This window comes from Marmota flaviventris, chromosome 1, assembly GCF_047511675.1.
Source record: "Marmota flaviventris isolate mMarFla1 chromosome 1, mMarFla1.hap1, whole genome shotgun sequence".
Classification (NCBI taxonomy): Eukaryota; Metazoa; Chordata; class Mammalia; order Rodentia; family Sciuridae; genus Marmota; species Marmota flaviventris.
This window is the reverse complement of record NC_092498.1, coordinates 79,600,740-79,744,918: the sequence shown is the minus strand read 5'-3', so window position 1 is coordinate 79,744,918 and position 144,179 is coordinate 79,600,740. Positions and strand designations below refer to the sequence as shown.

General features: G+C 34.3%; 1 protein-coding gene across 2 annotated transcripts; it reads left to right on the top strand.

The window, feature by feature from the left end:
* Positions 1-78,904: 78,904 nt before the first annotated feature.
* On the top strand, positions 78,905-140,516 carry Tmem196 (transmembrane protein 196). Of its 2 annotated transcripts, none has more exons than XM_027932636.1 (4): positions 78,905-79,051; positions 134,040-134,096; positions 136,941-137,195; positions 140,457-140,516. In XM_027932636.1, the coding sequence occupies exons 1-4, from the start codon at positions 78,905-78,907 to the stop codon at positions 140,514-140,516; spliced, it is 519 nt and encodes a 172-aa protein (XP_027788437.1). The 2 variants fall into 2 exon arrangements, with proteins under 2 accessions (XP_027788437.1, XP_027788436.1); XM_027932635.1 differs by having other exon boundaries at positions 78,905-79,069.
* The last annotated feature ends 3,663 nt before the right edge of the window (positions 140,517-144,179 follow it).

The following is a 144,179-nucleotide window of genomic DNA, read 5'->3' as shown; positions in this document are numbered from 1 at the left end:
AGTCTGTAAACAAGTCTGGATGGCGCCTGGCATTTTGCCAGAGGGAGTAGTTTGTGAAGTAACGCCAGCAAGCCATTAAGTGTGGAGATTCCTTATTGGTTGACTGCTGTATGGAGTTTATATTAATTAAGATAAGCTGTGTGGAATGTATAAATACCCCTCCAGTCCTACAATAAACGGCTCCCACTCCTGCTGTATCAATATACACAAGTTGTTCGTCACCGCCCTGGTTATTTTGCTGCAGCCAGACTGTGGCAGATGGTGGCCCGTACCGGGAGCCCTGGGACACTCGGGGGTAAGTGACAGGAAAAAAAAAAAAAGCTGCCCATCCATAGATAGGACGGGAGCAAATCTGCTCAGCCCTAGGCAGATAGGGCAAGAGGAAAAATGGCCATTTTGAGAAAATGGAGAAGATTGATACAGTATGTTTGTGTCTTGTTTTGTCTCAGTGTGTTGTATTGTCTTTGTGACGAAAATATGGATGGGGTGTTAAGTAAATTACTAAGGGAAGAAGGCACCCCAGTGGAACCAAGAGCAGTTAGGGCATGTGTTGATGGAAGCCCAGGAACTCGAGTCAGAAAGAAGAAAGTTCAGAGGAGGAAGGATTATCAGGAAAAAAAGTTGCAGCAAAAGGCTATTACTAAATACTTTTTGTTACCGGAGGGTATATGAATCGGAGCAGCGGCTGCCACGTGCGCAAGCCAGTCATGGCGCAGCAAGGACTTTCCAAGCAATGGCAACAGGCTCTTCCCGGCCCCCCGCCCGGGGAGCGGGACGCCACTGCCAAGAGCCCAAATCAAGACCTGACCCGGAGGTCCAGTCTCGAGAGCTTTTGCTCCCTGTGCCCGGTGGCAGTTTGAGTCCAGGACGCTCCCTGTCGAGGACGCTGCCGCTGGGCAGAGGACGCACATGGCGTCCCTGAAGTTTGATAATTTTCAAGGCCAGTAACTACAATGGTTCTCCCACACCTGGAAGCTAATGAGTAATGAGTGCCATTAAGGCCTATTTCAAATGTAAAAAACCTTGAAATAATGTACTAAATTTTCCAGAAGTTTGTTTCCTTAGTGCCTGCTGAAATACTACAGGATTTTCTTTAGCGGCATTGCTGGAGTTCTTGCCTTCATCCCAGTGCCAGTGAGGACGAGGATGGAAGAATTTCCAGTGTTGCTAAAAACCTGACGAGACTTCGGATCAAGCTAGCTGCCTGCAGAACTTACCTGGACTGTAATTTAAGCTAGCTGCCTGCAGAACATATCCTTGACTGTGATTTACCTGGACTGTGAGTTAATCTATTGAGACACTGCTTTACCTGGACTGAGACAACAAACTGTAATCTACAACAAATTGTAACTCGGTATCTTTGCTAATGGTGTCATTGCTAGTATAATTTTTCCAAGGGCTTCTTTAATGGAGCCATCAATTGGCTTGGAATTTTGACATTTTGTATCCTCCCCTTCTGCTCGTAGCAGATTATTTATGGTGTTTGTGTAAAAACCACTATGGTCGTTATTTAAATTAAACAAAAGGGGGAAATGTTAGAGTCTGTAAACAAGTCAGGATGGCGCCTGGCATTTTGCCAGAGGGAGTGGTTTGTGAAGTAACGCCAGCAAGCCATTAAGTGTGGAGATTCCTTATTGGTTGGCTGCTGTATGGAGTTTATATTAATTAAGATAAGCTGTGTGGAATGTATAAATACCCCTCCAGTCCTACAATAAACGGCTCCCACTCCTGCTGTATCAATGTACACAAGTTGTTCGTCACCCCCCGGTTATTTTGCTGCAGCCGGACTGCGGCAGATTATAATATAAATTATTATTTTATGTACCACTAAAAAGATAAAACACTGCTATTTATAATTCAATTATTTCATCTCTTAACATTTTTTATCATACTAAAGGGAAGAGATATTTTAGATGTAATTAGACATGAATTTTTAATCATAAACACTATATGCCTACATAAAGTAAGCAAAATAAAAATTCTAAATATACCTAAAATTTCTTCTTGGCATTTGATTCTTATGAATCACTTTTTGACTCAGAGTTATCAATGCCAGATTTTCAACACAGGTTATGTATCATTTTTTAAAATAATGAATTGTTCAAAGACGGTGGAATGAGATGAATATCATTACCCTAAGTACATGTATAAAGATACAAATGGTGTGAATATACTTTTTATACAACCAGAGATATGAAAAATTGTGCTCTATATGTGTAATATGAGTTGTAATTCATTCTGCTCTCATATATAAAAATTAAAATAAAAAATAATGAATTATTCTAGACCAAAAAGGAATATATCCTACAATGCTAGCTCTTTCATTATCTTGCCAAAAAGTATTAACAAATTATTTTCCAACAATTTCCGAGTATCCTGCTATATATATGAGATATATATATATATATCCCGCAAAGCTTATAAAATTTATATTTGTTTCATTGACATGTTTTTCTTCTGTTCCTGTTACTTATTTCATATTCAAATATTCTATTTCAATGAAAGATGATCTTATATAATCTTTAAGATGACATTAAGAATATTAATTAAGTTCAATATGTATAATGTTCACAGTACCAATAACTATTTTTAAATGGCATCATGTACCAACTTTGACCAAATTCAATGTACTATAAAAATTTGTTCTCAGTAATACTAAGTGTCAAATGGGATTTCTGTGATATTTAGAGGTATCATGAAACAAAGTTAATGAAAGGAATGTAGGCTTTATGATTAGAAATAGTTGGCATCAAATATTGTTCTGTATTTGATAAAGGAACTTGACATCTTCATTTGTAGAAGTGAAGAGTGATAACAATCCCTTCCAAGGTCTTGTGAATATGAATATGGGGATAAATTAAGGCCCCTTGCACAATACGTAGTGTATGGTAGTTAATATATTGCTAATGCTAATTGTAGGAGAAATGTAAAACCTCTGCGACGAGTTTTAAAAAGTCAATTATGCAGCATAGTTGGAGTCTTGAGATTGAAGTGACTTGAATCTTTAATTTTCCTCTATTAATTTGTGTATTACATTTCCTCAAACTTAGTCTAATTTTAGCCCGAGAAGAGCACTCTATTAAAAGAAAAAGCAGTATAAATCAGCTTGAAGAGTCTTGTTTTATTCTTTTGCGGGGTGGATGGCAGGGGAATGTACCAGGGATTGAACTCAATGGCATTCAACCACTGAGCCACATCCCCAGCCCAAAATTTTTGTATTTTATTAGAGACCTGGTCTCATTGAGTTACCTAGTACCTTGCCCTTGCTGAGGATGGCTTTGAACTAGCTATCCTCCCATCTCAGCCTCCTGAGCTGCTGGTATTACAGGTGTGCACCTTGTTCTTTTTAGTAATACATGAAAATAGGATGTATTTTGACATAGAATATAACTTCCCATTTTGCCATTTTGTGGTTGTACATGATGTGGGGTGACACTGGTCATGTATTCATATATGAACATAGGAAAGTTATGACTGATTCCTTCATTCATTCTACTGTCTTTTCCATTCCCATCCCCTTTCCCTTTCCCCTGTCCAATCCAGTGAACCTCCACTCTTCCCTGTCTCCCACCAGTTGTAAGACAGTATCCACATTTGGCCTTTGATTTGGGTGATTGGCTTATTTCACTTAGCATGATAATCTCTAGTTCCATCAAATTACCAGCATATGCCATAATTTCATTCTTCTTTTTGGATGAGAAATATTCTATTGTGTATATGCACCACATTTTCTTTAACCTCTCATTTGTTGGGCACCTAGGCTAGTTTCATATCTTAGTTGTTGTAAATAGAGCTGCTATAAACACTGATGTAGTTGCATCACTATAATATGCTGATTTTAAGACCTGTGGGTATAGACCAAGGAGCAGGATATCTGGGTCAAATGATGGTTCCAATCCAAGTTTTCTGAGTAATCTCCATACTGCTGTTGCAGAGTCATTGCACCAATCTGCAGTTCCACCATCAATGTATGAGTGTACTTTCCCCCCACATCCTAACCAACATTTATTGTTACTTGTATTCTTTATAATTGCCATTCTGACTGGAGAGATGAAATTCAGTGTAGTTTTAAGTTGCTTTTCTCTAATTACTGGTGATGTTGAATTTTTTTTCATAGATTTGTTTACTGATTATATTTCTTCTTCTGTGAAGTGTTGGTTCAGTTCCTTTGGCCATTTATTGATTGGGTTATTTGCCTTTTTGATGTTAAGTTTTTTTGAGTTCTTTATATATACTGGAAATTAATGCTGTATCTGAGGTACAGGTGAAAAAGGTCTTATCCCCTGCTGTAGGCTCTTTCTTCATGTTCTTGATTATTACTGTGAAGAAGCTTTTTAGCTTGAATCCATCCCCTTTATTGATTATTGGTTTTACTCCTTATGCTTTCAGAGTCTTTTTGATGAAATCAGATCCTAAGCTGACATGATGAAGATTAGGGTTTTTTTTCTTCTAGTAGATGAAGGGTCTCTGGTCTAATGCCTAGGTCCTTGATCCACTTTGAGTTGAGTTTTGTGCAGGGTGAGAGATACAGGTCTAATTTCATTTTGTTATATATGGATTGCAGTTTTCCCAGCACCATTTGTTGAAGAGGCTATATTTTCTCCAATGTATGGTTATGGTGCCGTTGTATAGTATGAGATGATTTTATTTATGTGGGTTTGTCTCTGTGTTTTTTATTCTGTACCATTGGCCTCATGTCTGTTTTGGTGCCAATACCATGCCTTTTTTGTTACTATATCTCTGTTGTATAATTTAAAGTTTGGTATTGTGATGCCTCCTGATACACTTTTCTTATTGAGGATTGCTTTGACTAGTCTGGTCTTTTATTTTTCCAAATGAATTTTATGACTGATTTTTCTATTTCTATGAAGAATATAATCAGAACTGTAATAGGACTTGCATTAAATCCATATAGCCCCTTTGGTACTATGGCCATTTTGATAATATTAATTCTGGCCTATCCAAGAACATGAGAGATCTCTCTATCTTCTAAGATATTCTTCAATTTATTTCTTTAGTGGTCTGTAGTTTTCATCATAGAGGTCTTTCACCTCCTTTCTTAGATTGATTCCCAAATATTTTTTTAAAACTATTGCAAATGGGATAGTTTTCCTAATTTCTCTTCCCATTGATTCATCACCGATGAATCACTCAATTGATTTGTGGATGTTAGTTTCATATCCTGTTACATTGCTGAATTCATTTATGAGTTCTAGAAGTTTTCTGGTGGAGCTTTTTGTCTTCTAAATTTAGAATCCCCTCATTAGCAAATGGGGATGGTTTGAGTTTTTCTTTTCGTATTCATATCCATTTAATTTCTTTCTTCTGTCTAATTTCTCTGGCTAGAGTTTCCAGGACTATGTTGAATAGAATTCATGAAAGAGGGCATCCCTGACGTATTCCAGTTTTTAGGGAAATCCTTTCAATTTTTCTCCATGATATTGGTCTTCAGTTTAGCATATATAGCTATTACAATGTTGAGGTATATTCCCACTATCCCTAATTTTTCTAGTGTTTTGAGCATGAATGGATGCTGTATATTGTCTAATGCTTTACCTGAATCTATTGAGATAATCATGTGATTCTTGTCTGTAAGTCTATTAATGTGATGAGTCACATTTATCGATTTCCATATGTTAAACCAAACTTGCATCCCTTGGATTAACCCTACTCGATTAACCCTACTTGATCTCTATCATTTAAATATCTTTTTGTATGTGAATTGCCAGGATGTTATTAAGAATTTTTGCATCTATGTTCATCAGTGATATTGGTCTGAAATTTCTCTTTGATGTGTCTTTGTCTGGTTTTGTTTCAGGGTGATACTGGCTTCATAGAATGAGTTTGAAAGGTTTCCTCTTTTTCTATTTCATGGAATAATTTGAGTATTATTGGTGTTGACTCTTCTTTGAAGGTCTGGTAGAACTCAGGTGAGAATCTATCTGGTCCTGGGCTTTTCTTTCTTGGTAGGGTTTTGATGGTGTCTTCAATTTCAAAGCTGACATTATTTGTTTAAAGTTTCAATGTGCTCCTAGTTCAGTTTTGGTAGGTTATATATCTCTAGAAATTTGTCGATGTCTTTACAGTTTTTTATTAGAGTATAAATTTTCAAATAGGTTCTGATTATCATTTGTTGGAATATTTCAACACTGTTTATTGTGATATTTCCTTTTTCATCACAAATTTTAGTAAAAATTGAATTTTCTTTCTCCTTCTTTTCATTACCTTGGCTAAAGGTTTATCAATTTTATTGACTTTTCTCAAAAAAAAAAAAAAACACAACTTTTTGTTTTATTGATTTTTTGTATTGTTTTTTGTCATTGTTTCAATTTTATTGATTTCAGCTCTGATTTTAATTATTTTCTGTCTTCTACTTCTTTTGGTATTAATTTGTTCTCCTTTTTCTAGGGCTTTGAGATGTAATATTAAGTTATTTCTATTCTATGTAATATTAAGTTATTTCTATTCTTTTACTGAATGAGCTCAATGCAGTCTTCCAGCAATTGCCAGTCCACGCTGGAAGACTACACTCCACAATCTCCCCTGGGTTCCACTGGAGTGGTTGAGGAACCAATTCTTAGTCCACAGTATCACCTGCGAACCCCAAGTTTCCTAGTCTCTGGTTCTGTGCCCAAACTTAGTCTCTTCCACCCCCACCATTTTTAATACCTGGCCAGGTTCATCTCTTCCAACCAGTCCTGTAAGCAACTGGATTAAAGGGAGAGATGAAGAGTCATGTGGATTTTCATAACCAGTTGTCCCCTATGTAAATCTCTCTCTATGTTTGATTTTCTCCTGGTTACTTAGGCACACTCTGTGTCATGCAGTTTGGGTTTTCCAGGTCTGTATTTCAAGCGAGACTCAGATTTGTCATGACTCAGTTCCTCAGCTGCAGGCCCTGTTCTGTGGTTACAAAATGGTTCTATTCTCTGTCCTCAGCAAGCTACAGTTTCTTTCCTATACAAGGCTACTGTGCAAAGCACCTTTCAGTTTAGTCAGGCAGTGTCTTTGATCTATAAACTCTTTGTACCAAAGGACTCAGCTCCCCTTAAACTGCAGGTTCCTTTAATTCCCTTATCCCTCCCCTGTGCTCTCAGAGGGACCACTATGACTCTGGCTGGCTGACGCCTCCAGCCACAGCAGCAGCTGTAGCACTAGAGATTTCTTCCTTTTTTTTATCCAAACTCCTGGATCCCCAATCTGCTTTGAGTGTCTAGTATTTGATTCCAGCAGACTCCCCCTATTTTTTTTATTCACTCACTTTGCTGAGAAGAAACCTATCTGCTTTCTTGGTTTTATGCCATGGAGAAGCTAGGAAAGCAACCTGCTGTATTCTACCATCTTGAAAAGCCTCTGTTTTGTTCTTTCCTATAAGCATGTAAATCTATGCTGGAACATATGTGTGGATTACCTTTGGGCTGAACCCTTGGTGTACATGGGAAGGATGTTAGGACTTCACAAGGCATCTCATTGCACAATGGAAAGGTTGAAAACAAGCTTTTCCCAAGAGACATTTTTTTTCAGACCTTCTTTCTTGTTGGACAAAATTTTACATGCATGTCATGAATGAATTTATTTTTTTCCACATATTTGATACTAAAGAATATATCTATTTTACCCAAGCATGCTTTTTCTTAATTAGAAGTCCACATTTTGTATTATTTGACTTTCTCAGTTTAATGTGATAACAAGAAAAGCATGGATGGAAAGATAAATTGATGATCAGACTGTTGGTTTAGCATTTTGGAATGGAGAAAATAGCTTATAAAGTACTTTAAAAGAGTATTTGTTTCATGACAAGTTGAGCCATCCAGTCATGGAGCCTCTAGTTGTCTGAGAGAAGGTAATAATTTGGCAACTTCTTCAAAACAGTTGAGGAAAGTGGTTATCATTCACCAAATCCATTTTTACCTTTTTCCATATGACTTATCTATAACAACCTTCATGGTTGCCTGACTAGACTACATATCTGTGCCTCTGTTGATATTATGGGTATCTGTATGATGAGAATCTCATCAACATAATATGAATAGCAATTGTGGACTTCTGGGATTTAATACATTAGGTTCACCTCTTCTTACTCCCTGTTGTAAACCAAGCATGGTACTGATCCAGCATCTAGGATTACAGTGATGTCTATCCTGTCCAGACTGCAAGGGTTAGGAGAATACTTTCCTCAAGAAAGTATAAGTATCTCTTCTTAGTGGTTGTAATGTAAGCATAATTTCCATATTTCATAGGATTTATAACACAAAATAAACAAACAGACTATGCAACAGATATGGCATGTAGTCTGCATAGCCCAAATGTTTACTTTATTGCCCTTTACAGAAAACATTTGCAGATCTATGCCCTGGGGTATAGCAGACCAAAAACTAAGAAGAAATCTGTCTCTGAATGTTCACACACAAAAAAAGCAGAATTCCTCTGGCAATCTGGACAGCTCATAAAAATTTATTTCATGAAGTAGAAATAATTTGAGAGGGACCCCATTAAACATGAAAGAAGAGTATGAATGACATCTGACTTCTCACAGAGTGCAAACAAGGAAAAAATGCGACTTCTTTAACCTTCATTGTGTTGAGAAGAAAAAAGTCAAATCAGATTTTTTTATTCAATGAACAAATCCTTCCTAAAAGAAAGTGAAACAAAGATATTTTCAGAGAAGCAGTTTAGCAGTCCTTTCTCAACACAAGTATTAAAGAAGCAGTACATGGTCTTCAAGCTGAAGGGAAATAGTATCAGAAGAAAAAAAAAAACATGAATTTTTTGGAAAATAATGAGGAACCTTATAAGGGTAAATATTTAGATGAACATAAAATATACTTGATATTATTCCTGTATGCATACAGGTTTAAATTTCTTTTAAAAACCAATGCTAAAAATTAAACAGCTATGTATTGTAGGTCTTATGGCATTTATTAAGTAAAATTTTAAAAAATAAGAATAAAGGACAGCAACTGATAAAAATAATTGTTGTAAGACTTTATAATGTTCATAAAGTAATATAATATTATTTGAAATTAGACTAGTATTATGGTTTTGATGTGATGTTTCCCCAAGACCTCACATGTAAGACAATGTAAGAAGATTTGGAGGAAAAATGATTGGGTTATAACCCTAGCCTAATCAGTGCATTAATCCCTAATGGGATTAATCGAAGTGGTAGGTTGTGGCTGGAGGAGATGGGAATTTGGACATGGTTTGGGGTATATATTTGTATCTGGCAAGTGGAGTTTCTCTTTCTGTCTCTCTCTCTCTGCTTTCTGATCACCATGATGTGAGCTGCTTTCCTTTGCCACACACTCTCCCATGATGTTTAGCCTCATCTTGAGCCCTGAGAAATGGAGACGGCCTTGTCTGGACTAAGACCTCTGAAACTGTGAGCCCTCAAATAAACTCTTCCTCCTCTATAATTGTGCTGGTCGGGTCCTTTGGTCACAACACCAATAATAGCTGACTAAAACAACTAGAATGATTTAAACATTATGTTCCATCTTTAGAGAACCTTTAAAAATAACACAAAGGTTTATGAATAAAAAAATAATCAGTAGTAATTTTTAATTACTGTAATAAATATCTGAAATAATCAAATTACAAAGTGAAAAGTTTATTCAGCTCAAGATTTTGGAGGTTTCAGTTCATGATCAATTGGCCCCATTGCTTTTGGGTCTATGGTAAGGCAAGGGGGAGTGTGTCGTAGAGCAATGTCACTCACTTCAATGACTGGGATGTCAAAGAGAGGAAGAGGAAGAGGCTAACTTTCCACTATCTCCTTTGAGGGGATCCCTCCAGTAATCTCAATAGGTCTCATGTCTTATAGTTTCCATGACCTCCCAGTCATGGGCACAAAGCCTTTAATACATCTGCCTTTGGGGGATATTTAACGTTCAAACCATAGCATATGTAATGTTTAAAAATATTTGATTTACTCAAAAGAAGGGATAAAGTCTGGGAATATGACAAATGAGATGAGTAAAACTCAGACATCAAATGGAAGACTTAAATCTTACAATAGCAATAGTACATTAAATGTAAATTAATGTAATCCTAGGCCCTCCTAAAATGCAGAGATAATGTAAGTGAAAAAAGTAAAGACTTGTATGTATGCAGGTTACATGAAATATTTTTCAACTTAAAAGATAGTTTGAAATTGGGGAGCTAGAACATCATACAAGAATTGAACATAAGAAAACAAATATGGCCTTATTAATTCCTGGCAATGTAGAACACAAGATAGGGAGTATTGCTGTGGATGAACAGAGACATTTCATACTGATAAAATTATCAATTCATTAAAAAGCAAAACACAAATCATGTATGTGATAAAAATTTCAAAGTATAAGAAACAAGGAAGGGAATCAAATTCACAATAAAGTTGACAGAAGAACTGTATTGGTATGCACAAAAACATGATTAAATATAAAGCAAAAATAATAATAATTGATAAAGTTTAACAGAGAGGTGTGATAATTACCAAAAATTTGGTTTTGAATTGGACAAGTAGAGGTATTGGATTAGATAGCAATATTGATTCTACAATTATGAAGAAGAAAATAGATACAGTAAAAATCTTTTGTCTTTTCAGCAGTATTTCCACTCCCTGCTATGCTTCTACTATTTTGCACATATGCAATCCTGACTGTTATGTTTCTCGAAATTCCATGGTTAATATTCTACCAGTAGGAAGCATTTGTATAACATTTGGAAGTATAGACAAGACTTTACTCCACTGAGGCTCTGACTACCTTGGGCAGGCATGTGGGCTTACCATGTATAAGTTTTGCCATGAACTTCCAAGTATCTTCCTGCAAATTACCCACTTAAGCACTAAAGGAGACTGAGGTTTTTTTAAGGTGCTTTCCTATAATTCTACTTCTCTGATGTCTTAAACCCTAACAGATACTTCCCTAACCTTCACTCTGCCAGTCTTTTGAAATCCATAAATTACATTCTTTCTTCTTAAAATACTTGGATTTTGTTTTGTGATTAAATTCTATGTAATACACTATAATGTGTGGGTGCAGAGGCTAGCAGATGGTTGCATTTGGTGGTATGAATCTGCAGAAGCTTTTTGCTGATTGCTTATGATCTCTTAGTATGTGAGAAAGGAAGGTTACCAGTTGAGTGTAAATGTGAGAGAGGAAATACAGAAGGTAAAATAGTTATTTAGCAGTATCACTAAAAGAATGGACTATGGTTGCTAGGCAACAGAAATGATGCTCTTAAGGTTCTGTGTTTCTGGATTTAAAATAAAACTGGGTATGATTTTTCTCAGTCACATTTATGAGCTATGGGTAAAACTTGTTAGACAGTTGACTATAACAGCCATATAGCTCAAGAGTTCTTAAAATTGTTTAGACTTTAACCTTAACTGGAAAGCTTTTTAAAATACCCATTTCTGCTCTCTACTCCTGGAGGTTCTGATTTCATTGTACTAGAGTAGAATCTACTCATTGAAAAAAATTAAAAACCAAAGCTACCTGGAGGATTCCAATTTAAGACCAAGGTGAAAAAAAAAACTTTTTGTACTATGAGAATTCCTGTGTTCAGAATCTGTGTCCTATTTATATTTTTATTCTTACTGCTTGACACAATGTAGACAACTGAAAAATTTTAGTTGACCTGAAGAATAAGAGTATGAAAATTCAAAATTTGACAACTATTTTCATTTTTCTATCCTTTTAATGATTTCTCACATACTATCCTATAGTGATTTGGAGTGTATAGTAGATTAGATTTCGAGAACTTATGTAATTTCTTACCCTTCTATGAAAGAATGGGCAGTTAAAATACTAAATACTAACCATTTGTCACTTAAGATCTCACAAATTCGTTCTAGAAATAATCTACTGAATCATACATAGTACCTGAAATAGAGTTGGTTGTTGGATCACAGACTAATTTCTTCCTAAGCCCATAACTCTATTTCCTGGTCTCTTTCAAGGGAAGACATGGCATATGACAGGGTTCTAGCCAATGGTATATGGGAGATGAGATGATATGCAACACTGTACCCATCAAATCTTACTCAGAGTAAACTTTGTTCTTACTCTGTCCTTCAGCTCATACCAGATGAACCAGGTGAACATGGAAACATGCTATCAAGATGGTGGAGCTTAAAGAAAATTGCTTAGGATAAGTAGCATCTTTGAACTTTGTGTTAATGAGAAATAAACATCTATTAATCATTATACATTGCTCATTTAGCAGTGGAATTTTTTTTTATAAAACTGTGAGCTTACTGTCACAGGTAAGAGATATCATAATATTTCAAGTGTCATTTTGCAGCTAAAAAAAATAAAGGAAAAATCATAAATGGTATGTTCTTGGCAGTAGATAATAGATTATCTATAGTAAAGTTCCAGAATGTGGTTCCTACAGCAGTGCTTCTCAAACCAAATGTGAACACTTGACTTGAAAGCAAAAATAACCCAAATGGGGAGTAGACCTCATGGATCAGCAATCTTTCTTTATTAAGCAGTGGAATGACATATTTTCAGGGGAGAAAATGACAACTGGTTACCAGAGGGGTCTGATTTTTATAGAGTTAAAGTGAGAACTAATCATAGCAGAATGTTTAGTGTGACTTAATTATTAGAGACTTAATTATAGCAGAATGTGTCAGCGGGCTAGTCTAGAAAATAGTTGTAGAACAGGAAATTATGAAAGTTCGGAGCCCACTGCTGTCCTTCTCTCCCTGAGACCCATTGTCCTTCTTTCTCCCTGGGGGTTGTGGTTTTCCATTTCCTTCATGACTAACTAGGAAACGTTGTTAAAATCATATTCTGATTCAGTAAATCTGGAGAGGGGAGAGGAGAACTGAGATTCTCCTTTCTAATAAGTTCTCAGATGACATCCTGCTGCTAGTCAGCAAACCACTCTAAAGAAGGCTCCAACTAGGGCTGGGATTGTGGCTCAGTGGCAGAGCACTTGCCTCACACATGTGGGCACTGGGTTCAATATGCAGCACCACGTAAAAATAAATAAACAAAATAAAGATATTGTAAAATTCTCAACAAAATATTCCGTGAGGATGAAGTGAAAAAAAAAAAGTGAAATCAACAAAGAGATGATCTACACTAAAGGAATATTCAACCAAAGGAAAGACTAAGTCAAATTTAAAAACCAGAAATAAATCAAAATGATAGAGAATACAAATCATATCTCAATAATAACCTTGAATGTTAACTAAACTCATCAATCAAAAGACATAGACTGGCAGATCAGATTAAAAAGCAAGACCCAACAATATGCTGTCTTCAAAAGACTCACCTGATGGGCAAAGACATCCACAGGCTGAGGGTGAAAGGATGGGAAAAAACTTACCACTCATGTGGATTGCATAAACAAGCAGGAGTTTCCATCCTCATCTCAGATAAAGTAGACTTCAAACCAAAGTTAATCAGAAGAGACAAAGAAGGACATTTTATAACAATTATAGATATTTTTGCCCCAAATAATGGAACATCTATGTATGTCAAACAAACTCTTCTCAGTTTCAAGTGTCAAATTGACCACAACACAATAATGCTGGGTGACTTTAACACACCTCTCTCAATACTGGACAGATCTTCCAAACAAAAACTAAATAAGAAAATTATAGAACTAAATAATACAATCAATAACTTAGATTTAACAGACATATATAGAATATTTCATCCATAAGGAAGTGAATATATTTCTCAGCAGCACATGGCTCCTTCTCTAACATAGACCATATCTTGTGCCACAAAGCAACTCTTAGTAAATACAAAAAAATAGAGATAATACCCTGCATTCTATCAGACCACAATGGAATGAAACTAGAAATCAACAATAAAATAAAATACAAGCTACTGTAACAAATGGAAACTAAATAATACACTATTGAAATTTGAATGGATAGTAGAAGAAGTCAAGGATAAAATTTAAAAAAAATTCTTAGAGGTAAATGATAACACTGATACAACATATCAAAGTCTCTGGGACACTATGAAGGCAGTACTAAGAGTAAAGTTTATTGCCTTGAGCACATTCATTAAAAGAATAAAAAGTCAACAAATAAATGACCTAACACTACATCTCAAAGCCCTAGAAAAAGAAAAACAAATCAATATCAAAAGCAGTACTAGATAAGAAATAATTAAAATCAGAGGTGAAATCAATGAATTTGGAACAATTGAAAAAAATGACCAAACAAAATTTGGTTCCTTGAAAAAATAAATAAATAGATAAACCCCTGGCCATGCTAATGAAGAGAAGAGAAAAAACTCAAATTACTAAATATAAGATGAAGAAGAAATATCACAATGGACATGTCTGAAATACAGAAAATAATTAGAAACTATTTTGAAAATTTATATTTCAAGAAAATATTGAAGACATCGACAAATTTCAAGAGACATATGACCTACCTAAACTGTATGAGGAGGTCTTACATGATGTAAACAGATCAATTTCAAGTAATGAAACAGAACAGGCCATCAAAAGCTTACCAACCAAGAAAAGTCCAGGACCAGATGGATTCTCCACCAAGTTATATAAATAGACTTTCAAAGAAGAATTAACACCAATACTCCTCAAAGTATTTCATGAAATAGGAAAAGAGGGAACCCTTCCAAACTCATTCTATGAGTCTAATATCACCCCAATTCCAATACCAGACAGAAACACATCAAGGAGGGCTGGGGTTGTGGCTCAGAGTTAGAGAACTTGCCTAGCACATGTGAGGCCCTGGGTTTGATCCTCAGCACCCCATAAAAAATAATTAAATAAAATAAAGGTATTGTGTCCAGCTACAACTTAAAAATAAATATTAAAGAAAAAAAAGACTTATCAAGGAAAGAGAACTTCATCAATATCCCTGATGAACATAGATGCAAAAATTTTCAATAACATTCTAACAAATCACATACAAAAACATATTAAAAAGATGGTGCACCCCAATCAAGTGGGATTCATCCTAGGGATGCAGGATTAGTTCAACATAACGAAAATCAATAAAAGTAATTCATCATATTAATAGACTTAAAAACAAAAGTCATATGTCATCTCAATAGATGCAGAAAAGGCGTTTGACAAAATACAGCACACCTTCATGTTCAAAATACTAGAAAAACTAGGGATAGTATGATCATAGCTTAACATTGTAAAAGCTATACATGCTAAACCCAATTCCAGCATCATTCTAAATGGAGAAAAAATGAAAAGCATTCCCTCTAAAAACTGGAACAAGAAAAAGATGTCCTCTTTAACCACTTCTATTCAACATAATCCTTGAAACTCTAGCCAGAGCAATTAGGCAAAAGAAGAAAATTAAATGGATACAAATAGGTAAAGAAGAACTCAAACTATCACTATTTACTGATGACATGATTCTATATCTAGAGATCCAAAAATTTCACCAGAAAACTTCTAGAACTCATAAATGAATTCAACAAAGTAGCAGGATATAAAATCAACACCCATAAATCAAACACATTCCTATACATTAGTGATGAATCCACTGAAAGAGAAATTAGGAAAACTACCCCATTCACAATAGCCTCAATAAAAAATAAATAAAATACCTGGTAATCAATCTAACAAAAGAGGTGAAAATTACAGAACACTAAAGAAAGAAATTGAAGAAAACCTCAGAATATGGAAATATTTCCCATGCTCCTGGATAGGCAGAATTAATATTATCAAAATGGCCATATTACCAAAAGCATTATACAGATTTAATGCAATCCTATTAAAATCCCAATGATATTCTTCATAGAAATAGAAAAAGCAATCATAAAACTTACTTGGAAAAATAAGAGACCCAGAATAGCTAAAGCAATCCTTAGCAAGAAAAGTGAAGCAAAAGGCTCATGATACCAGACCTGAAACTATACTACCAAGCTACAGAAACAAAAACAGCATGGTATTGGCACCAAAATAGACTTGTAGTCCAATGGTACAGAATAGAGGACACAGAGACAAACCCACATAACTACGGTTATGTCATTCTAGACAAAGGTGCCAAAAACATTCAATGGAGAAAAGATAGCCTATTCAACAAATGATGTTAGAAAACTGGAAATTCATACATAGTAAAATGAAATTAAGCATCTATTTCTCACCCTGCATAAAAATCAACTCAAAATGGATCAAAGACTTAGGCACTAGAACAGAGACACTGCACCTAATAGAAGAAAATGTAGGCCCAAATCTTCACCATGTTGGCTTTGGATTGGCCTTCCTTAACAAGATTTCAAAACTGCAAGAAGTAAAATCAAGGATCAATAAATAGATGGATTCAAAGTAAAAAGCTTTTTCTCAGCAAAGGAAACAATACTGTGAGGAGAGAGCCTACAGATTGGGAGAAAATCTTTACCACATGAACCTCTGATAAAGCATTGATCTCTAGAGTATATAAAGAACTCAAAAACCTTAACACCAAAAAAAACAAATAACCCAATTAATAAATGGGATAAGGAACTAAATAGACATTTTACAGAAGAAGAAATACAATCAATCAACAAATATATAAAAATGTGTTGAACACCTCCAGCAATTAGAGAAATGCAAATCAAAACTACACTAAGATTTCATCTCACTCCTGTCAGAATGGCAATCATCAAGAATAAAGGTAACAAAAATGTTGGTACACTCAAACATTGCTGGTGAGAGTGCAAATTGGTTACACCACTATGGAAAGCAATATGGAGATTCCTCAGAAAACTTGGAATGGAACCACCATTTGACCCAGCTATCCCACTCCTTGGTTTATACCCAAAGGACTTAAAATCAGCATACTACAGTAATGCAGCCACATCAATGTTTATAGCAGCTCAATTCACAATAGCTAAACTATGGAACCAACCTAGGTGTCCTTCAGTAGATGAATGGATAAAGAAAAATGTGGTATGTATATTCAGTGGAATATTACTCAGCTTTAAAAAAGAATGAAATTATGGCATTTGCCAGTAAATGGATGGAGTTGTAGAATATCATGCTAAGCGAAATAAGCCAATCCAAAAAAAAAACAAGGCCAAATGTTTTCTCTAATATGTGGATGTTAATTCACAAGAAGGAAGGAGGCACTAGAGAAGAATAGTGTTACCTTAGATTAGGTAGAGAAATGAAGGGAGGGCAGGGGTGTGGATTTGGGAATAGGAAAGATAGTAGAATGAAACAGGCATTATTACTTCATGCATATATGTGACTGCATGACTAATATGATTCTACAACATGTACACTCAGAAAAATGAGAAGTTATATCCCATTTATGTATATGATATATCAAAGTGAATAAGTGTATTCTACTGTCATGTATAATTAATTAAAAAAACAATTAAATGGCAAAAAACAATATTGTGTCTGTGTATAACTAAATTTTTTTTATAAAAAGAAGGCTCCAAATAGAGCATTTTGTTTCTCTTACTGACACTAAAATCTCTAGTCTTCTCTCTACAAGTTTAACTTAGATACTTTAATTATGCCAAATGGTATTTTAATAGGATTGCATTAAATCTGTATAATGCTTTTGGTAGTATGGCCATTTTGATAATATTAACATGAACTAACTTAGATTAGATAACTAGTCTTCTCTCTACATGTCAAGGCTTTCCTTTTCTTAATGGGTTGACTCTTATCCCTGAAGGAGTGTTACCTCCTAACTCTGGTACCCATGAATGTGACCTTATTTGGAAAGAGGGTCTTTGTAGATGTAATCTAGTTAAGATGAGGTCTTTAGGGTACACTGTAATCTGATTAGTGTCCTTATAAGAAGTGGGGATTTTTAACACAGAGATTAGAGAGGCAGTATCAGTGAAAACAGGTAACAATTGGAATGATGCATCTATAAAACAAGTAATGCCAGGGATTGTCAGCTTCTACAGAAGCTAGGAAAGAGGAATGGGATAGACACTCTCAGAGCCCTCAAAAGGAGCCAACTCTGCTGACTCTTTGATTTTCAACTTCTGGCCTCCAGAATTATGACACACTGTATTCCTATGGCTTAAGTCATCAAGTCTATAATTCTTTGGGACTACATCCCTTGGAGACATACACCTTTGTATGTTTAATGTTGAATGTTTTGATTCTAACATATATAACAGTTGTCTGAGGGAATAGAAATAAATCAGTATCTTTTTTATTTCTTTGCAAGTAGTAAAGAATTATTATCTCCTTAGTACCACTAACATCAAAACAGTTTTTTTCACCAATCATTGCTTACCTAAAATATCAAAAACATTAAACTTCTTTATGAAAGTTAAGTATGAGCACTCTTCGATGCTTCTTCTCACAGTTGGTTTACTTAATGGATTTTCTACCTGATAACCTCTACACTGAAGATGGTAACATGATTCAAAACTGACCCATCCCACAGCTATAGAAATGTTGTGCTTTTAAAGAGCAGGGTCTCCAAATTAACTTTCCTCAGATTTCCAAATGATAAAAATATTAAATATCATTTATTCTTTCATTGGTAGTGAGTCATAATGGATGTCAATACCTTGATCATCTTTATTTCTATTTCATTTCTACTCTTTCCTGGCCTCTGAACAGATATAACTACCTAAGCATATCAGATAATTTTACCTCCACCTACTGCAGGAGAGAAATTTTTTATGTACTTCTTTAGAGAACACGAGCATTTGGAATAATTAAAGTATCTAAGCATTAAGAATACTTTTTCTTTATAATCCAAAATACTGTCCTAAAGGGAAGAAAAGTACACATTTTCACAACTTAAACACAGGCAAGAAATTGTAGCATTTAAAGTGATATTTAATATTGTTATTGTTTTGTTGGCAAAGTGTCTCCCTACCATTAATTATTGTATCTAATTAAATGTATCAGCACTGGCAATAGACATCATTTTAAGGGTTACTTTGTAGCTACAAAAAAATCAGAAAATTACAAAAGATGTGCCTGTAACAATAGGTTGTATCAGGAGACAAAAAGAAATGGAACTCAATTTAATATATGGATTCTAGATGGTAATTCTCTTTGATGAATATGATTAGCTCAAAGCATTTTGCTCTTTTTTTTACAATGAAAATAGTGGGGGGGCTGGGATTGTGGCTCAGTGGTAGAGCAATCACCTAGTACATATGAGGCACTGGGTTCGATCCTCAGCACCACATAAAAATAAATAAATAAAGCAGAGGTATTATGTCCATCTACAGCTAAAAATAAATAAATAATGAGAATAATAGTATAAAACCTGGCACATGCTGCTATTGAGTTGGCTTAGTTCATGTTGTACTGTTCTGGATCCTTCTGGGAAACACTCATTTTCTCAGGTGCTGGCAATGTTAGTCACTGAGGGCTGTCAACTGAATTCCTCTGTCAGAATTGCTTGGTCCATGGCCACTTGCCCTTAGGAGAAAGGGGAGGCATCCTTTATCTTTAAGTGGTTGATAAGGATGTATCAAGGCCTGCCTCAAGGTGGAACAACTCAGAAGAACCAATCCAGAGCTCCCATAGTACTGCATTGGCCTTCATTTTAAATGCTTCAAAGTTTAACAGCTCTATCCTTTGTCTTCCTGTGTCCTTCACTCTGACTGATGTTGATCATACAAATGCTCATTCCTAGAAATCTCAGTATCCCAATCAAGTTCTCAGGTTACCAAATTTATAATTATTTATAAATTCTTGAAATATAGACAAAGAGTGAATGATACAGATCTTCCTTTGTACTTATGCATATGCATGTGTAAATACATATGTGTGTATATATACTAGTATATAAAATATAGTATATAAACATATATACTAGTATATAAAAATATTTGTCTTCTTTATGAGTGTTAAATATACACATATATGTATATATCATGCATTCATTAGTAATAGATATGCATACATATGTTGAATAAAATGATGATTTCTCAAAAAGATCCACATCCTAATCTCCCAAACTTTTATATATGTTCCCTTACATGTTCACAGAGATTTTGCAGATAAAATGAAGATAAGAATCTTAAAATGAGAAAGGTATGCTGGATTATTTTGGTGGATCCACAGGGGCATTAAAAGTGGAGAAAGGAGGGAAAGATATGTAACAATGGAAATCAAGTCTGAACGATGCAATGAGGGCCCACTCTTGCTGGCTTTAAAGGTAGAAAAAAGGGGACTCACAGTGAGGAAATTCGCTAGAATTCAAATTCTCTAGAATTTGGACAATAAGGAAAATTAATTCTCCCCTGGACTCAATAGAATGAAAAGTAATTCTGCCAACACTTTGATTTTAGGATTTTGAATCTACAAAACTGTAAAGTAATAGATTTATGTTGTTTAAAACACTAAGTCTGTGCTTTTTGTCACAGGAGCAATAGAAAACTAATACAGTGTATTTCCTCTTTATCTTTCCAAGGAAATGATAAGATGGTTATCATGGTACAGCTTTGTCATTATCCTATGTCATTAATTCTGAAATGTCATACAAACTCCTGCTTCTGTATTTACAACATGGTAAGCGCTATGCTAAACGATCATTTCACCCCTCAAAACTATTTTATAATTAGGTATCTGAATAATTCAGCATTTTCTCATGAGTCCTTGAAAAACATGTGATCACAGCAACCTTCATTGAAAATGGAGTTTTTACTTAAGGGCATTTGAGGTTTTTATTAGAATATGTATTTTTGCCCTTAAGTTATTTGACTAGAACAGCAAATGCACATTCAGTATTTTATTAAAAGCACATTCTTTTTCACAGACATAACAGATACATTTGCAGTGAAAGAATTTTATTTATTTTCCTTGCAAACTTTGCCATAACTGAATGGGAAAAGACCAAAGGATTTATTACCTTTATAAATCCATTCACCCAACTTTGAAAGTCTTTTTCTAAACACCAATTTAAATTATTTTTATTACTTTCATGTCTTATTGAAATGTTTATAAAGTCATCAAAGAAGCAATTATCAAAATATAAGGCAAAGATGAGGTATATCTATATAGGCTCAATAAATAAAATGCTAAGAAAAATATTTTCTTAACTAGAATAGTTTAAAAAATAAATTTAAAAAATTAAGAAATGTGTTTTAATCTAAAGGAAATGAATGGAATAGTGTTTAAGCAACACCTACATACATCCATTTGTTTTATTTACAAAAAGAGGGACTGGTAAAATCAAAACACAAGAGGAAGAAAAGAAGGAAGAGGAAAGGCTTGTCTCCCCTTGCTTGTATTGATTAAAATCTCCATTCTCAGTGGAGAAGCTGTCATCAGGAGATCTGACCATGGCTAAAATAATTCATTAGGCCACTGGATTCCAAAACCAATTTCACAATCTTGTACCATTAAGGGTAATGGGAAATTATTTACAAAATCATTAAGATTGCCGAGAAGATTTCAAACTAAGTTAGTACAAACCTCTCATTTTGTGGAAAAGGAAATTGAGGTCTGAAGAGATGTGCTACAATCCAGTTTATGAGTCACCCATAATTAGAAGACTAAATATTTAGTTCTCTAACCTTGTTTTGACCCTGAGGGTGTTATCCAACTTTATCACCACCTCACCTAATAAGCTTAGTTCTAAATGACTTTTTGACTCTTTTCCAAGATCCAGTTCACATTCACAAAATTTTCCTTCTCAAATTTTTCCAGGAATGTGCCCCAAGTCTTTCAAACTAATTAAGAGTAATGGAATATTTCCAAAGTAAATTAGTGTTGTCTAGAACAACATTGTCTAAAAAGAATATTTCCTAAAAGAAATATTGAAAAAGTAAAAAGAAATTGGTGAGTAAATTTTAATAATGTATCTTATTTAAGTCAACATATCAATCATTTTAACTTGTAATATTATGTTATTAAACATTTCATTTCCTTATTTTCATATTCAGTCTTCAAATTCCAGTATAAATTTTATATGTACTGCACATCTCCAATTGGACCAGATACATTTCAAACACTCAATAGCCAATTGTGGTTTGCCAATATTAGTCATGTTAGACAATACAAATCTAAAGTGACAATTATTACTCATATTCTGGGTTAAAATTAAATTTCTTCAGTTAATTATAATTCTGAATAATTGTTGAATAAACACTCAATTTATAATGCTGGATTCCTGAAAAATTCCTTACAATTTCTGTTTTCTGATTTCTTATTTTATATATTGAATTTCCCTTGTCCTCCCCCCCACTTTTTTTTTCGCTTTTATTTATTTATTCTCATTTTATTTGTTTTTCCTTATCTATTTATTTATTTTCTGCTCTGTCCTGAGAGAATTCTCCAAAACATCCTTCTAATTCTTTGCTTTAATTTTCCATAGTATTTCATCAGTTCTTCAGGTTCTCTATGACACATTTATATTTGATAATTTTTTTCTCTGATAGTATGTATTATATATTAATAATTTTCTTCTTTCTTTGGATTTTTTTTATTTCTCAGAAAAAGCTTTCCTTCAAAAGAACTGTGGCAAATAAGTGATATGCTAATTTTAGTTCATATCTCAGGTTTAGGTAATTAGCATTTGATAAAATTTTGGTGCAAACAATCTCAAGTTTGAAACAGATGGCTTCAACTAACAAAGGGTTTCAAATAATATTATCCAAATGTAAACCAGAAGAAAATTAAGGTAAGAACAGAAATTAATTTGGTGTAGTATAGTACATTTAGATGTATGATTTGCCAGAATGATTGTATGGGCAATATCTCCAGCATGAGCAATATAGGGGCATCCACTATGCCTGGAAACTGAGTGTCCTTGGAGTGACATCTAGAACTGAACATGGTCTTGGGTCTATGTTTCAAGAAGGGCTTGTAATCAAAACCAACTACAAACAATGCTGATTCTGCTGCTGAGTGTGTTTGCATTCACCTGTGAGTGAATTTCTTAGTCAAGGTCCTATTCAGGGTAAATTAATCCTCAAGATGTAAGATCCTGTTGTATGACTGTGTTTTTTTTCCTATTAATTAATGTTCATTCATTTGGGATATTCTGTCCAAACTTTCATTTTAATAGAAAACCTGGTTATTAGGTGCCATGTACTAAACACTTAACTCCAATCTGCAAAGGCTACCAATTGTTCAAATGCCAACTGACTTAGGTCAGTTTAAAATGATGGAGTCAGTCTTTTTGCCTCTCCTTTTTTATTATTTTAATTAATGAATACATTTGATGTATAACAATTATATATATTGGGCACAAAGTGATATTTTTATGTATGTATAAAATGGAAAGATTAAATCAAGCTAATTAATATATCTATGACCTCACTTCATTATTTTTTGTGATAAGAACATTTAAAATAGATTATTTTAGCAATTTTGAAAACTACATTATTATTAACTGTAGTCACCAGTCTGTGCAGTAGATCTCAAAAACATTCCTTCTATCAAACTGAAAACTGTACTCTTTGGCCAACATTTCCTTTTTCCTTATCCCCAATACCCCAGCCACAAGTATCAAATATTCTACTCTGTTTCTCTGAGATAAACTCATTTATTTTCCACATGTAAGTGAAATCATGTGTATTTGTGTTTATGTGACTGGCTTCTCTCCCTTAGCATAAGTCCTCCAGGTTCACTGATGTCACAAACAACAGAATTTCCTTTTTTAAAATCTGTATTCTACTGTGTATGTATACTACATTTTCCTATCCATTCATGCAATTACAGATGCTTCCATTTCTTGGCTATTGTGAATAATGTTGCAGTAAACATAGGTGCATAGCTCTCTCTTCAACACACTGATCTTAATCATTTGGGGTTAAATCTAAAAATGGAATTAATATATCATAAGTCAATTCCATTTTTAGATTCTTGAAGCACTTCCATACTGTTTTTCATAATGGTTTTACACACCAACATTGGATTTCTTTTTCTCCACATCCTCACCAACACTGTTATTTTTCATCCTTTTGGTAATAACCTTTCTAACAGGTGGGAGATGGCATCTCATTCTGGTTTTAGTTTTCATTTCAATGATGACTACAGATGTTGAGAATTTTTTTCAGACATGTTTGGCCCATTTTGTATCTTCCTTTCAGAAAAATATTTTCAGTTCATTTGCCCATTTTTTAAAAGTAGGTTATTTATTTTCTTCCTACTGAGTTGTTCAAGTTCCTTATATGTTTTGGATGTTAGTGCCTTATCAGATGTATGGTTTTCAAATATATTCTCCAAATCCATGTGTTGCCTCTTGCTCTGTTCATTGTTTGCTTTGTTGTAAAAAGGTTTTTAGTTTTATGTAATTTTATTTGTCTATTTTTGCTTCTATTGCTTGAGTTTGGGGGGACCAATTCAAGAAAGTTTTGTTTCAATGTATGTAGGTGTTCCCATTTTCTTCCAGTAGATTTTGAGCTTCATCCCTTACATTTACATATTTAATCTTCTTTGAGTTTATTTTTGTATATGGTGCAAAGTAAGTGTCCAATTTCAGTCTTCTGCATGAGGACATCTGGTTTTCCCAATACCCTTTATTGAAGAGAAAGGAAGTCTTTTTACCATTATGTGTACTTGACACCTTTTGCTGTTTTAATCAACTGTCACAGAACAGGCACACAGTCTTATTATATACCCAGCACACATTCTTCTTTCGAGGCGTGTTTTTTTTTTTTCCATGTATGCATGATAACAATATGAGAACAGCTTGATTACATGATTACCAAAAGATGTGACTCATAAAGAAAACTGATTTCATCTCCTCATCTCTATGATTTCATTTCTAAAAACCTTAAAATGTTTAGTCCCTGGGCATGAAAAATAACTTGACACACAACCTTTTATTTATTCAATAAGAGTTCTTTATTTCTGAGTCTGTGGATTCTAATAGGATTTGTTCTCCCTTGTGTTGATCTTGTAATGAGGAAGCTGCATAATTATAGAAAAAAATGAACAAAACTTGAAGTCTCTGGAAATATGTAAAGAATCCTGAAACATTTATCCTCAATGACTCCCAAAACAATATCTTATATTCTAAATGAATTACAAGATGCAATGCTACTTTTTGTTCAGAATACTTTAAAATATAATATTTGAGGCCTGATGCAGAAGGAATTGTTTAAAAGCTATTTGCTAAGATTGTGGCAACAGAAGTAAAACCATGTAGTTCAGGTAGAATGAACACGAATGTCAAAGAGGCATGTGTCAGGAGAAAAATTCTGAAACCTGATAATTCTCACTTCCAATTATAGTAGCAAATACAGTATAAAAAATACTACAATGAAATCCAGAAGCTGCTTCAACTGACAGTTTTTTCTTCTGTCCTCTTTTTCAGCATATTGCCTTTCCAAAAGCTATGTATTGTGTAAAATTCTCGCATTTGTGGCATATGTACTTTCCCTCATCTTTGTATAACCTGTTATCACCAAATTTCTGCATGATTCTTTTTTCTATATCAAGGCAGAACACTGGGAATTTAAAATCAATGCCTTGCTGTTACATCTCCAATAGCAACTTCATAATATGCGTAATATATAGCAATTACTGGTAAACCTACCTCAAGGATGACGAATCCTTAATAAATATAAAAGTAATGCAGAAATGGGTCAAGTAATCTCATTAATATTAATATTCCATCCTAGTAAACCAAAAAACAATAATTAAGATAAAACTCAGCAGATGAATAAACATCCTTTTAACCTAAGTATGGAATTACACTATACTGTAGGCATATTCATCATTATTTATCATTGTGTTTGCAGGTGCATATGCTAATGTACTCGAAAACATCACCAAGGAATTCATTGAAATGATTTTTATCTTTAAATATAGCTCCAAGAGACAAATATAAAAGAAACTGATTCACAAAAGAACTTATTTTAAAAAACTCACACTATCCCATATATATGTACAAAAATGAGTCAATTAAAAATAAAACAATTTGAAACATGAGCTTATATAAGTGAAAAGAAGGCTTGTTATCCCTTCGCTGCATCTTCTTCATCTACATGCAACATGTTGCATGATGAGAGTTGTTACATAAAGCTATAGCATAGTGACAGTACCAAACTTATAATTAGTTAACAGAGAATAAATTAACTTTAATATTTCAGCATTTTTATAACAATGAGGCAATAAAACATCAGACAATTATATATATGCATATATATGAGAACTATATATGTAATATATAATTTTAATCTCAGGTTTAGAAACTAAAGTATAAGCATAGAATTGAGCAATGAAAATGAACATTCCATCCTATTGAAGTTTAAAAATGATTCCGGGCCTTGGGACATTTAGTATTATTTATGTTTATTTTATTAAATTACATGAAGATAACTATGTATTTGAGATTGTCAATAAATTCCCAACCAAAATTGTGTAAAAAATGAACACATTGAATTATAGCTTATGGGAACAATAAAACATTTTTCTTAATGTATTTTTCTTCTCTTTTATATCTATCCTGATTATCAATTCATGAGACCACTCTTGAAAAGCTTTTTAATAAGGAAAAAGTACCACTTTTTGAAAAAGCATAGTCCTAAGGATTTAAAAATGTAGTCCTGAGGATTACAGAGAATTTACTTAGGGGGAGAATTATATAGTGATTAAAGCATAGTACTGTTACAACTTACATCAAGGATTTTATAGAGGAAATCTATTTTAATTCCTTAAATACTGCATAGTTAAAGCTTAGTGTATAATGTTCCCAAAGAGATTATACTGTTAGAAAGATTGATGAAACACAGTTACCAATACAGAGGATTAAATTCATAGTGTAGGGGGCAGCCAGATTATTCAAGATTTTTAAAGCCAACAGAATATGGAGCAGAAAACAAGCAAAATGAATAAATTTGTTTTGCAAAATTGGAAATATACTGTTTCTGATTTATATACACACATGCACATAAATATACACAAATGTATCTATTCTTTTATTAACTTATTCAGGGAGACTATTTAAACCATGACTACAAATGAGCATTAGTACTTAGTGTCAGTAACTCTGTACTTGTCAAGTTTGATCCTAGCAAAGAGAAGAATCATTTCCCGGAGAAAATAAAATTTAAATTAATTCAAGTTCTTCCTGGTACTAAAAGTTGTTATGCCAATAAAATGACATTTGAAAGCTTCAGTAATTAATATTGAAAATAAATTCAAAATTTTTAAACACTAAATGATTTTAATATAGGAGCTAGCCTAAACATTTTGACCTTCATATCTGAGATATTACAATGTGCTTCTTCTTCTTCTTCTTCTTCTTATTATTATTATTATTATTATTATTATTATTAGATACTGGGGATTTAACTCAGGGTCACTCGTCCATAGAGTCACACCCCCAGCACTATTTTGTATTTTATTTAGAAACAGGGTCTCACTGAGTTACTAAGCACCTCAATTTTGCTGAGGCTGTCTTTGAACTTGCTATCCTCTTACCTCAGCACCTCCCCCAAAGCCCCTCCCTCCCCCCACCCCCACAACCACTGGGATGACAGGTGTATGCTATTGAGCCGAGTTACAATGGGCTTATTTATAGAAAATAAGCAAAGTTCAAAATGAGTTAAAAATAGGAGATTATAAAGAGAACAAAACTGTATTTAGATGATTGGAGTAACTTATCAAAAACTTACCATTTAATACATTAAAATATTTTTGTTGTAAAATTTTCAAATAATACAAAGTTTAATATTCTATAGAGAACACACTCAACTAAAATTGTGTACTTTTTTGTTTTCTCCATTGAATAATCACCTCTATAATAATAGGCTTAGTCATTCATAACATATAAAATACTAAATATTAAATATATACCTGTCTCTCATATGTAACTTAGAAATAAAGAATTTTGACTCTGAATAAAATAGAACAACAAAATCATGGATTTTGCAGGGAAATGGATGGCATTAGAGCAGATTATGCTAAGTGAAGCTAGCCAATCCTTAAAAAACAAATGCCAAATGTCTTCTTTGATATAAAGAGAGCAACTAAGATCAGAACAGGGAAGAAGAGCATGAGGAAAAGATTAACATTAAACAGAGACGAGTGGGGGGAGAGAAAGGGAGAGAGAAGGGAAACTATGGAAATGGAAGGAGACCCTCATTGTTACACAAAATTACATATAAGAGTTTGTGAGGGGAAAAAAAAAACAAGGGAGAGAATTAAACAACAGTAGATGGGGTAGAGAGGGAAGATGAGAGGGAAGGGGAGGGGGGATAGTAGGGGATAGGAAACGTAGCAGAATACAACAGTCATTAATATGGTATTATGTAAAAATGTGGATGTGTAACCGATGTGATTCTGCAACTTGTATTTGGGGTAAAAAATGGGAGTTCATAACCCATTTGAATCAAATGTATGGAAGATGATATGTCATGAGCTTTGTAATGTTTTGAACAACCAATTAAAAAAAATTTCACGGAAAAAAAAATAAAACAGAACAGTCAAAGCAATAATGGTAATGTTCATACATGCCAGAGACCTAACTCTGCTTTGCTGTTACATGCCTACAGCTAGAGACGTGACTGACTACACTGTAGGTGCCAAAGGAGCAGGCTACTTATTTTCATTTTCATGCTAATCATCAAAGAGCATGAATTGAATCATATTTATTGAATAATAGATTTTTTAGCTTTTTTTTCAGCCTATAATTTTTCAGCCAAAAATTTTATTTGCGTACACAAAAAGTAATGTAAAAGGATTATCTATTCCTTATAATCTGAAGGAACTACACAATTTTCTTAAAAAATTAGTTGGAAGCATCCTGTTGTATTCAAAAGTATGGCAATAATACTGTACCAAGAAGTACAGTACCTACTAATCAGTAGGTATTATTGACTTTAGCCTGGCTTGTGTTGATAATACTCTTTATATTACTTCTGACACTTCAAGTCCTCTATGCTTAAGAGGCATAGAAGTTTGCATGAATATAGTTACTACATGTGATTTCTCTTCACAATTCATGTCTCTCTTCAATTTTAATACTATCAATGACATCCCTAAGGTATGGCTTTATTTTCTTTATTTTCAGACTATCAGACGATTTCCAAATCAACATACATATCTGTACTTTTCCTCTTAAATCATGAGTTGAAATATCCATTGGATATTTGTACACTTAGCCACTATTAATTGTATTTCTTAGGATCAGCATTGAACCACATATAACATATCCAAAAGTAATCAGATGTATTCCTCCCACCTTCTACCTTGCAAATACTATTCTATCAGTATGTATTTTCTTGCTGGTTGCAAGATACGTGTAATTTTTATTTTCCTGAGATGCTAGGGATCAAACAGTGCCCCATGCTTATGTAGTCTACCACTAAGCTATAACCACAGCCCACAAGATACTTCTAGTAATTATGTATTATCCACCTCATATTTTCTTTTCCTGTTTAGTAACTAACAGCTAATATATTTTTAGTGACAACATACTATATTTTTATATTTATGTACTATATTGTTATATTTAGTATAACAATACTTCTCAGCCATCCTTGCCTCTTATGTGATATGGAAGTGTCATGTGGGAATTTGATGGACCTTATAAAACAGAGAGGAGTTGGGGAAGTAGCTCAGTGGATGAGGGCTTGCCTAGCGTACATTAGGTCTTGTGTTTGTTCTTCAACATTAAGAAGAAGGAAGAAGAGAAGGAATGTGAGGAAGAGAAAAAAAAAATAGAAGAGTCTGGGCCTTTTTGCTTCCTGCTCCCTGCCTGTTATATGGAAATAACAGTTAAGCTGAAGCAGCCTTCTTGGACAATGGAAATTCTGAAGAAGAAAACAAGACAATGGGACAAAGTCACCAAAGGAGGCTGGATTTCTTTGGCAGTGTACTGCTAATACCTAGTTCTAAAATACTCATTAAGTTTAATCCCTCTTTCTAGAAGAAGGCAATTCCTTACTGATATGATACACAAACAAGGCTTCTAGAGTCCCTCAAGAATTTCTCTCTGCTTTCCAACCACCCCAGTAACCAATTAATAACCAAGTCCTGTCAGTTTGACTTCTTAAATTGATTTCAAATCTCCTGTCTATGACCACTGTCATTGCTTTAGTTCTCTTGCCATCTGTCACTGTCCCATTGCATCTAACACTAAAGCACATGCTTCCCCCTCTTACTTTCCTAGAGTATATCATTCACCCTGCTGCCAGAACATTCTGAAATATTTCTCTGATCAAAATCTTCTCTTCCACACAGGATCAGTCACTTTCAGTGAATAATTTCCAATGAGGTGGGCATTTTTTTTTGGGGGGGGGGGACAGAGTGACAGAGTATTAACCTTTTGTTGCAGAAATGTCAAAACACTGGTAATTCCTTGAATATATCTTCTATTCCTTCTCAGAATAAATATTCTCTGAAATGCATCATCTCACTTTGTTATCTATAAGACTTATGTACTAATTAAAACTTGAGTTTATCCTGAAGATTTCATGATTTTCTCCATTTATAACAGTCATTATTCACAATTCTATTGCTATATAACACACATATGGTTTGATATGAACACATGGTGATATAAACATGTTTATTTCCCTCCCAGTCTCAGGAAACCCAAAGGTGGATAGGATGGCTTAATCATTTTTGTATCTTTGATTTCTGTTTCAGTGTCCATGGAATACTTACACAGTATACTCAGGAAGTACTTAAGGAACGTGAATAGTAAGGTAGAACCTCTGTGGACACTGTTGTAAACAAAACTCTTAAGGGGATGATGGCATTATGGGTCATTCAACTGAAACCAAAAACAATTAGGATTACAATATTCTATGTTCTGAGTTTTCTTTAGAATTATCTTGTACTAAACTAACACTGCCATTGGGCTGGTCAGAGAATGCCAGCGTCTTGGAAAGCTAAAAAAAAAAAAAAAAAAAAGACAAATGGGTGATGGCAAGACCACTTCATTTCTGTGCATGATAGCCAGCAATATTGAATTGACCCACTTTTGCAAGAAAATATAATAATCTAATTATGAATTAATTTGCTGCAATTCTCTTTGTGCCATTTCATTTGGATTCTTGGATTCAGTGAATCTGTTTTCAGTCCTGTGTTCATAGGCTTAATTCTTTTCCTGATGCCTTGGTTGTGGTTATTGTGCCATTCAGGTCTTGGAAATAGATATTTCTTTTTTTCTTTTTTCAATTCAGCAATTTTAGCTACTCAGTGTTTAATATGATACAATGTATTCAATGTTTAGAAAATATTTAGACAAGTTTTTCTACTGTTTTGAAATAGTTGTGGTTCTCTTTTCAGGTTTATTTTTTTATGATTTTAAGAGGAATAGTTAGTTTAAATACATTAGATAAGATCTTTGACATTCATCTTTGGTATTTGGTGGTTAGTAGAGAGCCAATCATTTTCTGCTAATACTTCACTCATTAGAATTGAATATATGATTCCCTTTATTTTAATCTATGATAATCATGACCAGCTGAGCCCAATTTAGAGATCAACCCATTATTTCCACAATACTGTTTGTATGCACTGTGTATGCTAAATCAGAAAACCAAAAATCTCAATTTGGAAGTGTATTCAACAAATAGCTCTGCTGACTGGTCTGATAATTGCACAACTTTTGCAGATTTATTTCTATAACTAAACTCAGATGTAGGTAAGTCTAAGACATTGTTTCCTTCACCTTTAAAGACTACAGGCTGTTCACATACTTTTTTGTAAATAAAATGGATTTTTATTTCTCTAGAGATATATCTTGTTAAGTCCATGATAGAGCTGTTTTTCCCCTGACTCATTCTTGGCTTTAGTAGCACTAAAATTAATGGAAGACAGAAAATCTTCCAGTCTTAGTTGCAGAAGAAATTTAAGGATATGGGGGTAGCTTAGGGAATGCTTTGAACGTACTTTTTAACCAATACCTTGGCAGTTTCCCAGGCTAATTTAAGTAATTCTCCCAAGATTATAAAGCAGGTATGTGTAGACTCAACACTAGTTGAGGCTGGCTCTGATGCCTCCACATTAAACATTTTTTTCCTATACTATCTACAGTGGACTTTAGATTGATCTTTAACAAAGTATGTTCAACTAGATTCAAAATTATTTAACAAAAATTATGGAAAAATCTACCATGATCTTGGCTCAAGTTGTCTAATCCTACAAAGGTCACATTATAACAAAAGTAATGAAGTATAAACATAATAAATAAATAGGTCATCCAGTGAATTAGAAGATTGTATATGCTTTGGGGAAAATGCAGGTGGCAGGGAGATGAGAATATTTGGGAACTGGATGTTTCTTAATTGTTCCATATTTGTTAGCATTTGTTCTCCATGGGAAAAAATTTTTATCAACTAGAATATAGTCATATAGTCTTCATTTATTTCAAACTTACTTAAGTCAGCATATATTAGACCAATCCTTCGTGAGATGATGTCCTATAATTTTAATCTGATTAGACATCTATTGCAATCTGTCTTCTGTCCTGAAATTCCCTGAACTCCTAAATGATTTTTGTTTTTAAAATTGTATACATCAGGGGCTGGGGTTGTGGCTCAGAGGTAGTGCATTCATCTGGCATATGTGAGGCACTGGGTTTGATCCTCAGCACCACATAAAAATAAATAAATAAAATAAAGGCATTGAGTCCATCTACAACTAAAAAAATAATTTTAAAAAATTGTATACATCAAGGTGTGTTTTTGATGCTAGCAATTATATGAGCTTTGAAAGATTCAAACTATCATGTATCAAACACCACAGTATAATCCAAATTCTTTCACCACCCTCCATGTTTTGTCTTTTAAACCCTTACCCCTTCACTATTCTTTCTACTGTCTGTATGGTTTCACCTTTTTCAAAACACCACTAAATTGTAATCATGTCAGATATAGACTTTTCTAACTGACTTGTTTCACTTAGAATATGGATTTAAGTTTCATTGCGACTGGATAGCTGTGATGGTTAGATTTATGTGTCAATTTGAATGGGCTTTGGGGTGCCCAAATATTTGGTCAAAATTAAATTGGGTGTGCCTATGAGAGTATTTTCAGCAGACATTAACATTTTAATCAGGAGACTGAGTAAAGCAGAGTATTTTTAATGTGGGTGACCCTTATCCAATGAGTTGAAGGGATAACTAGACTAAAATTCAAACCCTTGCTTCAGTAGGAGAGAATTCTTACTGATTTCTTTGAGCTGGGATTCACTTTTGTCAAGCCTTCAGATTCCAACTGAAACACTGGTTCTTTGTTCTAGCACCTGCCAGCTTTCAGAGTAGATCCATTAGTTCTCTTTGTTCTCAGACATGTCATTGTTGTTTTAACTTACTTTCCTTATAGGCAGGTGATTTTGAGCACGTTTTCATGTGTTTATTTGCCATCTGTCTGTCTTATTAGGTGAGCTGTCCATGTATATCTTTTGTCAATTTATTTAGTGTGTTGTTTTCCCATGGTTTAACTATGAGAGTTCTTTGTGTATTTTTGGATAAAGTTACTTTATCAGATATATGATTTGCAAATATTTTTGATATCACACTATACAAAACTTTATTTTCCTAACATATTGAACACACATGCACACCTGCAATATTTAATCTCCCAGATTTGCAACACTTTGCAGCAGATAAAAAATCAATAACACTGCAATCTTAATGAACCCATTAACAAAAACAATATACTGGTGGTAATTTTTTTTTTCAAAGAATGAGAGCACCTGAGTCAAGGGTCTAATGTTGAAGCTCTTCAGCCTCTTGGTTGTCTATTCAACATTTTCACAATGTTATTCTTCTTCCAGATGCCTGGGGAAAGAGTAATTCCAGGTCACTTATATCAGACATCATAACACAAAAAGAGCTGAGGATGCATTGGCCTTAAAGAAAGAGAAAAAGGCATTTCCTGATGATTCAGAGTTGTGGTCTAGCTAGGTCTTTCTGACAACACATCTGGAGAAGATGTTTGGATGTCATAGTAGTGAAAATCCTGATATCAGGTCAGAAATACATTATCTGGAAAACTTCAGTGAGCAAAATATACAAACTTGGTGTTTTACTTTAAGAGATTTAATAAATTTTAAGCCTTTTCTATTCTCAATAAATAAATGCCACAATAATAACTGTGCCTCCAAACAGAATGAAATGCATCTCCAATGGTAGCGAGAGCATTATTTACCAGTTGTTTGGTGAGAGAACAAAGCCATATGTCACTCACACTCAATGGCATAGGCAAATCAGGCAGGTGGAGGATCATCTCATGGTATAGGGCTATGTAATACCTAAAGGAGACTTGAACCCCATTCCCTTCTGAATGAAAGAAGTCATTATTCTCCTTTTTTGCCCTTAAAGATTTCCCATTTAGATTATCAGAAACAAGAAAGGATCAAAGTGTTTTTTCACCATATACAACCAGAATTCCTGTACCCTGTAAGTCATGTGATGATTCCAAAACATTTACCATCTGAGAAAACAAGAACACAACTACTAAGATATTAGGGTCCCTGAAACCCCAGCTAGAGACTTGGAAGCTTTTATTCCCTATTCCTTGCTTGTCTCCTATCAAATGCAAACAAACTCCATGACATTAGCCACTGCCATTATTTAAAAACATATTTTCTGAACTTACAATTGAAGACTTGTGTTAATCAGGTTCTCTTAAAAAACTGAAACAATAGGAAATATAGATAGAGATGGATTCTGGTAATTGGCTCAGGTGATTATGAGGCTGAGAAATTCTGGTATGAAGTCTACAAATAGAGAACACAAAATCCAGGAGCATAATTCAGTCCAAGTCTGAAGGCCTGAAAACCAAGATGGTATAACTGTGTGAAAACAGGTTCTGACATTCAGGAGTAGGAAAGAGGTACGCCCCCAGCTTAAGAAGAGAGAGATAATTTGCCTTTCCTCTACCTTTTGTTTCTATTCAGACCCTCAAGAGAATGGAAGATGGCTGCTCACATTGGTGGAAGGCAGATCTTCTTTATTTAGTCTACTGATTCAAATACTTATCTCCAGAAATACCCTTACAATCATACCTGGAAATAATGCATATCAGCTATCTAGACATTCCTTAACTCAGTCAAGTTGACACACAGATTAATCAATCATCACAAACCTCATGCACAGCAAGGATACTTTCATTTATGGCTTATGTTTCTCTCCTTTGTTTTGTTGTTTGTTTTTTGGAAGAGGGATTGTGGATAACTTTTTATTGGAAAAAAAAAGACTATGCCTTATTTTGATTCTTCCTATCCCAATATATAATTTAATACTTAAGCCCACAAAAACAAACCAAATGTAACTTAGAAATTGCCACTTTAATTGGAAATGAGTAGAAGAATTTATTATAAAATGTGTGTAGAGAGAATTGAAAACAATCAGTACAAAATAGCTAGAATGTCAAAGACTGAATGAAAAACTAAAAAAATTTCATTAATATGCTCAAAGCACAGCTAAGTTAGTCAGATCTTGATGAAGCAAATGTGATTCTATGGTTTCCAAATTCATGTATAAGACTTTTGCCCAAGCATCTAAGTTAGGGATCTTGAAGTATTCATCAAACCTTCTGTCTGAGCTCTGGCTGTTATCCTATTAAAAGGTTTTAATTCTTACCTATTCTGTGTATACCATTCACCAACTCTTCCTAAAATAGATGTTAGCAAAGTTTTCTAGTATAGCAGAAGTGTTCTGCTGAATATAAAGGAGGGACAGCAAATATGTGGAGCACAAAAACTAATTTTCAGATTTGCCAAGCAGATTTCCAACTCTCAAAAGGGTAGCAACCATCTCCACACCTGGATGTCATTAAATTTCACATCATTATTTATGCCAAAAGGGAACCAGTGCTGAACTTGGACACTCACGATTTAAGAGCCACCTGGGACAACATTGCTGAAAGAGTAAATTTTGGAATGGTTCTCTCTAAATATACACCACTATCTTTTCACATAAGAAACAGACCAAACCAAACCAAATAATATTGTGTATAGTCACTGTTCTCTACTGCCAGTACTTTTAATTCAGCAGGAGGAGGTAGATTCAACCACTGACAGTCTTTAAAAAATGGAAAAGAAAATTAAATAATCACCTTATGAAACTGTTTAAAATAGGCATGGAAAATTCTAGCTGAATAACACAGTAACATTTTTCTTGATTGATGTTTTCTACTAATACTTACCTGGAAAAAATAGAACTCATATAAATTAGCAAATTTTCCAGTTTCCCTCCCATGCTTTGTCTGACAGAGTTCTCAATCAGTGGGAAAAAAATTATTCCCACTAAAGGGAGGTATCAGAATCTTGAAGGAGAGCAGGAATAGACTGGTAAAGTACATTCTAATTGAACTTTTATAATTTTGTGAAAAGAAAAGCAACTATTGCTCTTTTGAATGAAAGCAGATAGTAATTTTCAACAAAACATGTCCCCTTCATAGGAGGATACATTAAAATCTCCTAGGGAATAATATTCATATTATAATAATGTGCAGACAAAGGTTTAAATTGATTTACTACAACACATGACTATTTTAAAATGCTACTTCTTTTTTAATAGACATATTACATTTTGTATTTTTTCAAGGCTTTCAAAGTTTTCCAAAACACTATAATGTATATATTACCATTAAAATGTTGGTCACAATATTTAGTAATTTTAATACAGAAAAGTCTAATGCAATTGACCAGCAGGAAAAAACTCCATCTCTTTCTTTAAAGGTCATCCATAATTATGGTCCATGGTATAGTTAAGATCTGAAATGTTCCCCAAAGGCCCTTGTGTTGAAGGTTTGGTCCCTGGATTGGTGTTACTGGGAGGTGGTAGAATCTTTAGAAGGTGAGGTCTAAGAGAAGGAAATTAGATCCCTGGGGACTCATCCTTGAAGGGGATATGGGGATTCTGACACCTTCCTCACTTACTTTTTCACTTCCTGGTGGCCCTGAGTTGAATAGGCTTTCTCTTCCATGCACTCTGTCATGATGTAATGTGCCAATACAGACCCTAAGCTACATGGCCAAGCAATCACGCATTGAAGTGAGCCAAAATAAACCTTTTTCCATTAATAAACTGGTTATCTCAGGTATTTTATTACAGCGATGGAAACCTTACTAATACAGTCTGTATTAACTCTGCAAAGCCGTTGGACTTAGTCCTATAGTGTACTATATATTTACCAAATCATGTTTTAATGTAGCAGTTTGTTGAATCTGAAAACTACATACATAGACACACACACACACAGAGAGAGAGAGAGAGAGAGAGAGAGAGAGAGAGAGAGAACACACTTGCACACTTGGACTTAACCTGAAGAATTCAGATTCATCTAGGTATTTTAGAAGATTCTGAAATCATTTATGAAGTACCATGGCCTTCCTTTCTTTCTTACTTCCTTCTTTCTTTCCTTCCTCTTCAATCCACTGAGAACTGTCTACATGGTTTAAGGCAAAGGCTATGTCTGAAGCCTGCAAATGGAATGGCTAATCCCACCTAACCCCCTCCCATCAGGTCTCTGGGTTTGGCTGGTTAGAAACCTGAAGATATTCTTTATTCCACAGTCTCTTCCTGTTTATTTTAGCCAGAATTCCTCCAAATAAACCTGTCAGGTATGCTGGAGAGTGTTTGTGATTTGCAGGATGATGACCTGGCTTCCTTCTCAGACTCCTTTTTGGTGTCCTGCAAGGCCTGGCTCCTGATTGGGAGATTTTCATGCTTCTAGCTTGCTAAACAAAAGAAAATCAATATCAGGATTTCAGCTAGTTCTACACTAGATTGGGGCAAGGAGAGACACCAAGCTAAATATGAAGCCAATATTCCTTCATGAGCGAGCTTCAGTGAGATCAGAATTTGACTTGCTGGGTTCCTCCACTGAGTGATGAAAATTTGCTTCATTGAAAAAAAGCTAGATGAGCATAACAGTCTCTGAAGTCATTTTAAAAGCATTCCAAACTGGTTAGGGGCAATGACACCAATATACCAATAAGTACCTAGTGTCTCTAGTTAATAACCTTCCCAGACAAACTTTCTTGAACTTACAAATTGTTAGCAATTTATCTTTCTAAGAAACCCCGTGTTATCACTTATGTTACCTTCTTAGTTATTCTGTCCCTGTCTTGTGTGGTCATTGCCTCTTTCCTTGCTGCCAGCAAAACTCTTGGACCTGGCATGCCCTCATTCCCTTCCTGGACTGCTGCCTCATGTGATTTTGCTACCCAGCCTCTGTACTGCCTTCTTTCTCAGCTACATAGGAGTGATGGATTGTTCTCCTGCCTTGGAGTTTCCTAGCTAGTATTAAGAGTTTGACTATTATGAAGAAAATCTTCCAGCTCCTGAATAAGAAGGTGGGGAGCAACCACATAATTGTACCCAAGCATATGCCACCTTCCTGAGTATAACCACATTGCCTGCATTTGGAGAAAGAGAAAATAGTTCTAATGATTTTGTCATTAAGCATATGCATTAAATGTGTAAAGAAAAAACTTTTGACATGATTATAATATACTGAAAATGTAATTGCTTTCTCTGAATGTCTTTAGAATATTTACCATGAAATTTACTGGAAAGTCAGGGAGATAAATTAGAGTTTGTGACAGTTTTGTTTTCTTCTGTTCATTTCCCTTTAACAACTGGGAATGATTCCTTCCATGTGGATCTCTCTTGCTTATCCATAAAAGCTGAATGTCTTTAGATTTCTTTTTAGAAGAGTAAAGGACATGGGAAGAGGCAGGGGCTGAAGGATTATGGTTTCTCAACTTCAAATTTGTGTCAGACATTCCCATTGATCTTCAGGGTTAAAAATAGTTTGGTGCACATTATAAAATATAAACAGTGTTGTGTTCAAGTTGGAAAAAAAGTTCTCACTTTAAAAAAAAATAATTGGACATAATACCTTTATTTTATTTATTTTTATGTGGTGCTGAGGATCGAACCCAGGGCCTCACACACGCTAGGTGAGCACTCTACCGCTGAGCCACAACCCCAGCCTTTCTCCCACTTCTTTTTAATGTATTGCTCCTTTAAATTATTTTTTTCAATTGACATATAAAAATTGTACATATCCATGAGGTACCACATGATGGTTTGCACTACACACATATTTACTGTGTAATGCTTTAATCAGGACAAGTATATTCACTACCTCAAACATTTATCATTTCTTTGTAGAGAAATTATTCAGATTATTTTATTCTAGCTATTTAAAAAAAATACATATCTTCATTATCTATAATCACCCTACTGTGCAATAGACAACCAAAACTCATTTCTTCTAACAATAACTTGGTAATGTTGACAAACTTTTCCCCTATTCTCCTTATCCTGTGGTAAACATTTACTGTAGTTTTTAAAATGGATAACTTATCACTTTAATTGCAGTATCAGTGGATCCAACCAAGTCAAAATTAGAAATGTTTAATTAGATGTTTAATTCCTTCCTTCCAAAAATGATCCCTAAAATATTTGTATTTTTTATTAGAAAATAAGCATTTTTTAGATTTTCAGATGTGTTTAGAATTTCAACTTTTTTAAGAAAACATTACAGTTCATCCCATTTCCTATTTTTGAAAATAATACTTCTCTATTTCATTAAATTTTTTCACCTAGTTGCACATCTTGAATTATTTCTAGCATCCTATCTTCTAATTAACATATTTCTGATAGCAATTTTGATAATTATATTTATAGTATTTCTGAGCCACTCTCAGAGCATTGGTTCCCAATTAGGGTAATTTAGATGCTAAAAAGCTCTTCTCCTCCAGTTTGGAATAAAATAAATCATATGCGTCTAGCACACTGTTATTCTAAAGCATTTTTAAATGAATTGCAGCACAGACATTACAAATATTCTAAGAACATCAGCTAATTAAATTCTAGAACAACAGCTATTTAAAATCTAAAAATTAAAGCATCACCATAGACGTGTCCTGGTTATCATATCTTGGATTTTGCAGTGTGCATAACTGTCAGTGTTAGCTCAATTATAAACAGCATTCATTCTATTTCAAAGAGATATGTGGACAAAAATATATTTATACAATTGAAATTATAAAAATGTAGTTAAAATAGCATAATTTCTAGAGAAGATTTATTAATAATAACATAATGATATTGATAACAAAAATAAGACTGATAATAATGTACCATTACTAAAATCATCTGTGTTCTTGCTCAAGGTAGATTTTAATAAACAGGGTACAAAATATAATATATACCATGAAGAACACATTTTATCTAACTATTGTCCACTTTATCCTACTGAAAATTCCCTTTTATCCTGTTTTCTTTTTTATTATTATTAGTTGCTCAAGACAATACAGTGATCTTGACATATCATACATTTGATTCAAATAGGGTATGAATTCTCATTTTTCCATGTGTACAGATTGCAGGATCACATTGGTTATACATCCATGTGTATACATACAGCAATCTTAGTGTCAGTTGTATCTGCTGCCCTCCCTATCTCCCCCTCCACTCCCCTCCCCTCCTATTACCTCTCTCTACCCATTCTACTGTGACACTTATCTCTCTCTCTTTTTTTTCTTCTCTTCCCCCTCACACCATCATATATGTATTTTGTGAAACCATGAGGGTCTCCTTCCATCTTCCATGCAATTCCCCTTCTCCCTCCCATTCCCTCCCACCTCTTTTCCTTGTTTTGTGGTAATCTTCTTCTCATGCTCTTCCTCCCAACTCTGTTTTGAGTCACCTCCCTTATATCAGAGAAGACATTCGGCATTTGTTTTTTAGGGATTGGCTAACTTTGCTTAGCATAATCTGCTCAAGTGCCATCCATTTCCCTGCAAATTCCATGATTTTGTTACTTTTTAGTGCTGAGTAATATTCTATTGTGTATAAATGCCACATTTTTTTAATCCATTCATCTGTTGAAGGGCACCTAGGTTGGTTCCACAATCTAGCTATTGTGAATTGTGCTGCTATGAACATTGATGTAGCTGTGTCCCTATAGTTTGCTCTTTTTAGTCCTTTTGGTATAGTCCGAGAAGGGGAATAGCTGGGTCAAATGGTGGTTCCATTCCCAGCTTTCCAAGGAATCTCCATACTGCCCTCCAAATTGGCTGCACAAATTTGCAGTCCCACCAGCAATGTACAAGTGTACCTTTTTCCCCACATCCTCGCCAGCACTTGTAATTGTTTGACTTCATAATAGCTGCCATTCTTACTGGAGTGAGATGGTATCTTAGAGTGGTTTTAATTTGCATTTCTCTGATTGCTACAGATGGTGAGCATTTTTTCGTGTACTTATTGATTGATTGTATATCCTCCTCTGTGAAGTGTCTGTTTAGATCCTTGGCCCATTTGTTGATTGAGTTATTTGGGTTTTTGTTGTTGTTGTTGTTTTTAACTTTTTGAGTTTTTTGTATACTCTGGAGATTAGTGCTCTATCTGAAGTGTGAGGAGTAAAAATTTGTTCCCAGGATATAGGCTCCCTATTTACCTCTCTTATTGTTTCTCTTGCTGAGAAAAAACTTTTTAGTTTGAATATGTCCCATTTGTTGATTCTTGATTTTAACTCTTATGCTATAGGTGTCCTATTAAGGAATTTGGAGCCCAACCCCACGAGATGGAGATTAGGGCCAACTTTTTCTTCTATTAGATGCAGAGTCTCTGGTTTGATTCCTAGCTCCTTGATCCATTTTGAGTTAACTTTTGTGCATGATGAGAGAAAGGGACTCAATTTCATTTTGTTGCATATGGATTTCCAGTTCTCCCAGCACCATTTGTTGAAGATGCTATCCTTTCTCCATTGCATGCTTTTAGCACCTTTGTCTAATATGAGGTAGTTGTAATTTTGTGGATTGGTCTCTGTGTCCTCTATTCTGTACCATTGGTCTACCCTCCTGTTTTGGTACCAGTACCATGCTGTTTTTGTAACTATTGCTCTGTAGTTTAGTTTAAAATCTGATATCACTATACCACCTGTTTCACTCTTCCTGCTTAGAATTTCTTTAGCTATTCTGGGTCTTTTATTTCTCCAGATGAATTTCATGATTACTTTTTCTATTTCTGTGAGGAATGCGGTTGGGATTTTGATTGGCATTGCATTAAACCTATAGAGTATTTTTGGTAATATCGCCATTTTACTGGTATTAATTCTGCCTATCCATGAACAAGGTACATATTTCCATCTTCTAAGGTCTTCTTCTATTTCTCTCTTTAGGGTTCTGTAGTTTTCGTTGTAAAGGTCTTTCACCTCTTTTGTTAGGTTGATTCCCAAGAATTTTATTTACTTATTTATTTATTTATTTTGAGGATATTGTGAATGGGGTGGTTGCCCTGATTTCCCTTTCAGAGTGTTTGTCACTGATATACAGGAATGCCTTAGCCTTTTGAGTGTTGATTTTATATCCTGCCACTTTGCTGAATTCATTTACTAGTCCTAGAAGTTTTCTGATAGAACCTTTTGGGTCCTTTAGGATCATGTCATCTGCAAATAGTGCTAATTTCAGTTCTTCTTTTCCTATTTTTATACCTTTAATTTCTTTCATCTGTCTAATTGCTCTGGCCAGTATTTTGAGAACTATATTGAATAGAAGTGGTGAGAGAGGGCATCCCTGTATTGTTCCAGATTTTAGAGGGAATGCCTTCAATTTTTCTCCGTTTAGAATGATGCTAGCCTGAGGCTTAGCATAAATAGCTTTTACAATGTTGAGGTAAGTTCCTGTTATCCCTAGTTTTTCTAATACAGCTATCTCTATTTCCCCATACCTAAAAACCCTATTCAGGAACCCTGATCCATAAAGAATCCCTAAAAGAGGAAGTGATCCTCTCTAATTATTCCAATGCCTTCCCTTTACACTTTTTCTTTATGTTTTGAACATAAAGGGATGCTGTATTTTGTCCAATGCTTTTTTTGCGTCTGTCAAGATGATCATATGGTTTTTATCTTTAAGTCTATTGATGTGGTAGATTACATTTATTGATATCCATATATTGAAGCAGCCTTGCATCCCAGGGATGAATCCTACTTGATCATGGTGCACTATCTTTTTGATATGTTTTTGTATCTGATTTGCCAGAATTTTATTGAGTATTTTTGCATCTATATTCATTAGAGATATTGGTCTGTAGTTTTCTTTCTTTGAAGTGTCTTTATCTGGTTTAGGAATCAGGGTGATGTTGGCCTCGTAGAATGAATTTGGAAGTACTCCCTCTTTTTATATTTCATGAAATATCTTGAAAAGTATTGGTATTAGTTCTTCTTTAAAGATTTTGTAAAACTCTGCTGTATACCCATCCGGTCCTGGGCTTTTCTTGGTTGGTAATCTTTTGATGGCTTCTTCTATTTCCTCAATTGATATTGGTCTGTCTAAGTTGTGTATATCCTCTAAAACCTTTTATCTGTCCTCCTGCCCTGCCCCAATTTCCTTTCAGTTTCCTGGCTACAACTGTGGAGTCTTCATTCTAATCACCACTTCCTCTGCCAAATAATGACATGTTGTCATCTTTGTGCCCAGAGTACAATATCTGTTGGATATTCTGAGGAAAACCAGCAGCCTCAAAGTCCTAGAAATAAAGTTAAACTAGCAAAGGAAACAGTATACATAATAAAACTAAATAAATTGTTTCTTCCATTTAATGTTTATTAAGTGGCATACAGCTACTGTGCCAGGTATTGTGGGGGGAAAAGTGAATCAGGTGTAATTATTCTCATGGTGCTAACAGTCTTAAGAAGCTAAGAATACTTGAAAAAAAATCTGATGAGATGTGTGACAAATACCATCAGAAGTGTAAAGGGAAGGCATTGGAATAATTAGAGAGGATCACTTCCTCTTTTAGGGATTCTTTATGGATCAGGGTTCCTGAATAGGGTTTTTAGGTATGGGGAAATAGAGATAGCTGTATAGTATGAGAATGTTACATTAGCAAATAAATGGCAGCAACTTTAGCAAAGGAGAAGGACTAAAAATGGTAAAGTATAAGATATAAATGTAAACACAAAGGAACAATTTAATTTAGAGAGAAAAAAAAAGTCTGAAAATCCACAGTAGAAATACAGATCCAGGCCAGCCTTCAGAGGACTTAAAAGAGTGTATTGTGCGTAGTTCCTTATTCAGGAACAGTAGATAAAATTCAACTAAGGAATTTAACTGGGAGCCACCATTGAGAGCCTAAGAATACAATATTGTGAATCATACAACTTACTTAAATAAGTGCTCTAGTATGATGTAGCAGTTCTCTTCAGAGGAGGTCCAAATTATGTTTTTTATACCAAATTAGAAAAGGACCTGGAATATTTACATGATGCTTTATTCTAATTTCCATTTCCTCTTAGTTTACTAAAATAAGAATATATCACTTTCAATTATTTGACATTTATTTTTCCATAAAAAAATGTATGCTGGGCATAGTGGCATACACCTGTAACCCCAGTGGCTTGGGAAGCTGAGGCAAAAGGATCACAAGCTCAGCAAGGGCGAGGTGCTGAGCAACTTAGTGAGACCATCTCTAAATAAAATACAAAATAGGGCTGGGGATGTGGCTAAGTGGTCCAGTGCCCCTGAGTTCAATCTCCAGTACAAAAAAAAAAAAAAAAAAAAAATATATATATATATATATATATATATATATATATATATATATATATATATATACACCCATGCCAAAGATTGAACAATTTCTTAATAATAATATAATAAATATGTAGTACATTGAATATCTGCAATGTACCAGACACTAGGATGAGTCCATCAATGTATGTTTCTTTTAATTTTCATAATTTTCTTAACAAGTACAATATTATTGTACTAATTTCACACATTGTGAAATGGAGGATGTGATTTGAACCCATTACTTTGATTTCAAAATAAAAACAATTAATCCACTATCATACTAAAAATGCAATAAATTCAACCTCTTGCTTTTCTTGGATAAAAATCTCATTAAGTCTGGATTTTATTTTCCCATTAATTCTGTCATCTGGTTTTCCTTATAGAGACTTAGACAAAATTTCTTTTTCCCTTTATGCCTTAGATGTAATATAGCTCTTTTCTACATTTATCAAGATGGAATGCTCCAGACTCAATACCATTTGTAATATTCTTGGTTCCTAGTGGAAATATTCAAAATATTCAACAATGGTGTTGCAGGGCAACAATAAATCAGAACACTCCACAAAACAATCAGGTCTAGCCATAAACAGTGGCTGCCTTGACACATACACCTGAAATATATTTCTTGCCTAAACCCCATTGAAATTGATGTACAACATTGTACAACAATTCTTCATGGACAGCATCTCTCATCTTGTATGTCCTAAATTATTATAACAAATCTTGACTCTTCAAGTATTTATTCAAGGAGTAATGGGAGAAGTTGGGAATTCCATGTCACGTAGGCTTGATGCTCCCAGATTAGTTGAGATTCTCAGAAATCACCTCTCTCTGAGAGTCTGGAAACAGGGATCATAATACCAATTCTTGAGATGCTTGTAAGGACTAGGTCAGTGCATCTAAGTTCTCACTGTGAGTAACTCAGAGCAGGATAGACCCCATTTGCTATTGTTCACTCCTCCTGGCCCCTGCATGGCTTCCCATCTTTCTCTTTCTCAAGTCTCTACTTGATGGTCCTTCTCTAAGTAACATTCCAAAGACAAAGTAAACAGATATGTAATATGTTCTCTTAGCAAATCTTTTTTTAATTATTAACCCTATTCTAATGGCTATTTTCTGCCCTCCTTCTCTTAACTTTGTACTTATTGCAGATTTTCATCATATTTCTATCAAAAACTAGAAGAAAAATGTCTGACCCAAATTTCTTAAAGAGTCCTCTTTAGGACCCTTTGACTATAAAATCAAACCTGCAGTGGGATTCCATTGAAAGCCCTTTTCATTTTTCTTGTAATGCTCAGTCTTTAAAAGTTCATTCCCAAAGGACTTACCTTTGCTTCATACTCTTATTCACATCCCTGATTTCAAGCAACGTCTCCCTAGTCTACATCTATATCAGGTGTTCTCCTACTGAGATCCACACTTTTCTCTTTACTAATTATCTCAGCCTAAATGTCTCATCAGAATTATTTCTTCAGTCATTCCACATTTTCAAAGCTGTGTATCATCTCCAAATCCTTCTATTAACACCTTGCTAGTTATCTAAACCAGAAACTTGGAGATTCCTCTATGTCTCACCACTTCTATCTCCATATAAGACCTAGCCTATTAACCCTTTATGGGTTAATTAATTAACTTACACATTCATTCATTAAATTATTAAATGACTATTCCCTGAGTGGCTAGTATGTCCCAGGAACATTGAGGAAAATAGAAAGCAAAGACAGACTTGGTCACTACCCTCCTTCAGGAAAAAGAAGGAATCAATGAAAATGACTAGCTTTATGTTTTCTCTCTATAACATAATAATTTTGAGAGGCTTTACCTAGACAAATATGTGAAACCATTTTGTAAATTATGCAGCACTCTGTTCTATTTTGTGCTATAATTAATATTATGCACATCAACCTTCTTGCTGAAGATTGTAACTGAAGGGATCACATGTTTGCAGTGTCTTCCACCTATTCCGTGATTAACAAACGTTCATTGAGTTAAACAAGTGGGAAGAAATGAATGCTGGGATAACAAATTATTGGATACAATAAACAATCTCCTTTGAGGAAACATGTATACAAACTTTTCACTTCAGGTTTTTATATATTAATATATTAATCATTCTTCCTGTTGCATCATTAAGCATCCATTAATGGAGTGAAGAGTGAAGCAAGGATTTAATGATGCAGGATTTCACTGAAAATCAGGATCAGTGAGCTGAGATGCCTCAAATCACCAAAGATTTGGATGATTTGGAAAAAAAGTAAAATACTTCCTCTCTTCCCTAAGCACTCCCTCTAAGTACTTTCCCTGTTTAGGTTATTTTTTATTGAATATTCTCACCAAAAAGTGCCTTGGGTTTAGTATTAAAAGACACCACAATCAACAAGAGGCTGAGAGCAAAACCCTGGCAGGATCTGGAGATGACACACAGCTTTGGAAATACTGACCTACTAGAAATGTGGCTCTCCAGGCAATGGAAAGAAGCTGCTTTGTTAATAAATAGGATAGAATGGTGATTTGCATAAAGGCTTAAACCTGACTCCAAGAAAGAATATTTCATAGAATAAAAGATCCACCTCTCCATTCTTTGCACCTGACATAATATGTTGTTATTATTTTTCTAAACATTAAATATCAGCATGGATAAAGAGTTGAAATAATGCCAAGGGAAAATATAATGTGAATGTTCCTTTTTGAATCTGTACTGATTTGTAAAGTGTTCTGTAACCTGCTTATTGCTTTCTGGACTGTTATAAAAATAGAAAGTTCAGTGTGTTCTCCTTCCTAAGGACATTGTAGGAGCTCAATGAGAGTGAAGGGAATAAAATGAGTAATGAAATGTTTACCATGCATATCTTAGCACACCAAATAATGCTCTATTTCTTCTTTTCACTAATTCATATTTTATGAGAAATATTTTTAAATGTGTTCTTCCTTCTCTGTTGACTTTGATTATGCCCAAGGGAGTCTGCCACACACAGAAAATGTTTGTATTGATATTTCTAAAGTAAACTCACTCATTTGGTAGAGTATATCTGATTCATCTCTATCTACTATTTTAATATGAAGTACTACTACTTTGATATTAATTGACTGTCTTCTACTACATTGAGGAAACTATTTATGACTGTGAGTTACTACTCATCCATATTTCTTCCAAATAAAGAATATCTTAAAGAAGTCTTGTTTAAAAGATTTAGAGTAGGCTAGATGTCAAACTCTCCCACTGAGAAAAACTCTTACCTAACTAGCAGTAATAATCTCCTACCCCATTTCTAGTAAGAGAACTTCAAGTGCAATTTGTAGAACCAGGCTTCTATACTTTCATTTTATGTTCTCTATTTGGGACTAACTCCATCTCTGAGCTTCATGGGTCAATCAGAGTAACTTGCATTGGTTAAGATTAAGCACAAGATATAATATGGGTCCAGGAATATTACCCTAGAATTTCACTCCGTAAAAATAGCATCTTTTTCTCCTGCTAAATTTCCAGAAAATAAGTTGGAATTTTACAAGACAATTACATGGAGAGAGACAATCTGAGAAAAGACCCAAACATAGAGATGTTTCCTGAAATCATTGCTGAGTTCCTTAGTATACCTGTGACTAAAATTTGCAGCATACCTGTTTCCTTAATTAAAAGAGACAACTAACTTAATCAATTATTTTGATTAAGCTAGTTTAGGTTGGGTTTCCATCATTTACAATCTCAAAAGAAATCCTATTCATTTTCTTACTGCAGAACTACCAGTTTCAATATTTGTTTTTTTAACCACTCTAAAAGATAACTAGAATTCCCAGCAGAACCGAACTGTGTTGTTTAATACTGACTCAGCAATTCATATGCAGGTGAATCACAGCAACAGATTGTTAACATAGTTTTAAATGTACAGTGATGTGTTTATTAGGGCCTTCTGGTATTATTCTGAAAATGTTCACCTTTTCCTGGTGGCAGATTGTTACAAATTTTCTAGAAATTTTATTACATATTTCTACCTGTGATTAACCATACTTGGTCAATGATTTTCTGGCTGTACCCTGTCCATTGGTTCTATACTAGACTCCTCTCCATGGTCACTTTACCATTCTAGGATTTAGAAAAGACAAAAATTTTAAGCAATCTTACAGGACAAAGAAGTCAAAAACTGGAATTTAAGACTGCAAAAGCTTCCACTATTTAAGAATCCACAATCCCTGAGAAAATTTCTTGAAAATTTCTTTTTATAATGCAACTGAAATTGGCTTTTGCATTTGGGTTAAGATGCATCAACTTTTCTATAGATATCCAATAGACCCAATGCCTTTTATTTAAAATAACTTTCTTAACCCACTTTACCTTATCATACATCAAGTGTTTATGTTTTCTCTTTATGATGCTCTTCCCTTTTCTCTGTCAACAAACAGAAAGACAAATTATTTCAATTCATACCAGACTTAATGACTCAAAACTGATTTACAATCTGTTTTAGTCCACCTTTAGCTTGCTACACCACTGAGTATTAATACTTTGAGTTTCCAAATGGAAGATCAGGGCATGACCCCAAAACCTTAAGGTAACTAAAACATGGCTCTGCTATCTGGCTTCTTTCTGCAGGGCTTCACTTATCCCACAGAAGTTAATCAACATATACACCCAGGGGAAAACTGAGGTTGAGAATGACTGTGACTTCCCTGTTCCTCTCTTTTCTCAGGGATTGTGGATTCTTAAATAGTGGAAGCTTTTGCAGTCTTAAATTCCAGTTTTTGACTTCTTTGTCCTGTAAGATTGCTTAAAATTTTTGTCTTTTCTAAATCCTAGTAGTTTCTCTCTTCCTGGCTTTTCAACTACTTTCCACATTATTAATGAGTATTGTAAGAAGAAAAGCAGCTTACTGAAATAGTATCTATTAGAGCATGTATCAATAAAATTAAAAAGAGGAAAACAATACAGAATATCAATGAGATCAAAAGTTGCCTCTTTGGAAATATCAATAAAATTGATAAAGCTCTAAACTAACCAAGAAATAGAAGAGAAAAGGTACAAATATCAATATCAAAATAAAAGAGGAGACATCACTATTGGTCCTCTACCACAAACAACTCTTACTCATAAATTCCATGTGTTAGATAAAACGAATCACTTCCTTGGAAGACACAAAGCATTACAAACTCACACAAGGTAAAACAAGTCACTTTATAGATCTGTTTCTATTAAATGTATTAAATCAATGATTAGTAACATACCAAAAAATAAATCACTAAATGCAGATAGTTTCCAGGTGAATTCAACCAAGCATTTAAGAGGGAAAAATGATACTTGTTCTACAAAATCCATTTCAGAAATTAGTAGCAGAGGGAATGCTTACTAACTTACTAAGTCAATACTGCCCCACTACCAAAACCAGAAAAAGATTTTACAAGAAAAGAAAACAAAGAACAATTTCACTCATGATTTAAATACAAAAACCTTCAGCAAAATACTACCGAATCAAATTCAAAAGTTATACAAGATGAACAGCATCACCAGGTAAAATTTACTACATGAATACAAACCTGATTCAATGTTAGAAAAATCAATCAGTATTATCCAACATATTAACAGCCAAAGAAAAAAATATGATCATATATATTAATGCAGAAAAACCATGCAGTAATATCCAAACCCTCATTCAAGAGAAAAATTCTCAGCAAATTAGGAAAATACAGAACTTCCTCAGTTTGATAAAGAACATCTGCAAACATCTTTCAGCTGATCTAACACACAATTCTGAGCAAATTAATGCTTTTCCTTTAAGTTCAGAATCAAGGCAAAGATGTCTTCAATCACCAATCCTACTCAGTGTCATACCAAAAGTTCTAGCTAGAATGAGACAAGAAGGAAAAGGAGGGAAGAGAGAAACAAAAGGTTTACAGATTGGAATGGAAAGAACAAAATTGTTTTGTTCACATATTATTTGGTTTTCTTTGCAGAAAATTTTAAAAACCAACAGAAATATCCTTTGTGAAGAAGGTAGTATGGAAAAGATACAAGAAACAAAGTATTCAAAAGTTTGTTGCTTTCCTATATGTCATCTACCAGTGAACAGGTGGAATTGGAAATTTCATAATATATGTATCCTTTAGAATAGCACCTCCAGAATGCAATACTTAGGTATAAATCTAATAAAATATATAGTAGGTCTATATGCAGAGAACTATCAACTGTAAGAAGAAAAACTCACAGATATAAATAAATAAAAAGATATTCTATTATCATGAACTGAGAGACCAAACCAAATTGAAACTGATTTGAAATAACATACCAACACAAAAATCTGCACATGAAGGTTTATAGTAGCTTTGTTTATAATTGCAAAAGATAAAAGCAATATTCAATACATGAATGGATAAAAATTGTGGTCCCTCCATACAATGGAATATAATTGTTTGTTGAAGTGTATTGGTTACTATAAAAATATTTTGTACTGGATGATTTATAAATTATAGAAATTTACTTCTCACAGTTCTTGAGGCTAGGAAGTCCAAGATCAAGACAAGAGCAAATTATGTCTGGTAAGGGTTCAAGCTCTGCTGAATAAATAGTGCTTTGCTGCTACATTCTCACTTGGCAGAAACAGTGAAGCAGTTCCCTTCAGCCTGTTTCATAAGGGCACTAATCCCATTCATGAAGAAAAACCTCATGACTTAATCACCTTATAAATGTTTAGCCATTTAATACTAATGCATTGGTGGTTAGGTTTCAAAATAAGGATTTTGAAGGAATATGAACATATCTGCAATTTAAAAAATGAGCTATCAAGCTGAGAAAAGACATGGGTGAATTTTATATGCATATTTCTAAATGAAAGAAGCTATTCTGACAGGCTACATACTATACAATTATAATTAGGTGCCATTGTAGCTAAGGCAAAATTATGTAGATGGTAAATAGGTCAGTGGAAGCTCTGGGTCCCAAATAAAAGTTGAATCAATGAAGCATGGTGCTTTATTGGGAACAATAAAACTATTCTGTATAATATCCATAGAACTTGATAGCATAGTGTTAACCTTAATGTTTGTAACTTTTATTAAAAAACATTTAAGAGGTTGGGGATACCAGGAAGGAATGCAAATTGGAATCAGAGAATCTAAATATATTACAAATGTAGGAAACAACCTCACTTAACAAGGTGCTGACTTAAGTAACTTCTGAAATCTGAAATCTTCTGAGTCTAAAGGCAAAAGAACATCATTTGAGCACTTTAGGTGACAAAAGTGGTTTACACAACAGTCCTGGTTAGCAATCCTGATACTGTTGTACATATATAATAAATTAAATAACTAAGTACATCCATGGTGGAGTTATAATTTTCACTATTATACAGTAATTTACAAATAAATACAGGAAGGAAGCCAGACTAATCCACATGGTAATGAATTAGCATTATATGCCATTGTAAATTCATGTTTATGTTAATATAGAGGAGGTTATGCATAGATATATTTGTAGACATTTTTGTACAAGTTGGTATACATGTATGTACTTACATGCTGTATTAGCTAAGAGAATCTGCAGATAATGACACCCCATGGCAACTAGCACACCAAGCACCCAGAATTTCCTTCCTAGTACCATATTCCATAAAGGAAACTAAAGCTCCTTGGATAAAGGATTTATTCTAAGATTGGAGCAGGAGCCACCAAAAGAGCGCTCAATAATAAAATCTAGAACAATTCAAACAGCATTATTAATTGATATTGTAATATAACTCAGAATATAAAAAATACCCCAAAATCATGCTTACATATAAAAATCAAGGAAATGTATATAAGGAGAAGAGATAAAGCTTCTGTGGAGAATTCCAAAGAATTTATACAGTTATACTACCCTCAAGGTATAACTGTATTGTTTCTAGGAGGTGTAAGGTGTATATTGTGAATGTGTGTGTGTGTGTCTGCTCATAATAGTTACTCAAAAACTTCTATGGGTGAGGTAGGAGTCACAATTGAAAATGTAATCATTATTGTAATTATTTAAGAATTAGAATAAAATACACACTGGTAGAAGCACTCTGGAAATCTGACCATATCTACCACAGCTGAATATTTCTATAAGTCATAAGATGCCTTAGCTTTCTGATTTTCACATATATATTCCCTGGCATATCTAAATATAGATAGATAATCTTCAAACACATATACATTTCATTAAATGGATTAGAATGTTCAAAATAATACTGTTCCTAATAGACCTAAAATACAAACACCCAAATGTCTTTAAACAATAAAGTGGGTAAATTGTCATATATTCGCAATTCATACAATAATGAGAATAATGATTTCCAACTACGTGAAAAAATATGAAAGAATTTCACAAACATAATGTCAAGTTAAAGAAGGAAACACAAAGGAGAATACTTTATATGATTCCATTGATACAAACATGTTGTACAAACACAGGAGGAAATTTGTGTTGCTTGAATTCAAAATTCTGGTTACTCTTGAAGCTGTTGGGATGAGTAGAATTAGAAGTGTACAGGTAGAGCTTCTGGAGCTCTTATTCTGGGTGCCATTTGAAAAAACTCCATAAATCTGTACCTTTATGTGCATTTTTATGTATATATTGTACTTCAAAAAAAGGCAAAAATATGTAGAGATACTACATTGTCATGTAAAGGACACTGCAGTTATGGAAGATGTCGGTTATTAGCTGTAAGATCAAGCAATGTTTAAATACTAAAACTGAGTTTCCACATAGACAGTATACCTCAGGGTATTAAATAAAATCAAAATATGTGAAAACATAAAAAATAATCAATATTAACTGTGACTACCTATGTAATAGGTTTCAGATTGCTGAACTGTCAGTATCATCAATGGAAAGAAATGAATGATGTATTATTCATTTTCAATTACTTTCTGTATTCTTTATCGAGAATGATTTCTCAAGCTCAGTCATCCAGGAGATCCTGTATTTATGAACTTGTGCCACATGGCATGACTGCCAAGTGGATATGAACTGAAATAAGATTTGAAAAAGTTGCTTCCTCACAGTGTCAAAGAATGCCAGTGCTATTTTGGGCAGTGTGTCATGGTGAGAGGATTATTATCACCATCAAGATGATTGTGTGAAGATTGCACCTGGATAAAGTTGTGTTTTTAAAAAAAAATTGTTGGCAGCTCAGGAGCCTCCAGCAGTAGATTAACTGGTAGGAGGCATAAGATGCAGTACAAAAAAATATTCTTTGAAGTTCCATGCCTGTAAGAATAAAAAGGAAGAATGATAGGTTAAAAATGCACTTGGGTTTTGCTTTGTCAGGGAGAATAAATACAACAGCCCATAACCATCAGTACGGTATATGTTCTAAAATAACAGAAAGATAAACAATCATATCAATTGGAGAAGATATATCTATGAGAAGTAGAATATGATTTTTTTGTGGAGCTAAGGATTGAACCCAGGGTCTCCCACATGCTAAAAAATGATTTTTTAAATTTTATTTTTTATATTTTCCAATTAGTTATACATGATACCAGAATGCATTTTAACTAATTGTACACAAATGGAGCACAACTTTTCATTCTTCTGGTTGCACATGATGTAGATTCACATCATTCCTGCAATTATACAGGTACACAGGGTAATAATGTCCTTCTCATTACATTATCTTCACCCCCATGTACTCCCTCCTCTGCCCTCACTCCCCTCTGCCCAATCCAAAGTTCCTCCTTCCTCCCATCCCCCACTGCATTATACATCAGCATTCACTTATCAGAGGAAATATTTGGTCTTTGGATTTGGGGGGATTGGCTTACTTTAATTAGCATAATATTCTCCAACTCCATTTACCTGCAAACGCCATTACATTCTTTAAGGCTGAGTAATATTCCATTGCTTATATATACCACAATTTCTTTATCCATTCATCTATTGAGAGACATCTAGGTTGGTTCCACAGTTTAGCTATTGTGAATAGAGCTGCTCTAAACATTGAAGTGGCTGTATCACTGTAGTATGCTGATTTTAAGTCCTTTGGGTACAGATTTAGGGGTGGGAATGGAGCCACAATTTGACCCAGAATATAAATTTTTAAAATAGAAAGTTTAGGCTAAACACCATGAAGAAAATTTCCCCAGAGTGACAACCACTCAACTATGGAATGCTTGTTTAGGGGAGATGATGTAAGTCCAATTTCTCAAGACAGGGCAAAGGAAGCAGGACAGAGAGTGAGGTGCAGGGAGGAATTCTCTGCTGAGAAATTGTTGGTTTGGTTTAGCATCCAATATATTAAACTGATCTCATTTAAGATATGTACAAGAAATACTTAATTTGAGGTAATTTGGGATTATTTATTTAGACTTTATTTTATCTTGTTTGTTTCTAAGTGACTGAATAAAAAAGATAAAAGATCTGTTCTGTGGAAGATTTTAATGTGTTCCTGTAGTGTCATTTGAGCTAATGGTATTTTAAAGGTTTTTTGTTTTTGTTTTTAAACCTGGATTTTCCATTCTATTTCCAGTTTATAAAATAGTGCATGGTATTTATTGGTGGGCAATAAATACTTTGTACATAAATGATGAAAAGAATCAACTTTTAAGATCATGCTGTTTAGTTAAGTATAAAATGAACAATTTATTCTGCCATGCCAAGTTTTCAGCACCATGTTGTGTCCCAACTTTTGTTAAGGTATTAAGTGCTAAAGTAAATTCAATCTTGAATGCCTGAAAATCAATTATTTTCTTGTTTCTTTTATCTTTTTTATTTCTCAAATCCTTTTGAAGAACAGTATAAGATTAAATTTTCTATGTAGAAATGAAATTACACTAAGAATTTTAGATTATGCTTATCTTTAACTACCAAATCTTTTGTAAATATCACTGACTATATAGAAAAATAGGCAATACTATGCTAAATAAAATGAACAGGTTGACATTTTGCTGGGATACTACTTTTCCTCAAGGAGGAAACCTATTTTGCCAGGTTCTTCTTGAATTTTCTTTTGTTAGTGAATGTTATATATGTAATACAAAGTATGATTTATGAATGAAGCATATTTCATTAAAGACCTATTTTACCTTAGGTAAGAACTAAATTTTCATGAAAGTGATACTGGCAGTTACTGGTGACAAGTTCTGCTTCCTCGAATGTTAAAGCATAACATTAGTGAAGCACTCTGAGGCAAGAATATAAAGCAGGGTTTATTTAAAAAGGGGCAACATAGACTTCTCTCGGGAGATGAGCCCATAGTTAGTATTCTGGTATCCCAAGAAGTGAGAGCATTCTGACTTTTTAGTATTTCCAAGGCTTCCTTTGTCCTCCTTCTCTCTTCCCATTATCTCTCTCCTTCCCACATACATGTGTGACTAGGCCCAGGAGATGCTCTGGTGGGATGGCCAAGGTGAGAAGCCAATGGACAGGGGAAGGGCCAAATGGAGTGATCCAGACAAGAAGGGGGCCCTAGCTGCATTAATTAACAACTTTTATAACTCCCTGTAGGGAGGACAATCCCTGGGATGGGTTACCATAGAAAGAGTTTGGAACAGGAGCAGGTTATCTTGATAAGGGTGGTGGAAGGGCTCTGAAGGCATTAATATTTCAATCCCCCTCCCACTTCCCAGACTTGGGAATTGGCCTCCTTGATCTGATCTGACCTGATTTACCTATGTATACTGACTGCCTCTTTTAATTCTGGCTTCAAAAGCATCTGTTTTGCTGTCTTTCAGATTACAAATTGTCTGTTACACAACTGGTACAATCATTCTCCTTAAAACTTATATACCAATGTTCCTCAACTTAAGATAGGATTTCATCCCCCAAACTCCATTGTTGATTGAATATATTGTTCAGTTGAAAATACACTTAATACACTTAACCTACTGAAAATCATTGTCTAGCAACACATACTTTGTAGAATATTGGTTTGTTTTCATGATCATGTGACTGACTAACTCACTGCTATTGCCAAGCATCTTGAGAGGCTATCCTATCTACTGCATATGGCTAGCCTGGGAATGGATCAAAATTCAGATATGGTTTATAATAAATATACATCACTTTCATATCATCATAAAGCAAAAAAATGGTAAGTTGAACTATTATTAGCTGGGGATTATCATGTAAGAAAATCTCAGTGTTTTTAATAAGAAAAAACAACATTGTTTTTTCATTTGAATGCTTTGACTTGAATCGCCACTTCCAGAATTTTCAGTAAAATTTATTATGAGGAGGGGGTGGAGACTGAGGGAGACGTTATTTCCCCAAGAATTGTTGTATAAGAGTTCAAGAGAATTCACATAATGAAAATGTTAAAAAAAATGACTTTTTCCTTGTTTTATCATGGTCTACTTTGAGAAAGTCAATGTCCAAATCATCCCTTTTCACTATGGGTTACAGGACAGCTAAGGTCTGTGGCAGTCAGCTTTTTGTCACTGTTTAAAATACCTGAGTAAAACAACTTAAAGAAGGAAAGATATATTTTGGCTTACAGATTCTGAAGTTTCACTCCATTGTCAGCTGGCTCCGTTGTCGGCTTTCATTGATTTTTGGCCTGTGGTGATAGAGTGCATCATTGTGGAGCAAAAATGCTCACCTCAGGACAGCTGGGCAGCAGAGAGAAAGGAAAGGGCTGAAGACAGGATTTACCCTTCCAGAGAAAGCCCCCAGTGACCTTTTTCCTCCAAGGATACCCCACCTCCTACAGTTCCATCACCTCCTTATAAAGCCATCAAATTATGAATCCATCAATGGATTAATCCAATGAATGAGGCTAGACCCCTCATGAGCCAGTCGTCTTCCTGAAAGATCCACCTCTGAACACTGCTACACCAGGGACCACACATTTCAACATGTGAATTTGAGGGGGACATTCCAGATTGAAGCCAGAAGATTTAAAGTCCTAAGGTATCCCAGGTATACAATCAACTAGCTTTTCTTCTATCGTGCTACTGCCTATAAACAGTCCCTAGGTGAATGGACAAAATCATCTCCTGTGGAATTTAATTATCTTGCCCAATTATGGTTAGAATAGGTGGTTTAAACCCATGTGGTCCAAAGCCTATTCCTTTGACTACTCCTGGTATCCATTCAATACTGGCAGCCACAGAAACATTTCAACATTTCCAAAACCTCTGTGTCAGCAATCACGTGTAACATTTTTTCATTAGATGTCTTTCCATCTCACCAGGCCTAGGAACCAGACTTCTTCATCCTCAGGGAAGATTTCCTTCCTTCAATGGAAAAGCAAGAGATTTATGGAGAAGCAAGAGATTTATTTTGGCAAAGGTAAAAAAATCAGGAGGATTTTGAAAGGATTGAAAGGTGGGAGAAGACTTTTTTTTTTTTCTTAAACAACCTAAGGAAAAATAGCACAATACAATTTCTCAATTTATTTAGACATGAACATCTGACCTGGCCCTATGCCCTTAACCCTTAACTTTCTAAAGTACTACTTTTTCTCACTTTCCTAAGTTTTTGTAAATCATGGTATATAGATATGGGCACAGTGGCATATGCCTGTGATCCCTTCAACATTGGAGATTGAGGCAAAAGGATCCCAAATTCAAACCCAGCCTCAGCTTAGGTCATAAACAATTCAGCAAAACCCTGTCTCAAAATAAAAATATTAAAAAGGCTAGAGAGATGGCTCAGTGGTTAGTACCCCTGGATTCAATCCCTGGAACTCCTCCCCACACCCCCCAAAATCACGGAATATAAAGAAATGACAAAAAACATGGCTCATTGGTGAAAGATAGTGGGAATTTGGGTGCTATAGGGAGTTTGATTTTAAAAAGTTCTATTTCATAGAAGTGGTATAATTAGGGTTACCATCCGAAGTATAAAACAAAATATTACATTGTTGAATTTGTATAAATTTTTCAAATACAACCTAGAAAGAAATTTAATGAGGAATAAGATTGGATCCAATTTTATATTCTTGAAATGAACATGTAATTTCAAATCAAGATTTTGTTAAAATTATCTTTTTAAAAATATTTTTTTAGTTGTAGTTGGACACCATATCTTTATTTTATTTATTTATTTTTATGTGGTGCTGAGATCAAACCCAGCACCTTGCATGCGCTAGGCAAGCACTCTACCGCTGAGCCCTAACCCCAGCCCCTATTAAAATGATCTTATCAAATTTTTGGAAAGAATTTATATTTGGATAGATTATTGATAATAATTTAAATAATTTCTATAAATTATCATAAATTATAACAGTTGAAGGTTTAAAAATTATAACAGCTACTTATTTCTCTAATTTAAATGCCTATCTTTTATTTTTTATATTTTCCAGCTTTATCAAGATATATTTGACCAAAATAATCACATATATTTTAAAGTATATCCTGTGATGTTTTGATATACATATATACTGGGAAATGATTGCCATAGTCAAGTTAATCAACATATTTATCATATCTGTCATTGTACATGGCTATAGTTTTTGTATTTGGTAAGAACACTTAAGGTTAACTCTTAGCAAATTCTAAGCATAATATACAGTACTGTGAGCACCATGCTCTACATTAGATCTCCAGAACTTATTCAATTTACATAAATGAAAATTTGTACATTTTAACCAATATTTCTTTTTCCAGACTTCCCCCCACTCACTGAGAATTACCATTCTACTCTATTTTTATGAATTAGTTTTTTTAGTCTCCACGTACAAGTGAGATCATGTAGTAGTTGTCCTTCTGTGTCTGTCTTATTATATTTAGTATAATAACCTTCAGGTTCTTCCATGTTGTAACAAATGGAAGGATTTCCTTCTTTTTATGGCAGAATAACATATATATGAGTGCATTACATACATAGACACATAAAGAGTTGCATTTCTTTTTCTTGTTTGATTGCTTTGGCTAGACCTTCCAATATAGTGTTGAATAGCAATATTGAGTCTGTATATCCTTGCCTTGCATTGGATTACAGATGGAAGTTACATAGATTGAATAATGATGTTCCCTTTAAAATTCATGTTGAAATTTAATCCCCAAAATAAGAATACTGAGAGGTATGGCCTTTAGGAAGTAATTAAGTCATAATGGCTATGCCCTCATGAATGGGATTAGAACATGCACAGGTTGAAGGGAGCATCTTCTTACCTTTCTATACCTTCTGCTATATAAGGACAGTGTTTCTTCCCTTTGGAGAACACAGCAATGAGGAACCCTTTAAGAAGCTTAGAGCAGCTCTTACTAAACACTAATTCTGCTTTTGTCTTGATTATGGACTTCCTAGGCTTCAAAAGCATAAGAAGTAAATTTCCATTGTTAATAAATTACCCAGTCTGTGGTATTTTGAGAAATAAATTTTTATTGATTATATATTACCCAGTCTGATATTTTGTTATCCCATCAAAAAGAGAGAAAACTTAATTTTATGTTTCACTCATTGACTATGTTGTTAGCTGTGGTATTTTCACATGTAGCCTTTATTGTGTCTAGGTAAAATTTTTCTATACCCATTTCGTTGAATGTTTTAATTATTAATCAATTTTTAACTTTGTTAAATTTTTTTTCTGCATCTATTGAGACGTGGCATTTTGTTTTGATTTTTTCCATTCATATTGTTAATATGGCATGTTTGAGCAAATTAAAATGGAGACCAGGCCTAGAAAAATCTCCAGGGCAGACAAAGCCAATAACTGTTATTGATTTCTAATTAACCTCAACCTTTATAAAGCACAAACATAAGTATAGTTTAATGAGGTCTCTCTCTTATAAATGCTTGTATTAGATAAAGAAAACTTAAGCTCAGTCAGAATCAGCCAACTATCTTGTAGTTATATGACTAGGGACTTTCCAGTGGAAAAGTTGCAAAAATATATATCAGCTTTTGAGTCACTGTGACCAATATATCCAACAAGAACAATTCAAAGAAGAAAAAGTTCATTTGGGGCTCAAGGTTTTAGAGGTCTCAATCCATAGACAACCAGCTCCATTGCTATGGACCCAAAGTGAGATCGCACATCATGAGGGAAGAGACCAGAGGAAGAAAACTTCTTAGCTCATGGTGAGGTCAGGAAGCAGTGGGGGGTGGGGCACTAAAGGCATATGCACCCTCCCAGAGCACACCCTCAGTGATCCATCTCCTCCAGCCATGTCCTACCTGCCTACACTTACCACCCAGTCCAGTCTATTCAATTTTGACAGACTGTATGTTTCTCAATTTTTTTTCTTCTATAATACTTAGTTTCTTGGTATTTCATGGTTTACTGGAGTTTCCTGTGATCTTTTTAATTTCTAAATCTTCTATTGTAATGTGTATTTCACTTATAACATTTTTAAATTTGAAACTTCTTTATTTTCTTAGCCTAGTTATGGGTTTGTTGTTTTATCTTTTTGAAATATAAAATCTTAATTATCTGTATATTTTCTAACATTTTTCCAATTTATATGTAATAATCTATACTATTTCCTTTCTCTTGGTAACTTTGATCTTAGTTTCTTCTTTTACTATTTCTTTGAGGAAAAAAGTTATCTCATTTATTTGAGATCTTTGTTTTCAACATCAATAATTGCACTAAACTTTCATTGTAGTACTACTTTTGCTGTACCCCAATAAGTTTTGGTATATATTTTTATTTTCATTGGTCTTGAGATGATTTTTAAATTCCTTTTGACTTCCTATTTCATCAATTATTTGTTCAAGTGGTGTTTAATGTTCTTGCTTTTTATTTGTCCATTTTCTTAACTGTTATTGATTTCTAGTTTTATTCCTTTGTGGTCAGAAAATATATTTGGAATAACTTAGAATTTCTGGAAATTTTTTAAAAATCTTTTTTAAAATGTAAATTGTTATCTATTTGGAAAATGGTATATGTTTATTTGGGAAGAATATATTTCTTTCAAGGAAGATGTAGTGGTATGGAGCTCCCTCGTTTGCTGTTGAGTAGAAAGTTCTGTGCATTTCTATTAGGTCTCATTAGTATATAATGTGTTCATTTTTGCAGTTTCCTTATCAATTTTTTGCATACATTCTCTATCCATTACAAAGAACAGGCCCTTGAAGTGTCCTATTATTATTATATTGCTATTTCTCCTTTCAGCTCAGTGGTCAATGCTTGCTTTATGTATTTAGATGCTTTGATATTGGGTGCATATGTATTTGTTATATCTTCTTGTTGAAATTACCCTTTTATCATTACGGAATGGCCTTCTTTGCCTTTTATTTCAGTTTTTATCTCAATCCTATTATATCTCATATACTCAGGACTACCCTTGATCTCTCTTGATTGCCATTTACTTGGAATAACTTTTCCTATACCTTTACTTTCATTCTATGTGTCTTTCTAAAGCCAAAGTGAGTCTCTTATACAGAGTATATGATTGAACTTATTTTTGTTTTTAAAAATTTATTCAGCTACTCTGTCTTTTAATTGGGGAATTTATTTGTATTTAGGAGGATTGTTGATACATTAGAATTTCTCTGTAATTTTGTCAATTTTTCTCTATTTTATAGGTCTTTTTTATTTTCCTCCTCTCTTGCTGCCTTATTTTGTGATATAATTTTTGTAGTGATATGTTTTGATTCCATTCTCTTTTGGTGTGTGTGTGTGTGTGTGTGTATTTACTACAAGTTTTTTTCTTTGTGATTATCATGATGCTTATGTAAAATATCTCATATTTAGAATAGTTGAGCTTAAAACTAATTGCATACAAAATTTCAGCACTTTTACCCAGTACCTCTTCCCCACATTTTATTTGATTGATGCCATCTGTATTTTTATATAGATTGTCCATTAACAAATTATTTTATCATAATAACTTTTAATACTTTTGACTTCTATCCTAGAGTTTGAAAGTTAGTTATGTACCACCATTACAATGTTAGACTATACTAAATTTGACTGTAAGTTCACTTTTATTGGTGAGTTTTATACTTTCATATGTTTTCATGTTTCTAATTAGTATTCATTAATTTCAATTTGATAAACATCCTTTAATTTTTCTTGCAAGGCAGATCTCATGGTAAGGAGCTTCCTCAACTTTTGTCTTTTTCTCTTCCTCATTTCTCAAGGACAGTTTTGCCAAATAGACTATTTTGGTTGATGGGAAATTATTTTTCTCTTTCAGAACACTGAATATACCATCTCACTCTTTCTTGGCCTGCAAAATTGCTGCTGAGAAATTTGCAGATAGCCTTGTGGAGTTTTCTTGTTTATGATGAATTGATTTTTCTCTTCCTGGTTTTAAAAATATCTTTGTCTTTAACTTTAATAATAATGTGTTTCAGTGTTATCTTCTTTGAATAAATAATACTTTATAAATTTTGATTTTTATGAACTTAGTCATATTCCTCCCAATATATGGAAAATTTTCTGTCATATTGTTAAGTAAGATTTTAGCCTTGTTCTATTTCTCTTCTACTTCTCTAACTCACACAATGCATATATTGATTCACTTGATGGTGTTTGGGGAATTTACTCTTGTTTTCTTTACTGATGAGATAACTTTGAGTGACCTATCATTAAATTCAGATTCTTTTGTCTGCTTGATTGAATCAGCTATTGAAACTCTCTTTTGTGATTTTCATTTCATTCATTGTATTCTTCAGGTCTCATGTTTCCAGATTTTTTAAATGACTTTTACCTCTTTGCTGGCCTTCATATTTTGTTCTTGTATTGTTTTCTTGATTTCGTTATCTGTATTCTCCTGTAACTCACTGAGCTTCTTTAAAATAATCATTTTGAATATTTGTCAGATAATTCATAAATCTCCATTCTTTGGAGACAGTTTTATTAGTTTTCTTTCATGCTTTGTCTTATATCATCTGATTCTTCATGATATTTGCAGAATTATGTTGATGTCTGTCTTTGAAAAAGCACATACCTCTCTTTGTCTTTACAGACTGGTTTTGGCACGTGAGGGTTTTTTCCTGCCAACTTCGTAAACTGATGATACTGCCTCTAGTATAACAGTCAGGTGAAGCTGAAGCAAGATCATGGGACCACTTCTTTGTCCACAGTCTTTCTGTGGCTTGTTACTAGGAACAGAGATAGGCCCACCTCTCATTGGATTCCTAATAAGCTGCCATCATTTCCTTGGGGGCAGGGTAAGGAGTCAAAGGTCAGAGATCACAATAAATTGGAGCTGGAGCCAGATCACAGAGATACTTCAGGATCTGCAGTTGAGATTGAAGTTCAATTTAGTATGTATGCATGTGCTTACTATAGTGGATTTCCAAAAGATGAAGGATACTCAGTATCACACAATATACTTTCAAGTCCTAGATGAAACTGTAATGACAGCAGATTAACATATAACAGTGAGAAGTATCTAGCAGTGGACATGAAAACAGTGATGAGGAAATGGTGGAAGCTCTCCATTCACCCTCTCATCCACCCCACAACCCATGCTAAAAACTGAGAAAACAAAGATTTCCTAGCATGTATTTAAGATTTTAGCATCCTACAAAGTCATTGCATACTAGAACCAATCTCTGCCTTAGTCAATTTTACAGGAACCACTCTTCCTAATTTTCTCCTCTTTGGTTTCTTGGCCTGGTTTCAGTTTCTCAAATAAACACAATATAATAAGATTGCAGTTCAATGCTCTTCTTTTTTAAAAGAAAAATTCAGATTTCTCCATTGCATTATGTTGTCAAAATACACTTTTCATTACCTTAAAACCATATCTCTATTACAAGCCTTCAAAACAATTGCAGCAGACTCTTAGATTGCTTCTCTCTAATCCATTTCTCAGTCAATTATTACTATAACCAGCAGACTAACAGGCTTATCTTATTAAAATATTAAATCCTATCGTACTATGTCCCATCTCAAAACCTTCTAATCTATCCACTTAGAATTAAGCATAAAACATTAGCATTAACAAGTAGCCTTAAATAATATAGTCCACAGCTACTTATTCAATCTCATTTTCAAATAACTCCTAGCTCATTGCAATGTCAGTATTTTGGACATATTCAATAGTCCTTTCTGTCCTTTGCTGGATATCCTCTTTCCACAGTTCTTCCTGAGATTTATACACTCATACTCATTTAGATTTTTCTGATCATGTGTCACCTATTGAAGCTCTATCTAAAATATTCATCTATCATTTCTTTATTCTCACATCTTGATTTAATCTAGTATGCTATCTAAAATTATATTATAAAATTATTTCTTTGTTTTCTATAAACATCCCCCACGTGATGTAAACTACATTAGGGCAAATATTCCATCTTATTTATGTTATCCTTCATGGCTAGAATAGTGTCTGGTACATGTAAGCATTCCATAAATATTCATTATTATTCATGTTCAATATTATCTCATGATTCATTCTTTCCTTGTACTCCTGCTCAGAATATCTTTTCAAGATCTGAGCTCACACACAGCATCCCATTAAGATCAGTGTGTGGGTAGGGGCAAACTAATTAGAATAGCTCAGAAGATAAATGATTTTAATCAAACTTTAGTTTGATATTTTTGAAGATGTAGGAAGTGAAATAAATTCAAATTTTATTCATATCCCAATGGCCTAAAGAAAGTTAACAGAACTTCTGGTGTTTCTTTTTACATCTAGCAATTTGTATATTTACTAGGAGAATGTACAACTGGCTGACCCAAAATTCTTTCTTTGAAATATACAGAAACTTTATCTTTATTCAATCATTACAGCACATGATATAATACCATTGTAGCCTATTAGTATAAGAATGAACCTTTCACATTACTGGATTTACTATATTCCCTTATCATTTCTTAAGATCTGAAGAATACATTTTAAAAGAAATCTTCAAGATTGTTGATTAACAAACTATATTTTAAAACTTGTGATTTATTTCCCTGGCTTCTTAAACAGGGGTATTAAAGATAATATAACTTAAATTTTCAAGCATTATTATTCCTAACTTATATTTGTAAATTAAATTTTGACTTAATGATGTCTTCTGGAGGTATTGAGATTCATAGGCATTATTCCATCAACATTAAATGATCCCATACTGCTGTGTTTTTAGTTTTTTTTTTGGTATGACTTTTATAATTACAAATTAATATACATTGTTGTGACAAATTGAAAAATATAGAAAGTATGAAAGAGAAAAATAACCCATGATCACTACCTAAACACTAATGACTATGAGTTCTTTACAGTATTTTTTGCATTCATACTTTTAAAGAAAATCTGTTTTTTGTTATTTGCATGATTTTAAAATACAATTTCAAATTGTATTTATACCTAAATAATACAGGATTTTGAAGTATAATTTTAATGATCATAAATTGTTGTATTTTTAGTTTTACGATTCTGTGTTTCACCATTAGCATTTAACTAGAATACTGGGCAGATTTAATTTTTTTTCTAAAAATAATTCCCTTATAAAGATTACTTTATGTAAATTTTGGAGTTATTAATAAACATTTTATTAGAGTAAAAATACAGAAGCTAAATTACTGATTCAAAAGGAATAAGCATTTTTATATTATTGGTAATTATTACTAAATACACATTGTAAGTATCCTATGCATATACATTTCCAACATCATTTGTGAGAATAACTATCTTATTTCCTCCTAATGATGCTGATTATCATTTTCAAGTAAACATTTTCTGCTCCAATAGGAGAAGTAGTGACTGATGGCATTTTGGGTGCCTAATTATACATTTTGTTTACTACTGAGTCTAACTTTTTAAAAACATGTTAGCTAGCTCCTTGTAAAATTTAATTAGGGTAAGAAAATTGCCTATTCATTATATTGTGAGCTTTTCTATCAGGTTGAATTGGAAAGAGCTACTTATCTGTAAAAATAAAACTTTGTCATGAATGTTTCACATTTTTCTAGGTTATGATGTCCCTTTTTTATTCTGTCTTTAAATCAATTGGTGAAGGAAATAAGTAGAGAAATCACCTTGCTGATTTAATTTTATTTATACACACACACAAACACACACACACACACACACACACATATATATATATATATATATCAGTAATTGATGAAGTTAAGTAGATGAAGTATTTTATAACTATCTACTATAGTTTGGATCTTAAATGTTTTCAAGAATCCCATGAATTAAATAAAGGCTTGGTTCCCACCTTGGTGCTATTTAGAGGTAGTGAAAATTTTAAAAGGTGGAGCCTAGTGGGAGACCTTAGCTCATTGGTGGTATGCCCTTTTAGTGGATTTTTCAACCCTGGTCTCTTCCTCTTTCTTTTTCATTCCTCACCATAAAGTGAACAGTTTTTCTCTACCACATACTTAACCATGACTTCCAACACTGTGAACCAGAATGAACCTTTTCTCCTTACAATTTGCTTATCTGAGGTATTTATTATAATGATGGAAAGCTATTAACACAATGTCTATCAGTTATTCATGAACTCTTCTTTCCTTTTATTTCCATCTATTCATTCAATGAAGACTTATTAAGCATTTGTTCAGTGAGTTTGTAAATTGGTATCATCTTAAAATTCTAAACAAGAGGAGTAAGGAATACTGGCATAGTGAGATATACATTTGAGCCTCCAGAATATGTGAGTCCCCAATCATATACTTCAGTTATAATTGTCTCTGTTTGAGGGACTATGAAATGAAGAAAAACTTATGCCTGCCTAGGAAATATTAGGATAAGCATATATTTTGAAAGAAATATGAAAAGCTGAGAGTTAGAGGATATAATCAATAATGATAAACCCTGAAGTAGCAAGAATCTGGAAATATAGAGACAGAAAAGTAAGAGGCATAAATAAGCAGAAGCTTGTTAAAAATGCCTCAGATAATAAAAGTGACATTTTTAGAAATGTTCAGAACAAGAAGAATGAGGCCAGAATAAGCCCACTGCTTGGGGGCATATGACATAATTCTGGAAGAAAGAGCTAATGCATGGGATGACAGAGAGAGGATTCAAAAAGATCTCAACAGGAAATAATGAAGGGCCAAGATAACAAGATGAAATTAAGTAGTGACAAATGAAACAACCTGCCCTTCAGTTAAAAGAACAACAACTATAAAAATACCCGATTGAGGAAACATGACAGTACACAGAAAAATGCTCTTAAGGTTTACATCAATTAAAAACTCAGTATGAATCAATGGTTGACAGTGTGACCAAAAATGACCACAATGACTATAGGAATCACTTACAGAAATGCAGAATTTCTGAGATAATTATCCCCACTACCTGCTCTTTATCAGAACATATCTGTTGTACTTTATTTATTTATTTTTCAGAACATGTCTGTTGTGGTGTTTTTGTTTTTGTTTTTGTTTCTCTCCTTTAGAGAGACAGGTACAAGTTAAGACTCACTAGTGCTAAGGACCATTTTGTACAATTTCTTGAAAGGACTTGGAAATTTCTCCTATAAATATGTTGAAAAGGAATGACATTCATAAAATGTTTGGATAACTATCAAAATAAAATTGTTTTGCTTGTGCTCTGTGCTTCAGAATATATAAGAAAGCAGTGGATAAAATTTATAAAAATAAAGATGTCTGCTTAATATTTAAACATTTTCTTAATGCATTGTTTCTGGCCACTAGAAGAGTTGAAGAGATCAGAAATATTTTAGAAAGGATTAAATACAGGGTTAAATCTAAAAAGAAAGATTTTTCCTATAGTCTTTTACATTCTACCATCTGTATTAATCTACTTCTCATTTTTGTTAATGTAACCTAATAATTTGTTCTCATCAATTTCTTTCTCTTTAAATAATTATGTAAATGGTAGAATACATAATGATTTAATGATTATTAAATATCTTAACACTCAATCTTTAGAGTGATCAAGAGAGTATCAGAAATTAGAAACATATATGAAATCTGTCTCTTTCTGGCTACAAGAATTTGGGCAGAACACTTCACTTGAATGAACCTCAATAGCCAGACATCTGATTCTCATTAAGATAGAAAGGGCAAATATTATTATCATGTTAGACAAATTATGATAGTTGGTTGATATTATTTTCAGTCTTTCTTCTTTGCTGATCTTTCTTTACTTGTTCTACCAATTGATAATAAAATCTCCAAATATAAACTATAGAATTTTCCATTTATCTTTTTAATTCTATCAACTTTTTCCTCATGTATTAGAAGTTCTGTTATCATGGATTTCCACATTTATGATTGTTAGTGCCTGTGTGTGTGTATGTGTGTGTGTGTGTGTGGTGCTGGGAATTGAACCCACAGCTACGCACATGCTAAGCAAGGGCTCTTACCTCTGAGCTACTTCCCCAGCCTCTATGTCTTTGTATTAGTCTAATATTCTGCAAACTATTACTCCAAAGTAAATGGTTTGAAACAACAATATTCCTTATCACAGGTTCTAAAGATTAGAAATCTGAGTGTGCTAAATTAGGAGGGCCTTTTGCAATCAAGGTTTTGGCTAGGTCTATAGTCATCTCAATATTTGACTAATGAAGGATCTAATTCCAAGACCACTCACTTGGTTGTTGGCAGGATTTAGTCCCTCTTCAGATTCTGAACCAAGGGTACTAATTTCTAACTGGCTGGTAGTCTGAATCTACCTTCAATTATTTGTCTTATGGCCGTCTCCAGCACAGTAGTATGTTCTCTGAAAACACACAAGTAGAGAAGGAATACACACAACCAAAAGTCAGCAGTCAGAGTCTTTTTTCACCTAATCATAGAGGTTACACTCCATTATTTTTGCCATATTCTGTTAATTACAAATAGGTTTCTAGGTCCAGTCCACATTGAAAGGGAGGGCATTACATAAGGACATGAATTCCAGGAGGCAGAGGTAACTGGAAGACAGGTCTATCTTTTGAACTAACCCATTTATCCTTTAATTATATTTATTTCTACTTTTGGTAATAAATTTGTATTGAAAGATATTATGTCTGTTGTTAATATAACCACTGTTTGAAAGGGATATCTTTTTATTTAAAGTGTTTGTTTCATACACAACACATAATTGTGTCTTTTTCCCCCTTCTTTTTTTTGATAAGTTTTTCCTTTTAGTTGTAATGTTTATCTCATTGATAGTTTATATATTTAAATGCAATTATTGGGACTGGGGATATAGCTCAAGTCGTTGCGCATTCGCCTGGCATGCGGGAGGCACTGGGTTCAATCCTCAGCACCACATAAAAATAAAATAAAGATATTGTATTCACCTAAAGCTAAAAAATAAATATTTTTAAAATGCAATTATTGATATTATTTGTTTATTGTTGCATAGCCTTGGGTTCACTATTTGTATATCACTTTTTGACTTCTACTTGTATCCTATATGTTTTGTTCCTGTGTTTATATTTTTCTGTCTTTTATTTAGAATTTTAGTTAACATTTTAGTTAGTTTTTTAACTATACTTCTGGTCTTATTTTTATATTTTAAATTTTTCTTTGTTACCTTAGGAATTACACAACATTCTTAACATTTTATATTCCCCATATAGTAAATCCATGTTCTCTTTACACAAATGTCTACATTTATTAAAAACCCCACAAAACAATGTTACAATTTTGGCTTTAAACAGTTATCTGGTTTATAGGGAAATTTTAAAAAACAAAACAAAACATGGTCTTTTGCATTAACCCAGTTATAAGTAATTTCTGATGATTTTTATATTTTTTTCTTTGGATCTGGGTATCATTTTGCTCAATTTGAAAACGTGATTTTTTGTAGTTCAGGTATGATGGATATGAATTCTTCTTATTTTACATAAAAGTGTTTTTACTTGGCCATTATTTTTCAAGGTTATCTTAGATGTATATAGATTTCTGGGTTGAATTTATTTTTTCTTTAAGCACTTAGAATGACATTTTCTCTTTTATTTCTTGTTTCCATTATTCCAATTAAAAGTTATTTATTTCTGCGTGTAATATGCCATTTTTCTCTTGTTGCTTTCAAGATATAATTTGTCTTTGGATTATAATAATTTAGCTTTGCTAGTTGTGCCTTGTTAGCTCCTTTACATTTTCTCTGTTTGGTGCTCATTTAGAATCTCCAATATGTAGATTTCTTTCTGTTATCAGTTTTGCAAAAATTTTGGCCATTATATACTCTCAAGTGTTTTTTTGTCTATTTCTCTCCTCTTTCATCATTTAATCCAATTGTACTTGTACTTACCATTTGGTTTCATTTAACAAGTCCTTGAGGCTTCTTCATTTTAAATGAGGCTTCATCTTTATCTTTCTTACTATAATTGTTCATATCTATCAATATATCTTCAAATTTACTTATTCCTTTGTTGTGGCCTTTCAGCTGCTGAATCCCTCCATTGTCTTTTTTATAATTTTCAATTATTTTTTTAACTTCTAGAATTTTCATTTGGTTCTTTTCTTAATTGATTTTGTTCTTTACTATAATTTCCAATTTCTCTACTGAAATGTTTATTAGTTGAAAAATATTCTGCTTTAATTCACTGAGGTAGTTATAATTACTATCCTAAAACTTATATCTGTCAGTTCCAATATCTGATTTATTTTATGATCAGGCTGGGTTTTTTTCCTCTAGTGGGAATAGTGCAATTTTTAAGTTATATCTGCATATTATGTCTATAAGTTGTAAAGATTCTAAGTCTGTCATTTTTCTTTGTAAACATAGTTTCCTTTGTTTTTGCTGTCAATTTTCTTGGCTGTGCACGAATTGCACACTTTTTCTTGCCTTAAAGTTTTGGTCTCAGGTCATGTCTTTGAACTTGTTTTACATGTGTTGTACAGGGATCTATCAAAAATTGGGACCCACCCTATGGCTTCTTTTTTTTTTTTTTTCAGGTGTTCCATATTCTCAGTCACATTGACAATTTTCTAGCTTCATTTTTCTTGTTTCCAAGATCAGGAAGACCACAGGTTTCTCCATGCTGTGGCCCTGCCATGGTCGGATGCATCACACAGCCTGCACTTTGCCACAGGCTAAAAGATGTAGAATTGAGGACTTACTTGTGTAGCTCCTCATCTCTCTTTAAGGGAGCATTCACACATAATCAGAGTCTGCCTACTTCTGTTCACTGTTCCACACCCTTAGGTGGTTGCTTTTTACATGATATTTGAATTTCAGTGTTTTTCTGAAGAAAATACAACTAGAAGGATATGATATACATTATATTCAGAACAGGAATTCCCATTCTTTTGCATTTAAACTAGACTTCCTAAAGATAGCAAGATAGCATATAACGTTTGTCATTTTATGATGAAGATTATTACTGTTATTATTATTCAGTCTTACTATCACTGCTGTTTAATTGGAGTAGTCAAACCTCTTAATTCATTATAATTATCAGTATGATCGGGATTGTTTTATCAGACATTTTGTCATTTGTTTCACTTGTTTCTTATGTATTATCTTTTCTTTCTTTCTCTTAGATCACATGTTAATATGTAGCATTTATCTCCATTATTGCTAATTTGCTATTTTTTATCAAATTTGCTTAGTAGTTGCTCTAGCTAACAGATTATAATTTCATCTTTTATTTGTAAAAAGTATTTTCAAATAACATTGTACTACTACACATATTAAGAACCTTAAGACAATATCTTTTCATTTAGTTTTTCCCTTCGATTGTGCTATTGGTGTCATATATTTTAGCTGTACACATATCACAAATTAAAAACACATTATTTTTCCTTTTTGAAAGATCATAACTGAAAAAAGTATTGTTTGCAATTTCCCCAAATATTTACCATTTTGATGCTCAATATACTGAATTGTAGGTCCACATTTATTTCTGATATATTTTAATTCTGTTTAAAGCATATTTCTTTTAATATCACTTGTGATGTAGATATCATTTTAGTAAATTCTCTTAGTTTTTACTGGCCTGAAAGTCTGGTTCCCTTTATTTTGGGATATTTTTGCTCAGTATATAATTCTATATTTTTGTCTTTATATTTGTCTTTAAATTTTAGTACCTTAAAATGTCATTCACTTATCCCCTAGCTTGAATAACATTAGATGAGAAGTCTCAAATTCCTGCTCTTTTTCTTTATGTGTCCTTCTTTTTCTGACTGTTCTTAAGTTTTACTCTTCATTGCTAGTTTCCAGCAACTTGACTGAGATGTGCCTTGGTGTATTTATCCTACATGCAGTTACTTTGTTTATCTTACTTGCAGTTTCTTTAGCTTCTTGGATGTGTGAATTTGTAGTTTTCACTCAATTTGGCAAAAAAAAAAAAAAAATGACCATTATTCCTTCAAATTTTCAAATAACCTTGCAGAACTACACCCTGTAACTAGGGAGCTTAGATTTAAAGGACAGAGTAAAGGATTTCCTATGAACATGTATGGATATTTTTCTCCAAAACACTCCCTCTTGATCAGTAAAAAGCCCTGAAAAATTTGACCACCTCAGTGCCTTAGTCAATTTGGGCTACTATAACAACATACCATAGACTGGGTGACTTAAATAACAAGAATTTCTTCTCACAATCCTGGAAGCTGAGAAGACCAAAATCAAGGTGCTGACAAATTGAAGTCACTGTCTGGTGAGGTCGCTCCTACTGGTTTGCCAATGACAGTCTTCTTGTTATATCCTATCATGATAGAGTGTGGGAACTCTTCTTTCACTGTTAAAAAGGATATATATGACACAATTTTCCTATGTTCATATATGAATACAACACAGTGAATCCCTCCATTGTCTACATCCACAAGAATGTGGTTCTAATTAGAATAGATACACTCCATGATTGTATAATTATATCAAAATGGAATCTACTGTTATGTATAACTAAAAAGAATCAATAAAAATGCATTTAAAAATAAATGGAAAGACACCATATTCATAGATTGGAAGACTCACTACTCATTCTTCCAAAATTGTCAGATGGCCATGAAGAAGAAGCCTGCTAGCTGAGCTGAGATGTAGCTCAGTGGCTTGCATGAAGCATTGAGTTCAATCCCCCACACAGGTGGGTGTGGGGCTGCTCTGAGCATTGGTAGGCAAGTCTTTTTGAAGATACATTTTCATTTATTTTGAAGCAGAATCCCTGGGTTCTTTGTCAGATACACAGATTGCATTTATTTCCTCCTAAACTGTGTCTTTTCTTCATTTTTCTAAACATATCTCTTAAAGAAGGGAATTTTTAAATTTCCATGAAATGCAATAGATTTGATTTTTTTAAAAAATTAAACAATAATAAAAAGGATACAAATATCACCATGGAAGCTACACCCTTATGACTTTATCTAAGCTTAATTACTTCCCCCAAAAGCCTCAATTCCTAATACCATTCCACTGGTATTCAAAATAGGAATGGTATTCAAAATAGGAAACTTGGGGATCACAAACACAAAATCAGCCCTAAAGAATTCTGCTATTTACCTCCTAAATTTTATGAGACCACCATTATCTGCCTATGATCCCTTTTTTGATAAAATTGTCTGTGAATACCTGTAATTAAGAAACCAAGACAGAAAATTTTATTTCTCTTCTATAGAGTTCACAGATCTGAGCTGCCTGTTGTACCTTATCAGTTAACTGTAAGTATATTTTATGTATAGTTGGAAAGTAAATTCATGCCCCCTGTATTCAAATGGCCAAGAGTGAAAAATTAGTAATTACTGTGTGTATGTGTGTGTGTGTGTATGTGTGTGTGTAAAGGTCAATAATAGGTGATATTTCAGACATAAATGGAAAATTGATCTAAATATTAAATACTGTATTTTCTCTGATTAAGAAACATAAGCTCTGAAAACTCTAGGATAATGCCTTCTGAGCTATATTATCACTAAAAGGCAAAAGGCAAAAAATAAATTCTGATATGATTAGTTTTGCTTGTTGATTTCTAAATGAGAAAATAAAAAACCTCCAAATTCTGCTTTATTTTTTTTTCCTTTTTTAGCAGAACCACTTCCTCAATCCTACATAAATATTTAGGTACAATATTTTCTAGCCACAATGATAAGAGCATTAGACTATTAAATGAACTTCTTTCTGTGCCAAAAGCACTCCTGTAAATATGGTGATTGTTTTTAAACTTGCCAGACTTTCTGTAAGAAGTGTGGCAAGCACCAACCCCACAAAGTAACACAGTGCAAGAAAGGTAAGTGTTCACTGTCTGCACAGGTAAAGTGGTATTATGACAGGAAGCACAGTGGCTGGCCATGGTGGGCAGACTAAGCCAGTTTGGCTACAACTACAAAGATGATTCCACTGAGGTTTGAGTGTGTTGAAAATCCAAGAGAATACTGGCTATTTAGAGATACAAGCATTTTGAACTAAGAGGAGATAAGAGAAAGGGCCAAGTGATCCAGTTTTAAACTTCCTTTTGTATTATTACAAAAAAAATAAAGTACTGAGTTATGTTCACTTAAATATACATATATATTTTATTGAGGAATAATTAGGCATATATATATGACAAAATGATTTAGTATTATCATTGTATATATCATATATATACCTCAATTCTTAATTCTTAATTGAGGTATATATATGATATATATAATGATAATAATAAATCATTTTGATACCATATTATCTCATTGGTATGGGATATATATGTATGTGTGTATGTGTGTGTATATGCATGTATGTATTAAAGTAGACATATAGATCTTCAAAATGTATATCGAGCACCTCAAAACTGTCAAGTGGTTTGAAATAATTTTGTGATTTTTCTTTTCCTTAATTGTTTTTTATTACATTGGCTATTCAGTCCAGTGCACATGGTGATCATCAGTTTTTGTTTATAACTAAAGCTTAGATTCTGTAAATCAGAGCATGATGATCATAATTATGAAAAGTAATCATTTAAAATCTGAGGGTTTCTCAAAAACTAACTCTACAATAATGAGTACAGTGGTCTTTTTTGTCAGTGTCCTTTGTTACATTAAAACAGGACGTGTATTAATCAGCTTCCTGTTACTATAAGAATATATGTGAAATAATATATTTGAAAGAAAAAAAGGTTTATTTGGGCTCACAATTTTACATATTCCAATTCATGACTGGTTGGCCCTATCACTTTTGAACCTGTGGTAAGCCTACAGTACATCATGGCAGGAACCACATGGGGGAAAAAGATTCTCAACTCATGGCAGCCAGAAATCAAGGAGAAAGAAGAGGGATGAAGTCTTCCTCAAAAGCCTGTCCTCCCAGTGATCTAATTACCTTACACTTGGCCCCACCTCTTAAAGGTCTACAATCTTTGAATAGCATTACAGGTTGGCGAGCAAACTTTTAATATACCTGCCTTCAGTGGACTCTTCTTCAGATCATAGCAGGGGATATTTGTTTTCTAATTCCTAGATATTTCTTTATACAAATAAATATCTATTAACATAATTTATGTAAATGTGTATATGAATACCTCAAAAATCTTGAATACTTACTAGCAAAACTTGGTTCATTAAAGAGAACAACAATGGAGAATTTTTTATTAGAGATGGAGCTTTATAAGAATTAATTTGCGGCTACTCACATCTACTTGTGTCACATTCAAGCCAGCAGGTGGCAAGCTTGAGATTTTTGTTGTTGTTTTTATGTTGTTGCTTTTATTGAAGAGGTAGAAATATTGAACCAAGTTTCAATGGATCTAATGAGTAACACTTTTGATACACCATGACATAAGAAAACTAAATTTTCAAATTGTGGAGGCACTAGAGTTTGAATAGCAATGTAGTTTGTGTAGTTTTTTCTCTATTTTAAGGTTAAATCCTATAATTTTTTTCTAACAAATAATTTTTAGGGATAATGATAATAATAAATCATTTTGTCAGTTTTAACCCATTTTTTGTTCTTAGTTTCTGCAATTATGAAGTTTCAGATGCATTTGTGTTTATTTTGGGAGAATATTTAACACCAATTTACCAGGTTTGCAGAATATATTCTGTGCCAGAAAAAGTAATGTAAGAATCTATTGAAAATTCTTACATTGACAGACATGATTTTAAACACATAATAACATGTAATTTCATTTGTGGATAGTGATTGTTTTAACTTTAGTCCTGAGAATATTTCTCGTGTATTGTGACTTATTGGAAGTTACTCAAAAGTAAAGAGAAGTTTAATTTGTTCTATGTAAATTTTCATTTTCAAAGTTCTGGATTCTGTACCAGTGTCCCAGAATCAATCAAGATTGGTTATATTTGGACATCTGATTAGGTTTTAAAGTATTAAAGTAAGCTTATTTCTTGCCATCACATTTGTCAGTGATAGAAATTCAGCCATAAGACAATACTTGTTCATTTCTCTTTGAAATTCATTTATTGCTTATGCCAACGCTATGTTCTCTACAAATATTAAGTTCTCTTCTAATAAACTATTCTCTTTTCTCCATGTCTGCATTAATTACTTTATTTTAATAAATACTAATTAAATAACTAATTATTCTTTTATGAAAGAGGAAGAAGAAAATACAAAAAGAACCATGATGACTAAATTCAAACCAAAGATTAGACAACACAGATCCTTCATTATTTCTATGTATAGATTGGATCATTTAGATGACATCTACAATATTTAAATACAGTAAACTATGGTTCACTAGGCAAAAATTGTTTGAGGGATTTTAGCAAATGGCTATGTGATGGGCCAAGTTTTAAGAAGTAGCAAGTGAACTCACTAATTATCATTCAATATAAATGTTTAAGTTGTTCTCTAACTTTACAATAACTGACAACTCTTTGAGACCAAATAACATGTAATTGTTCTTTCTTTTTATTTTTAAGGAAAGACTCAAGTTTTAAAATTGCAGAATAAATATGCCATAAAGAAATAAGTTATTCTGTAGAATTAAATTTAAACTGTGAAACAAGCCCCAAATCAAATTTAAGAACACTGGCAGTAACACTTAGGCTACAGAATTTAGGCAATGGATCACTCAGATTTTGTGTTCTCAATATTGTGGCTTTAAAAACAGAAGCCTCCAGTAACCGAGGTGCCTGCACTGTGCACAAACTTGTCTGCACGTATTTAGAGGTCAGGATGCCTTAACTTTATGTTATTGTACCCCTACTCAATTCTCCTTTACTCTGTTTTCCTTCAGTCCATCTCTACCTGCAGAATCCAGTTTTTGAGAAAGATGATCCACAGCTGAAAACCTTTTCTCCCATTCCCCTACTCTCTGGATATCCTTAATAACATACCTTGAGATTTTTCATGGGGTAAGACCAGAGAAATGGAAACAAGATTCAAATATAGCGATTCCCACACTTCTGGAGATCCATATGCGTCAAAGATGACAAAACAAAAATACCCAGGCCAAGCTTGGTCTGTGCCCTGATGTTTCTGGCTAAGGTTGACAGTCAAAAACGGTTGTGCTTTGAGCCCCACAATTTTTTTTTAAATGTCTGTTTCAATGTAGTCCTTGAATTTCAGTGGTAACACAGGGTTACCAGCTGGGCCAAGTCTGGCTACACATCCCAGGACTCGCAGTGCGCCTAGGGGAAAGCAGGGATCTGTGGGCTAGAGAGAATTGTTGCCACATCTTCACGGAAGTGAGGCTCCAGCCAACTGCTGCTTCTCCCTCGGATATGGAACTTGACAGGTCCTGATAGCCTGGAGTGGACGTTCTTTATAAGCAGGCTTGAGTCTAGCCCATCTGGACAGAGGAGTTCCTCCGTGAGGGTCCTTCGGAGTCTAGTGAAATTAGTGTTTGGCTTTTCTCCAGCCCCTGCTCTCTCTGCCTTTCCTGGCTCACTGCTCCCCCGCCCCTTCCCCCGCCACCACCACCCCGCGTATACGCAGAAGAAGAAAGTTTTACACAGAATGAGCCCCGCGTTGACGTAGGCATCGCCTCTTCTCCCTGCTGGATGGAAGCCCAGAAGGGAGTAAATGGGGGAGATGCGGAGGTCGGCATCTCTTGGATTCCTGTGGTTAGGGTCCCCAGGCGGGGCAGATCAAGGGCTAGCCAAGAGAACTGGTCCTAGACCCACAAATACATCAGGCTTTTCCCTCCTCCGTCAACCTCCTAAATTCCAATGAGGTCATAGCAATGAGAGAGAATCGGATCAAGAGAGAGGGGGAGGAAGAGGACGACGACGAGGGAGAAGAAACCCAGATGGAAAGAGGCCATCAGACAAGGTCGCATTTTCTGGCGACACGGAGACTGCGAGGAGCGTGGTGCTGAATGCCATTCGCCGACTCCGCCAGGGGACCTAGAGACTTGCAGAAGCACTTTGCATTACCACGAAAACAAAGGAGAGGAGGCAAGAGGAAGAGGCAGAGAGAAGCTCTGAGCAGTCCCCCTAGGCTCTCGGGGAAGCTAAGCTCATTCTCCTCCTCAAGGAAAGAAAAGGGACCCTGAAAGGTCCCGGAGGCTGAGAAAGGAATAGGGTTTCCCTGCGGAGATTGGGACACGGCAGAACTCTGGACAGCGCCTCTTGAGCACGGCTCTGGCTCCCAGATCTCCCCCGGTCTCAGGCTCTTTGAAAGCCCTGCTACCGCTGTGATCTCTTCCGGACTCTTATCAAGCCCAGGAAGATCTGTCCACGATCCCTGTCTGAGCGTGCCAGTGGGTGGAGCAGCTCTTTGCCTCTGACCGGGCCAGGGAGGAGGGTCTCCAGTTCTGGAAATCCAGTCCTTGTGGATAATGTTTCGCTGCTGAAGAAAGAAAAGTTTTAGGATCTGGTAGGGGGTGGAAGGGGTGAGGAGGATCGTGGAAGAAAGAAGGTGGATGGTTGGTTTTCCTCTGTGATCTGAAAGGAATGATGACCCAGGAAGGATGTGCACCAGCGGCCAGATTATTGGGAGCCTCTTGGTGCTTTCCGTGCTGGAGATAGGGTTGGGGGTATCCAGCGTGGCCGTGGGGGCGGTCAGCTTCAGCCTGGCCCTCCGAGAGCACAAGCCGCAGCTCGGAGACTCGTCCCCGGTATGGAGCGGGGTGTGTGTACGTTGAGCCATTTCACTCTCTCTTTACCTCTTTACGGTGATGGTCAGTGTGTGTGCGTTAGTCACCCCCTCCCCGGAAAACAAAATCATAAATCTCCTCTGGCTTGCATGTAGGTTTGAATCGGCAAACTATGCTTCTTTATGTTGTCCTTTTATTTATTTGGGCTTTTTTTTTTTTCTTTTACCAAGACCAAATTAAATGGCTTTGTTTAAAGTTGGGGGGACTGTGTTCAATTCCACTGGCTGATTCTACAAAAGGGCTGGCCAGTGTTAATGATTTGGGAGTCACATCTGTCAAGGGTAGACTCAGTCTTTTGTTCCTTTTATAAGGAAGATAAAAATGAGAGTGTTACATCATTTTCTTGTGTCAGAAACAAGCAGGGATAGTTATGCATTTATCTCTGGGCAACAATGCCCAGGGTATACAAAAGTCAACAACAATATGACAATGACAAAAAGAAAGAAAGAAAAAACAATTGTGGTGTGCTTGTGAAAGGAGCATATGAGTGCATTTCGTCCCAGAAAACACCACTCTTAATTTTTCTTTGCTATCTTTCTAATACTTTACCTTTGAAAACTCTTTTGTAAGTTGGAGGCAATAAGTTTAGTAAGAATGGTAAGTTTATCAATAATGGTAAGGAATGCAACAACGTTCTAATTGGAGAATAACCCTTCTCTCATAGAAAAATGTCATAATTTTTCTAGGTAAGGTGGCAGACCCTACAAGCTTCTTGGTTAGTTACTTGAGTGAATCTTAAAGAAAGCTTTAGAGGCCCATTTCTTCCAACAAGAATAAATAAAATAATTTAGCACTATTCTTAGTGTGGACCTAATTGTTAAAAAACAAAAACAAACAAACAAAAAAAAAACCTCTCCTTTAAATTATATGGCTGTCAGGCCCTCTGAGTCTCCAGCTTGTTCCCACTATTCTATATAATCTAGTAAATAAGTATTCTGTCACTGATAATCCATAATGTATTTAACAACCATGGCTTCATTATTTAAGCTTTAAGACACTAGGAGAAAATGACCATTTAGGAGTCCATGAAAAATCATTCCAAAGTAATTCATTTTTTAAAAATGCTCTGGCATGCTTAAAACTGATAAAATTGTGCTTTGGGTAATTAGTTTTTGTATTTAATTTTTTCCAGGTGAGATAAATATACTTATATTACAGAACTTGAAAGAAAAATGGTATTGAAATCTCCTAAGAATACTTGTTCTGAAATCAATTATTATCTGCTATTAACCTCCAAATAGCTATCTTGTTCTTAATTATGTAATTTTTGTGAAGGTATATATTAAATTTGAGTTTGAACAGATAAAAGGCATATCTTAAATCTGATAATTCTACATCTTATATGTGGTTATAAATATTTTTGAGAGTTGTGGTTATTGTTGTTATTATATAAACAGAAATAAGACTTTGAAACTTCTATTGTACAACTGTCAAAGTGTAATGCCAATATGTAGAGAAAGGGGGAGAAAATGCCATCTTTTTATGGCTTAAGAATGATAAGACTCAAATACTCTTCAAGTCATTTCCTACCCCCCTAAAATTCAAGAAATTGAATGAATAAGCATAAGTGTCTCTAAATAGTAACATATCCACTTTATATTCAAAAATTTTAAATGACTACATTAGCTTGGTATTGTGTAAAATATAACACTCATATCCATAAAGTCACTATTACAAAGAATTTCTTCCATTTTTAATTTGTTGTTCAGAGTGAGCCAAATTCACCTAGATTCCGGGAACAATAATTTTTAATTATATAGTCTAGTTCAGTAAAATCAAATAATACATTTGACTGAATGAATATGTTTGAAACTAAAGAACCCAATACCATTGCTCACTGACATAAACCCAACTTAGAAAATTCAAATTTGTGAAGAAGTAAATACTCAATTAGGATCTTTATGCTTATCATTTTATTGGCTGGCTATGCAGACTATTTAAATTATTTGTGGTAAGTCATTTGTGAAACAATCTGAACTGCCTCTTAATTCCTTCACTGGTGAATTCATATAACAAGTAAGAATACAAAGTTGAGCGTGTGAAAACCACTTTACTATTTACTACAGAAGGTAGCAAAATGAATCAGAGCATCATCCTCAAAAGGCTACTGCTGGCAAAGAAAACAATATGTTCACATCACTAACTTGGTTAGTGGTAAAAAGTTAGTGTGACCTCAGAGGGATACAAGGACAAAAAGGGAGAGAAAGGTTGGCATGGTCAATGAAATATCCATGGAAGAAATATTATTTTATTCTTGAACTTGAAAATTTATTGAGACATGGAATCAAGTTATCACAGTGTTCATGTATCACTGTGTAAGGATCTGCAGTCAGACTACTTGGTTAAAAAATCTCAGATCTGTCACTTCTAGATGGGTGATGAGGCAAAGTTTCCTCATGTGTAAAACAGGACTGGTACAAGGCACAGATTAAATAATGCTCTAAGTAAAGAGCCTGGCATGCAGTGAGCATTGAATTAATAGAAACAGCAAACACTGGACACACAAACTTGCAGTATAGGGGGTGAGAAGTGAGATCCTTTCAGGCAGCATGGATGAAGGCAAAGAACAGGGATAGGGAAGGTTGTGTTCCAGGAATTGGCTCTTCATATTTTTCTAGGGTTTAGTTGTGGGAGAGGAAGATAAGGATAGACAGAGGGTTTGTGGCCAGATCATAAGAGGCTGTGTGCCCATTTGAGGCAATAGATTTATTCCCTTATACTTTTAATAATATTAACACCAATTCTTAATTCCCAAAGAGATTTGAGGAAGGTGCAAAGGGAAACTAGATTTAAAAAACTATTCATCTCTTTGGTAATTTATGAATTAAAAACTGTATCATTTATGAATACCAAATGAGATCTTTCAATAATTAACCTGTCAGAATATACACAGTATAAAGCTGACTGTGTTTTGATTGATGTCATGAAGCTTTTTTCAAAACATTAACATCATTATTACAAGGTTTTTGAATTAAATTTAAAGTTAGTGGAAATAAAAGCTACACTATAAAGGATTACTGAAATCATAATCTTTAGTCTAGGACAAGGTTATTAAGGTTTTAGGCAGTTAGTTTGGTTATTTGACCCCAAACGTGAATATTTTTAAAAATGGCTTAAAAATAAAGTAGTATCTAGATAAAGGATCTAAAATAAATGAGAGGGATGCTTACAAAGACAGTTACAGTCACTGTTTCACAATCAGACAAGGTACTTCCTGTGATTAGCCTAAAAAAAATGTGGGTAGTTAGAAGGAAAACAAATCATCTAACTATAATTTTATAGATGCCTTTATAGCATTTTTGTTTTTTCTTGATTCTTTGTTATGGTCACTTAAAATGAAACTACAAAATCAGAAAGTATATCCTTTAAGTGACAGTGAATGGACCATTGAGTTGACTGCTTTGGAAAAGATAAAGTCATAAGATATAGAATTGATATGCAAAATTTGACAAGGAGTTAAATAGACAGAGTTGTGTTTCCAAGTTGCTATGCAAAAGTCACCCTTAGTGCATCATCTATAATGCAGATGGATGAGGTTTAGTGATATTCATGGATATCCATGAATCCCAAAGAACTTTATATTGTTGCCTTAGGTTGGCATTTGAAACCCAAAGATTCAGATGGTGATGTCCAGAACAGAGTCTGTTGCTGATTTGTATTTGATATACATCAGACTATAATCCCACCCATCTATATCTGATAATCTTCTGTAAATTTGAATGTATTAAAATAATTTTTCTAAACTTAGGTTTCCCACAGGTAAACCAAAATTGCAGTCTTTTAAAATATTCAGAAGTTCCCTTATCCAAATCATTTAAAAATTTGAATGATTTTATTACTTATCTTTTAGGATTATACTTGATTTATATATCATAATTTTTCTGCTTAATAAATGTGATGTTTTGGTTGGATGAAATTTATAGCATAATCAGTGCAAATATACCTACTCTGTAGACTCCTGGTTCACCATGGCAACAATTCAGCCAAATTGAAGACTTAGTTAAGATGTTCGCTATACATTCTGATAACATAGCATCACAAATGAGGTACTATATACAAATGATATGTGTTCAAAAATATTATTTTGTATTTAGAGCTTTTAATTTAAATTTTAATTAAAACCAAAACATGAAAGAAGGCCCCCAGTTACTTCAAATGCATACAATCTGAAGCTAGCATATCTCTGTCTAAAGAAGATGCCACTTTTCTACACTGTCAAAACACATAAAATAGGAGATTCATTCTCTTTATAATGAGATGTAAACACTGCCTGTATCCTCAGGAAAAAAATTACAAATGTATGTTTATCTCTCATTCTAAAAGTAATTTAAATTTTATAAGTAATTTATGAAGAAGACATTTCAAAACATTTTTATAAAAATAATTAAAACTGGCATTCTCTTCCTTATCAGCTTATCAAAAGCAGTCAAAATTATCTTAAAATCTTCAACATTTCTTTGTGCATAAATAGTTTTCTCTGGGATATGAAGCCCGATGTGTGATCAAGGTTTTAGATAGAAGAAAAGTCATTCATGAATCCTTTGGAGCCCAGGTGAAGAATCTCATGTATGACTCATACTCTCATTCTCAAATTTAGATAAGTAGAGCAAGCCAAACTACTCAGAAGTGTAATTATTATTGAAGGGACCATATCATATATCTAAGAAGGCATAAATACATGTCCATTTCTGGTGTTGACCAATAATGATGTTATGGAGAAGGTAATAGTTTTGTCATTAGCTGATGAAAATTTTTTGTCTAAATTTTAATCACACTAAAATAGTATGTTTTGAAATTTCTGTTCAGTCCAAGACAAAATCGACTTTTTAATTATGGCCCTGACTGGGGAATATAGCTTATCTTGAAGTCTTTGCCATGGGATCTTTAGGGCATAATTGATAATATTTATAACAGTCACCTACTTGTTGACATTTTACTTGATATAATCATGATTTGAACCAAATCAAATCTCTGAATTTGGATCCTTTTGCCTAAAATGTTTGAGTTGGCTCTTTGTATGGGCTTAATTATTAGCTAGACTATTCAATTATACTTCCAATGTAACCAAACTATTGTTTTTGTATATTCACTTAGTCTTGGCTAACAATAAATTCTTTCAATAGACAAAAAGTGTACCCCAATTATCCAAATCAAAATGCCCATCTTTCATCTCAGTAAAAACTATAGTGGCTTTTGTTGTGTATGCTCACGCATGTGCATGCATACTCCCACACTCATACACTCCCCATACACATATACAGGCAAAAGGGAAGGAGTCACAACAGCTTCATGTTCAAGGGATATTGGTCACAATCATTTCACCTGTGAAGTACCAAATTTAATTGTGCTATTGAATAAAATGAATTATCAACACCCCACTGCCCCCCACACATATATACATACACATACAGATATAAACAGTTGAGTAATCCTTCCCTGAAATGCTTGGAACAACATATGTATCAAATTTCATGATTTCTGGATTTTGAAATAGTTGCATCTAAATAATAAGATGATCTTCCATCAGACCCAAATTTAAACATAAAGTTAATTGATGTTTCAAATACACTATATATATATATATATATATATATATATATATATATATATATATATACATACACACACACACACACCTAGGCTGAAGGTAATTTTATACAATATGCTTAATGTACTTTAATGTACGTGCCATTTAGCTCCAGCCTATTATGTGGGGTCAGATGTGAAATTTTCTTTTTGCAGTGTTATGTCAGCACTCAAAAATTTTGGGAGTTTGGAGCATTTCAGATTTCAGACTTTCAGATTAGAAATGCTAAGGTACTAGATCCAGGGTTGGTGAAAATATTTGATTTTATTGTTTTGGAGGTTTAGTGAAATTACTCTACATTTAGGTGTTTCAAAATGCCAAATGGACAATATGCAGATAAGTAGATGGCAGCATATAGAAACTCCTATTGAGCATATTTCTAAGAGAGAAAGAAATTGTGCAATTAATTCCCTCTGTGATGTACCAAGCAATGCAGCCCTTCTCCTTATATTCAAGTTGGAAGTTATTCAAGTTGAATGATAGACTGAATTTATGCATCTCTCTCAATATAACTATGGCAGTAGATGAGTTATGCTTCTCCACTAACTCATGGTTTCTGAATTTGTAAAAGCAGGAACATCCTAGTTTCACAACTGTTGTGGAACTCAGAAGACAATGTTTATTAACTGTTAATACTGAGCCTGGTACAAAGCAGGTGTTCAGTGACAATCACTGCCTTCCCTCTGCTACCCTTCTGCTGTTCCATGACTGCCTGAACCTAAGGTCCACTGGGGTGCATTGGCTTTCAACATTTCACCAGCATCCCTAATCAACTCTAGTTTGACTCTTTCTTCTTGTTGTTATTCAAGAAGAATATGTATTTAGCTAGCTTTTGGTTTAATTCAGGCATATAGACTTTAGCAACTTTGAAAATGTACCAAATATCTGCAATTTAGAGATCATGAAAATATTTACCCCATAACCGAATGAGGAAATAGTGATATCTACAAAGCACCTCACCCTTTGTTTTCCTTTTTGTTATTGTTGTTGTTGGTGGTGGTGGTGATGCTTCCTTTATGGAGATAGATTCTCATTATTGTTTCCAAGGCTGGACTCAAATTCTCATGCTCAAGTGAATCCTCCTGCCTCAGCTTCCCGAGTACCTGAAACTATACTATAGGCACACACCACCATTGCCAGGCTCCTTTGTTTTCCTGTTGGAGTGAGAGATGGCAGCAAAAACTTTATCATAAGATATTAATTAAACAATTATATAAATTAGGCTACACAAGGGGAGAGATGGTGACTCCTATTTATGCTATAAAACAGCACTCAAATATACATTTAGAACTATTTCAAGTATTTCTCAGAAAGTCAAAAGAAAAGTACTAGTTATTATCTCTGACAAAAAATACTTAATATTTTGGACAATTGTAGTTTTCCTTGGACTGCCCAAGTAGCTCTTGAAGCAATACTTATTACTCTTTGTATAATTCACAGAAGCATCAATTAAATATCTAGATTTTAAATATAACCATTATAATCTTAATTAATGCCCCTGATGTTTTAGCACCAGCATTAAGACTCCTGAGAAGCTGAGAAGCAGTTCTAAGTTCCATTAGTTTATGATCCATTGTTAAATAATAGACAAAATTTTGTGGCCCATGCAAAAGAAAAATATTAACGGTTAAATAAATAACCTTAGCAGTCACAGTGCCTTGATCTTTTCATCTTGTAGAAATAATACTATTATTGATTTATTGTTATTAATTATCAACTAATTCCAAGATGCCATCATGTACTTTATTATTTCTAATATTAATAGCTTTGTAAAGAATGTGTTATTTTATAAAGTTTAAGTGAAAATGTAACTTACCTAGAGTCTGCAGTTATTTAATCAGAGAGGCAGTAGATGAGTTAGGCAGTATTTAAAGCCAGAGCAGTCAGTCTTATTTCAAAATCTGTACTTTTTCCATCACATTGTGTGGAACATTGGAAATTTTCATTAAAAATGTTATTGAGGCTTGACCTCATTATTTGCTCCTCAGCACCTGAATATATATGAGTCAGGGAGGATGGCTTAAGGCCAGGTTCTGATCTTTCTCTCTTTCTAACTTTCCAGAAGATACTGGAAGAGTCAATCAATCAACAAGCACAACCCACATGTTATCAGAATTGATACTGACTTAAGTTTTTCCTGCTCTTAAAGCTTAAACCTTAGCTTTGAATAAAAGCTAAACCAAATTATTCATTTCAAATGATTCTTAAATATTATGAGGGAAAGTAAGAAAAATGAAAGACCACAAATTTAAAGTGTTCAAAATAAGAAACAACAGTGAAGGGTCAAAATGGTTTTCTCATGCAAGAGGAACTTTATCTGGGTTTGGAAGTGAAGCAGATTTCCCATGGGCTAAGGAGAGAAGATTTGCTAAGCAAAGCTGTGCATGTTTAAATTCATGGAGGTGTGGAACACAATGGAGTGTTCTGGGGGTATTGAGGAGACTAGTCTAGCGTGTTCATGGTCTGAACTGCTAAATGAAGATCTACCTCATCTAATTAAGATGGGAGTAGCTTTAAAAAGAGTTCTGAAAGAACGACAAGACTACTTGGCAGTAGTCTTGGTTCCCAGCTAGGCTTGAGGAGCTAGAACTTGATTATCACAAGACCAAGTTAGTGTGTTCAGGAATTACTGCCTACTTTCAAGTCAAACAGGAAACCCAGGTCCCAAGATGTGCATCTTGGTTTGAAGGAAAATTTGAGGGAAGTGTAAATTCATCTCCACAAATCTAATCACATATTTTAGTATATTTCTTTTAATGGTGGATTTGTAAGCACATAAGTTCCTTGTGTTCAATATTCTCATAGCTGCCTGGCATACAAAAATAGGAATTTGTACATTTGAGGATATCAGTATAATACTAAGAAAGGATAAAAGACCTGGAAGTTATTAAGTTTGAGTTCAAATTCTAGCTTATCATTTTCTGATTAAACTTTAAGTGAGTTATATTATCTTGCTGGTCAATCAGCTAACTGATCTCAAAAATAGCAATACAGCTTATTGCAAACTTATCCTGAAAATTGAATGTAATATATATATAAAAGCATTCCATATACCTGTTGGCTATTCAATAACCAATGCAAACCCACAACAATGACTGCATGTTTTGCCATTTTTCTGCAAAAATACATATTCTCTATGGGTTTCTGTGTATTATAGAGACATTTTATCATTTTACATTTCTGAAAAGGATCTTATTGTATGACCATTGATGAAGTTGATCTTGGTTAGACTTTAGGTTTTCTAACATTTAAGTTGCATAGCCCCTCTTAGATAAATGTGTTATCTTTATAACCAATTTTAGACATCGGTAAAAATTAGTTGTGATTTAGTGAGCATATTCCAGGTTCCCAGAAATAATTATGTTAGGTAAATATTGTGCAAAGTAGGCATGCATTTACTTATTTTCCAAATAGTGATGTTTTTATTTTCTCATTATTTTTGACTAGGTTGTTGGAATTCGTGTTATTCTCAACTTGTTTTTTGCCAATTATTTTCCTATGTGGATTATTCTGAGGCATTAAAATAAAGATGACATTAATGACATTTTCAATGGCAGTCTATGCTTGTAATACATTACATTGTCTAAGAATTCCAATGGCTTCATTATGCTTTTTTTAAAAAAATATTTTTAGTTGAAATTGTCAATCAACCTTTATTTTGTTTATTTATTTTTTAATGCAGTGCTGAGGATTGAACCCAGTATCTCACACATGCTAGACAAGTGCTTTACCACTGAACTATATCTCTGACCCTTCATTATCTTTTGTCTCAACAAATTCTTTAACTTAAGGGATGAGAAATTAAAGGATTTAGAATTTAGTGATCAATACCAAAAAGTGAAATCAGTAACAAGAGTAAGATATAATCTAAAATTTAAGTCACATAAAGAAAAAAAAACAATGTGTAGATGTAGATGTGCACACTCTGGTACAGGGCAGGTGGAAAGATGAGTGATTATAGGAAAAATTGATAACTGTCACTGATATGCAGTATATTCTGCTTTTAGGCCTTTAATGCCTCTGATTTGGGGACAAATTCATAATGTTGGGACCCTCTTTGAAGCTGCAGTTAATTTCTATAACTAACTGGCTTTCAGAAACTGCCACACATATTGCATGGCTGTTGTGTTGAAGATTCTTGGGAAGAGCAAAATTTCAATGCTTTAATCCCCTAGAGTCCCTGGCTATTTTCAACTGTAAGAACAGATCATAAATCAGACTCAAAGCTGGCACATCCCCAGGGGAGTAATTTTTATTCTCTCTCCATCAATACATCTATCATTTTAACATTTTAAGCTGTTATAGTTTCCATATGTATCAAGTTGTGAGCATTATATATGTATGTTCTTCTACTATATTAAAAAAATCTAAGCTCATCTTATATTCAATAAAATAAATCTTAATGTCTAATTTTTTCAGTTCTTTGTATACTCTGGATATTAGGGCTCTATCTGAAGTGTGAGGAGTAAAGATTTGTTCCCAGGGTGTAGGCTCCCTATTTACCTCTCTTATTGTTTCTTTTGCTGAGAAAAAACTTTTTAGTTTGAGTAAGTCCCATTTGTTGATTCTAGTTATTAACTTTTGTGCTATGGGTGTCCTATTGAGGAATTTGGAGCCCGACCCCACCGTATGTAGATCGTAGCCAACTTTTTCTTCTATCAGACGGCGTGTCTCTGATTTGATATCAAGCTCCTTGATCCATTTTGAATTAACTTTTGTGCATGGTGAGAGAAAGGGATTCAGTTTCATTTTGTTGCATATGGATTTCCAGTTTTCCCAGCACCATTTGTTGAAGATGCTATCCTTCCTCCATTGCACGCTTTTAGCCCCTTTATCAAATATAAGGTAGTTGTAGTTTTGTGGATTGGTTTCTGTGTCCTCTATTCTGTACCATTGGTCCACCCGCCTGTTTTGGTACCAGTACCATGCTGTTTTTGTTACTATTGCTCTGTAGTATAGTTTGAAGTCTGGTATCGCTATACCGCCTGATTCACACTTCCTGCTTAGCATTGTTTTTGCTATTCTGGGTCTTTTATTTTTCCATATGAATTTCATGATTGCTTTCTCTATTTCTACAAGAAATGCCATTGGGATTTTGATTGGCATTGCATTAAACCTATAGAGAACTTTTGGTAATATCGCCATTTTGATGATGTTAGTTCTGCCTATCCATGAACAGGGTATATTTTTCCATCTTCTAAGATCTTCTTCTATTTCTCTCTTTAGGGTTCTGTAGTTTTCATTGTATAAGTCTTTCACCTCTTTTGTTAGGTTGATTCCCAAGTATTTTATTTTTTTTGAAGATATTTTGAATGGAGTGGTTGTCCTCATTTCCATTTCAGAGGATTTGTCGCTGATATACAGGAATGCCTTTGATTTATGCGTGTTGATTTTATATCCTGCCACTTTGCTGAATTCATTTATTAGCTCTAATAGTTTCTTTGTAGAGCCTTTTGGGTCTGCTAGGTATAGAATCATATCATCTGCAAATAGTGATAATTTAAGTTCTTCTTTTCCTATTTTGATGCCTTTAATTTCTTTCGTCTGTCTAATTGCTCTGGCCAGTGTTTCGAGAACTATGTTGAACAGAAGTGGAGAGAGAGGGCATCCCTGTCTTGTTCCAGATTTTAGAGGGAATGCCTTCAATTTTTCTCCATTCAGAATGATGCTAGCCTGAGGCTTAGCATAGATTGCTTTTACAATATTGAGGTATGTTCCTGTTATCCCTAGTTTTTCTAGAGTTTTGAACATAAAGGGATGCTGTACTTTGTCGAATGCTTTTTCCGCATCTATCGAGATGATCATATGGTTCTTATTTTTAAGTCTATTGATGTGGTGAATAACATTTATTGATTTCCGTATATTGAACCAGCCTTGCATCCCAGGGATGAATCCTACTTGATCATGGTGCACAATTTTTTTGATATGTTTTTGTATCCGATTCGCCAGAATTTTATTGAGGATTTTTGCATCTAGGTTCATTAGAGATATTGGTCTGTAGTTTTCTTTCTTTGAAGTGTCTTTGTCTGGTTTAGGTATCAGGTTGATGTTGGCCTCGTAGAATGAATTTGGAAGTTCTCCCTCTTTTTCTATTTCCTGAAGTAGCTTGAAAAGTATTGGTATTAGTTCCTCTTTAAAGGTTTTGTAAAACTCTGCTGCAATAAGAAAACAAACAACCCAATCAACAAATGGGCCAAGGACCTGAACAGACACTTCTCAGAGGAGGACATACAGTCAATCAACAAGTACATGAAAAAATGCTCACCATCTCTAGCTGTCAGAGAAATGCAAATCAAAACCACCCTAAGATACCATCTCACTCCAGTAAGATTGGCAGCCATTATGAAGTCAAACAACAACAAGTGCTGGCGAGGATGTGGGGAAAAGGGTACACTTGTACATTGCTGGTGGGACTGCAAATTGGTGCAGCCAATTTGGAAAGCAGTATGGAGATTTCTTGGAAAGCTGGGAATGGAACCACCATTTGACCCAGCTATTCTCCTTCTCGGTCTATTCCCTAAAGACCTAAAAAGAGCATGCTACAGGGACACTGCTACATCGATGTTCATAGCAGCACAATTCACAATAGCAAGACTGTGGAACCAACCTAGATGCCCTTCAATAGACGAGTGGATAAAAAAAAATGTGGCATTTATACACAATGGAGTATTACTCTGCATTAAAAAATGACAAAAATCATAGAATTTGCAGGGAAATGGATGGCATTAGAGCAGATTATGCTAAGTGAAGCTAGCCAATCCCTAAAAAACAAATGCCAAATGTCTTCTTTGGTATAAGGAGAGTAACTAAGAACAGAGTAGGGACGAAGAGCATGAGAAGAAGATTAACATTAAACAGGGATGAGAGGTGGGAGGGAAAGGGAGAGAGAAGGGAAATTGCATGGAAATGGAAGGAGACCCTCAGGGTTATACAAAAGTACATACAAGAGGAAGTGAGGGGAAAGGGAAAAATAATACAAGGGGGAGAAATGAATGACAGTAGAGGGGGTAGAGAGAGAAGAGGGGAGGGGAGGGGGGATAGTAGAGGCTAGGAAAGGCAGCAGAACACAACAGACACTAGTATGGCAATATGTAAATCAATGGATGTGTAACTGATGTAATTCTGCAATCTGTATATGGGGTAAAAGTGGGAGTTCATAACCCACTTGAATCAAAGTGTGAAATATGATATATCAAGAAATTTGTAATGTTTTGAACAACCAACAATAAAAAATTAAAAAAAAAAAAGCAAGAACATGAAGGGAAAGCAATGTTAAAAAAAATAAATAAATAAATAAATAAATCTTAAATATAGAAATATAGGCAAAAATCATCCAAATTAGGATAGCCTACATGACTAATTAAATTACATGTAAATATAATTATTAAAGTATTATGAATTACATAATACAAGTTTATGTAATTACATATACAAGTTCTATATAATATATATCTAAATTTTAAATTACTTTACTAAAAAGAATGTTATTGGTAACAATACCTATACCCAATACTTAATATTGACCATTTTCCCCTTTAATTCCCTCCAGAAATATTCATTATCTTAAATATTTATGTAGATTTAATTTTAAAGTCTATATTATCTTCGACTAACATAAAAAATTTGAATTCAGGAGATAAATTCCTCTGGTTTTGTTATTGCTATCTATAAGATTGGTTTTGTATTGTTCTGTTATCAGGACTAATGTGAATAGTGACCATAAAGATTTATTTGAACAATTGATATTTAAGATACTGCAAAATTTAAATTCCCTCTCACACAAAATTCATAAATTTATAACTAAGTTTCTGAATTTAGTTATAATTTTCCTTGCTACAGCTACAGAAGAAACAGCTCTAAGATCAAAAACCTCATTTATTTAGAATGATCAAAATATTTAATAGATTATTTTTTAAATGAGAAAAGCCACCCCAAAACAGAGTTAGAACATAATAATGCATAGTGCATTAAAATCAAGAAAGATCACATTACGTGAGCACTGAGGGGGAGATATGGAAAATGACATTCTGAGAATCAAGCCTGATTTGTTCTTTGCACTGAAAAATTTTTTAAAACATATTTTTTAGATGTTGATGGACCTTTAGTTTATTCATTTATTTATATGTGGTGCTGAGAATTGAACCTATTGCCTCTCACATGCCAGGCAAGTGTCCCACCACTGAGCCACAACTCCCTGCACTGAAAGATTTGAATCCCAGGCCAGTGGGAAGTTTCTGAGATAGTTTTTGGACTTGGATTTATTTAGAAGTGTTTGGCATGCCTATTAGCTATATGCTATGTCTGATAATTTCTTTGGAAATTCATTCTTGTGTTCACTATTCACTCAGTTACTCTGTAGTCTCTGAAGAGGTTTTCCCCACTACCTGCTATGCATCTTCATGTAACGCTGAGAGGTCATTCTTTCCATTTCTCCCTTGAGTGGTTTGTGTTTTCTTTTTCTTTTTAAAATTTCTCCATTTGCTATAATTGCCTCCTATCTCACATGGTCTGCCAAATCACCAAGATGGCTTGGCAGTACTTGAAGACAGCTTATCACATGAATATATTTGTTGTACATTTTGTCCTCTAGGTATTTTATTATTCTGCATAGTTAATTATATTTATGAGAGGTCATGTCTTTGTTGATAAAGATGTTCATTCACCTTTTTCTGGTAAAACTGATTGTGCATGTCAGTGGTTAGCAGAAGAAAACTGATATATGCAACTGTCAGCACATCATTCAGTGATGGAAAATACGAAATTAGTTTAAGCTTTAGGGGGAGAAAGAACACTGCATAATTAGCAAGGTTTTCCATGGACTAAGAAAAGAAAGGAATATAAATAGGAAAGCAGAAAAGTGGCTTCTTTTGAAGATGAACAATATGTTTAAAATGTTGAAGAACTAGAAGAGGGGAAGGCCAAGGCCATCTAAGACAGGCAGAGAAACCCCAGAAAACTGGATTGTGAGATAGCATGACTCAGGGACTGGAACCTTCCAGGGTTAGGTTTAAAGAGATGGGGCCAAATCAGTGCTGAGTTTGGTGGCAAGGAGACTCAGTGGGCCTGCACTCCATGGTCTGCACTGGGTTGGAATGAGTCATGGAGAGAAATAACAGTGGTGTGTGGAGGAAGAGCTCTGTTGGGAGCCGGAAGGGTGGGCTACTGTTCTAACTCTCACAATACAGCTGCTCAGTCTATCAGTTCTTTCTCCTATTAGATTTAGTCAACAAATATTGATGCCAGAGCTACCAAATTCAATATTTTGAATTAGGTCATCAGGATCTAGTAGTGAATAAAATAAGCATGATCCCTGAACTTCTGAAGCATAATTTAAAAATGAAGGTAGACAATGAATAAATAATGCATAAATTAAAATTATAGATTGTGCTTTGTGGACAGGAAAGGATACAGCTTTCTGGAAAATACAAATGAATTTTCTTAGCAATGGAGGAACCAGTAAAAGCATCTCTAAAGAATCAGTATATTCTGTGTGTGTGTGTGTGTGTGTGTGTGTGTGTGTGAATGACTCTATTCATGTTTTTTCTAATTCTAAAATCTGCTGTCTAGAATGTAACTACTATAACTTTCTATTGATTAGTTTTACCATAATGTAACTTTCTTCTGAAGGATAATAAGGCATTACTCAGAGAAGATGGTGATTAACATTTTTTAAGTTGACAACAGTGTGGGTAAAGACCCTGACATAGAAAAACGTTGGTCTCTTTCAGAAATTGAATAAAGACCTGGGTGACTGGGCTGTGGAAATTGAGAATGAGGAGGTAGAAGGCACTGAGTGAGGTAGAGAGGCAAACAGAGGTGATAATCATTTAAGGTTTCATTTATTCATTTATTCATGTGTGTGTGGTAGTGGGAATTAAACCCAGGGCCTCCTGCATGCTATGCTCTACCACTGAGCCACATCCCCAGCCCATTTTTGAAACTTTGTCAAAATGATACAGATTGGATTTCCTACTAATTTTTAAGAGGAACCAACAAAAAGCTTTTAAGCAGAAAAAGGGCAAATTTATACTTGTATTGAAAGAAGCTCATTCTGGGCTATAGTTTAGAAAACATTATTGGAATCAGATAAATACTAGGATGTATGATATGATTCCTAGGATCATAGTGGAGGTGGTAAAAATAGAGGAAACATATTTAAAATATAGAATGACAAGATGTGTTTAATTATATACCATCATAGAGAAAAATATTAAGAATGATTCCCAGATGTTGAGATCAAACAACTAATTGGATAGAGTTTCCATTTACTGTTCTGAGAAGTAGATGATTAGAAGAGGGAAATACTCTGTGTCGGAGGGAAGTGGGGAGAGATCAAGAATCTATTTGAAGAAAGGAGATAATAGAGCAAGTGGATTGGGAGAGAGAGGAAGGTAGGGAAAGGGAAGGTTCTGGGAAATGAAATTGATCCAATTATGTGCATATATGAATATGGCATAATGAATTCAACTATTAGGTATAATTATAATGCACAAATAAAAAAAGAATTTATTTACCACCTGTTACATTAGCGTTATATGTGACATATCAAAATGAAGAGAGCCTATAAATTGTTAAATGGGGAATTAATCTGAAAATACAAGGTATTCAAAGCCATGTAATTTGTTGAAAGCCCTTAAACAAAGTCTTCTATTACTATAAAATTCAGCAGTGTGATAGTTGCGAGGAGCAAGGAAAAAGAGACTGAGAGTCGTGGCCAGACAATACGCTGAAGACCAGAACAGTGTGGTGTCATAAAATCCCCAAAGGAGAGGCCTTCCTTGGGAAAGGAGGACTGAGATGTGGTGATCATTGTTACTTAGCAAAAGTAGTTGAAGTAAAGTAATAGGAATATAAGTCAGTGCAAAGTGTGCAGAAGGGAGAATATGGAAATAGTAAGCATAGAACCCTAGGAAGGAAGATGGGCCGTGTGTAGAGAGGGAGAGAAATAGTTATAAAGGATCTGGAGTCAAGGACTTTTTTATTTTTTATTTATTTTTAAAGGAGATTTTGGAAGACCTTTGCATGCCAATGTGAATAATGAAATAGAAAAGAAAATATAAGTATATAGAAAAAGTATTTGAGTAAGTAAAGGATGATTGGGTTTAGAGCTGAAGTGGGAAGGTTTTTATTAAGTTTTATTTTTGTATATTACAAAAACAGAGAAAACAACATGAGTCTGAGTGAAGATACAGAGAGTTTGGTACATTTAATGGCCAATAGTGAAGGAAGTCTCAGATGCCTTCTGTTGTGTTGTTGTTGTTGTTTTAATCTAGTCTGAGACGTAAACATTTAATAACTGAGGGTAAAGAAAGGATAGGATTATAGTTTGAAGTAGACTAAAAATATCATAAATGTTTTCTATCCCTGATGGTGAGATTTATAATTAAGTCACACAATGTAAACTGCATAGAGACTTAGAAATAAATTATTCTAAATTCATCATATTACACATAAGTAAACTAGTGCCCAGAAAATTAGTATAGCTGGCTAGCTACAGGACTTGGAAAAGAATGCAAGACACCTAATTCTTAGTCTAACATTATTTCCACAGTTGCCTCAGTATATTAAGAATCCTTAAAATATGTTCTCTACCAAAAGGAAAATGTTGGCTGAACAGGAATGATCTCAAATTATTGCAACAGCTAAACTATCATGAAAATATAATAAGTATTTCAACAGATTTCAGAGGTTTCCATCCACTTCAGGCTCCAAAGAAACAGCTTTCTGCAGAATCTTTGGCAAGTACTCCATGGTGGTTTTCCACACCAACTGGAATGGAAGCTAATTTTTAGAACTTAGCTAATAATTTCAAACCCACAAGAGCTATAGATCAGTTTAGATAAGTAAAATGAATTGCTTTCAAGAGGCTTTAAAAGCAGATTCCAAAGTTCATTTATCAAACTCTGGACATTCAAAGAAGTTGGACTGGAAGTCAAAGTCCTATAGCTATGAATACTGGAAGTCAAAGTATAGCAATGAATATTTGCTGTGTGTTTTCTTTTTAATTCAAATATATAGAAATCAAGATGAAAAAATCTATATGATTCACTTGAGGTGTTTAGGGGCAAATATGTATATGAATATTATGTCTTTACATAGTTTTAAAAATATTTTATACAAACAAATGTCTTACTTTTAATAGTAACACATTAAGAAAGGTGTCCTTTTAATTAAATTTATTTTTCATAGCTTTTTTTCTGGTACTGGGGGTAAAACCCAAGGGTACTCTATCATCCATTGACTAAACCCCAGTCTCCTTCTTTTTTATTTTATTTTATTTTTTTGAGACAGGTCTCTTGCTAAGTTGCTGAGGCTGGTGTTGAACTTGTGATCCTTCTGCCTCAGCCTCCCAAGTAGCTTACATTACTAATTTGCAAGCAGTCTGTATGGCTTAATTAAATTTATTTTTGATCATGGCCATAGTAGTATAGTAGCATACTTACTACTGACAGGGTCAGCTGAGTTTTCTTGTATAAAGCTAAGAAATTAAAGTATCATTATGAAAAGCATTTTACACCAACTTGACATGGCAATTACTTAAAATAAGAGCAAAAAATAATTTCTCCAAGAAATAGTTACATTGTAGAAAGAATGATCTTCTGAAGTCTAGACAAAATCCATCAACCATCTTGGGTTCTCAGACCTTCAGAACGTTTATTAAATAGTAAGATGAAAGTATCTTCTCTGTTAAAATATGCAAGTTTGGAGACATTATACTAACAAGATGTCAGGAAACTTGGCAGAAAGAGAGCATGGCCTCTAAAACTCTCACATAAAAATTAAATTAGGGAAAGCACTATATCTCCTTGGGTGATAAGATATTTGGAGAAAACATGTTCTCCTTTGACTTGTGATCATTAATAGAAGTTGATGTCATCCATATTTTCATAGTCGAAGAGAGCTGCCACTAGCCACATGTGGCTATTAAGCACTTTAAATGTGGCTAGTCTAAATTAAGATGTGCTATAAATATAATTAATACACACTGGATTTCAAAGATTAAGTATAAAAAAATGTAAAATGTCCCATGTTTTTATGTTGATTTCATAAATTTTTTATGTTATTTTATATTATTATATATTATATTATATATTATATATATTCTATATTATTAGAATTAATTCCACCTTTTTCTTTTAATGTGAGTATGAGAAAATATATGTCATTTGTATTTGTGGGTTATATTCTATTTCTATTGCACAGCTCTTGTCTGGATACATTTTTGATGAAAAGAAGTGATTATCTTGTCAGAAAACTTTTCTGTATTGCTTTGCTAAGATATGAACAAAGATGAGGAAATCCTTGAAGACAATTTGAGGTATTAATTAGTTCACTGGGAAAGCAAAATTAGTTGGTTGGTATAGACACCAGAGACAGCTGAGTGTTACAGCATACAATTCCCCCAAATGGGCACCTAAGTTGCTTACTCCCATGATGCAGGCCTTTCAACCTTTACTTTGATGTTGCAATCAAAGTTTCTGTGTGTCATTTTATTAAAGGGATTTCAAATATTATCTGGCAAGTATCAAAAGTGTGAGGTAAGAAGAGGTTATTTTCCACTTCTCCCACAAAACTGAAATCCATTTACTTACCATTTACCAATAAATATTCATTGAAATTTTTGTGTGTGCCAAATCTTATGATAATGTTAAAGTTTTAAAGATTTAAAAAACATTACCTGATTATAAAGCATTTCAAACCTTTTAGAATGACATATATAATAAATAATTTCCATAAAATATGATCTGCACATCAGTGTTATCATAGGCATCAATATAATACATTTTATTAGGTTTTGATTAGGACTGTCTACAGGGGTTGAAGAAGACTTGACAAATACATTTAATATTTATACTGATTCTGATATTTAAGAAGGAATTTCCCATATAGAGAAAATAAACCTTTATTGACATCTGCCGTGTCCCATAGACAAGGTTAAGTACTCTCACAAGAATTTTCCTTTTAAATTCTATAATCATATGTTATTATAACAGCAGTCTCCTCATTCTTATTAAAAGAATGGAGAATATAATTTCATTATAAATAATATGTTTAATTTCAGAGAGCTATGACTTATGTCATGGTGAATACTAGACAAATATCTGCTAAAAATAAGGCAACATAGATGACACATATACTGGCCCCTGGATTCAAGTTGGTGGGAGAAATAAACCTGAAAACACTAAGATATTGAGTAGTTGAATTCTTCTAAGTGATTTAGATTCATGATTTTATTTAATATTTTCAGTTTTCCATGAGGTATGCATGATAACACATCTAGCTAAAGAAGAAACTGAAAAAAAAAATAATTTAAGTAGTTTTTGCAATGCCACATTACTGGAAAATGGCAGAGCCAGGATTCAACACATTGAATTTTACTCAAAAGCATTCACTCTTAATCACTAAGCTTGATTGCCTTCTATTAAATCCAATAACTATACTTCAGTAAAGAATGAGGTGCATGCAATTCCTGTGGATGCACAAAGGAAGGTGAAGAAGGAGACATATAACTTCATGAAGGATATGCCTTTGGTGGCAAGTAGGGAGAGGTGGAGGAGAAGGAAGAGAGTACACATCAGGCTGGTGAGGCCTGGCCTGTGAAAGCTTAAAAATTGCTTAAGAAAAGGTTGATTTCAGAGCACAGAAAGGAGAGGTCCCCAAAGAAGTAGGCTTGGCCTAGCTGTAAGAAACTACAGTACTATACAATGGGATTTTAATTATATATTTTGTTGGAAATGAACATGTACCAAAAATGTTTTAAAGGTCTTGAGATTAAGAATAACAGTAGTCAGTCAGAATAATCATCCAGGAAACAATGTGAAGAATTAGAGTCAAAGAGATTATGCACATCTTTAACATTAAAATTGTCAGAAAAAAGGGCTTACCAGTGGAAAGTGTAAAACAACAACAACAAAGTTCATGTGAGAAACCTTATGGAGGCAGATTCAATAAGAAGTAAAGGGACACAGGCTATGAAAAATGCAGCTAACAAAAATAGAGCCATGTTGGGGGGAGCAAAAAAATGAATTAATTTTAAACAACTTGTGCCTCTTTTTTTTTTTCCATAAAATATCCATGCATTAGCCGGGTGCTGTGGTGCATACCTGTAATCCCAGCAGCTCAGGAGGCTGAGATGATAGGATCACAAGTTCAAAGCTAGACTCAGCAAAAGTGAGATGCTAAGCAATTCAGTGAGACCCTGTCTCTAAATAAAATACAAAACAGGACTGAGTACGTGGCTCAGTAGCCGAGTGCCCCTGAGTTCAATCCCTGGTATCTACCACAAAAAATATCCTACATTATATGAGTATCTGACACTCTGACATGCCTTATTGGTCTAGGGATGCAATAAAGAACAAGAATATAAAGTCCCTACCTTTTCCTGACATTCATATTCTATGGAGAGCAGAACATTAAACAAATAATTGTGCAAATAACTATTAAATTACAACATCTCAAAGGAAAAATCTAGGGCGCCATAAAAATTTAACCTGGGGACTCAATTCAGAAAGTTAACAAGGTCTTCCAGGAAGAAATAACACTTAGGCAAAGAGTTTAATCCTGAATAGGAATTAGCCAGGTAGAAAAGGATAGAAACATTTCAAGAAAAAGAAATAGCATAGGCCAAGTCCTTGAGGTAGAAAGAATTTAATGAGCTTCAAGAAGTTAAGGGAGAAGTCAGGGAAGGCTGAGTCTAGAGAAGAAGGCACATCATGGAACACTTCATAGGTCAGGTAAATATTTGGGATAATACTGGGAAAGATTTTTAAACATGGAAGAAACAAGTTCAGAAGAAAGTGGCTTTCAAAAAGGCAACGGTGGAAAGAACAACTTGAAAGCTTTTGCTGTGAAACTGAGGAGACATGATAGTGGCAGGGAATAAGCTGAAGTAGTGGAAGCAAAGAGATACAGATATGTTTCAGAAACATTCTGGAGACCAAAAGAACAACAGCGTGTGGTTCACTGAATCTAGTATGCGAGGGTATGAAGGGGATGTCAATGTGTCCAAGATGTCAAGCATGAGAGCAGAATGGATAGTTGTTCTATTTCCAGAAGTGAGAAATATTGGAGGAGGAAACTGTTTTCAGGAAAAGATAACAGTGATTAGTACACCCTGAGTATAAAAGATCTTTTTGAGGCATCTTGGTGCCTGATTCTTGTGGTTGGCTTTGTTCTTAGTCTTCTCGCTGTTCCCTTACCATCTTGTCATGTCATCGCCATACCTACAACCAGCAGAAGAGAGAAGCTGCTTCCCTGACTGATAAAACAAAATTTCTATAATTTGTTCTCTTTTCCTCAGACCTTATTTTGTCATGCTGAAGCAATTACTGAGATCTGTGGTTAAAAGATTCTAATGCATTTGACCTCATCTAGATAAGAAGCCTACAACTGAGAGTGAAGGATAGACTGTTTCCTCAGCAGAAAAATGAAGCCTAAGTGCAAAGAGATGGATAAATAAATTCTGAGAAGCAAAATTACAGCTTTCTACAACCACACATAGTAATTGATATAATCAAAGTAGTTTTTCAAAATGAGAAATGTATAATGTGAAGCATAGGCATTGTTGTAGAAAAGACGGTTAGAAGGCTGAGTTCAGATTGAGGTCCATACTCAATGTGTGGATGTGAAAAGTCGTTGGGAGAGAAGTAACAGCTAAAGACATAAAGTGCATGAGTGAGAAGAGGAAAACTTAAATTTTATGAATACCTGCTTAAAGGATAAGTAAGGGGAAAGAATCCATAACAGAGAAGGGGAGTGATGGAAAGAAATTCAGAGTTTAGTCAGGAGAGCACCATTGAAGCTAGCAAGGAGAATATTTGAAAAATAAGGGAATGTCATTGATAATTTTTTAAATTAAATTTTATTTTTTTAGTTGTAGCTGGATGCGATACCTTGATTTTATTTATTTATTTTTATGTGGTACTGAGGATCAAACCCAGGGCCTTGCACGTTCTAGGTGAGCGCTCCAACACTGAACCACAACCCCAGCCCTCATTGATAATTTTTGAAAGGACGATTTAGTGGAATGTGGGAATTAAAACTACTATTTTATTTATTCAACGTGTATTGTGAATCCACTGATTGTTAAGCACTATAACCACAGAGCTTACCTTTCCATTACAGCATTTTAGCAAGTGCCTGTTCAAAGCCAGGGACCCTGCTAAGTATTTCTAGTGGGAATAGTGTGAAGCAATTAACTGAGATAAGTGGTAGTTATAAAGATGAATAAAGAATGCTTTCCTTCTTTAAAGAGCTTAACTTCTACTGATATAAGTAATAAGAACATAAATAATAATAGTAAAAAATGTAAGATGACCCATAAAGAGTACTATGAGGATTAAGAAAAATAGATGGCATCATATCTGATCAGAAAATTTGAAATGGACACTGGAGAATAGGTAATAATAAGAATAAAACTTTTTAAGTGGAGAAGTAGGATGAGAAAAAAATGATAAATTTAGGGTACATGGAATTACATAAATCACTCTGGCCATAGAAGATTAGCAGGGGACCAGTTGTCAAGCTGGGTTGGAACTGTCCATATGGGTTCTGATGCCAGGCCAAGAAGTTTGGAGAGGGTTGAAAAAAGATTGGACAAAGAGATTAGGTGCTAAAAAATCATGCTTAGGTAAACTTAAATGCTATTATAGAAACACAAGGGAGGAAGATTTTCTTGAAGGCTCTTAGATAATTGTGGGGAGGGTTGGTGAGCCCTTGAATGAAGTAAGAAGATCGTTGTTGGCATACAGTAATTGATTTGATGGAAATTATGAGAAGAGGAGGAAAAACTCATTAGGGTCTCTTAATTTGGGGAGAATGGTAGAAAGATTGATAGGCACAAAAGGGATGGAATAGAAACAGGATTAAGATTCATTTTGTGAGTTTTTGAAGCTGTGAACATCCCTGATGGATTGCTTTCATTGACTGTTTTACATCTGGATGCACACACACTGAATTGCAAAATGATTGCAGACTGAGCTAAAAATAGGCAAAGCTGTCAAGATGACCAGCATCCTGTGCTACTCTCTGGTCTCCTGGAGCATAGACACACTTTAGACCTGGCATTTACTTTGAAATATCACATTCAGAGGCAGGTATTCTTGGCTACTTTTAGAAAACTACTCTTGCATTAAACAGAAATTAATAATTTGATAATTATTTTCTAGAAGGTAGTCTACTTACAAGGCACAAAGTCTTCCTAATTGCAGCTCATCATATTAGAGTCAGAGGTTGGAGAAAATGATGGTGCTTAGATCCCAAGTCCATATGATGTGATATAGGAAAACTTATCTCCAAAGAGGAAAGAAAAAGAATACTTTGAAGCAAATTTACACACGTTTGATATTAGGCAAGACTGTACAAATAAGAAAAAAAAGGAGTGTATAAATTATATCAGGAATTCAAGCACTGGTCTGTCTTATCAGATATTCAAAAATATTATACAATTTTAATGATTATTATTAAATAACTTCATTATTTTGTGATTCATTATAAACTAGAAATATACCCAAAACATAATAAACATTATCTCAGTAATTCTTTTAGTGGAGATGTAAGATGAATGTTTGCATACTTGTATTCATTTTAATGATAGAGAAATTGGGATTGTGAGAGTTTAGGTAGCTTCTTTAAGTCCTACTGCTATGTGGTACAGTCAAATTTAAGACCCATGTCTCCTTGACTTCAAAGAATGTTCTCTTAAGCTCTCCAATTAATTTTTTAAAGTTCTTTCTCTAAGAGCAGTGTTAATTCTACATCCCTGACCTTTCTGAATACCACCCCAAAATTAACATTTTCTCAGAATGAAAAGTGTTCTGAAGCATCAATATAGCTCCTCTAGTGCTTCAGAAACCAGCAGCTCTACCTGAAAAGTCTTTATAGACACCTTCCTTTCACCTGTGAGCCCTTCCTTCTAGCCAATGCACAGCCAACACACCACTTATCTTGTCAAGGGAATGGGATTATTTTCCTTTCCAAACTTTTTATTTCTTCTTCAAATGGTCTAGCAGAAAAACCATGCCAGCCCACGTCTTCTTAGTTCTATACTAAAAAATAATAATAACTATAATATCATTTTCCTCAAATCAGATACTCTCCCTGCTTTCTCCCTTGGAGACAAGAAGAAAACTTCAAATTGCATTAAATCTTTATCCATTCCTCTTACCTTGATTTAAGTATTACAATTAGCCTTCTCAGACACCTTTGGAAACAAACACTGTTCAAGGAAATGAGCATTGGGAAATTGAAAACTTTAAAGCAGATACTTAAAAGGCATGTGATTGTCCTCCAGTTCAGAGATTTTGAAGCTGTATTTTTGGTGTAAATTGAATACAATTCTGTTTATAGGAGGATGATACTATTTTGATTGAGTTGTGTAAAGTATAGGAGTTCCTCTAGAGGAAAAGAATTGGATAATGGACGGATAGTGTTTGCTTATACAATTCTAAACAATGGAAACCCATATATTTTAACCTCCATGGTTCTGTTTAAGGAGTAGAAAATGGCCTGGAATAGACAAAGAACACCAGAGATCCACTGCTTTAAAGTAATCACAGCCCTAAAGCAATTTTCTAACAGTTTAAAACTGATACATATTACGAGGTGTTTCTGAGATACAGAGCTGTCAGGAGAATGTGGAGTAGACAAAAGGATGATTGGAGACACCAGCTATTCGAAAATTTGCTAGAAAAAAAAATCCTGTCCTAACTAAAAGAAGAAACTTTGTCAGTGTATTGATTTGCTTTCCAAGCAATTTCATGGCTGACACTTTTTAATTTTTCTTTTATTTTTGACTGACAAATAATAATTGTGTTTATTTATAGAGTTCAATATGGTGTTTATATATATTTATATTCTGAAGTGATTAAATCAAGCTAAATAACATTGATCACCTCACAGTCTTATGTTTTTGTGGTGTAAACATTTAAATCTGTACTTTTTGGAGCATGGAAAGAGGCTGCTGATAAGTTTCTTAAAGAGAGAGAAATAAAAACAACTCAGGAAAGAGTGATTGCAAAAATGGCCAGGAAACTAGAGTGTGTTTCTTCTAGAGAAGATACAGGATTAATGGTGGACTCACCTTAACTTGTGGAGAAGGATAAATGTTTTAGGCTTAATGAAAGGAAGCTTATTGACAATCAGAGTTACGCAGGGATTTTTTATAAATGCTTTTGTTCATGGAGGTGGTTGATCTTAAACTGTAAAAACTTGTCAAGCGAGGCATCCCAGAAATATAATGATGTTGGAAAAGTAGCGGGTCTGATTCACTAACACCCTAGTTTCCACTGCATCAGATTGAGCCGAGTCCAAGTAAGTAGGAGAATTGTTGATTGTTGCTTATGCAGAGGTAGCAAGAGAAGTAGGGAAAAGGAAGGAAGACAAATAGAAGAGAAAAATCTAGAGGAACTCTTAATCAGTACAAGACTAACTCAAAGACTTGACCTTCCTTTCATTGAAAGATGGTGAATACATTAACTTGCTTTGCTGAAGTAACTATTTATCTATCTATCTATGTTATATAATGTCATATTATATACTTTAAATATGTAAAATAAAATTCATTTAAAAAAGAAAACATAACTCTCCCAGACATTTAGCACAACTCTCGATTATTACGAAGGGTTGCTGACACAGTAATAAACAAGATGGTGTTTTTACCATGTGGTTTCTAATTTTGCATGTGCAAATCTAACCCAAGTTATGGATCAGATTTTAAATAGATATCCTTTGAGGATTGTGATATATTACCTTAACTTCATAAGTATGAAAATAATAACAATTTTCATATTATAAGAACAAAGTCGCATAAATTTCATGTCCTTACATTGACAATAGTCTTAAATTTTTCTGATATATAAAACATAAAAATTATATATGCGTATTACCTTGTGATATTTACATACCTTTATGTGTTGCATAATATTTAAATCAGGATAAATATATCTGTCTCATTTATCCTTTCTTTATGGAAAAACATTAAGAAGTAATTTCTTCTAGTTTTTTTTGAAATACACAATTGCTATATATAGTCACCTCACTGAGCAATAGCACACCAGAACTTCTTTTTTCCTGCCTAACTGTAATTTAATAACATTGATTAGCATCTCTGGAGCCACTGGTAACCAAAAACTTTCAACTTCTATAAGATCAACCTTTTCATATTCCACATGAGCATGCCTGGTTTATTTCACTTAACAAAACAATCTGCAGTTCCAGGATGTTGTCACAAATGACAGGATTTCATTCTTTGTGTGGCTGAATAATATTCCATTGTTATGTTTAGCACATTTTCTTCATTCATTGGTTAATGGATACTTAGGTTGTTTTCCCTTCTTGGCCTTTGTGAATAGTGCTGAAATGAAAGTGGGACTGAAGATGTCTCTTCAAATACTGATTTTATTTCCTTTGGCTATTTAGCCAAGAGTGAGATTGTTGTATTATTTGATGGTTCTTGTGATTAAGGGATTTGTTCTAATAGTGTTTTGATGCCTTGCTTATGTTTTTTGGTTTGTCTATTATTGATTTTTCCTTTTTGATTATCATAAAACTTACAAAAAAACATCTTTTGACTGTAAGCTATTTGGGTATGATAACAATATAACATGTTCATAAAGGAAAATAGAAAATGTACTAATAAAAACTCCAACTTGTACTCAATTCCTCCCCACATTTGAATTTTTGTGTCCCATTTTACATCTTTCTATGTTGCCTATCTCTTAATATATTATTGGAATCTTTTTATTTTCAGTTGTTTTTAATCCTCCATAATAGCAATATGAATGGTTTCCATACCATGCTTACAATATTACAGCATACTTGAATTTGTATAATTATACTTACCAGTGGATTTTATACGTTCCCATATTTTCCTTATTCATTTTTTTGTATTTCTTTCACTTTGAAGAAATCACTTTAGCATTTCTTGTAGGACAGGTGTGGTGGAAATATATTCTTTTAGCTCTGGTTTGGGACTGTTTAACTCTCCTTCATTTCTGAGTACTACATTGACAATAGGCTGCTGAGTAGAATATCCTCGGTTGACAAGGTTTTTTTTTTTTTTTTTTTTCCTTCAGTACAATGAAAAATTCATGCCACTATCTCCTGGCCTGTAAGCTTTCTGCTGTCAGATTAATTGGAATAGCCTTATATGTTATTTTTTTCTTTTCTCTTGAAGCCTTGAGAAAATCCACTTTACTGTTCTCCTTGGAGAGCTTGATTATATATGTGTGTGTGTTGAAGAAGACTTAGTTGATTCAAATCTTAATGATTACTATTATGATTTGGATATGAGACATGCCCCCAAACTCCTGTTAATATAATCAGAGGTAAAGTGATTAAATTAAGAGAGATTTACCTAATAGGTCCATCCTAGCTTGTATGGACTGACTGGGTGGTAACTTTAGGCAGGTGGAGCATGGTTGGAGGAGGTGGGTCACTGGGAGCATGCCCTGGAAGGAGGCTTCTGTCCTGTGGTCCTTTCCCCCGACCCTTCTCCTTCCTGGGCCCACCATGTGCTGAGCTGCTTTGCTCTGCTGGACCCTTTCCCCTATGATGGGCTGCCTCACCTTGCACTCACAGTAGTGGATTTGTACACCTATGGACTGAGACCTCTGAAACCATGAATTCAAATACACAATCCCTCCTTTAAGTTGTTCTTGTTGGGTATTTTGGACATAGCAACATTTAATCTTCCTGTACCTGAATATTTGTATCCTTCTCAAGCTGTGGGAACATTTTGTTATTATCTCTTTGCATAAGCTTTCTACATCTTTGTCACTATCAAGTTCCTCTTGGACCCAAATAACCTGATTGTTTTCTCTTTTAATGCTGTCCCAAAGTTCCCCAAAGCTTTCTTCATTCCTCTTCATTATATTTTTTCTTTTTCTCCTCCATCTATGTATTTTCCAGCAGCCTGTTTTCTACCTGCTAATTCTTTCATCTGTTTGATCTACTCTGCTATTGATTTCTTCTATCATGTTTTTTAATTTCACTTACTGTATTTTCAGCTCAAAAATTTGTTCAATTTTCTAATAATCTTCCATCTAAGAGTTCATCCATATTGTTTATTCTGTGTTTAATTCCTAGTTCCTTATTTGGACTGTTACAGAGGTCATGGCTCCTCCCAGATTCTTGATACTTGTTGATATGCGATGTCATCTAAGCATCAAAGAAGTAGTTCTTTATTTCAGTTTTTGTGATCTAGGTCCGTGACTATCTTTTTAGAAATTATAAGCAACCTGTTTAGTTTCCCGGAGTATGTAGTCACTAGCATTGTTTGAGCACTAGATGGGGCCTTAAGTGCAGGTTTGCCACAAGTTTGCTTTTAGGATGTTGTCACTCTCTCAGCACTAGAAAATGAACCAAGCAAGGCCAGGTCTGTCCCACATCTACATTTAGTGTGTTGTTAAGTTTGAACTGAGAGAGTACCTAAAAAGAGCAGTCTGACCCTGTGAGTCTGTCCCTGGGGCTAAGGTAGGTCCAGTTGCCTCATCCACAGTTACCAACATGTGTTTGTGCACAACAGGATTTTGCCTGACTGTGGGAAGAGTCATCACAGAGGGAGATGCCCCAGGTTCCTATGCCACACTTGTGGCCACCAATGCTATAGTGCTATGTTACATCCTGGGCTCATAGCCTACTGAAATCGGCATAGCACTGTGACGGGAACAAAGCCCACACTGCCATGAGCTTCCTACTACAGAGGGATTTGTTCCTTGGGGCCCAAGACTGCTGCAGCCAGTCAGAGATGATGCTGGCAGGAATAGGAGTTCAATCAATATACTGTGGCTCCATGTGTCCACCTCGCACTGGGATTTTACCAGTTTCAGAGGTTCTATCTATGGTCACAGGTCTGGGAATGGGGGCCATTAGGATATTCCCAGTGCTGAGTTTCATTGGGTTCTACAGCAATGTCCTATTCTCACCATCTTGTCCTAACCTTAGCAAATAGAGTCTTACTCCATACTGAATGTTGGAATAGTAGGGAAGTTAGTCTTAGCTACCAAAGCTAACAACCAGCTGGGTAACATCTGAAGCTGATGGTCACAAAAACCTGCACAGTCTTAGGGTTACACTCAGAACCACTGCAGCTCCACCAGGGCAGATGTCTCTGTATGGACCCAGAGAAGATCTAAAGAATCTTTCTGTGAGCTCTGGCCTGAGTATAAGGATGTTTGGTTTCTTCCTGGTGCTGAATCTTACCATAATGGGACTGTCATTGAGCTTTCAGGCAAAGTTCTGTGCTAGCTTTCATTCTCTATTCCCCTCTTCCTCTGGCTGCCCAAAGTAGGGGAAAGGGTGGTGGAGGCAGTCACTTAGCTACCAATACAGTTCTTGTACCTCAGTCTGCTGGTGCCAGTCTGGAGGCATGGTTTTAGGGCTCTTCCCAACATTGAGTTTCACCATGGAGGGCCTGGTAACTGGGTTTCATGTCTAAGGCCTGAAATTAATATCTTTGCCCTCGACCAAGTAGGAGGCATCTCTCTATGCTGCTTGGAGTTGAGAGAGGGATATGTGGGAATCTCCTTTCCACCTTCTTCAATACATCTTTTATTAATATGATACTATAACCAAACACTGTGTTTTCTCACCTGGTTTCCTTAGCTATAGTGAAGGTAGTTTGATGCATGGGTAACTGTTCAAGTTGGTGTATATATGAGGAGACAATCATCGGAGACTCTTACTCAACTGTCATCTTTAAATTGTCTCTGGGTATTAAATTTTGACCTAACAGAGTTCGAGAAAGCCTCATTGTTAGGACCAAATTTTAGTGATTCAATAGTCTTCTACTTTCAGATAGTTCCACATAATTATTTAAGATAGATTATTTATAGCTCCCCCAAAATATTTTTACTTAGCTAATTTTAGTAGACCACTCCAAAATTCCATCTATCTTTAAAGCTAACCAAAATATAGTCTTTCTATACTCTTTATAAATGTATTTCTACTACCTCTCTCTACATTGGAGAATTTAGATCCTTGACAATTTTATATCCCTGTTTGAAATTGAAAATTAGAAGTCTTGCTTAATTGTGTCTTTCCTTAGGCATGGCAATACCATCATCACAGAGACAGCATGGAGATGTTGGAGAGGGTACATGCTTTAAGTCATACAGTTGTGGATGACTATTTACTAGCTATTTACTAGCTGTGTACATTGTCCAAGTATATCTTAGACAAAAATCCCTGAAGTTGTTCTGAATTTTTTCCTCTTCTGTAAAATGGACTGGTCACATGGATTGAGACAATGTGCTTGAAGTTCCTTGATTAGGTGAAAACCCATAATAATAATAAGTTATTTCTTATTATTATAAGTTGTTTTCCAGTTCTGATTTCATAAGCCCTCATTCTTCCAAGCTACGTCATCACTCTATTTTGGTCAGCTTATACCTCTGAAGATATAAGATTGAGTGAAGGAAACTATTCTGTTGTCATTGTTTATGGCTTTTATTATAAAGCGAAACACAGAATCTTAATTTAGGAAAGGCAGGAAGACATTGCTGAATGATGTCCAAGATAATCATCATGATCATCATCATTATCATTATCATCATCATGGGAGAAACCCATGGAAATAAATTGATCACATTGAAAGTTTAATTAATTGAGAGGATAGATTTTTATTTTTTAAAAAAATACTTCATCCACTTTACCTAGAGATAAAGACAATATTTTTAGCTATAAATTGGAAAACAGACCTGTTAATGAATTGGTAGCTGCTGCCACCAAGTGGTGGCAAAATACTTCCTTGGAAAAGAGAATGCAGTAACTTTTAGGAGCAAAAGCCCCCATTATACTTGGACCCAAATACCGGTTCTTTTGCATCAATAACCATGCAGGATTTGGTCTTCATAAAATGGTAAGATGGATTTGCTTTCTATATGCACACTATCAAATATTATCTTGTCCAGGAGCCAGGGCTGTGGCTCAGTGGTAGAGCACTTGCCTAGCATGCGTGAGGCACTGGGTTTGATCCCTGGCACCACATACAATAAACAAATAAAATAAAGGTACTGTGTCCATCTACAACTACAAAAATATTTTTTAAAAAAATATTATCCTGTCCAAATATAAAATTTATGGGTTTATTTTAACCTCTGCCTCCGGAGCTTCTTCAAATAACAGAAAATTGCACCAAAACTGAGATGAATGCTAAAAGAGTTAATTTAAAATCATTCTCAGGAAATTATAAACTAGTTCAGCCTCTAGAGATAGAAATTCTGGTGTTCAAATACCAGTTCTACCACTTATCTGCTCTAGAATGTGAACAAAATGTTATCTAGGATATTTTCTCTGCTGAGATATGGGGACAAATTTAGGTGATATGTGCAAGAGGTTTAGCCCAGAGTCTGGTGCTTGCTCCGTAAATGTTACGCAGTCTTTTTTATTATGATGACTATTTTCCCTTCCCCAAACCTAAATATTTCATGTCATTACAATTATTACTGATATATCAACTCAGCCCTAAAAATGTGCAAGCTAAGAAGGTGAAACCACCATAACAATACATGGATAACCATTATAGGATGTTTTATGATTTTCTTGGTTCTGAAGAGAGTGTAAAGATAGAAATGAAGAAACCCTCTAAGCTCTTCATATAGATCAGGCACTCATGGCTTCTCCTTGCTAAGGTGCTGGGCAAGGCAATTAAGCTTATTTTTAGTTCTTCCAACTCCCACAGTATTATAAAGAATATGAATCAATGAGTGCTTATGATAAGTGGCCTAAAATGTAAAATTTATATGTGGATGCCAGTTATAATTTCATACAATAATAAATATAAAAAGTCATCTATTATTAATCTTAAGTAAAAGTAAGGGTAAAAATAGTGTGATGATTTCTTCAGTTACACTGAACTATTATCTGATATCCTATAGTCAGTAGTCTCAATGAACCAGCACATTTTTATATTTGTAAACTGACTAATATATTTTCACAATAATAAATAGCTCAGGACACTGAAGGAGCCTAAAATGTCTTTTTTCTCATCAGATAAATCCACAATATCACATGTATGTCACTAAAATTTAATTCTTTGAGCATTTAGCCATGTGTTATATTGCTGTCAAATAGAATATCAGTATATTTCATAGGAAATATTCTTCTGCCCCTTGTTAGAATTATTTCAACTCCATCCTATGCACTCCTAACAGGTAGCTATTCATCTACTCCCCAAACATTTCCAGTTAAAGGATCCTCATTGATGTTATGAGGAGGATCAAGCTACTTTATGGACAAATCTATTTGTTATAAAATTTTTCCTAGTAATGAGTTGAAATCTTCTTCCTCGTAACTCCTTTCCATTCTTGTTGAAAGTGAGAAAATAGTTGACTATATTTTAGACACCTCAGTTCTTAGACCAAAGAACTGAATTTTGGATCATAGCAGCTTAAACCTATGAATATGCCCATCCTGCAGCACAAAGATAAATGTACCTGTTCTGCATAGCTTATCTTTAAGCAATCATGTAATTTCATACACAGGTATTTTTATGGCTTCAGCACATAAATAAATAAAACATAGGTCCTCTGAGTTGTTTGATTAAAAAACATCTGAATAGAATCAGAATGAAATACACCAAAAAATCCTCTTTTTTATGAAAATGAACCACAGAATGCACCAAAGGATAATTTCTATTGTAAGCAGATGAACACAGAAGTGGCCTCTGACCCTTCATCTCCTAAGTTTTGTTATCTTTTCTGGACCCTCAGAAGGTCCCTTAGATGGGATGTGAGATGGAGCAGGTCCTGCGAATTAGATGGATCATGTCCCAAGAAGGAGACTCATCTTCAGTTTCTTAGCTCATTTTCTTTTTGAACTCACTTTGTTTTCCAGTTACAGTGAAAATATCAGCTTATTTTGTTTATGTTATGGGATAAATGGAAAGGGATTTATTTTTTATGTTAAGTTTTACTCTTAACTGGGCAAGAGATACAGCAGAAACCTAAGGTTAAATATGATTGTGAGTATGGAGGAAAAAAATAAAAACTCAATGGGAAGGTCAACACTGAGGTGACAGGCTACTTCCATAGCTGCCTTTCTGGAGAAAGAGAGATTTCCCTCAAAAAAAGGATATCAATGAACAGATCAGTGTTTAGTATTTTCCTCAAAGCCCATAACTCAAGTGTTTTTTCTTTTAATGACCCCAAAGTTTTTTTTTTGTACCACATTGCTATTTTCTTCTATAACTTTTGTGGGCTTCTCAGTAAACACACACCTTAACTCTAGGAAATAGAAAATCTGTCAGGCTTAATCTTCTTGCTTTTCTATGAGCCAGAACCATTGTCTGGCTCTGTGGGATTGCAAGTTAGTTTTGCTTCACTGTACCATCAAGTTATAATATGATAAGTGTAAAGTCGTCTGCTCATCTTTGCTGGAGTAGTAGATTGCTGAGTCATGAAGAAATGAACTAGCGAAAGGCTAGAAGAAGGGTTTAAAATGATTTTATGACATTCTTCTTTATCCAGAGGAAGCTGGAAGCTGTAAGATTAATAACATAAATCAATGAGGCACAGAAACCACCATTCAGAGCTATTCTTAAACAGCTCAGAAATTCAGCGTCTTCTCTGGGTCCTTAAGTTCATAAATCATTTGCACTGTTTTTACACTTCAATTACAATGTTTCCTTCCAAAAATCCAGTTCTTAAAAACGTCACCCTCCAGATTCACTTCCCAGAATCTGATAGTTTTAACAGCCTAATTCATGTTCCTGTAAAGTCTTATTTTAGATTATTTGAGGCAATGAGAAATGTATAATCTCTTTTCAATTGTGTAATTCTCTAACGACCCCTTTTGAGATTAGATTTTCAAGTCTCCTTATTAACCTTATGAGGGTTTTGGATCTTTCTGGAAGACAAATTGAACTAAGTACTGGAAAGATGCCACACATGTTTGCTGCCCTTTAAAACCAGTTTGAAATTAACTGGATAGTTGTGTGGAGACAGGAGATGCTCTCCTCTCAGGGAATTTCAAGTGAATTGTAAATAGTTCTCTGCAACTCATTGGTTTTTAATGGAGTTTGGAAATACTTCATTCTAGTTTACTTTTTCCAATCCCTTAATTTTCACAGTCCGAGTATGTTTACCGATGAGCTCTGGCATAAATAAATTCAAGAAGAAAATCATAATTTTATGCCTGACACAAAATATGCATTATAGAATTGTAGCAGAGTGATAATAAAAATTCTTCCCTGTGTTTCTTTCACAGACCTCTGATCAACTGCTCCAGACTCCTTTAAAAGAGAGAGGGAGGCAGAGAAAGATAGGGACATAAGTAGTGTAAGAAAACTTTCACTTTGTTAATGCCCCTTAAAAAGGCAATTCCAAGCCAGGCACAAGTGGTTCACTCCTGTAATGCCAGCTACTTGGGAGGGTGAGGTAGGAGGTTCACAAGTTCAAGACCATTCTTGTCAATTTAGATACCTTGTCTCAAAAATAAGATTAAAAATGGCTGTGGATGTAGTTCAGTAGTAGGGCACTTGCCTAGCATGCACCAGGTTGTGGGTTCAATTCCCAGTATAGGAGGAAGAACAAAGCAATTCTCTCATTCCTTCAAGGCACAGTGTGGAATATTGATAGCCCCACCTTCCTTTCAATATAGGTGTTCTGATTTCCAGAAATGATTCCTCATTATGGGAAACAGAGAAGCAAGTAAAGCTTAAAAGAACTTCAAATTTCAACCATATCACCAATTCCCTCTCCCTAGAATTGGGGATTGAACCAGGGGTAGTTTATTACTGAGATACTTTCCCAACTTTTTTGCTAAGGCAGGCCTCAGAGTTGCAATCCTCCTGCCTCAGCCTCTGAAATCTCTGGGATTACTGGTATGCACCACCACACCCAACCCAACAATTCTTTGATGGTGTATCAGCCAATAAAAAATAAACCACATAAAATTTGAATCATTTAGAAAGCTGCTTAACACCTAGGAATGGAGAGATGAAGTTTCTACAAAAAGTATAGACCCTTAAAAAAGGACTCATTGGTTCATAATATAAGCCTAGGGAGTCTTTATGACTTAATATTTGATTACCATTGCTACTCCCTTCCATGCTGCAAGCTGGTTATCTTCTTTGTAAAGAACATTTCTCAAACAGGTATTCCTTCACTTTGAATGAGATCTTATACAAAAGTTCAAGTTGGGTATGTAAAGTCAAAAGTGTTATTAATATAACAGAAGCCCTAAGATTTGATGAAGTTGTTCTTAGCCCTAAACACTCTGTAAAGGAATTGTCTTTTTTTCCCAGAAATATACCCAACAAAGATGGCAAAGGCTTAGATTTAGTCATAGTGCTTTTAAGATGAGCCATTGATCATAATCAGAAAATGTGGTGTACCTCTTTCTGCCTTTAAAAGTCTGCTTTTAGACAGGCATGGCTTGCCAGGAATAATATCTGATGGATTAAAAGAACCACAAAGTGGCAAAAGAGTTGAACCTATTTTTTTTTATTCTGACATTTTCATGTACTGAAGCTTTTTCTGATATCTTTTGATTGCTTTTAAATTATTTGATCTCAAGTAAATGAAAAGTATCTGATTTCTTCCTGAAGCAAATTTTGCAATGGAATTGGGATTGCTTGTGTATTAAGGTTAGAGGAGGGAGTACAGAGGGAGTTGAACTCAGAGAAGTGTGCCAGATTATAGTAGATGATAGCAGTCAGATGAGAGTGCTGTGATATTGCCCAGCATTTTAGTTTCATCAGAGGAGAAAACATATCCTATGTCAAACTTATTCCAAGAGAAAGTGAATCAACAACACTGGGACATATGCTCGTAGGTAGCTTTCCTGAATCATTTTCTGTCTTATGATAATACAGTCTTTTCCAGTTTGGGAAGTCATTTGCACCACTAAATAAGAATCTTCTGCAATCATCACTCAGTGCCAAGGTAAAATTCTTTCCATTGACTTTGACCTGGAAATGTCTTTGTGTTGACATCTTAACAGCATCTGAGGATTGAGAGGGAACCTTCTGGAACCCATAAAACAAAACCAGGATACTTAAAAAGTCAACACCATCCAAATTATTTTCAACTACTTTCATTGCGAAGAGAATAAATCATTCTAATTGTGGATATTAAAAAAATGAGTTTAATTAAATTTTATTCCACGAAAAAAGGATTGCACCCATTTATAGGTTTTAGAATTGGCTGAAATTGATTAAATTTTGCCTGTCCCCCTGCATACTATAAATACAATCATCCAGTCATGTGCTGTTTCATCCATTCAGTCTAAAGTTACATTATGCCACCTAGAAATTTTATTCCAATATTACACCTTCATAGGAGAAGCTGTGGCAGAGCTAGGTATAACAAACAAAACCTGTCATCTGAACAATACCAGCAATGGCAAATGAAATGATACACTGAATTCCATTTTTATATATGAGGTTCCTATGAACTTCAAGACTGTTTCTTTGCTCCCTAATTTATTTTTATCAACTTACCCATGATGGAGCAAAACTGCCTTTTCAACCCAATTTTTTCCCTAGAGGATTGAGAGACAATCAGAATACTTTTCAAAATAAAAACTATTTCAACTTCTATTGTGAGTAGGTGGAACTAAAAAAAAAAAAAAAAACCTTTCTAAATAAAGATGAAATACAGTGGTCATTGAAGGTGAAGTCAGTCCTACTGTAATATGTAGTGATTTATGTTTCACTATATTTAACTAAAGAAGAAAACCTCACTCAGCCTTCCACCTCTGTTCTCCATGATAGGCTTCATTTTATTTTAAGGACTGTGCTCACTTCTTGTAACTACTCTGTGGCACTTTTGGGTTTGTGCCTGAAAGGTCTTACCCTAGGAAATTCTTACCTCAGTTTAATTCAACATGGAAAATCAGCCTTGCAAATAGGAAGGCAAAACGGTGACCTTCAAGTTATGACTGAAGACACAATAGCAGAGCTCTTTGACCCTCAATATTTCTGGCAATTCCTCTTCCTAAATATACATTCTGATAATGTACAGATCGGGAGGGTTTTATTGTTTTTTTCTAAATACCCAGAGGAAGCATGAATCTCAGGTGAGTCATTCACTTGTAAGGATGAATCTTAATGGGCTATTTTTTTTTCTGATAGCAACATAATAATTTTGACTTGAGCAAATAGGAGGTTACTTATATAACTTTCCAAATAGGCAACACCTACAAATGGCTCAGTAATAAATAAAACCAAAAATATTCAATGAAAAATCCATCCCCCTTTGCAAGTTTCCCATCACTCCTCTCCCCTCACCCCTGCTGGTAACCACAGCCATTTGTTTTTTCTGTGTTTTTGATAGAATTACTTTATATATGTATGTGAAAACTGTATCCATAGTAGTATGGATTTCTTGCCTATCTACACAAAAAGTCATGTATTATATAATACATGATCCTGAGCTCTGCTTTTTTCATTATATTTAGGAGAACTTTCCATATCAATGTGTAGTGTTTTCTCATATTTTTTAAATAGTCACAGAGAACTCCATTGAATTTAGCCAATTCCCTACTGACTGACATTTGGGATTGCCCTTCTTGTGGCACATAAATCACTTTCTATACTTGCAGTTATATGATGTTGGCTAAATTCTCAAAAATGGGACTGGTGAGTGTAAATACATGTATTATATAACTTTGATAATTACTGCCAAATTCCTCTTGGTAGGGATTGTATCAATTAATTTTTCTAAAAACTATATATGGCTATCTGGTTATCTTTGCCAAGACTGGCAAACTTCTTATTAAACTTTAAGGCTTCTGCCAATCAGATAGTTGGAAAAAGCATCACCAAGTTAATTTGAAATTGCATTTCTCTCATTATGGATGAAGTTAAGCTTATTCGTGTTTGAAAGTCATTTGTATTTCAAAGAAGTATCTGTTCATATCTTTTGTCTATATTTTTATTGGATTGTTAGTCTTTATTGACTCCTAGGAGTTCATTTTACATTGGGAAGATTAGACTTTTTAATAATTGCAAATACTGTCACCAGTATGTTATTTTAAACTTACTCATAGTTGTTGTTGTTTTGGGCCAGTTTTTGTTTAATTTTTTAGCTCTTAGTTTTTTTATATGCCTGTCTTTTTTTGATTATTAGTCATAGATGGAAAGATTCTTGCCACTTCAAAGTAATAAAGAACTTCTATTTTCTTCTAGTACTTTCATGGTTTTGTTTGCAAGTGAAATCTTTAGTCCATTGGGCTATTACCCTGAGATGATATAAATTATAGATGTAATTTCATTTTATCCTCCAGATGGATACAGAGATGCTCAAATATCATTTGTGAAAGCTATCTTTTTATAACTGCTTAAAAATACCATTTTATTATAAGATGAATTTCATATACATTTGTCTATTTCTAGACTTTATAATTCTATTACTTCGTTCAATTTTCTATTCATTTTCAAATGCCATCTTTTTAAATTACTGAGGTTTTACAATATGTTTTGATATCTGATATTAACATTTAACAACTTCATAGCTCATCTTTACCAGTTTTCCTCTGGTATTTCTCCTGAAAGATATTTATGCTTTCATATTAATTTTAAAATCAGCCTTCTAATTTAAAAGAATAAATCTTTTTGGTGTTTTATTGAATTGTGTTAAATTAGCAAATTAAATTGAAACTATTAGCATTCTTTACTATTAAACCTTTCTATCTAAGATCACTGTATTAGTCATTTTAGGTTGCTATAGCAGAATGCCTTAGACTGAATAATTGATAAAAAGCATAAATGTATTGCCCACAGCTCTGGAGGCTGGGAAGTACAAGATAGGTCACCATTGGAGTTAGCATTTGGGGAGAACTCACTCTCCTTTAAAGATTGCACCTTCTAGTGTACCACACAGATAAAGGGATGAACAAGTTTCCTCAGGTCTCATTTAGAGCACTAATCCCATTCAGAAACTTAACATAGATAGCCATCATGTTATATATTTTTTGATTGTACAAATCTATGATTATTTTGGTCATTCATGTTTTCAAGTTTTCTACTTATTGATTTACACATAAATTATAAAATAAATTTTTAGGAAATCCATCCTTTTGTATTAAAAATGGGATTTCTCCCATTGCACTTTCTAATAGGATGCTTTATACATAAATATTATTAATCTCCATATATTAATTTGTGCCTTGCTACCTTACTAAATTACTTTACTTTTTTGTAGCAAATTCTGGAGTTTATTCTTTTGGGAATTTCACGAATTAATCTTTTGTCTGCAAACAATGATAGTTTGCCTCTACCTTTCCAATTTTAATGTGTCAATTTCTTTCTGTTGTCTAATTCAAACGTTAAGCACTTCCATTTCAATGTTTAACATAATTGATTATAGTAGACATCCTTACCATTTTTGTCATATCATATCAAGTACATGTAAGATCAACATGTCATCACTCTTGGTATTGACCTTTGTCCCCTGACTTGAGGTAGCTTTTGTTCCATTTCTCTACCTTAAGTTTATTCTTTTTCCCCTTTTAGAAGTAAATCATTATGTGTGACGAACACTTAGGGAGAAGGATTTATGATTTGTCAACTTAAGAGCAAAGTATCTACATAAGTTATTCAGAATTTTTTGCAAAGGATATTTTTTTCTTTTTCCCATTTATTGATTTTTTTGGTCATTTGTTTTTATTTTTATGATCTCATGGATATTTATTCTGTATAGAGGGTCACAATCCAATTTATATTGCTCAAGTTGTTCCACTTTAGGTCATTGGAAGCTTTATCAATTGGTTCCTTTTTCCTTTTGACAAACTTCATCACTGTGTTCTGTTTGTTTATTTGTTTTTTAGGTATCTAATTACTTTCTGGTACTATAATATACTCTAAGCTCACCTTGTGTATTTCCTGCCCTAATCTAGAATCAGCCATTTCTTCAGGGAGACACAGCTCCTTTTATGGAGAATGATATTAAAAACCAAGATCTGGGTGACAGGTATGCTCAATGTTACTGAGATTTTGTTGTATATAGGCCTTATCAGCTGACAAAGCAATGGAATATGAATGAATACTAATGTGAATATGGTCATATCTATAAATTTTTCTATATTTAACCATCTGTATCTATGTTAATTATACAATTGGTTAATACTGATATCTTTCATTCTAATTACTTACCATATAGATTATTCTAACCTCTTCCCCTTGATTATCTATAAATTCATATTCCAACAGTAAGAAATCTGGCTTCCCCCACCACCATATATTAACTGAATTGTTCAGTTCCAAGGTACATCTATATTTCTATCAGAACTTCTAACCAGTTACCCTGCAGGAAACAATTTTGTCAAATACAGTGCATAGGTACAGATTTTCTTTTTTTTCCCTTTAATTTTCTGTTCTACTGTTTCCAAAGTTACCTATGTCAGAGTCTTTCTTTGGCCACTTTCAGTAAAATCATCTTACACATTTGTAATAGTTATATTGTTTGGTAACATTCTGTATTCTATTCTTTTGAGTCCTGGCTGATTTTTCATTTTTTAAAAAATTCTGCATACACTGAGGTTTTTTGTGCTGTAAAGTTTTAACAAATTCTGGGCTGTGGTTGTGGCTCAGTGTTAGAGTGCTTGCCTAGCATGCATGAAGATCTGGGTTCAATCTTCAGCACCACATAAAAATAAAGACATTATGTCCACCTAAAACTAAAAAATAAATATTAGGAAAAAAACTCCCCAGGTAATTCTGTGGTTAAAAAAAGTTTTAACAAATTCAAATAGCATATATCCACTATTACAATATCACACCGAGTAATTTTACTGCTTTGAAAATATCTGTTTCACATATTCTACCACCTCTCTCTCACCTAAATGCCAACTACTCATTTTATTGTTGTTGTTGGCTATCTCTTTTGTTCACTTTTTTCAAAATGCCCTATAATCAGACTTGTACTGTACACAAACTAGCTTTTTTCATTTGTCAACATGCATTTAAATTCTATCTGTGTCTTTGAGTTATTTGACATCACATTTTTTAATCATTGAATTATATTGTTTTGCAAGGTTGTACCACACTTTATCCATTACCTAGTAAAGAACAGCTTCACTTCTTCCAATTTTTTGTCAATGATGAATAAAGCCATAACATTTCAGATTTGTTGGACAGATACCTAAAGCACAATCAGGGCATAAGGGAAGACTATATTTAGCGTTATAAGAAACTGCCACACTGTTTCCAAAACAGCTGTTTCCTTTTCCATTTATATAAGCAATGAATGAAAATTCCTGTTGCTCCACATCACAATAATTAGTATCATCAGGCTTGTGTTTTGCATTTTACCCATTTTAATAGATGTGTATTGGTGTTTAGTTGTAGTTTAAATATAAATTTCTTAATGACAAATAATGTTGACTATCTTTTCAAATGCTTAGTTGCCAAGTATGTCTTTTTTGTTCAGGTGTCTGTTCAAATATTTTGCCCGTATTTTAATTCAATTGTTTGTTTTATTATTGTTTCTCTCACTTAATTTTAATCTATTCCTTTTCAATACTTTTCTTACAATGATGATTATTTGTATAGTTTTTTTTTCTTATACCCATTTTCTCAACAAACATACTGTGATTCTTCCTGATAATAGTGTACCATGGTTAGCTCTAGATCTAGTAAAGGAAAGCAAAATAGAAAACTTGAAGTTTAGAAAAGATCAGAAGGTCGGGGGGAAAAACATTAGCAATGATGAAAGGCACTAGGTAGAATAAAACTAAACACTGATGATATAACGTCTCAATTTCTAAGAACCATTAGGACTAAACAGCTCTGACTCTCTGACCTTATATTATAAACATAGACTTGGTGCTTCTCCCTAAAGTGCACTTTTCGGGTCTTCATGTTTGTCCATAATTCACTAAGGGAATTAAGGACAGTACCAGTGCTTCTGTGGAAAACCCTGAACTGAGAGTCTGCAGGTAAGATAATGTTGAGCATGTGTGTGATTCTTATGGTCTGTGGCTCTTGGACCCTGATTACACAATGTAATCACCTGGGAAGATTTAAATTTACAGACACTTTCTTGGAGATTCTAACTGCTTCAAGGCATCAGGAATTTTAAACTGATAAGCAGCCAAATTTGAGATCCAAAGCCTACAGGCAAACTTTCCAAATTGATAAACTTTCCCATCTTACAAAAATAATTTTTACAGGAATCACTTGGGAAATGGAATCAGAAATGAAAGGAAGCCCATGAAAGTGGTGGCATACTTTGAGTCCCCCCACCCAGTGTTGATGTAAAATAGTCATAATTACATCAGCGCAATATCAAGAAAAATGTGAATTGCTTTTTATATGCATTTTTCATGCTACACTCCAAAATAATTCATTTGAGAGATTTCATAGTTGTCATTTTTAACTAAGAAGTGATTGAAGCAGAATAAAAAATATTCAAAAACTTCTAGTAGCAAAACAAATTATACAACTTTTAATCCAACTACAGAATATATTATTTAAGTTAAATAGATAATATTAGATCAATTTTACATGTAATGTTTGTGTGTTTTCCTGATAATTTTTCAATACATTTTAAAACTGACTAATTTTCATAAAAGTATGTAAATCGTGAGTGGTCTTAAAGTATTTTATTCCATCTGTGGTTCAGCTCATGATCTTAAGGGGAAAACAACTAGCACTGTTTCTATTTCTAATGAATGCATCTTCTGTAATAGCTACAGAATTTCTGAGAAAAGCATTTCATCTGAAGTAGTTAAATGTAAGGTGGGAAAAAATGTTACTATGCTGTCTTGAAACAAGATTGGCTCATCATCTTTCATAGTCCCATCATTCCAGTCTCACATGCTCTAGGCTGGTTGAAGAACCACTGCTTTTATCTGCTTCCACAGTAATCATCGTTCCAGATCCTTTATTACACAACACAAACCAGGAAATTCCACAATATCCTGTCTTAGTATGTTTTATTCTTAGAGATAGACAGAAGAGGGAGAACCCACAAGAAAAGGACAGGTTTTCATTCATGTTAACAAAATCCTTTGTTAGGAAAATTGAACACATTCATAATTAGTCCAATTGCTTTCATTATGAGAATTATTCATGTGTATACTTGTCTTATAGTTTCACTTTCTTTCTTTTCACTGTTTTTTTTTAAACTTTCCTGAAATCCATTGATTTTTTTTTTTTACTTTCCTGAAATCTTTGTGATGATTACTTTGTATTTCCTTTTTATTTTTCTGGTTCTCTATAATTAAATGCACAAATTTAAAGTTCTTCTTTGCTATCAATATTTACAATGAGTTAGGATCTCTATTATTCTGCTAAATGATACAAGAACAAACAAAACTTTGCTTACAGCTTATCTCATGCCACTATCACCTGGGATATCTATTCTAAATATGTACTAACTTTTTGAATCAATATTTTCCTACTTAAAAGATTTGCTATTTTGTTTTATTCTGTGCTTCCCCACCCCCAATATATATATATATATATGACAGCAGAAAGCATTACAATTCATATTACACATATAGAGTGCCATTTTTCATAATCACTGGTTATATACAAAATATATTCACAGCAATTTGTATCTTCATACATGTACTTTGGATAATGATGTCTATCACATTCCATCATCATTTCTAACCACCTGCCCCCTCCCCTCCCCTCCCACCCCTCTGCCCTATCTAGAGTTCCTCTATTCCTCCCATATTCCCTCTCCCAACCCCACTATGAATCAGTCTCCTTATATCAAAGAAAGCATTCAGCATTTGTTTTTGTTTTGTTGTTGTTGTCTTGTTTTGTTTTGGCTAACTTCACTTAGCATTTTCTTCTCCAACTCCATCCATTTACCTGAAAATGCCATGATTTTATTCTCTTTTATTGCTGAGTAATATTCCATTGTATATATATGCCACATTGTTTTTTATCCATGTATCTACTGAAGGGCATCTAGGTTGGTTCCACGGTTTAGCTATTGTGAATTGTGTTGCCATAAACGTTGATATGGTTGTATCCCTGTAGTATACTGTTTTTAAGTCCTTTGGGTATAAACCAAGGAGAGGGATAGCTGAGTCAAATGGTGGCTCCATTCCCAGTTTCCCAAGGAAACTCCATACTTCTTTCCATATGGGCTGTACCAATTTGCAGTCTCACCAGGAATGTATGAGTGTACATTTTCCCCCCGCAACCTCACCAACACTTATTGTTGTTTATCTTCATAATAGCTGCCATTCTGACAGGAGTGAGATGAAATCTTACAGAAGTTTTGATTTGCATTCTTTCTAATTGCTAGAGATGACGAACAATTTTTTTCATATATTTGTTGATTGATTGTATATCCTCTTCTGAGAAGTATCTGTTCAAGTCCTTGGCCCATTTATTGATTGGATTATTTGTTTTTTGTGGTGTTTAGCTTTTTGAGTTCTTTATATACCCTAGAGATTAGTGTTGAGATATGTTTCTGTTATCCCTAATTTTTCTAGTATTTTGAACATGAAGAGATGCTGTATTTTGTCAAATGCTTTCTCTGCATCTATTAAGATGATCATATGATTCTTATCTTTGAGTTTATTGACATGATAAATTACATTTATTAATTTTCATATGTTGAACCAACCTTGCATCCCTGGGATGAATCCCACTTGATCAAGGTGCACTATCTTTTTGATATGATTTTTTTATTCAATTTGCCAGAATTTTATTGAGAATTTTTGCATCTATATTCATTAGAGATATTGGTCTGAAGTTTTCTTTCTTTGAGTGTCTTTGCCTGGTTTTGGAATCAGGGTGATACTGGCCTCATAGAATGAGTTTGGAAGTGCTCTTTTTCTATTTCCTGAAATAAATTGAAGAGTATTGGTATTAGTTCTTCTTTAAATGTCTTGTAGAACTTGGCTGTGGATCCATCTGGTCCTGGGCTTTTCTTGGTTGGTAGACTTCTGATGGCATCTTCTATTTCATAGCTTGATATTGGTCTGTTTAAATTGTGTATATCATCCTGACTCAATTTGGGTAAGTCATATGACTTAAGAAATTTGTCAATTTCAGTATCTTCTATTTTATTGGAGTGCAAGTTTTCAAAATAATTTCTAATTATCCTCTGTATTTCTGTACTGTCTGTTGTGATATTACCTTTTTCATCACGTATGTTAGTAATTTGAGTTTTCTGTCTCCTTCTCTTTGTTAGCATAGCTAAGGGTCTGCCAATTTTATTTATTTTTTCAAAGAACCAACTTTTTGTTTTGTCAATTTTTTCAATTCTTTCTTTTGTTTCCATTTTATTGATTTCACCTCAAATTTTAATTATTTCCTGCCTTTTACTACTTTTGGTGTTGATTTGTTCTTCTTTTTCTAGGGGTTTGAGATGTAATGTTAGGTCATTTATTTGCTGACTTTTTCTTCTTTGAAGGAATGAACTCCATGCAATGAACTTTCTTCTTAGTACTGCTTTCGTAGTGTCTCAGAGATTTCGAAATTTTTTGTGGATGTTCTCATTTACCTCTAAGAATGTCCTCATTGATGTCTTTTGCAACTCATTGTTCATTCAGTAGCATATTGTTTAGTCTCCAGGTGTTGGAGTAATTTTTATTTTTTATTTTGTCATTGATTTCTAATTTCATTCCATTATGATCTGATAAAATATGGGGTAGTTATCTCTACTCTTTTGTACTTGCTAAGAGTTGCTTTGTGGCATATTATATGGTCTATTTTAGAGAAGGATCCATGTGCTGCTGAGAAGAAAGTTATTTGCTTGTTAAAGAATGAATTATTCTATATATGTCAGTTAAGTCTAAGTTATTGATTATATTATTGAGTTCTATAGTTTTTTTTATTCAACTTTTGTTTGGGAGATCTATCCAGTGGAGAAAGAGGTGTGTTAAAGTCACCCAAGATTGTTGTGCTGTTTTCAATTTGACTCTTAAACTTGAGGAGGATTTGTTTGATGAACACTGATGCTCCATTGTTTGGGGTATATGTATTTATAGTTGATATGTCTTGTTGGTGTATCATTCTCTTGAGCAGTAGGAAATGACCTTCTTTATCCCTTTTGATTAACTTTAGTTTGAAGTCTACTTTATTTGATACAAGGGTGGAAACCCCTGCTTTCTTCCACAGTCCATGAGAGTGGTATGATTTTTTTTTCAACCTTTCACCTTCAGTCTGTGTATGTCTTTTCCTATCAGATGAGTCTCCTGGAGGCAGCATATTGTTGGGTATTTAAAAAAAAAAATCTAATCTGCTAGCCTATGTCTTTCAATTGCTGAGTTTAGGCCATTAACATTCAGGGTTATTATTGAGACATGATTTGCATTCCCAGCCATATTTGTTTATTTTTGTTATTTAACTTGACTTGTTTTCTCCTTTGATTAGTTTTTCCTTTAGGGTAATACCTCCCTCTGCTAATTTTCATTGTTTTTTTTTTGTTGTTTTGTTTTGTTTTGTTTCCTCTTCATGGAAACAAAAACATATTTTGCCGAAGATGTTTTGTAGTGCCAATTTTTTAGCTGTAAATTTTTTTAACTTTTGTTTATCATGGAAGGTTTTTATTTCATCATTGAATCTAAAGCTGAATTTTGCTGGATACAAGATTCTTGCTTGGCATCCATTTTCTTTCAGAGCTTGATGTATGTTGTTCCAGGATCTTCTAGCTGTCTGTGTTGAAAAGTCTGCCATTATCCTAATTGGTTTCCCCCTATATGTAATCTGGTTCCTTTCTCTCGTGGCTTTTAATATTGTTTCCTTATTCTGTATGTTGAGTATTTTCATTATAATGTGCTGCCGCAGTCTGGCTGGGCACAATCAGGAGCCACTTGTCAAAAGAAACTAACTTTATTTTTAGAACCACACACGCCAAACAAAACAGCTCCTCAGGAAAAACCCTCAGAGCCCCAACTGCCACCACCGGCTTCCCACAAGCCTCTCCCTCAACCACAAGCCTCACCACCTCCCCCCATCCTCCTGCTCTTGAGGCTGATTGGCTGGGTCGCGTGGGTGGAGCCAAAAAAGTCCCCCAATGAGCAGCTCCGTGGTCTGAAAGGGCAGGGAAACAGCCCAATGAGCATCACCGCAGAGGAGCCAATCAGCTAGATGTTGCTGGGGCCGCTGTGAGCCAATCATCAGCTGGCAGCTGGAAGTTTGCTGGCAGCTGGAAGTTTGCTGGGGCCCCTTTGGCTGTGGCTCTCAACAATGTGCCTCGGTGTGGATCTATTGTGATTTTGAACATTTGGCATCCAATTCATTCTTCATGTCTGAAAATTTTCTGATATTATTTCACTGAATAGATTGTTCATTCCTTTGGTTTGGAACTCTATGCCTTCCTCTAGCCCCGAAACTCTTAAATTTGGTCTTTGCATGCTATCTCTTATTTCTTGAATGTTCTGCTCATGGTTTATTACCATTTTCACTGTGTGGTCTACATTCTTTTCAATATTATATATATGTCTTCATTGTCTGATGTCCATACTTCCAATGGTCTACTCTGTTGGTGATGCTTTCAATTGAACTTTTAATTTGGTTTATTGTTTCTTTCATTTCAAGGATTTCTGGGTTTGTTTTTTTTTTTAGAACCACTATCTATCTCCCTATTGAAGTAATCTTGTGTAATCTTTTGCTTCCTGTATTTGTTTATGTAGCTCTTTGTTGAAATGATCTTTTGCTGCCTGTATTTGCTCTCTTATATCATCCTTTAATTCACAGAACATTTTAATCATGTATATTCTGAACTCCTTCTCTGTCATTTCTTCTGCTGTGCTGGCCATGGAGTCTAATAATGTGGTATCTTGATTTTTTTGGGCCCTTTTCTCCCTTGTCTTTTCATGTTTTTTGTGTGTCTTCCCTTCTAGCATTATGGGTCCAAGGTGTTATTGTTTTTACCCTGTAGGCTTATAGTGCTCCTGTAGGGTTCAAATACCTCTCCTTTGGGAGGAAGGACAATGTTAACAGATCCCAATATCAACAATATAACACCTATAAACAATTCATTATTATTAAGACATTTATAGTTTGGTCACAATGTATACCAATGTTGAATTCAATTATTATCTATAATGAATCATTAGGTTTATAAAAGGGTTTACAGTTTCTGATGGTGAACGATGAACAGGGGGTGAGGCATAGGATGATATGCTGAAGAGGCAGGATGTGAGGATATAGAGTTAATATATCTTAGGAAGAGTGAAAGAGAAATCTAATGAAGAAGGCTATTAGCAGGAGAATAATCAGGAAGTAATTTTGGGTGGACAAGTACGTGGGAAGACAGTAGAGTACATAAAACAAACATACATGTGTGTTCAGAAAAATAAAGGATATTAAAATATTAAAAATTGGTGGTGAAAAAGACAAAAAATAAAATAATATACAACACAGCTCTAATATATTATTCAGACACCCCAGTCATCAAAATTGTAATTCATTAAAAGTACTTGATTTCACATATGTTAGGGAGGTAAGGGTGGGAGGATAGAGGGGGAGAAGAAAAAGAGAAAAAAGAAAAACAAATTCTCAAATGAAGAAACCAGAATTGTTTATTGTTTTGGAGATCAGTTTATTTTTTGCTTCCCTTCTCATCCAATAGGTGGGGTTGTCTGTTGTTAGCTGGTACCTCCACCCTCAGGATAATGAAGGTAACCAGGATGGGAAGGCTGGTCCTGGTGCAGGGTGCTTGGAAGTGATGTGTGGCACCCACCAGTCCCTGCAGATATACTGCACCTCAAAGGTCTCTTTTTGGGTCTGCTCATATGACTTGAGCACCTGGTCCTGTCTCAGTATCTTCCCTGAAGATTTCCCAGTTCCTGGTCTCTTTGTTAGTCTCCAAACCTTTTCATTGTCTCCCTCTCCCTTAGCTGTTCCCAATTAAGGGACCTCTCTCCGCAGGGCTCCCATGGGCAGCACCCTGGCCTGCGCACCCCATCCCATTGAAAGATGTTTTTTGTTGGGCAGCTACTGTGCCTGGTTACCGCTGCTGGGGAGGGAGGGGAGTTGGAAACCAAGCATCTGGCCAGCTGGAGTTCCAATCTGGGAGCTTCCCCCACCAAATATGGTGAGGAAGATGACCCAAGATGGAGGCGGTCTGCTTCCACCACTGGGGTGTCGGGTGGGGTGGGGGGAGTCGGCTGACGGTATTGTGCAGTGTGTTCAGAGATGAACTCTGTGATGTTCAGTACTGCAGCTTTTGTCTGACTTCAGAACCTGTGAGAAGTCCCCTGGTGTGGGCAGGTTACCATGTAGGGGATTATGGCTGTAGCTGCTAAGTCGAATCACAAGATGGAGGTGACCAGGGGAGCCTCTGTTGGTAGATGGGGGTCCACAGGGGAGTGGTGGCTGGAGTTCCTGTGGGTAGGTAGCAACTCAGTATCCTGCATGGGAGCAGAGCAGCGTCTGGGAGTTCTGCAGTAGTGATGATGCAGTAATTCTGCTGAGGCTCTTGGGAGCCCTGTGTGGGCTTGTAGTCAGGAGTTGCATGACAGGAGTTAGGAGTCTTGCTCTAACGCTGAGGCCCAGAGCCCTGAGTAGGGGCACAGCCTTGGTGATTTATGCATGAGAGCAGCTATGTAGGGGTCCTCTCTCACTCTCAGAGAAGCAGTATTCCCACTAGTTGAGACCAAGTCACAGAGATATACAGAATTCTGCCTCCCTCTGGCCACCATCTTGGATTCCTCCTTCTGTTCCTTTTGATGTTGCTCCCCCCCCCCATTAATAGACCCCTGTGGTTATATTTTTAAGGTATCTCTGGAAAATCTACAATAATCTCCCCATATCAAGACCCTTAATTTAATCACATATGCCCCCCCTTTTTTTTAACCAAATAAGGTGACATTCAAAGGTCTTGGGATTAGAATATGTGGGGTCATAATTCGTTCTACCACCATGTCCTTAGCCACATGTGCATGGCTTTCTTATAATTTCTTCTTTGAGTAAGAGTTTAGATGGATGATATAGCTCCAATTTCAAAGTCTTTTTTTTTCCAGAATATTGTAGTTTATCTCTCTATCTTCTTTTAGACTATCAGTGTTAGAGATAGTGTCATTCTAAGGAAGAATTAAATTTTGTTGTTACTATAATTATCTTTGGTGAACAATAGTCTTCAAATTCTTCTAGTGGTGCGCTGTGGTCATCTTGTGCCCCAGGAAGGAACTTGAGTGCAAAAACATATTCTCCAGTATTAATGTCCCACTCTCAGCTTAAGTCCCTGCTCACCTCTACCAGAGGGGTCTTCTCCTATGCTCTTGCCTCCCCTTAGTGGAAACCTCCTGTTACTTGTTATTTCCATGTGCTATGCTCACAGTAAAGGGCAAGTGGGATCCAGGATAAGGTTCTTTGTTGTTTTAAGCCCATCTCAGCTTGGAAAGATCCTGTGTACCTGGCCTAGGGGTGGTACTTTCTTGGCATTTGGTACCGTCCTCTTTGTGACAAGCCTAATTCTGCCTTGTATCTGTGATTGGTCTTAAGTAGTGGGCTCCCACCTCTTCTCCAGGGGTTGATGATGCTCGTTAAGTATAGGCATAGGATATTAGATCCCCAATGAATTCCTGCCTCTCTGCCTATGTAAACAAATTTTCTTCTACTTTTCCTCTAATTATAATGGCCATCTAAACTTGCATATGCCCTGGAAATAAAAGGCTTTTCTCCTGCCTGCCGAAGTCTTAAGGCTATTATTTGTTAAAAAGGGAAAAACTAAGGAAGGAGCAGGGTTTCACATACATCTCTACCCCACCCCCCCCCTCTCTCTCTCTCACACACACACACACACACACACACACACACGACAAGCCATCAGTTTCAGCTAGTTTATTTTATAATTGCTTAATAATTTCTACAATATGGATAAGTTCTTTCCATCCTGCATAAAGTCATGTTGAGAAAAATAAGAACCTTTAAATTATTATGGCAGGTTCCCCTATAAAATAAGGTACAAGTAATTTTAGACCATAACGCCATGACACATTTCCTAATTATTTTCATTTTTTATTTGTTTTAATTAATTATGTATGACAGTAGAATGCATTTATGCACTTTGATATACATAGATGGGATATTTTTCTGAGTATACATGTTGCAGAAACATATTGATCATTCAATCAAATATATATATATATATATATATATATATATATATATATATATATATATAATTATAATGTTTGTTTCATTCTACTATCTTTCCTATCCCTACATCCCCCCATCACTTCCTTCTACTTAATCTAACGCTATTCCCTAGTGCCCCCCCTCCGCCTTATTGTGAATTAGCATCTGCATATTAGAGAAAACATTTGGCCTTTGGTTTTGTGGGATTGGCTTATTTCACTTAGCATGATATTCTCCAACTCCAACCATTTACTAGCAAATGCCATAATTTTACTCTTCTTTAAAGTTGAGTAATATTCCATTGAGCATATATACCACATTTTCTTTACCCATTCATCTATTGAGGGACATCTAAGTTGGTTCCATAGTCTAGCTATTGTGAATTGAGCTTCTATAAACACTGATGTGGCTGTGTCACAATAATATGCTGATTTTAAGTCATTTGGGTATAAACCAAGAAGTGGGATAGCTGGGTCAAATGGTGGTTCCATTCCAAATTTTCTGAGGAATCTTCATACTGCTTTCCATAGAGGTTGCACTAATTTGCAGTCCCACCAGCAATGTATGAATGTACCTTTTCTCCCACATCCTCGCCAACATTTATTGTTGCCTATATTCTTGATGGTTGCCATTCTGACAGGAGTGAGATGAAATCTTAGAGTAATTCCGATCTAATTATTTTAATTACAATGAAAATCAACTATGGCAAGAGCAGAGACAGAAGTCATAGGTGGATAGGTGTTCACTAAACACTTCCATTGGATTTACTAGTTTAACATATACTGTACTCACATTAAAAAATCATTTTCAAAAGCATTTCCATTATATTAGTAGAAACAAATTAATTTAGACACTTAGTAAAACATTAAATTATATGTGTGACCTTTAGCAAGACACTAAACCTGCCTGGACATCTAGTTTCTCAGGTCCCCATGTATAAATTATGAGGGCTACTTAAATCATAACTCAAGCTCTCTTCCAGTGGTATTACTTGGGTTAAAGACAGCCACTGGAATAAAAGGTCAATTTACAGCTTGGTAGGTGTGTTGGGGGCGGGAGCTTTTTCTCTTCTCTGTAAATTAAAATGTCTAAACTTAAGTCAAGATCTCCCATTTCCTTCTCAAAAATTCCATAATTTTATATACTTCCCACTGCACGCATCTATATTTTCTTCTAGGATTACAGGTTTCCTCTAAGGAATGTGGATTTTGGATACAGAAGTAACTATTAGAGACTATTTACACTGCAGAGATGAGAGAGAATGGAAAAACATTGCTTAATTTCCCTCCTCTACCTTCCCCCTCCCCAGCCCTGAACTCCCATTTCTTAGCTCCATTCAAGTGAACTGGGATAAATTGCTACCTAGATGTAGCAATTTCACTTCCAACTAGATGTTCCAACAAAGTGGCTGGGGTAGTGACCTCCGCTTATGCTCCTGAGGTCCCATGAGTCTACAGTAAATAAATAATGATGATATTTATAGATTTCAAAACAGATCCAAAGAACATAAAACTACACAGCTTTCAAATTATTTCAAGAATGAATTCCGGGTGAACGGATTTTCAGGTCGAGTTAGAATTAGTTAAGGAGAAAGATGTGCTTGGCTTTGAGGTTTAAAGCATGAAGAGGTACAGGATTGGTCCAAACTGAAATTGCTTCAGCACAGCCTTAAAATATGCTAGATAGAATCAGTTAGAAGGACTCCACACAAGGACAGGAGGTCTAAATTAGGGCACAGAAGGCTTAAGAAGCAGTTACTCAGAAATCACTTTTTAAGATTTTTGAAAATTATGTAAGTATTCAAATCTTGTAAGGTTCTGAGTTTCTATCTTCTCCTGATTTTATTAGTATTATAAATATTTTGTGAGATATATAGAGTGTTGTAACCCTTTGCCCATAATATATTTTGTGAATATGATCCTAAAGTTATTTTTTACCTTTGAGTTTCAATATTTTTGATTCATAAAATCATAATTTTTCTCCTCAACTTATAAGTGTTTCCTACCTTGATCTATGGACTTCAGTGTTATATTTAGACAATCTTCCCCACTTCTGTAAAATTACACATTTTTAACTTTATCATATCGTAAAACATAAATTTTTATGCCTCTAAAACTCAAAGCACTTTATATTAATTATGGTATATGATGTTAGGGGAAGGTCAACAAATAATGTAATTTCATTTATTGAACAAATAATCCTGATCCTTTCCTCATTAGTTTGAAATTTCATCTAAATAATGTACCCTCATGTCCCCATATCTGTCCTCCTGTACCACTGCCTGCTATAAAGCAGGTGATTATAAAATCATTCTGCTCCATTATGTAGGAAGTTCCCTGGCAACAATTTCCTTTACCCATTATTTTCCAACAAGTTTATTTGTACTTCTTACATGCATACTATTTCAGATAATCCTTAGGATATTTTGATACATATTTTTAAAATCTATCCAGGTGTGAGATACATAGTTTAAATCAGTTGTATTTTAGTTTTCATTTGAGAAAGCAAAATTTTAAAAAGTAAAATGGAAACGAGTTTCTTTTTGCAAATCTGAAAGCCTTTAGTGGGCTTGTTCACTTGTTCATGAGTTAATCTATTTATATAATAGTTCCAGTCTGAAGTATTTGCCAATTCGGATTCAAATGACCTTAAATGTTTGTATCCAAACTTAACTATTTACCATTTCCTGATAATCAAAATGTCTAATAATGTGTTGTTGATAGATGTTTTAATGTAATTGCTTTTGCAAAGCAATTATGTCACCAGTGTTCTTATTTACATGAAATTATATGCCTCTAGTCACTTCATTCTCTTGTGTTCTTTGATGTTTCCACAAGGGCAGCATTCTCAATTCTGATGGAATGAGGTAGCCATTGTACCAATTCGACAGGTACAAATAATGTCTTTATAGAGAAATATGTTCCTATCTGATGCCTTATCTTTTCCTTTGTATTAAACCCCTACCTGTAGTAAAAACCTATTGCTAGTTGTTTAGTATGAATGAATGTATCACACCACTTTTCTTCCTGAGAAAGTAGACAGGGATAAGAAGTAACAGGAAAATAGAGGAACAAAACTCTAAATTCATTTACTTCATAATTTTGCCTGGTGTTAACCTGGTTAATTTGGGCTTAAATCTCACTATTACTCTTATCAACTTTGCAAAAAATAAATTTTAATTAGAGTGTACATTTTTAGCCTTCACTATTCTATAATTAGATATTTTCTTTCTAGATTTTGATGGGAATTTAAAACTTTTACACTTCCCTGGAGCAAGTGTCGTGAGTGAATTATAATAAGCTAAAATCTAGGTGTTCTCCTGTCTTTGAAAATGGAATAATTTTACTTCTTTTCCTTTGCAGTTTCTTCTCTGTGGCATATGTGGGATATTGTGCGCCAAAAAAAAATCAGGACTTGTTGTAAGTTTTTTCCTTGTTTGTACTATGCATTGAAGTGTTTAAAATATAAGAATTCAAAACCAGAAAAGATGACTAGCCAACTTCCATGTACTAAATGTTACGAGCTAGGATAAAAATGAGACTGACAAATCTGACAAATATATCCTGTGACTTTCTTGTTTCAAAGAAAATCATCCAGAGTAGTAGAGACAATGACAAAACACCAGCACAAAAAAGCTTTGATATGCTCTCCTAATACATAAATATGCAAGCATTAATGTCTGCTAGGGATGACAGCCTCCAGTTTTCCACTTAGAGACTCCTGGGCAATCACCTGAAACCTTCCATGAGCTAAAAACAATAAAGCTTGAGTCTTTGGGAAATCTAACTGGTTGAATATGGATCTGGGCCTAAGAATTACTGGCTTTATGAAACTAATTTTACAAAGCAGCAAGACAGCTGTGTTGTTATGGTTACAGACAATTCTTAAAGATTTATTTTATTTTATTACTATAAATGCACATGTAAGTGTTTTCAGATGTTTAATGATTCTATCTTAGGTTCCGGAGTAGGGAACATGCTCCTGGTTGACTCTGACATTGGGCTGGAGGAGAACACCACATGCTGAAATGTAAATCCTCCTCTTGCCTTCCATGTCATTTTATGAAAGTTTGAAGAGAAAGAAAAAGCACGTCTTATTTTATTGAATACAAAAGGAAAAATAATAAACCTTTGCCAAATGGCAAAATCAATGCTGCACAACAACTCTAGGAAGTGGCCTCTGAGCCTGCAGTTCTACAAGGAGAGGCCAGGTATCTGAGCAGGACCAGAAATGTGTAGAATTGCAGCTATCTTCATTTTGCCCCTTTTTCTAATTGTGCCTTTCTCTGTGATAACTTCCATTGTGACAAAAACGATTACATACTCACTGCTGTAGATATGTGAGCTGTAATATTTGAAAATTATATAAAGGGGGATAAAGAAATCTTTGGGAGGAAAAAAGTGTTTTCTTGGGTACATGGAATTGGCACCTATGATTCTCGCATCATTCTTTAGACATGGCCTTCATTCTTCTACACCTTTCCTCTACCAAGGCTCTCTATGGCTGTGTAAGAACAACTTATTGGGAGAAAAAAGCAAGGAAAGACAGAAGGGAAAAACGGATGGAGGGAGGAAGGGAGGAAGAACTTTTTAAAAAGACACTAGTGTCTGTTTCCTGTCTTTCTGAATCTCTTATAAAGTATAAAAGAAAAAAAATCATAAGATCTGAACATTTTTTTCATTGTGCTTGACCCACTCATAGCTGGGCCTTCTGTTGGCACCTAGATGCACTTAGCTAAGATGGCATGTTATCCTGGAAGCTTCCAACAACCCTCACTGGCTAAACTCTAACCTCCCTTTTTTCCTACGCCTAGGGCAACAATTCATATTTTCCTCTTAATATTTATCACACCACCTTGAGGAATTGAGTCTTCTCTTTCACGAGATTTCAAGGAGAATAATTATGAGCTATTCTTGGTAGTGCCAGCTGCCTCACTTGGGATCTCACAGGTGCTAGGTACTCCTTAATGCTGCTAAACTTAACTACCTGTGGAAAGCAAATAATACCTGTTCATGTAAAACTAAATGCTAAAGTAAGTTATAAAGCTGCTTGCTCTGGAGAATTATAGCAAAGGAGGGGGTCAATAAATCCAGGAAGGCATTCTGAAAAGTTAAGACTTGATTTGTGCCTTTCATTGAGGAACACAAGGAATAAGCAAAAACATTTCCAGGAAACTAAAAATATCCTTGAGATGTAAATGAGCAAGCTCCATTAATGGAAAATCTGGGCTGGGGTGTAGATCAGTGATGGACTTGGAGCCTGAGAGGTTGGGTTCCATCCCTAGCCCAGTGGGCGTGGGGGTAGAGTGATTGAATACTATGTTCCAGAGAAGAATGGAAATAAGTTTGGATAATTAAATTAGTATCATATTATCAAATACCAGGAAAGCCCACAGGATAATTTATACCAGATGCAAAAACAAAGTAAAATTATTAAATTTCTTGAAATAGTAAATTAAGTTTCTTAAATATTCAGAAAACATTGCTACAGAAGGCATTGCACTTCATCTTCTGGGATGCTATTTAGATATGAGTAGAGACCCAGATCAAACCAATAGTAAGTTTGAAAGCTAAGCCATAATCAAACAGTATTTTTGGAACACCTATTATTTATATTTCATTGTAGTGCCACCAGAGTAAACAAAAGATTTGTAAGGTAGAGGGGCCAGTTCATGGGAATTCCTTAATCTACCTGTTGAGGAAAAAGATACACAAGCAATAAAAGACTTACTGAAAGTAAAAAGGATTTAACTAAATTCCCTAAGTTCATATACATAGGAGGCACAAATATTTGAAGTGGAAGTAATGAAAATTCAATAGATATTTTGACACTTTGAGAGGACTGACATAGTGAAACTGGATTTAAGATAGAAAATCTAAGTACCTAAATTTGAGTTTATTCTAATCACCATTCATTTTTCCAAAATGTGCATTAGTATGTCTTTCAGTGAACTGCTGGCAAGGCTAATTGAGATGACATCTATTGCTATTCCTAGCATAGTGGCCCACAATAGGTATTAAATAAATGTTGTTTAAATCTGTATCTAGCTGAAAGACAATGCTTACTTCAGAATTCTCAACTGATATATCCTTGATTTCTATTTCTGAGACACTGTGGTGTACTTCCTCTCCAATAAGTCAGACCAAGTAGAATCCCTACTGAAAGGCTAGCTTCTGTCCTCTATTAGTACCTTCCAAAGTCAGCCATCCTGGACGTGCAGTTTTGTGTCTTCAAGTTTAACCCCTCTTTCTTTTCCTTGTTAGATGATCCTCTTCTCAGCCTGCTGTATCTGTGGGCTCATTGGGGGCATCCTGAATTTTCAGTTCCTTCGGGCAGTCACAAAGAAGACCTCTTCCCTGTATCCTCTGCATCTTGCCTCCATGTCCCTGGCGTGCATTGGGATTGGGGGCTGCACCCTGTCTTCCTGGCTCACTTGCCGACTAGCCAGCTATGAGCAGAGAAGGATGTTCTCAGAAAGGGAGCATTCCCTGCATCACTCTCATGAAATGGCTGAGAAAGTGAGTTTTGTACCTTTGCCTCCTACTGCTGTCATGTGATGAAGACTGCAGTCTGCTCTGGGTGAATCAACTTGCAACCCTAGATGACAATATGAGGGGTCATATTTTATAAGTTTGGCCCTATTGGATTAAGTATGGGAATTTTAAAATTATTTTCTCTCTGCAATTTATGGTTACACCTATTTTCAACATAATTTTGTAGCCTGTGTATTCAAAACACATTTCCTAAAATAGCACTTCATAAAATATTGAATACCTTATAAATATGAATTTTTATGTATTATACTGAGGAAAAACACATAAACTCAAAACAGTCTCCATTCAATAGTGCCAGTTTTAGAAATCGCATGAATTCCCTTTTCTATCTAGCTCATCCCTTGTTCTTGTAAGTAGATGCATTTGATTATGTAAATTAGATCATCAAGCATAAAGGGGCTTTTTAAGAAGGCGACAAAATGCTTCATCTATCAGTGCATATTTTACAATCCATATAAAGCTTCATTTAATTCTCATCTTAATTTGATGCATATTTGGATAGCTTTGCCTGTATTTTAAACAATGGTCCTTGCACAATTGTTTCATGAAACCTATTCAAACAGAAAGTTATATTAATTGCATAAAAGAAGAATTAATATAGAGAGCTGTCTGTGTTTCTGCTACATTTTGCACACATTTCTTAATTCAGTTCCTGCTACTGGATCTATTAAGATAAACATCTGTAAAATAAACTCACTAAGATAATGGCCAAATCATATTTTGCTTTGTGTCATGGAAATGAAATTGTACAACCACAGAAAAAAAGAAATAGTGGCAAGAGTTACTGCATTTTTCTTAATAATGTTCCCTTGAAGTTAAATATTTATTTTACAGTTGATATGTTTTCATTTTGTATATGATCCATACAAACAGAAAGAAGATGCTCTTAAATTGTCCCAAGAAAGCAATTTTAGACAGATTTCTGCATATCCTTCAAAAAATAATTAATAGTATAAGTAGCAGGACTGATAATTTAAAGAAATATTCGGTCATTAAAAATAGATCATTATATACTTGGATAGTGAATTTTTTGTGCTCTATTTCTATTCTAGTGTGCTTTCACCTTTTTTGTATGTTTGTGCAATATTTATTGTATAATTGTTATATTTACATTAGAGATTGAGGGCTATTGAAATAACCGACTTGCCCAGCTGCCCGGTGGTGCCCCCGACACCAGAGTTACCTACAAGGTACGCTGATTTCCAGGGAGTTGCCATGTTGTAACGTTGCTGCAGGAAGCACTGCTTCTTTCAGGAAGCCATGATGTCAGCAGATCAGTTTGGACTGATGCTGTAATGTTGTTCCTCAAAGTATCACTTTCATAAGGGCTACTTCGAGGAGTTGACATAAACCTACATGGCAGTGTCTTGCAGCTTGAAAGTTGGTTGAATATTTAAAATATTCAGCCTGCCTTTAAGCATCCAAACACGTTTCTGCTTGGATGATTCATAATTCCTTTTATTCTCTGCTACATCATGATTCTGACTCAATATCATCATTCACAGACCAGTTTTGCTTTCAATAATAGATGAGTCTACAAACTGTATCTCCAGCTTGCCAAAATTGCATGAACGGAGAGCCAAAGTTTGACACTAATATAGCACAAATTCTGAAAAAAAGGTTTTCTGGCAAAATTATCCAATACAACATTTTTCCAATTTATTTTCCATATTTCCAATTGCTGAAAATAAAGTTCTTGATTTATTTTAACAGTATAATTGGAAATACAGAAAATTATATAGTGACCCATTTGCAGAAAGTATGTCCATTTGCAAATATCCACATTTGGCCCTACCCAAATTTCTAATAGAAACATCTTGTTTAACGGGACATTCCTATTTGCAAATAAGTTGATAAGACTCATCCATTTCAAAACTAATTTTTACTGTTATTTCCTATGAATAATTTAACTGTGTCCTTATGGGGTGAATTTAATTAAAACAATTATCTTATTTCATAAAATTTTTAAAAACAACTTTCTTTAAATTTGCAATAAAAGACTGATACTTTAGTTTTTTTATTATTTTAAAGCAGTTTTATTAATGCAAATACTTTTCTGAAAAGGAAAGACAAATAAGATTCTTATTTCTATAAATCCATTAATAAAATTCTTCTACTTCTGGCAGGATGAATAAGAAAAAAATTTTGAATAAATTTTGTTGACTATCATTTTGGGGCATGCTTTCTATTAATCTTGCCATTAATAGTGAATTATTAAATTAAGCCTCAAATCAGATTAATACTAGTACAACAACATGAGTATATTTTCAGACAACTTTCACAATGTGAATCTCTAGCAGATTCTCCAAAGAAATCAAGCACTTTCTCAAAACAGAAACTAGATAGAAATTAAATAATTGAGAAAATAATTTCACTTGAAGGTCTTTTTTATTCCTGCTCTTTTGCAAATAGGCTTGTTTGAATATGGATGTCATCAATCTATTTTTAGATAATTTTGCTGATATATTATTTATAATATGGTGCACTAACCATAATAAAAGTAAGTGGGCCTCACATTTCATCATCTTTTCTTTTGTAAGGAAAGGCTTAATATTTAATAAGATATATGAATTCAAAACAACTAAATTTTTTCTTAAATTAATAAATTCTATAATTACAAATGGAACTTTTTGTGTGATTCTTTACATCTATATTTTTATTGCCTAACTTCTTAGTAATTGGGCCCTTAAAGACATGTTCAGTAATTTCATTGTTCTGCTTTTTGCTGTAAAAGGTGACAGTATCATTTTTTAAAAAATCTTTCCTCCTATAATTTTTGTAGTGATCCATAGTTACGAGTGAATGACTGCTTTGTGGGCCTTTTCAGTTTGTAGTCAAAAGGCTGCATTTTTCTATAGAATGAAGGTAATCCAGGCAGTGTGCTAGTATAACAGAGCAGCCTGTGGGAAAACTTGGGCCCTTGATCATTTTCTTTCTAGGTGAGGTCCTTCCAAAATAAAGTTGAGGGAAAACAAGGAAAGTAGGGAGAGTGAACTGATTTTGTGGGTAGAAGACTTTGGTCTACAAGACTGTCCCTTTAGCATTTTTATGTGCTCCAAAATCCCATAAAATTTTATTTCCTCAAATGGAACAACAATATCAATTCTTGTCCTTCCCCTCAAAAGTTTTTCAATGGCTTGAAATTTCTGTTTTCTACCCTGTTAACCAGATCAATGTCTTACTCTGTAAGTGAATTTTAATTAATTCATGTTATTTTCCTAACAGGAAGTGACAGACAACATGAGCAATGGAGGACCACCACTGATATTTAATGGAAGAGTATAATCAATGTTTTTAGGATGTTCATGAGGCAAGGAGATATCAAGGGACTAGGAGATAAGATTAAAACCATTCTTGCATTTGCTTTTCTTTCTCCTGAGCATCCACTAAAATTATTCTTCATCAATTTTGTCTCACTTACTCTCCAGCCTTTTTTATGCAGTGAAAACCTTTCTAGAAATGCTCAAGTTTGGTCATTTCAACAGACTTTACAGATTGTTTTGAAGAAGAATTTTCAGGAGAAATAAATAAAACAGAAATAAAATTCATATTCTACACAAACATTTGACTAGCATGAGTATTAGATTTGTAATTACATGTTTCATATTGAGCAATTAAAAAGTGCAAATAACAAAAAATAACAATAACTTATTGATGTCTTTGTTTTGAAAGACCATGGCTTCAAGAATGCCACAAATCAAAACCTCAGCAATGCCTTGTTACAAAAACATTGTAATTCTTTTCGATTTGTGAATGAACTATGTTTCATAATTTATTTGTAAATTATAAAAACCCAAAAACATAAAGAAGAGAATTTTTTAGAAAGACAATATTAATCTGTATGATATTTTTGCATTTTTGCACAAGACTGAAAAGTTGTAAGTGAATACTATCTAAGAAAAATAAATGTTTTGATCATACTGTGCAGATTAATCTACATGTTCACAAATGAGTTAATAAAGTATGTGTGTGTATATACTGTAAATACAGAACATATATACAGCATATATTTATAGCTACATGAATGTAAATAGATAGTAGAAAAGAAATTGTGATGCTGTGGGGTATTTCAACAGAAATGGCAAGGCAATTGCTCAAGGTTTTTCTATGCCCACAAAAATCACAAATTTAATTTCTACTAAAATTTTCCATTTTTATTCTTCATCTGTTATATATACATATCTTTGTGACTGATATTGATGGAGCTGAGTGATCTAAATAGAGTATTATAAAGATAGATTACTTAGTTTTTTGGCTATTTTACTATGATTATATTATTTATGTAATAATAATCATGGAGATTGATTTATAAATATAACTTTGAATCATATACTTCCATATTATAAATAAAGACATTCTGACTTATGATTATTTTGTGATAGATTTTAGACACACTCCAGCCCAATATACCAAAAACAGATGATGCACCCTATCCCAATCTTCCCTTTAAAAACAAAATCACAATTAGCTTTGCTATACTTCATTAAGGTGTTTGCTTTTTCATTTATTTGTTTGTTTGTTCGTTCATTTGTTTGTTTGTTTTGCAGTACTGGGGATGGAACCCAGGGTTTCATGTGTACCAAACAAATGTTCTACCACTGACCTACACGCCCGGCCCTTTTCTCTTTTCCTTTACAATTAACATGAAATAATATGGACAGACCATGTTTGGGAAGGCATATATCCAAAGGCACTGAAATAGTTATTGTAGAAGGAAATAAAAATATGAATGACATTCATATAGCTACATTCAATACTCTCTTCCATAATGGAATGGTAAAATAGCAACCAATATTGTATATGGACAAGAAAATATCATGGTCTTTGAGAATATAACCTCTGACAGAAAATGAAGAAATCTAATGTTTTTAAATAATAACACACTGTATTGTAGCTTTTTATTACTTCCCAACATGAGTCAATTTTCAAGTCATTTATTATGAGTTACTTACTAAATCATAGGTAAAATCAAAACCTTTACTATCCATTATGAGAACATGCCATAATTTATAAGGAAGATATGGGTTTTAATTGTGCTAAAAAAAACAATAATTTTAATTGATAGAAACCTGAAGGCTTTTAGTTTTATAGCAACATGATTATCATTTAACTTGTTTAAATTAGTTCCTTTAAAAATTCTGATTATCAATTCAACAGTAATAACTGGACTCTTGTTCAATATAGTTTATAAAGTTTCCCAACTCATTCAGGTAATCTCAATATCTAGTAGATCATACACATCATCCATAAATGCAACCTCAAATAGTGAACCAACATCATCACAGTTCATTTGATGCCACAAACAGTCATGATTTTGTCACTGAAAATCTAAACTATAAAATGCAGAAATTTTGTGTGTATGCAGTTCTACTGAATTTATGCAAAGATATAGTTTTGTACTGAAAGAAATAAACCACCAACTGTAATTTTGGTGGCATTTCTCTGTAGACACATTTGTACAATACAGAATTATAATACGTAAGTAAGATATTTTAACACCTTTAAACTATTTCATAAAACCACACATTAAAAGACAAAAGTAGCATACCACTGCTTTGACATAGTTAAAAAAATTGCAGTCATCACAATTATCCAAATAGTACAGTGTTATGTTTAACCAAGTATAGCTATATCTTTAAATACAATTATTTCAACCCAATGTTTTCAAGGCTCGTTGTAGAGTATTTACTATGGATGTATAATGATTCTTAGGATAAGTGGGGAAGGTTAAAAAGACATTGTTCAAATAGTTGAAGACTTAGTGTTGACAATACACTGACTATGAACTAGTTTTTTAAGTGAATATAGTTTTAGTATGAGCCCATTCTTGGGGGAAAGTAATGTTATCCTAAATTAGAAAAAATATGTAAAAATGGGGTGAAGCTGTGGTTTGGAGACAAACTACAAGCTGGTGGAGTTATTATTAGCCTAAAAGAATAAAAGTGGACTCTCTTTAGAAATTTTAAAACATATTTGTATGCATATATGTGTGTGGATGTATGTGTGTGTGTGCTCACACACAATGGTTTTGAAGTGGAAAGTGGTATAATGATTCCACTGATATGTATATGTAATAAAATGGTGTTCTTTGAAACATTGTATGGTTTCAGCTTTGTTTTCATTATAATACAAAAAAAATAGTTACCCCCAAAGCCAAATAAATAAATGTGTTATTCTGATTGGCAAGGTAAACACTGTTGTGAATAAGGAGAAAGAAACAGCCACAGTGGATATGGAATTTTAAAAGTACACTGCTTAATATAGGAAAAACTAGAATGCATTCAAATGAAGAGAGAGAGAGAGAGGGTTGAGGACACAAAATACAATGATTATAAGAAAATAAAATCCCTGGGGAAGCAGGGGACATGAGATACAGATCATAGAGGACAGAACTAATTATAGGTAGAACTAAGATTGCAAATCTCACAAGTAAAACAACAACATTTAGAGAATTCTGATGTTCTGCTTATGTTTTTCAAATTGGGTGCCCATGACTTATTGTGGAGACTTTTTTATGCATTTCAGGCTATTTTCCATTTCTGGTCCCTACTCATTAAATGCTAGAAGTACATACCCAGTCACCCTAGCAACCAAAGATGCCCTAACAAATTTTCATCTGTTTGTATGGTAGGGAAGTATTGCCCAATTTAGAACCACTGAAGAAAACCATTGAACATGATTCAGGGCAGCCACTTTTAATGCTACCCAAAAGTGTAGACCTGAATTGCTCAAGGTCATAAACTTACAGTCCAAAACTGTTATGATGTAGATCTTAAATATCCCTCAGATCTTCATGTGGTGAAGACTTGGTCCCAACCTGATAGTGCTGTAGTAGGTAGTAGAAGCTTTTAGAAGAGGGGCCTAGTGAAAAGAAGTTGGGTCATTGGGGACATACTCTTGGTGGAGATATTGGGAACCCAGCCCATTCGTCTCTCTGCTTCCTGGCTT

What these genes read in the sequence shown, in the direction of transcription:
- Tmem196 (XM_027932635.1), top strand. Translation starts at nt 78,905, where the DNA reads ATGTGCACCAGCGGCCAGATTATTGGGAGCCTCTTGGTGCTTTCCGTG. An exon ending in CGGTATGGAGCGGGGTGTGT is followed by an intron (nt 79,070 to 134,039) that starts GTACGTTGAGCC and finishes TTTCCTTTGCAG; the next exon opens with TTTCTTCTCTGTGGCATATG. An exon ending in CTCATGAAATGGCTGAGAAA is followed by an intron (nt 137,196 to 140,456) that starts GTGAGTTTTGTA and finishes TTTTCCTAACAG; the next exon opens with GAAGTGACAGACAACATGAG.